Below are 142,979 nucleotides of genomic sequence, written 5' to 3'. Positions count from 1 at the left end.
TCAGTTCAGTTCAGTTGAATTCAGTTCAGCTCAATTCAGATCAGTTCAATTCAGTTCAGTTCAGATCAGTTCAGTTCAGTTCAGTCCAGCTGTTTTATGCCGAAGAGAACAGGTCCCTAGTCACTAAATAGATTAAACTAGTCACCGAAAGAAATTAACCTAGTTACTATTGGGCTAAGGGCCTATTCTCCCTAACTTATTTTCAGTTCAGTTCAGTTCAGCTCCAATCAGTTCAGTTCAGATCAGTTAAGCTCCAATCAGTTCAGTTCAGCTCAGCTCAGTTTAAATCAGTTCAGTTCAATTCAGCTCCATTCTTTTATAACCATTTTGTTAAATATTATTATTATGTTGGTATAATTTATTTTACTAATTACTCTTATTATTATTATTATTATTATTATTATTATTATTATTATTATTATTTATTTTTATATCATTATTATTAAGTACTCCCTCCGTTTCTTAAAGATCTTCCCACTTACTGTTCCTACAGATGCCAAGGAAAATCAAGTTGTGTGGGGCATGGTGTGAGTAAAGTAGGAGAGAGAAAGGGGTTAAGATATATAAACAAATAAAAAGGGGTTAAAGTAGGAGAGAGAAAGGGAGTAAAATTGAATTAATAATGTAATGGTGGACCATAGGATAGTGACATGAGAGGGTAAATAGGGAAATTTGTTTTGCCAAATAAGGAATAAAGCAAAAGTGGGAAGATCTTTTGGAAACACCCTTAAACGGAAAGTGGGAAGATCTTTAGGAAACGGAGGGATTATTATTATTATTATTATTATTATTATTATTATTATTATTATTATTATTATTATTATTATTATTATTATTATTGCTGTTGTTTCTATATATTATTTTGTTTATTATAGCTTTACTCGTTATTATTACTATTATTATTAGGATGAATATGGTTTAGGTTAAAGCACAAATAAACCCACATTTTTTAGCCCATAAACCAATCAAATCGCTTCAAGACGGTTTATGATGTAATTTTAGCGGTCCAACCCAATCATTATTTTTACTACTAAATATTATTATATTATTAAATCCAATTATCAAAATAGTAATATTAATTTACTTCTTAGATATTATTGTTATTATATATCATCATCAAGTATTAATATATTAATACAAATAATATAAACTAATTATTAATTATCATTATTATCAGTAATTATTATTATTATTAATTTATGATTATTAATATTATTTATTTATAACTATCATTTAAAATATCCAAAATACTATTATTATTATTAGTATTCATTATTATTACTTATCATTATATTATTATTTAATATTCATATTATTATTGTTTAAATATTAGTTATATATTTATTACATTTAATTTAATTCAATTCAATTCTGTTCAGTTCAGTTCAGCTCAGTTCAGTTCAGCTCCAATCGGTTCAGCTCCAATCGGTTAAACTCCAATCAGTTCAGTTCAGCTGTTTTATGCCGAAGAGAACAGACCCTTATTCTCTTTTTAATATTGGGCTTATAATTGCCTAATTTTAGTTTAAAAGTAGGCGGTCTCTTACAAGACAAACTCTAACATTTTTTGATTGTTGATTCCCTAGTTTTTATCTTATTAGAGTATAGTTTACTGAACTAAACTGGTAAAATTGAATTCAACTAATCAAACCTCAATTTAATATAATTAAACTTTTACCGTTAATTCGTTATCAGAATTTGTCTGTATTTATTTTTATTAAATAAATAATGTTGGAGAAAGCGGAACCTAACAACCCATTTGATTGCTGATAATAAATAATTGTAGTAATGATACTTAGGTTATATGTACTTTTGTGATTATTACCTCATGTTAATGTCATTTATGGACGTTCTGACGTTGTTAATGTAACACCATTTCCAAATGAACGTTCTCACGTTGCTAATGTAACACGATTTCCAAATATGTGTTTTTCTTCATAATTTTTCATTTTACAATTTACAATACCTCTTATTTTATAATATCATGATCTTACCATTAAACTAAAACTTGTGTTTGTCACAAAATATCAATCCAATTTTTTTTATCTTATACTCCCTCCGTTTCCTAAAGATCTTCTCACTTACTGTTCCTATAGATACCAAGGAAAATCAAGTTGTGTGGGGCATGGTGTGAGTAAAGTAGGAGAGAGAAATGGGTTAAGATAAATAAACAAATAAAAAGAGGTTAAAGTAGGAGAGAGAAAGGGAGTAAAATTGAATTAGTAATGTAATGGTGGACCATATGATAGTGACATGAGAGGGTAAATAGGGAAATTTGTTTTGCCAAATAAGGAATAAAGCAAAAGAGGGAAGATCTTTTGGAAACACCCTTAAACGGAAAGAGGGAAGATCTTTAGGAAACGGAGGGAGTATATAATTACCCGTGACATCACCCAGTATCCCGAATACAACAACAAATTTACTTACGAAAATTAAAATTATACTGGAAGAACATAAAAAAATGGATAAAAATGAAAAATGGTTAGGAAAGAAGAAAAATATATTGTTTCTTAATATCTCACTATCCGTTCGTGGCTATAAATCAAAATACTCCCTTAGTTTTTTTTTTTTTTTTTTTTTTATCATTTCACTTGCCTTTTCAGAATCTCCACTTTTCACACTTTAATATTAATAATTTTAAGGAAAATGATATACATAGCCCTTAGGGCTATGTATAAGGTGCTTAAAATGGAAAGAAAATATTAAATCAAGCATTTATTACCTCAATTGATGTGAAAATGTGTATTGAATTCTTAAATTGTTTCCATTTAAAGAAATGTATTTAATGCTTATATGTAGCCCTAAGGGCTACATATATCATTACCCTAATTTTAATTAACAAAAAAAAATTATTCTTTAGTACGTACATTTTTTAATTTTCTAACTTTATTGCTTCACTTGCCCTTTCACAATTTCCAAAAAAAAAACCCTCTTTTTGTAAACAAAAGAATTTGAGCAGTGGAAGTTTATTGACTTCTTCCAAGGCCGTTCACTCGGTATTATGAGAACTTCACAATATCACATAATGATCGAAGTTTGGATAAAAAGAACATAATGATCGAAGTAATTGTAAATTTCTATAGACTAAATTGTCTGATTAGAAAAATTACATTCTTACGTACGCTAGCATGTTCCTATCTCTCTCTCTTTTTTTTTTTAGACTAACATGTTATTGACTAAATCTAACCATTAATCTACACATAAGCACCACATGTCATAGACATTTCATATGAAAACTATAAAAATTACTCCGTAATCCACATACCACCTCGGCTAAAATTACCATCTCCCGAGTTGTTTTTTTTTTTAAAAAAAAAAATACATGAAAGGACTAGTGAATCCTATTTCAGGGAAAAATCACTACACTTAATCTAGTGAAATTCCTATGTCAAGGAGAGACCACTAGACATTAAAGTACAAAGAAAGGAAAAAAAAACCTAGATCTAGCTCCTCAAGGAGGCAGTACAAAGATCGGTAGCGAGAGCCACATAAGTGGCTTCAATTCTTTGAGCTTCACATAAGCGGGTAAAGTGGACCATCCCGCTAATGAAGAGAGCAGATCTGACGAAGAAAACGCTCGTCAGTGGTGGAGGAGCTAAACCGACAGCAGGTCGGGGCGGAGTCGATGCAGAACCATCGACCAGGGCAGCACTCATTCTCTTGGAGGCGAGATCTCCCCACCGACGAAGAGAGAGAGTAAAAAAACTCAAGATCTTGACAAAAAAACTTGAGATGGGGTGCTAAGAATTCAGGGTTTGTGGTGCGACGACCATCAACCACCACATCGGCACCACCAAGAGAAACGACGAGGCAGTGAGCTGATGGGTCTCTTGACGAAGGAGGTGAATCTCCGCAGATCGGGGTGGAGATGGCTAAGAAGGATACTGAGAGGGGGGAGCAGTGGAGAAGAGGGCGATGGATTTAAGAGGGCGGTGGAAGGCTTTTGAGAGAGGCAGTGGATTATAAGGGGCAGTGGAAGGCTTTTGAGAGAGGCGGTAGAAGGGACTAAGGGAGCGGTAAAAGGGTTCATAAAGAAGTCTATAGAAAAGCGAAAGCCCTTCTCTCTAGATTTCTCTACTTCAGATTTATGTACACTTCCCCGAGTCTTTTGTTTACCGTATACATTTAAAGGTGTAAAAGATATTATTACATACAATTTCCATTATCATGTAAACTTAATAAAGACATTGTTGTTATTTGCCTTCTAACCAATAATCTCTCTGGCCTCCACTATCTAATCCACCAACCTTATATGCATGCAATACCTGCGAAAACATGTATAAATGTAAATTAATTACTAATTATATGTAATAAATCAGGAATTTTCAATTATTTATTCAGTTTATCCCACTAAATTAGGAATTTTTAAATTTTCAAAAATTTAGTTCGTTGAAAGGAAAGTACTAAGTGTAAATTTTCACTATTTCCTTCTTGTTGTGCCTTTTTTTTTTTTTTTTTATCTTTTTATTGTTTTTAATTAATTAGGCTATACATCCTCTTTTTTTCGTATGTCCCACCCCTGTTCTCATATATAATAAAAATTATTTCTCTGTCCTTTTCCACATTTGTCATTTGATCTTATAGTATTAACTAGAATTAGCTACCTAAATCTTCTTGTCTCAAAATTTGATCATGATTATTCTATAACTTTTATCACACACTAAAGTGTATCATGAGTATGGTAATTGGTACATCTAAAATCAATTTTTTTTTTCTCGTTTAAAACCTCTAAATGACAAAAATTGTAAATAAGCAAAAATACGCTTATATATACCATACACATGATAACACCCTAATATTTTATAATAAATACACTCTGATTATTCCTCAATACTAACTTACTTTTTTTGTTGCGCTTCTTTTTGTTGGTAATGACTTTTTAAAATACCTTTTGCAAAACAAAAATGAAATGATGTTCTTTCTATCCATGGAGATGATAGACAGTGCTTTTCCACTTGTAATTTGAAGAGAGACATTTCAAATTTTGCAATTGCTCTTCAATTTGTGGTTCAATAGTTTTTGCAGATTTGGGGTTTTTAATGCTGCAGATTTTCGGTGTGGTGGGCTGGTGGGATGGCGGCGGCTGTGGGGGGAGGCGGCGGCGGCTGCAGTTTGTTGGTGGTGGTGCTGGTGGGAGAAGGGAAAAGGGGAGTGAGGGGAAGGAAGGTGGAGGGAGAAAAAGGAAAGGTATAAAATACTATATAATTATATGTATTTAGGGCGTTAGTAAGAAATTTGAGGGCGTCGAATAACAAAGCGCAAAAAAAATAGTCAAGAAAAAGAATCGTGGAAAATGACTTATTCCATAACTTAAACTTCTAATTTTAAATTAGAAAGAAATGAAAAAAAAGATCAACGGTTAGTCGGTTACTTGTCTCTTCTCTATTGGCTTACATTTTTTTATTTTTTCCCTCCCATAGTTATAAATACTTCCCCCTCCTTCAACGTGTATTAGTCAATTGTTCAATCTTCATCATCTTACACCAAAAAATCAAAGACTAAATCTTTTTCTTCTTCTTAATTTCCCATCAATTTTGTTTTCATACTTGAATAATTAATGGCAACTTTCATTAAAACTCCAAGATTAATTATAAACCCATCTCCTAGACTTCCTTGTTCAACATCTTCTTCTTCATTATCTTCTTACTCCACCAAAAACTTCATGTATAGAGTACCTTCATGGCTTCTAGTTTTCCTACTCTTTTCTGTTTCTTTATTAACCTTCTTCCTTCAATGGCACGGCGGCGACATCGACCCGATCAACCAATGGTCACTTCAACCGGTTGTTTCCACTCTTGGGTGCGCCACCAAAGTTTTGGGTGGAAACTCATCTGTTTCCTCTGATTTTAGAAGCTGGAAGTTTTATAATGAATCTAACGTTACACCTAAGGTTAGTTCATATTTTTCATGCATAATCATTATACTTATAAAGGAATTTAATTAATTGGTTGAGGAAATTTATCTAAACAATTACAAAGATGTAACGGTATTGGTGTACAAAACAAGTGCATGACTATATCATTTTTTCCAGGTTACTTTATAGCAAGCAAAATGAGCTACTTATTATGTAGAGGAAGACATTCTATGCCCTTAAGTATGAAATTTATTGACAAAGAAATAACAAATATCTGTATAATTAATAATATGTAACCTTAAAAAAAATTGATGATTTTATCATATGTCTATCAGTTTCTCAATTGTTGCCAATAGCTAATGATGTGTATTTAGTTGAATGAACCAATTGGGAGTGTTTAGTGTCAGGGGAAAATACTGACGCGAATCATGTTGGAATAAGTTGGAATTTTTTAGATTTTTGGAGACGAAATTAGAATTTTTTTTATTTAAGAGACCAAATTTCTAGAGTAAAATTTTATTTAAAAAGGGAATCGAATGTTCAAAATATCTTATGTTATGAGACAAAAATGGCGGATATTGAAATGAAAAGTGCAAATTGAGAGGCTCGAATAAAATATGGAGTTTTGGACAATTTCAACTATCTATTACCAATTCCAACTATTTTTTTTTTTTTGATAATTTTACCAATTCCAACTATTATGTAACTAAAACTTTCACCTTCAACTCTTAAAAGATATTCAAAACATAGGAGAGACCATGAGTCCATGTCTCCATGACTTGTACCAACCCCCTTACTTTTTTTGCCACTATGCCCTTTGTTGGTAAAGTAAAGTAAGCTTGATGTCGAAGTGGTTTGATATTCATAATAGTAGTTTTTAGAGGCGCATACATAGAGTTACGACTCGACTTCTTAGCCAATGTTCAAAGTTTGAATCTTCATCTAAGTACGAGAGTTTCAGGGTGATGTCCAAGGTTTCAAATTTTCATCGAAACTAAGAGGCAGGCGAGAAGGGTGTATGGATCACATAATGTAGGTGGATTGAACCATGTGAGAGCATGGTCCAAATAAGTTGCTTTATGGTCCAAAAAGAAATTCTAAATACATATTTTTTTTAAGTGAGAGTTACAATTACAAGATTAGGAGAATACAAGGGCGTTTAATAGAGTGAAAGCTGATCTATAACATATAATTCTCCATTTAAAATGATCCAAAATTTCAATACATTGTCATAATTCCCTAAACTTGATATTTCAAATATGATAATTTTCATTTGAAAACCCAATTTTTGTAATGAGCCCCTATTCGTTTCAACATTTCCTACTAAATTAAACTTATTTTTGCTGAATTGAACTTATAAAACACGCAGTCATTATAATATAATCTTTGGTTAATGATTTTTATCTGATTCTCCAACGACACCGACGGGCAAGCATGTAGATGGCCGGCCCGACGACGACGACCCATTTGATGGCATTGCATTCACATTTGCATGATTTTAGAGATTGATTGTGAAGTGGTGGTCGACCACGACTGAAGCATTTCCTGAAATAAAAACATTTTAGTAGTCCCAATACACTAAGAATAGGAGGCTTGCACCTTACAAAATTCTATAAATCTCAGTAGTCGAACTCCATTATTCATAGGACTTAGGTACTAAATAGGAGTCATAGGACATACCTCGCACATTCTATACAGCAACAAACCTGCCGATCCTCGAGGCAGTAAACGTGAATTTTAATATCTTATACTACCACTTACTCCCTTTGTTCTAAAATCTTTCGATTTGTAAATTTGACACTATTTATAATTAAAAGGAATCTCCTAAATTCTTTTTAATATATAAGAAAAAAAAGTCATATAAAATCTTGTTTCAATCATCTAAAGGAGTACATTTAGAATACCAAATTTTTATAATTTTTATTAATATGTATTAAAGATATTAATCATGCATACAAAACGTGCATCAACAAATGTTAAAAGTGGAAATAGGAAGGAAGACCATTGAGGAACGGAAGAGCATTATGTGTAAACTAGTCTCGTATGCACGCGACGCGTGCGATAACATATTAGTATTAATTAGAGGTGATCATTTTGGTCCGGCCCATTTTTGGATAGATTTTTCCGGCCCGCGACCGGGCCCGACCCGATTTTTTTGGCTTTGGGCAAGCCAAAAACGACTTTTTAGGCTATTTTTTGCTCGGCTCGTTTTAGGGCCGAAATAACGGGCTTTGGGCACAAAAATTCGGTCCGAATTTAGGCTCGGCCTGTTTAATGGGCAATTTTTTGGCCGCGGCCCGGTCCAGCCCATGATCACCTCTAGTATTAATAATAGTATTAGGAATCGTAAAAAAATTAATGTTAATGCGAAAATAAATAAACATGTATTTCGTACTTACAATTTAGTTTCACAAACCATAGGATCGAAAAAGAAGATAAGAGGTAGTATGTAAACAAATGGGCCACCTCAAATTGTAAATAGAAAATGTAAAACAGAGGTAGTATTACTCCATCTTAAAAAAAAATTAGAGGTGATGAAATGACGGGTTGGGTCACCTCAACAAAAATTAACCCGCTTGTCGGGTTTTACCAAAATTTCGGGTAATTTTTTTGTACCAATACACTTTTTTGGGCCAAAATCAGGTTGAGCCAATTTTTAAACAATAAATATTTTTTAAGTTTCCCAAAAATTGACGCAAACAAAAAAAATCAAGTCGCGCCCGAAAAATCTACCTAAGCTCGTTTTTTTTTGGGTTGGGCTAATCTTGATCAGCTTTAAAATTTTGATATTATTAGAAAACACACTATAATAAATCTAATAAGATAGCACATTAATCATAATTTTTTTCTTAAACATAAATAAAATTTTATAAATTTGAATACTTTAAATAGTATTTTCTTCATTTCTTCTAATGGAATAGAATGACGTGAATACCAGTCCTTATGCTGAGTAATTGTAACATAAAATGAACTAAAACATATCGACTCGTGCGGAAACTTCCAGTTTACATATTAATTAGAATACTGATTATGAGTTGATGTAACTTGTGTTAGATATGTATTACTTCAACCACTTCAGCTGGCTTAGAGGAAGTTCTTCCATGGATCTTATTCCATAAGGTTGTGGGCGTCACAAACTTTTTCCTCTTCGTGGAAGGGAAGGCTGCAAGCCCCAATGTATCTAAAGTACTTGAGTCTATTCCTGTGAGTTTATTAACTTACCTTTAAGTTTGTTATTTAATACTAGTATTACTACTTCTTTGCCTTGTTTTTGCAATTTTGCATGATTATGAACTGATGTTAATTAGTTCTTGTTTGTCTTGCTCATAGGGAGTAAAAGTTATACCTAGAACAAGAGAATTAGAGGACCAACAAGCTAAGAGGTTGGTAATTTTGATTTAGATACTTTCAACGGAAAACACCTAAACCAATCCAATTAATCATTTCTCACTTTGCTAACAAACTTTGCTCCTAATTTTGGGTTGACAGTCGAATTTGGAACGAGACTTGGCTTTCAGACGCCTTCCACAAGCCATGCAACAGCGCGTTATTTGTGAAGCAAAATCTGAACATGGAAATGGCTATAGCCATGGCAAGGGTATGCACTATCAATCAATCTTAACTCTTGAGTACTTTTAACGGGTAATTATGATGTACTTCCTCCGTTCCATAATAAGTGAAACACTTCTCTAGGGGCCTGTTCTCCCCAGCTTATTTTCAGTTCAGTTCAGTTCAATTCAGCTCTTGACAATACTTTTACTCTCACATATCACTATTCATTTAAGTTCAGTTCAATTCAATTCAGTTCAGTTCAGTTTAGTTTAGTTCAGTTGTTTTATGCCGAAGAAAACAGACCCTAAAAAAGCTCTCACATAAAAAAGAGAAGTGTTTCACTTATTATGGAATGGATGAAGTATTTAGTATTCATTTTATAGCTAGATTCATGAATAATCCAATTATAAAAACAACTCTTGAAACCGTCCTATATATGTAGGATTCAAGCATGGATTGGATTCTCCATGTTGATACCGATGAACTCCTGCACCCTGCAGGGACTCCAGACTACTCAGTGAGAGACATACTAGCAAAAGTTCCAAGTGATGTTGATGCAGTTGTATTTACTAACTATGTGAGTACTAGATCTTTAGAAATTACTTATTTCAACTTCTTTTCCATCTTCCTAGTTTGATTAGCTCAAGTATAAAGTTATAATTGTTTCGTCTTACAACTGTATTGTGAACAGCTTATTTTTCATTTCAGGAGAGTGCAGTTGAGAGGGATGACATTAAAGAACCTTTTAGTGAGGTCAGTTTAACTAAGGGTCTGTTTTCCCCAGTTTATTTTCAGTTCAGTTCAATTCAGTTCAGTTCAGTTGTTTTATGTCGAAGAGAACAGGCCCTAATTGGTTCTGATTAGCAAAAACAGGACACAATGGAAATTTTTTTGTATCACAATACTTGCATTGCTCTCCTCTGATGTCTTTTATTAACCTATATATATATTTCAGGTTACATTGTTCAAAAAAAATTATGAGCATCTTCCAAATGATTCAAACTTTGAACTATACAAAATTGCAACTCGAGGTAATCCCAACTATTTCCTAACATATGGAAATGGAAAATCGGCTGCAAGAATCAAAGATCACCTTCGCCCCAATGGTGCTCATCGGTGGTATAACTATGTCAATGAGCCCAAGTATGTTTCGTTTCGTTTCATCCTTAATTAATGCTCCATCTTCTTGATGTGATTAGATGGATTAATTAGCATCTTTGCAAAAAACATAGGATGTGATGTGTACGTAATTACCACATCCACATGATGGGATTGCCACAATGTGAATAAAAGTAGTGTTCTTTGATGATCATCGACAGAGAGATCAAAGTGGATGAAGCAGCAATTTTGCACTACACATATGCAAGATTTTCCGACTTAACTTCAAGGCGTGATAGATGTAATTGCCAACCTACAAAACAGGATGTCAAAAGATGCTTCTGGTTGGATTTTGATAGATCAGTATGTCAGTTAAACTAATTCATTATTATCTCTTATAATTCATTTTTTCTTCTTACATCTCACTAAAATGCAATTGCTGGAATTGCAGGCATTTATAATAGCTTCTACTGAAACACCCGAAAGAATGCTTCAATGGTGAGATTACAGACCCCCACACCTATTTGCGCCGTAAAAACCTCTCTAATATAACATTATCCTTCTGATACCTATCAACTTTCGTGCTATTGTACCCCGCTGAACTTCTATTCATCGCCCTGAAATTACTTCTGATACCTATCAAGCTTTGGTCATTTGCCCCATTTCTCAAACATTTCGTTTTGGGGTTTTCCCAAAAGCTGAACCATTTTCATGCTACATAGAATCACATGTAGGATCAAAATTTTGACGACTAAACCATCATGGCATTAATATTTGTTTCTTATGCAGGTATGGAGACCATGTAGTGTGGAACAATAAAAATATGAACCTCAAATTACTCAAGTATGGCATTTTAACACGCATTTATACTCCCATGGTGAGCTTCCACAGATTAATTGTCACATACTATACTCTATAGTATAGTTTGAAGCAATTTTTACGACACTTTTTTCGAACTAAACTAGTTTTTTTTTTACAACAAAAGTCTCACTTGTTAAAATTCTTGCAGGTCATAATTCAGAAGTTAAAAGAACAGGGGATTTTTGCTTCTATAATCGCATCAGTGGAGGTTGCTTCTGCCTAAATCATCATCCGTACAAAAAATTGACTAAATGCTGAAATCTTTTTAGCAGGAAAAAATTTTCTTCGAGTAAGATTGGTGGCAAAGATAACATCCATAACAAGAAGCTAAGGGACTTAAACATTGGTCATTCTTTACAATATAACCTTCTTGTATTGTATCATTAATATTCTTTTATTAGGAAGACTAGTATTATGTTAGAGTTATCTTAGGCATTTTGAGATATTCCATATTCTTTCCTATTTTTTAGGGAAGTTATTTTGATACTCCTTGATTTCCTCTTCTTAGAGGATTTACTTGTATTATATACCGTGATTGTTAATGAGAAGATCTCAAGCTTTTTCTGTGCCTTATCATTTTGTCATGGTATCAAGAGCAGGTTAACAAAACCAAACAAATTTTTTTCGCCATGGCCGGTGATGAAACGCCTCCACCGCCACCACCACCACCGGTTAAAATTGACGCTTCCTCACCGTTTTCCTCGGTCCTTAAGACCGTCCCAGTGATTTCATTACTCCCACTCGTCTCACTCATGACAACTATGCCGACTGGGCCGCGGATGTTCACCTTGCGCTAGTGGCTAGGCGCAAATTCGTATTTGTTGACGGTACTATCACTTCCCCTCTTCCTCCTTGTACTGAGTCGGATTGGCTCACCATCAATGCTATGCTAGTGTCTTGGATCACGAACACTATCACACCTGAGGTAAAAAGTACTTAACTAAGTATCGTGAGGCTCGTCGTTTGTGGGATCATTTAAAACATCGATTTTCTATTGTTAATGGCCCTCGAATTCAACAACTAAAATCTTCTATTTCTCGTTGTGAACAAACCAAGAGTATGCCTGTTTCTACTTATTATGACAAGTTGAATGCTTTGTGGGAAGAATTCTCCCTTCTTGAACCTCCTATTCGTTGTTCTTGTTGTTCTAAATGTAATGTTTCTGATTTGCATTCTCAACGTTGTGAAACGGTCAAATTACATGAGTTTTTAATGGATCTATACTCTGAATTCTATGCTCACCTACGGAAAAATATTCTGTCCTCTAACCCGTTGCCCACTCTGGATAGAGCGTATCATCTGGCCGTGCAGGATGAGCGGGTAAGGCTCTCGCAATCTTCGGTCGTGGACCCTCCTGGTTCCACGAATGTTCTAGGTTTTTCGGTTTGGGCTTCGCCCCCCCCCCCCGTCGTGGGTCATCCTCTTCGGGTGCTCGTGTGGTGTGTGGTAAGTGCCATAAAAATGGCCACGAGTCTACTTCTTGCTGGGCCCATCTTACCTGTACCCATTGTAACAAGAAAGGTCATGTCATCGCCCACTGTTATGAACTTCATGGCTACCCAGATAAGACCAAAGGCCCCGCCTCTCGTGGTCGTGTGCCCCCTACTGCCCGTGCGCATGCTGCTGTCAGTAGCCTTGGGGGTCCCGTGGTCTCTTTGGATGTTCCCAGCAGCACCCCCTCCGCTTCGTCTCTCTTTACGGCTGAGCAGTGGAAAGCTCTTGCCAGCTTGTTTGGTAATGCCCAGGTTCCTGTAAACCGTTTGAATGGTGAGTTTGATAAAAATATGTGGATTATTGATATAGGGGCTACTCATCATGTTACGGGTACTGCTACTTGGTTACTTGATTCTCATGCTTTTGATTGTCCTGTTGGGCTTCCTAATGGGGCCACTGTTCTGTCTACTATGCTGGGCTCGATTTGTTTATCCTCCACCATTACTCTTAAAAATGTTCTTTATGTTCCTAATTTGAGCTGCAATTTGCTTTCTGTTTCTCAGCTTTGTGATGATTTGCAGTGCGTTGTCCAATTTACTAATTCTTTGTGTGTCATTTAGGGCCCCATGAAGGAGCAGATTGGAACGGGGACTAGGAAGGCTGGTCTCTACTACTTGTAGGGCAATGATACTGTTCATCATGTTGCTGTTCCTCCCACCTCTTCTCTTCTGGACCTCTGGCATCAACGACTTGGTCATCCGTCTGAGAAAATAGTCAAACTTATTCGTCCCCTGTGCAATCATAAAGGACGTTTGGATCCTAATTGTGAGATTTGCTTTCGCTCAAGACATTCTCGTACTAAATTTCCTTCTAGTGATAATAAGACATCTCGTGTGTTTGAAAAAATTCATTGTGATTTATGGGGTCCTTATCGTCATGTTTCTTCTAGTGGTGCTCGTTACTTTCTTACTATTGTGGATGATTTTTCTAGAGTTGTTTGGACCTATCTTTTGGTTGATGAACTTGAAGTTTTTTCTATGTTCATGTCCTTTGTTGCCATGGTTCAACGTCAATTCTCTCAAAATATTCAAATTGTTCAAAGTGATAATGGCACTGAATTCACATGCTTGCTTGATGACTTTGCTTCCACTGGCATCTTATTTCAAACTTCCTGTGTGGGTACCCCTGAACAAAATGGGCGGGTAGAACGAAAACACCAATACATTCTAAATGTTGCCCGTGCCTTACAATTTCAAGCTCACTTACCTTTTTTCTTTTGGGGGGGAATGTGTCTTAGCTGCTGCTCATTTGATTAATCATACTCCCTCTTTATTACTTCATGGCAAGTCTCCCTTTGAATGTTTATTTGGTCGTATTCCATCTTATGATGCTCTTTCAGTCATTGGGTGTCTTGCATATGCTCATAATCAAAAAATGAATGGGGATAAGTTTGCTAGTCGCAAATGCATTTTCATTGGGTATCCCTTTGGCCAAAAAGGATGGAAATTATATGATCTTGAGCGTAAAGTTTTTTTTTTGTGTCTCGGGATGTTAAATTTGTGGAACACATCTTTCCCTATCTCACTCCCACCCAAGTCGATGTTTCTCCTGAACTCCTGGTCTCTTCATCTCATGATATTCATTGGGACTTTGATGATTATCACATGCCCTCTAGTCCACCAAACGAGCCCGCCCAGCCCACTACTTCACCAAACGATCCCGCCCAGCCCACTACTCCTTGCCCCACTTCTTCTAGGCCTACTTCCCCACACGCCCCTTCTTCTGAGTCCCTCTCCTTGGACTCCACGTCTCCCGGCCCATCTCCACAAAGCCCTGATCCAGTTTCCTCTACTCCATCTATTCTCCGCCCCGCTCCTACACTTCTCGGCCCAGCTCCACAAAATGCGACCCCTGCTTTCCTTCCTTCCCGTTTACCTTCACAAAATCTCGGCCCAGCTCCACAAAGTCCTGGCCCAGTTTCCACCGACTCTCGCCCAGCTACAGAATCTCGCCTCGCCCCTCTTCCTTCTGGTCCTACTGACCCTGGCCCAGTTTCCTCCAACTCTTTGGACTCTTCTTCAAATTCCGACATGGGCCGCGGTCATCGAGCCAAACTTTCCTCCACTAGACTTCGCGATTATGTTACGAACAGTGTTCTTGTCCCGAGTGTGGATTCCGCCTCCCCTGTAGCCGGTCCTTCTTCTTCTTCAGGTATTCCCTATCCCTTGGCTCACTATGTAAATTGTGACGACTTTTCTGCCAATTATCAAAAGTTTCTTGCAGCTCTTATTTCTACACAGGAACCCCGTTCTTTTAAGGAAGCTATGAAAGATGAAGGCTGGAGGGCCTCTATGCAATCTGAGATTCAAGCTCTTGAGGATGATGGGACATGGTCTCTTGAACCGCTTCCTCCCGGTAAACGTGCTTTAGGGAGTCAGTGGGTGTATCGCATCAAATATAACTCTGATGGTAGTATTGAGCGTCTCAAGTCTCGTTTGGTTGTATTTGGTAATCATCAGCAGGCAGACCTTGATTATAACGAGACTTTCGCTCCGGTTGCTAAAATGACTGTTGTTCGGACTTTTCTGGCCATTGCTGCTTCCAAACACTGGGAGCTTCATCAGATGGATGTTCACAACGCATTCTTACATGGAGATCTTGAGGAAGAAGTTTACATGAAACTTCCTCCTAGCTTTGCTCGCTCTGCCTCTAATCTTGTGTGCCACTTGCGAAAATCTTTGTATGGTTTGAAGCAGGCGCCTCGGTGTTGGTTTGCCAAGCTGGTTACTGCCTTGAAGGGGTATGGTTTCTTACAGTCATATTTCGATTATTCATTGTTCACCTACACTAAGGGCACCACTCAACTAAATGTTTTGGTCTATGTGGATGATCTCATTATTTCTGGGAATGATTTTGCGGCTATTTCGTTATTCAAGGCTTATCTGTGTGACTGTTTCAAGATGAAGGACTTGGGTTCTCTCAAGTACTTCTTAGGCATTGAGGTGGCTCGTTGTGCCTCTGGTTTGTTTCGTTGTCAGCGGAAGTATACTCTCGATATCATTTCATAGGTTGGTTTATTGGGTGCCAAGCCTTGTGGCTTTCCCGTGGAGCAGAATCATCGTCTCAGTCATGACATTGGTGCCTTATTCGATGATCCTGAGCGGTATCGTCGAGTTGTTGGTCGTCTCATTTACCTAGCAGTGACTCGTTCGGACCTTGCTTATTCGATTCATATTCTCTCTCAGTTTCTTCAGGCTCCTCACCTTGCCCATTGGGATGCAGCCTTGCGTGTTGTTCGGTACTTGAAGGGTACCCCGGAGCACGGCATTTTGCTTAGTTCTGCTAGTGATCTCACTCTCCAAGGTTGGTGTGACTCTGACTGGGCTGCTTGTCCCATCATGAGACGTTCCTTGTCTGGGTGGCTTGTCTTCTTGGGGCAGTCTCCGATTTCGTGGAAGACCAAGAAACAACACACTGTTTCTTTGTTTTCAGCTGAGGCAGAGTATTGACCGATGACCACTATCACCTGTGAGATTAAGTGGCTCAAGGGCCTCTTACTTAGTCTTGGAGTTCATCATCTCAAGGTCATTCCCCTAATCTGTGATAGTCACTCTGCTATTCATATTGCTCGCAATCCTGTATTTTATGAGCGTACGAAACACATTGAGGTTGATTGTCATTTTGTTCGTGATGCGATTCAAGATGGTTTGATAGCTCTGTCTTATGTCCCTACTACTGCACAGTTGGCTGATGTCTTTACTAAGGCGCTTGGCAAGACCCAGCTTGATCTTCTCATGTCCAAGTTGGGCATTTCATCTCTGCATGCTCCAAATTGAAGAGGGGGGAGGGGTGTTAGAGTTATCTTAGGCATTTTGAGATATTCCATAATATATTCTTTCCTATCTTTTAGGGAAGTTATTTTGATACTCCTTGATTTCCTCCTTCTTAGAGGATTCACTTGTATTATATACCGTGATTTATCGTGATTGTTAATGAGAAGATCTCAAGCTTTTTTTGTGTCTTATCATTTTGTCATATTAAGACCCGTGCATAATGCACGGGAGTATTAATTGCTTTATTACATAGTTAAAGGAAGTCACATAATAACATTGACTTAACTTCTCATATTACACAAAATTATAAAACGTAAAGTAAGAGTGGTGATGAACAAAAATCACAAATGAAATTTCCAAATCAATTGAATTATATGTTTGCGAACACTTCCTTGTAAACTACATTTTAGTGTATTTGCAAGCAAACAATGTTCTTTATCAAACAGAAGGATCTTGAACTTTTTTTGCTCGTAAATCTGGAAACGACAACATAAAATTGTCCATAGCTGAAAACAGGTATCGGAAGATACATGCTTAAATGAGACAGAATATGTCCTTGACTTTTATTTATAGTCATAGCAAAACAAATCATTAATTAAAGGAAATTACCGTCTCTCAAATCTGATAGGAAATTTAGTGAAGTTAGACGTGATTAGTGTCATTCGGGATAAATATTTTTTCTCCGACATTGCTTCCAGATATAACAGTAACTTCCCGTGCATCGTGCATACTGCAAAGGAGTTTTGTCTTATAAATCGAAGATTTTAAGAAGTTTGTCCTAAAATCATGGTGGTGAATATTAACTTGTGATTTAAGATTTCATAATCATGTATTGAGATTATTTTAGATACTGACTTATAGCCCGTGTGTTTAGTAGCTGATATAGTTAATGCCATGGTGGATCACATGACCCACAATTATTTATTTTAAAAGTTGATAGAAATAGTATTTGCTCTATATATTGCTTCCCGTAGAATCTCAGATAAAATCACAATTCACACCACCAATAACACTCAGCCATACGCTGGCTTCAGCAACCACTTATGGAAGTCTTATTCTACCTTCTTGCACCACCGATGCATCATATTTGGCCACTCACTAGTAGCTGCCCACTTAGTCATGATTTTATTTTTATACTCGTACAATTGCACGGGGAGTTTTTCTTTCATAAATTTAAGATTTTATGTTATTTCTCCTAAAAGCATGGTGAAAATATTTAACCCGTTCATCTATCAAATAGATGATATAAAACTTAGGAATAAAAAAATAATTATATACATAAATGTAAATTTTAAATGTTCCATAAATTTAAGATTTTATGTTGTTTTTCCTAAATCATTGTATAAATAGTATCTTGTGATTTAAAGTTCTATAATCATGTATTTATTTACTATGAAAATGGCTTATGATCCGGGTGTTTAGCAGTTGATGTAGTTAATATCATTGTGGATCACGTGACCCATTATTAATCTTTTAAAAAAATGATTGAATTTTTTTCTGCTTTGCCCACTACTTCATTTAAAGGATCAGATTAGATCACACAATTTGACCATACCTCATACTCAGTCATTGAGCCACTTTTGTTCTCGCTACCTACAGTCCTTCTCACCTCCCTATCTTGCTGCCTTGCACCACCGTTGCATTAGGTCACCCAGTGGACACTATTGTTTGCAATAATCTACATGTACCTTTTTTCCATTCACTTTGCATACATTTTTTTTGTTGATTTTGTACTTTGTTAATGGTTTATGTTAATTTGCAAGGAGGTAATGTATCCTACTGAGTTTTAATTGATAAAATTAGAAAAGTTTAGATGGGTGTGGTGAAGAACTTCAAGTTATGGTACCAATGTACCCATTGGCTTGAAATTAGTTGATCTTTAGTTTTATATTTGAAAACTCGTGTTTTGAGTATCTTGTATTAGTTCGCCTTTAATTTTATTATGGTTTTTTTTAATGAAAACACATTTAATATAAATAAGGTTTAAATCTCGAAAATTTGGATGATCAGATCTAGAGTATTACTTATAGAGTGAAACTTTTTATGAAGTTTTAGATTCATGCATTGATTATTGATTGGCATTTTGTTGTGGACGGTGGTGATTCACCAGCTGTAAAATTCTGGATACGCCACGAAATGTGTGATACGATTTTGACTTATGACTTATTTTGAATAATAAGTACAATACTCTCTCATATTATTTTCTTAATATATGCACTAGGGGAAAAAAAAAAGAAGGGCTGCGCTTTTTCTATAAGCGCATCCCTACTAGTGAAGGGCTACGTTTTTCTTCAAAAGCGCAGCCCTACCTAACAGAAGGGCTGCGCTTTTGAAGAAAAGCGCAGCCCTTCACTTAGTAGGGCTGCGCTTTTAAAAAAACGCAGCCCTTCTTACTTTAAGAAGGGCTGCGCTTGTCTAAAAAACGCAGCCCTTCTTAGAAGGGCTGCGTTTTTTAGACAAGCGCAGCCCTTTATGGGCTTTTTTTTTAATTATTTGAAAAGAAGCGCGAATTGGGCTTGTAAAATGTTAATAAGCAGGCTAGGGTTTCATTCTCACGCTGCCTTGCCTCATTCTCTCTCTCCTCTCTCACAAACTAACGCTGCAGCCTCTCTCTCCCTTCATTCATTTTCTCTCTCTCACAAAGTCGATTTCACTCATCTTCTCTCTCTCACAAAGTCGATTTCACTCATCTTCTCTCTCTCACAAAGTCGAACTTCAGTTCCCTTCACTCATTTTCATTCAACTCCATTCATCTTTGAGTCATCCTCATCAATTACACTCGCTCATTTCCTTCGAAACACGAACATGGCTCCTCAACGAATGGGAATCGGCTTCGTTCAACCCCCGTCGACCAAAATACATCGTCACAAAGTCGATATCTCGATGTTGTAGCAGATTACCACTAACCAACTAGAAGCAAATGTTCCTTGACCTGGGGCTATCTTTCGCTTCTTCTACCTTATCTGGTAAATGTACTAATTATGCATGTTGCAAGATTATTAGATCTGCTCTTTTCTTTAATCTCCGCTGGAGCACCCTTGTTGCAACTAGCAAGTATCAGAGAACAGAAGAAATTTTTTCGAGCATATAGTCATCGAGAATAGTCCTGAAATTTTGTATTCGGCATTGACTTTTTCCTATTTTATGTTGTGAAAGATGACATGACGCTTCAACAGATGAGCGCTTGGAAGATATGAACGCTGATCTGGCTCCAAACGTTCAGATCTATAATTTTTTCTGTTTTGTATTTTAGTTTTTGTTCTTTTTTTTTCATTTTCATTCTTCTGTATTTTAGTTTTAGTTTTAGTTTTAGTTTTTTTTGTTCTTCTGTATTTTAGTTTTAGTTTTTGTTCCTTTTTTTTCTGCAATTATGTGATAACATTTTTTGATTTTCTGTTTTAGTTTTAGTTTTTCTGACCATATTCCCTATCCCCTTTCTTTCCATTTTCGTTCCCTTTTGTTTTGAGTAAAAAAATGTAAAAAAAAAAAAAAAATTTTTTTTTTTTTTTGGTAAGAAGGGCTGCGCTTTTTAGGTAAAAGCGCAGCCCTTCTAGCTTAGAAGGGTTGCGCTTGTGTAGCGCAGCCCTACTTAATAAGTGAAGGGCTGCTATTGAAAGGGCTGCTGTAAAAAAGCGCAGCCCTACAGGCCTTTTTCAACGCAGCCCTTCTTCATTTTTCCACTAGTGATGCTTATTTAACTAATCACCTAATTAACTCCTAACTTTATTTAACTTAATAGTTGCCTATTTTTTCTCTGGTTGAGATTCAAAGAGTTCGTTCCCTAATAATATTGTTTAACTGACATGGCATATATGTGGCAAGGAAATCAAGCTGCATGAAAAATGTCTTATGTTTTTTTTTTTTGTAAAATGGCCCGTGATACGTATCAACATATGATAGATCCTAATAATTTTTTAATTCTGGTAAATGAATTATTCAGAAAAAAGTTATATTTTCAAAAATAAATGTTGATATGTAAACCCCAACTCCCTAAAACACATACATAAATTATATTATGTTACTGATCGTTTCCGTTTTAGTCAATAAGAAATACGTCAATTATATCATATAAGCAAATTATTTCCTTGATTAATAGAAGCTATATAAGCAAGTTATGATTTTTTTTTTTTTGCATAATTTGGAACTTGGCTTTGCTTAATAAACGAAGTTCCATCTATATGATGATACATCCTTCCCTGGCTTTGCTTATTATATCATATAGATTGAACTTCGTATATACATCCTTCTAGAGTGGAATTCTCCCATTAAGTAGTACATTTTGATTTTCGAACATTGTAGTACAATTTATTATATATTGACTAATATGCTACGTCTCAATCATCATATAAATTATAACATAATTTTGGATAATAGAAAATTCTTGGTACTAAAAAGGCAAGATCGCGTGTACAATAATATGATTAAAGTTATTATTTTTGTTAGATTTAGTTTAAAATCACATAAGTAGGAAGCTATATGCTTCCTAACTCATATGGATAAAGGCCAATTTATTATCAATTTTGCTCCTAATTTTAAAATATTATTATACTTGATTTATGAAAAAATGATAAATATCATAGAATATCGTATAGAATGTACCAATTAAATTATACTCGATTGTCTTTACATTATTCTATCATGACTTCAAAATAATTATTTTGAGTTCATATGTAATACAACCCAAATGATCACCTTATGTCTCTCCTACTTTATTTACAGTTTCTGCCGATCTCTATAATTATACGAAATACTCCCTCCGTTTCCTAAAGATCTTCCCACTTACTGTTCCAACAGATAACAAGGAAAATCAAGTTGTGTGAGGCATGGTATGAGTAAAGTAGGAGAGAAAAAGGGGTTAAGATAAATAAACAAATAAAAAGGGTTTAAAGTAGGAGAGAGAAAGAGAGTAAAATTGAATTAATAATGTAATGGTGGACCATATGATAGTGACATGAGAGGGTAAATAGGGAAATTTGTTTTGCCAAATAAGGAATAAAGCAAAAGAGGGAAGATCTTTTGGAAACACCCTTAAACGGAAAGAGAGAAGATCTTTAGGAAACGGAGGGAGTATGTAGAATATCTGTAGGAATTAAAACTGACATATATGTGATAAATTGGTCCTTCCTTGTAACTATCAAAGGAATCTGAAAACCTTTCACGTTATTTTATCAATATAAGCTTCATTTTTTCCTAGTATGACGTTAAGATATTTATTTTGACAATAGCTCATTTAGTATTCCACATAATGCTTCAAGAAGAGAAAAGTTTATGGTTAATATGTCGAACCATTTATTAGATTCTCTAACACTATAGTTCAACCTATCTAATGAAAAAATATTTGCTTAACCCATTGCTTCATTAAGAGGTTAAGATAAAATGACAATTTGCACTATTACTGGTACACGTTAATGCAGCCATTACCGCTCCCGAATTCCGTAGTTTTGCTCAACCCCTGTTTTTTGTGATATAGTATCAATTAACCCATCTAATGTTGGTGTACACATTATTGACTGAATATCGCGCATGTTATCTAAAATAAAAGATATTCATGACAATTAATTGTTGTTGAACTAACACTTATAGCTTTTGCAATCCTTGAGACATTTATTTGTTACATATTTCAATAATGTTCTGTTTTACTTGATACATTTCTTTATTTAGTAATCATGACCTACCAAAAATTACCAATACTACCTCTTATTTTTTCATATATCTTCTTACCTACAACTCCCAAATATCTATTATTTTCCCAAATATCTATTATTATTATTATTATTATTATTATTATTATTATTATTATTATTATTATTATTATTATTATTATTATTATTATTATTATTATTATTCACTACAAAAATAAATCAATTTTGCAACAGTAAAAAAATTGTTGGTATTCATGAGAAATTTGTTGCTAACTCGCGTTAGCAACAAATTGGAAACAAAAAATAGTTGTTGCCAAAAGGCTTGTTTCCATATGATTTTAGCTACAAAATCTAAAACATTTTTGTTGCCACATAGCATCCATTGAAATATTGTTGCCATGTTGATTTCTATATTTGGCGAATTTGTTGCCAACTCTAGTAGCGAGTTATAAATGATTATTGCGAGTAACAAATTATTAATGTTTTGTTGCTAGACATTAGTAACAAATTATTGATATTGGTTGCTAAAAATAGAAACAAACTTTTGATTGTTATAGAATTACACGAGAAGGAGAGTCAGTCCACTTATAATTCTGAATGATATTTGCATAGTGATACTAATAGAAATTGATAATAGTGTATGAAATTTCTTGACATATAAAGTGGTAGTTTGGCTAATCTTTCTTCGATGTGGGACACATTTTTAGGAAAAACTAATGTTATTTCAGCAACAAATAATAAAATATATTGTTTCCAACGATAACAAATCAAATATCTATTTCCATATTTGTTTCTAAATAGCAACATAATGAAAATATGATGTCATCTATCAACAAATCATAAAATTAGTTGTTTCGAATGTGATCAACGAATGAAATATTGGTTTTGGTAATTTGTTGCTAAATGGCAACAAATTGGAAATATGATGCCATCTAATAACAGTTAGTAAAATTATTTGTTCCTAATGTCAACAGAGCCACAATTGGTTGTGGTAATTTGTTGCTAAATGACAACAAATCGCAAATATGATGCCATCTAAATAGTAAAATTAATTGTTTCTAATGACACCAAACCAAATATTTGTTGTCGTAGTTTTTTGTTATATGACAACAAATTGAAAATACGATACTATCTAGCAACAAATAGTAAAACAATTAGTTTCCAATAGCAACAAATCAAAAATATGTTGCTTTTATTTGTTGAAAAATTAGAGTAAAAAAGTCACTTTATAATAGGTAACAAAAAAAATAATATATGTTGCTATCTATCAACAATCAAATTTTTGTTGCCATAATTTGTTTCTATAATGCTCTAATTTTTGTAATGATTATTATTATTATTATTACTATTATTATTATTATTGTTATTATTATTATTATTATTATTATTATTATTATTATTATTATTATTATTATTAATATTTCTACTCTCATAAATACTTGTACCCAAAACAAAATAGTATATAATTAAAGATGAATCAAATAGTTTTCGACCCATGCATAATGTGTAACGCCCCGACTTCTAAGCATCATTGATTCATTAATTAACTCTTATTTGGCAGCGAAAGACTTAACTTAGCCGGTGTGTTACTGTCGTACTTTCCTTTTGGAAATACAAGGCAACATAAGTTCGTTAAAGAACGTAACATTATAAATATTAAACTTCATAACTAACTTAGAAATGCATAAATAACTAGGTGAAACATAGTTAAGGTTCATAAACTAATGTTCATAAGTTTAGAATACATAATAATAAGAATTATGCATAATTTAAGTAGTAATTATTCCTCATTGCTACGCCATTGCGTCATCCCGGTGATGATGATAATTTTGGTACATCTCAATCCCCCTAGCTGCAATTAGGGATGGCAATGGTACCTGAACCCGACCTAGGCCCGCAAGGACCCGACCCATCTATAAGGGTCTGAGTCCAAAAATTAAAGACCCAATGGGTGCGTGTCGGGTTTGGGTTCCGAATAGCATGGGTCGGGTCTGGGTCCGGGTCCACGTATGCTAGACCCAGACCCTCCCCGCGGACCCATTTACATATTAGAATTTTTTTTTACCTAAACTCTAAAGTTTTATGAGTTGTGATTTTGTGAACTCGTTAGTGTTGTAAATCCACTAAAACATGTAACTTTGTAAGTTGTAACATTTTAATATATTATGAGTTAATTCTCAAAATTTTGTTTGGAAAATGCTTTAACCTTGGAAACAAGAACCTATATATATTAGGACGAAAATTTTTAATTACATATATTCAAAAATGTGATGAAAACTTAAAACTAAGAAGGACCCATTTACGACCCCGTAAGGACCCATGGACCCGCTAGACCCAGCGGATCTGGGTCTGGATCTGAAAAATCTAGACCCAACGGATCTGGGGCGGGATTGGGTCTGTGAAAAATGAACGGGTCCGGGTCTAGGTCCAGGTGGACCCGCCCCATTGCCATCCCTAGCTACAATGATGCTTCATCACAACCTCCTCCTACTAAGAAAATGAAGAAAAAAAGACTCCAAAAGGCAATGAGAAAAGAAGGGCTTGTCAAAAGAAGTTGCTTTTAGAGATAGCTAGTTTACCTGGTATTACTCAAGCTAAAGCAATTAGAGCTGCTCAGTCTGTTTTCATCAAATCCAAGTAAAATGGATGTTTTCTTTTCAAGTCCTAATGACGGTTGGAAGAAAGAAGTAGTACTTGACTTACTAAGTCGTAATCCCTAGTTTTTATAGAACCAGGTTAAGTAGTTGCTTTTTGTTCTATAAGTTTATAACGAGTGGACCTGTTAGAATTTTGCGAATAATTTGGGCAATCTTGCATAATGATTTGTCTTGTAGTTGTGAACATTTGTAGTTTGGAAGCTTGGTTTCAAAATGAAATAATTTTATTTGGATTATATGCTCTAATCTTCTAGTATTTTAAACTTTTACCATAATGATTGCAGATTATTAACCTTGGAAAATTAATTAAAAGAATTTCAAAGAAAAAGGTTAGAATTACTTTATAGTATCACAGTTGATTTATTCTAAACAAGACATAAGAAAAAATAAAATAATCTTTAATTTTATTCTTGATTCCAGAGAGATTCAAATCAAACAATAGGTATCACGATCATTTTTATTTCAAAACTGAACCAAATACATAGTATATATTAGGAATCTAATTCCAACCGTATACCATCTTATTTGATTTCTGATTCCAAACTGATACCAACCAACGAACCAAACTCGCTCCTCCCCTTAATAGATTGAAAGTAAGGTGAATACAACCCCTCGCACATAGTGGTGAAAGCTAAAAAAGTTTCTTAGCATATTACAAACAGTAAACAATAGAGACAAGTTGCTAAAACAGCGGGAAGAATGAACAAATCAAGAGCTAACTAGTTTTCTTTAATTACTTCTAACTCATCTACTAACATGGTCTTCCATTATTAATCTAAATAAAAATTACATCACGTCCAAATCCTGCCTCCCTCAAACTCAAGGGTCAATGCTTTATCTCTTGTCCTTCTCCTTCATCTAAAGACAATAATGTCAACACAGTTTATACAACAATAGCTATAATTTATAGTATGGTTTCTCTTTTGATCAAATTTCCTAAGTTACAACAACTTCTATTACAATAATGGTGGATCATATTTCCCAATCTCCAAAACCCAAGATTTCTTCTTCATCATCTTCAACTTTTTTAACTACATTTTCTTCTTTTTCCATTACAAACTTCATCAACAAATACCTTTTAGTTATCATTCTTCTTCCCCTCTCCTTCTTCTTGTTAACCTTCTTTCTCCAATGGCGGCCGAGCGGCTCGAGCGATCTTTTAAGAGGATTGTCCCTTGATCATCCGATCTTATGCACCTCCAAAGCTCAGGCGAAGGTCAATTCCTCATTGTCCAATATTAAGTACAGCAACTCCTTTGTTTTCTCACAACTTAGAGGTTGGGAGTTTGATAAGAATGATTCTGTTGTTAGACCAAAGGTTAGTTTTATTTTGCCTATTTCTTTTAGAGTTTAGTTGATTTAGATGATGACTTTATCTGTACATTTTTGTTACACCATGAGTGAAACATAACATGAGAGTTGGAATTGATCAAAGGCACCTTATGATAAACACACCTTATGAGAACTGAAAACCTAATTAGTTTAGAGCAATTTGGCATATTTTTATGAGAAGACTTCACTTGGAGAGCTAGTATCAACTCATGAGATGATGAAATTTTATGAAATATATAACCTCATGCTTAAAATGGAGTTCCATTACCATTTACGTATACATCAACATAACATATTCCTTATAAAATTACACATAAATCCAATAAAGTTTATGTCATTAGAAACCAAAGTAGCTTGAAAAGGGTTTTTTTTTTTTATTTTTAAAGCCATCTTAGGGAAGCTTGGAAAGGTTTTATATACATTAAACAAAATACAAGACTTTATAAGTGAGACAACTTACAATTAGTTAATGGTATGATGTGGGAGACTAATTATGATATACAGGGTTAATACTAATAAGAATTACTAACGTTGTAATAGGGTTGTTATTTGATGCATATACGAATTTACAAATTATTTGTAAACGAGCTTGTTTGGTGGAGGTGGTTGGTCACAACTTCGAACTCCACTACCTACTTGTACTTGGAAATAGGAATTCCCTTATAACCCCTACTTCGAGGCGTATACTGGTTCAGTAGGATTCTTTTTCTTACTAAGGGGTTCCCTGGTGGAGGGAATAAAAAAATATACAAATTCACAAATAATTTGAAATAGAGTTATTAATAATGCAACATCATTCATATATCAAGACAATGTTGAGACATCAAGTGGACGTTTGATTGTCATGGATAAAGAGAATGGAACTAAGAAAGGGATAGAAGGGAAAAGGAAATTGAAGTTCAACCCTTAGATTGAAATTGGTGTTTATTTGATAAATACTCATTCCATCTTTCTTCTTCTTCTCATCATTCTTCCACCATATATAGCACCACTATTAGCACCCCCTCTTGCCGCACTAGACCACCTATCGCCATCAGTACCCTTCCTCACCAGTCACCACTTGCCGCCACCCATCCCCTTCCCCATATGTTGCCACCACCACCTTTTTTATATCTTGCCTTATGTTTCAAAAAGTTGGACTTAAGGTTTTGAAGTTCGAATTCAACCATGAAAACTTCATATCTAGAGTTTTCATGGTCGAATTTGACCATCTAAATCCATAAATAATGAAAGATAAGAGGTATCTCCCCATTTTTCCATGTTTTTTACATCGAAATTCTAAGGTTTGTGGATAAATTATGATTTAGCCATTTAGGTGGTGGGGTTTTCGGATGGTCGTGGGTGGTTTTGTTGGGTTCAAATTGTTTCTCGTGGTATTGTGGTGGTTTTTGGGTGGTAGTGGTGATTTTGTGGGTGCATGGGGGACATGTATCATTGTTGGTGCTAGGTGTGGATTGGGCGGTTTTGGTGGCTAGGTTGGCGGCGGTGTTGGGTTGGGGTTGTTTTGGTCGCTTAGTAGGCATTGCAGGTATTAGATGGCTAGGTGGGTGGTGCGGGTTTTGGGTATTGGTGGCCGGATGAGTGATGCAGGTGTTATTTGGACGGTTTCAGTGGCTGGGATGTGCAAATCTAGTGGTTGGATGGACGTCATAGGTCGAGGGATCAACCGATCAGGTGGGGTTAGTTGGTTGCATGCAAGTTTAGGTGAGTGGTCAGGTAGGATGGTTGTTGTATGGTCAAGGTGATGATCAATGATGAATCAAAAAAGAGTAAGTGAAACTGTAAAGGTGGGAGAATGAGAGCAGAGGACTTTAACCAATGCGTAAAAAGAATCACTAAATAAGTAAACAAATAACAAGACAATAAAATGAGTAAATTCTGTTACTCTTTTCAAAAGACTTTCAACCAAACACCCATTTTGATAAATCACATTATAAAAGTCACCCTTATAAAGAACTGAATAAGTCGACAATATTTGGCTAGGATCTTTGTTCGTTTGTGAGCTGACACCTAATTATATAACTTACACTAAACCATAATGAAGTTGAGACAAGAGAATGATGGAAAACCCTAAAACATTATTCCTCCGATCCTTGAGGGCTACTCGTACAGATTGAGTCCGGCATTGCCAAGTGTCTAGCCCATATCTCATGCCACCCACGATTTCTTCACTCCTTGCTCGGGATATTTGTACTTGATATATAAATATTACGATTTGCCGATTTGGTCATTCTTGAATTATTGATGCATTTGCTGGATCTTTTGTAGTATAATACTTATTTCAACTCTCCATAATATGCGTTAAAGTACTCAAGTTATGGATCCTTTTTTTTGATTGGAAAATTAAGTTATGGATCCTTACTTACCATTCTATGACAAAGGTTTTTATTCTTGCTTCTTGTAAAGTAGAATCCCTCCAAATATCACTTCACTTGCAAGAAATCTTCATTCATAATCACTGTATAAAACAATTGGTCTTGTAAGAGACCGTTTAATTTTAACTTAAAATTAGGCGCGACCCAAGTCCTAGATTAATAGGAGAACATGTCACCTTTTTTTAATATAGTGACTAGTTTAATCTATTTAGGGACCAGGTTAATCTATTTCGTAACTAGTTTAATCTATCCAGTAATGATATTCGTTAATCGATTCAATGAGTAATTTTATCCATTTAGTGACTAGTTTAATACGTTCGCTAAAACTACCGAGTTATTTTTAAAAAAAAATTATCTGTTGTAGTTCGATCACGGAAAAAAAGGAAGGAAAAGATAAAGGATGAGTAGTATAGTGTTAGATTAGAGTGAAATAGAATGGATTTGTTAGAAAAATTCAATCTTGAGTTCGTCTAATTTTATGTTAAAATTAGACCGTCTATTCTAATAATTTGTGGAGATATATATCTATCACCTAATCTTCACGTGTTTAGTTTCCAACATAAAAAAGAAGTTACCTCTTCTCATCTTTATCTACATTGATTGTGCTCTTTTGCCAATGAACTTCTTTAAGTTAAATATCTTTTATAATATATTAGTATATTAACAATTGATCAATATTTATAACATACTAATTGAAATTAATCAAATAAAACCTCACATAACTTCTTTTATTTTTTATACTGAGAAGAATTTCAAAGATTATGTCCATTTGTGAATGATGTCAAGATTTCAAGTGGTTAATAAAAATATGAAAATATAGAGAGTATGTTATTTAAAAATCTTTCTATTGAATGCTTATGTATATTATAGTGTCTAAAAATTATGTTTGTTGTTCTTCCAAAAAAAAGTTATTATTAATAAAACAAATTGGCCTGTGCAACCAAATATGGGATAGGAGAGTTACATACATTTACAAGTTTAAAGGAGATTCCATACTAAAATCAATTAGCAATAATAAGAGTAGCTCCTCTAACTTATATTATGATACTTTGTCTTACCTTTCTCCAATGTGGGATAATTCACATGTGTACAATATATATGAAATTCAACAGATATCGAATTTCGTTTACTTTTAGTCATTCTCTAGCAAAAAAAGTTCATATAGTTTTTATTTTAAAAACAAAAGTGAATATGCTACATTGTTACCCCATTAATGCAGTTGTGAAATTGATACATGTTACTAGATATGTATTACTTCGACAACTTCAGCTGGTCTAGAAGATATTCTACCATGGATCTTCTATCATAGAGTTGTTGGCATTTCAAACTTCTTCCTCTTTGTTGAAGGAAAGGCTGCAACCCCCAGCGTTTCAGAAGTCCTTGAGTCTATTCCTGTGAGTTTACAAGCTTAATTACCTCTTAATTAAGTACCTTCTTACTCATTTAGGTATTATTCTTGCTTAGAGAATGATTAATTATGAATTGATTTTATTTATGATTTTTCTCACAGGGTGTAAAAACTATACCAAGAACAAGAGAGTTTGAGGAACAACAAGCTAGAAGGTGCGAAATTATATCCTCGTCCTTGCCTTATTACAACATAAATTTACATCAAACAAAATCAAAATTTCCTGAGATATCTTTGTGGTTTGGCTTAATTCTCAAAATACCTTTATTGAGTTTTGAAGTTCAAAGTTTAAGTTTCAAAGATAAGTTAGGAAATTTATGCACTTAAATTTCAGTGTATGATAAGGGTATTTTGATTCCAAACACAAAGTTCAGGGTATATGAGAAATTCCCCAAATGGGAAGAGTATTTGAGAATTACATCAAACCTTAAGGGTACCTGAGGAAATTTCTCTAACCGTTATCATAAAGCGGCTATAAATAGAGTTTACCGACCACGTGTTACGCCTTTCTCAATAAGCAAATTTACAAAAAGCTGATATTTGAGAAATATGCATTGATGAATCTAACAAATTTTACATGACTATATTTTTTCTTAAATACAAATCACATAAGTACTGAAAGTCATGCATATAAATGGTATCAAAAATTATAATAGATCATCTAAAAAAACAGAGGAAGTATTAAATAGAGTTGCTTCTTCTCCAATATCTAAAAAAACAGAGGAAGTATTAAATAGAGTTGCTTCTTCTCCAATTCTTCTTTATGATTATTTCATCCACACTCTGATTTGTACACGGTACGTGTTCCACATTTCATTATCATATGTCCCATGAGAAACAATTTATGTACACATGAAGCATTACAAAGAAAACAAATTCCCATAATTTACTTTGCTCCAAAATTGTGTGTGTTATCAGTCGAATTTGGAATGAGACTTGGCTTTCAAACGCCTTCCACAGGCCATGCAACGCCGCCTTGTTTGTGAAGCAAACCCTCAATATGGAAACGGCTATAGTCATGGCAAGGGTATGCAACATCAACTTTTAACTCTGGACTAGTGAAATAATCAATCAATAAGAAAAATTTTAACATATTTCTTACGTCTTTTTTTTTTTACTTGCTACACTTTTTTATAATTGATTTCTTAAATTGTCTTTTGGCATACGATCCTCATATTTTTAAATTGCTACACTTTTTTATCTTTTTTCCTAAATTTTTCTATCATTTATCTATAAAGTTTTGCCAATACTACCACATGCATCTCCTAAAATCCTATGCCAAAAAATAAAATATAACAAGTAATAATAAAAAAAAGGATGGAGAGAGCATTTATTATAATGGGATGCCTGAAAAAATTCGTCCTACTTTACGATCAGATGTGGTAATTATGAAGACGGTCTCATAAGTATTTATAAACGAATTAAGGTCCTGTTGTTTAGGACTTATTTTCTATTTACTTGACTTCAGTTTCTCTCATCAGTTCAACTTCTCTCCATTCTATTCAACACAAACGCAGCCTAAGTAATGTTAATCGTCATCATTACATGATATCTATCAACTAATTGCCTTGTATTTTTTGTGATAAATGTATGTAGGAGGCCGGCATGGAGTGGATTCTCCATCTTGACACCGATGAGCTCCTACATCCTGCAGGCACTCGAGAGTACTCCGTGAGAGAGCTATTCAACAAAGTTCCAAGTGATGTTGATTTAGTTGTGTTTCTTAATTATGTGAGTTCAATTGTTCAAAAGCATGATCATTACATCAATTATATAGTTGGATATACTTAATTCCAATAAAGTCACACGAAAATCTTATGTGTATTATAACTAATGTCACTCAATCTTATTGGTTAATGTAACAGATCAGTTTATATAAAATAGGATACCAACCACATAACAACACCAAATGAGCTACAATAACTCAGTGTTCTTGAATGAGCTATTAAATTTAGAAGAACTTGAATCTCTAGATATAGTACCATATTAGGTATTGGCAACTTTGTTAGTGTTATTATAAAGTGTTTGACCTAGCATTATTTATCACTAGTCTTATGTGCACGTAATGCACACGTGCGTTGATGTACAGAAATATAATTAATAGAAAAATAGCTTTGAGTTTGATCACCTAAACAATAACATTATTTTAACAATTTAAATGTTAATTATATAGGAATATTTTAGGCATGTCACAGCGATATTAAAGTCCTCATCTTTTCCCTTATGAGTCATTATCTAATCCGAGTCGTGCTAATTAATTACCTCAAAATATTTCGTATGCCTTATTATTTATCATGACATGATTTTCTTAGCAGTAGAAGTCCGTTTTCACTGTCTCATTCTTACCATAATTGGCGTATATATGTATGTACTCATTTCAGGAAGCTGCTGTTGAGAGGGATAACATTAGAGAACCTTTCAGTGAGGTAATTTTAATAACATGTAGTTTTCATCATGAATATAATTCGTTATTTTCATGAGTTTGTCTAGTAAAAAACCATCTACTTTTAAATTAAAATTAGGCAGTGGTAAGCCTAATATTAAAAAGAGAATTAGCACAATAGCGACTAGTTTAATTTCTTTCGGTGACTAGTATAATCCATTTAGTGACTAGGTCTACTTTTGTATTAAAATTAGACCATCTTTTTTCATAATTTTTGTATTTTCACACTTATACCAAAGTAAGGTTCTTCTAACAAGTACTTTTACATGCATATAATGCAGGTTTCATTGTTCAAAAGGAATTTGGCTGATCTTCCCATCCATAATTATACAAACTTTAAGTTCATCAGGAAGACATTTCACGGTAACCCAAACTTTTTTCTAACATATGCAAATGGAAAATCAGCTGCGAGAATTCAAGATCATCTTCGTCCCAATGGCGCTCATCGATGGTATAACTACAAGAAAGTGCCCAAGTATGCTTTCACTTCCTTCTTTGCACATCCTAATTTATTTTATTGACGTTTTTCCGCAATAGATGAGATTAGTTGTCTTGAATTACTAAATAGTGTTAACACATGAAATACATCGAGGCATCACTCGGGTTCAAAAACTAGTTACAAGTCTAAAACTCAGATATCTTGATGTGATGATTAAAAAAGAAAAGATTCAAACAAATCGAATCATAATGATAAAATTCATTGGAAAAGAGAGTGATTACACACAAATTCAGATGAGTTTTCATCCTAAAACTAATGGGCGATAGGAAGAGTGGTCCATTAAACTTATATATATGTTAATTATCTGTTCTATATTTCTTCAATATGGGACAAGCTCACATGTTGGTTAATACCTTAACACATAAAGACATAACATTAAGTTCATGTTTGACCCTTCGGATATATACTGACTAGTCTTATATGCACACGATGTGTGCGAAAACATATAAAATTCTTCATGCATAACAAAGATAGAGATATGGTGATCTTATTTATTTTTTGTTTAATTAAAGTAGGTAGTTAGTCTTCTTTGTTTTTTTTTTCTTTTTCTATATTTGATTTTTTGGTGTGCCTATGTGTTGTCATATATAATAGAGATTTTGTATTGATTTTGTAATATTTGTTGGGAATTGAGAGTACTTAGGTAATTAAGGATGGACACTAAACTAAAGGATCAGGAGTTCACATATAAACTAGGACCTCGCCTGAACTGTTTAGCTAGTTGAATTATGAAAAGTTCTGAAACTATGATACAACTGCTAGTAGTTTTACTACACATATTTACATAGAGCTTCTTAATAAACATTGACAGGGAGATACACATAAATGAGGCAGTAGTTTTGCACTACACATACACAAGATACTCTGACTTGACTTCGAGGCGTGATAGATGCAAATGCAAGCCTACAATTGAGGATGTTAAAAGATGCTTCTATTTGAATTTTGATAGAAATGTAAGTTACACTTGCTTTTTACTCTCTTTTACCTAAACATCTAGGCTGCAATCTTTGTGGAAACAAAAACAAAACATTTGAAAAAAATAGCATGATAATTTTTTTTTTTGAGGGAACATAGAGATTTTACTTGAAGGAAATTTTGATAATTTGATTGGCTTAATATTTATTCTTGACTATGAAATTGCAGGCATTTATTATTGCTTCGACTGCACCGCAGGAAAAAATGCTCAAATGGTAAGAAATCAAATTTTTAAGATGTCGTATTATGAATTACGGCAGAATATCAGTATTGGTTTAGGAATAAACTATTTGTTAGGGCTGATAGAGTATAAATCTATTATTATGACTCCAACCAAAAGCTTAAGCTAATGGTTGGAGTCCCAGCAATAGATTTATACTGGAGTCACCCGTCCTAGATTATTCTCGCCCAAGCACGCTTAACTGTGGAGTATGATGGGGTCCGGTGCTGGTATGATAAAGCATAAACCTATTCTTGGGACTCCAACCATTAGCTTAAACTTTTGGTTGAGTTGGTTCTTTGACATGGTATCAAGAGTCAGCGTGACAAAAAAGTCATAGGGCTCGAATCTCATCCACCCCTCCTTTCTCAGTGGAATATTTAGCGCCAAGTATGAGGGAGGCTTGTAATGCTGCATCCACACTTCAAGCCCAAAGGGATTTTGCGTAAGGGGGGCAGGGGCGAGATAAAGTATAAATCTATTCTTGGGGCTCTGGTACCATGTCAAAGGACCAACTCAACCAAAAGTTTAAATTGATGGTTGGAGTGCCAAGAATAGATTTATACTCTATCAAGGGTCAGACTACACTCCGGATAAGAAAAACTTTCATTTATTAGTATTAAACTTTAAAATAATAATACTTATCACTTGGTCTATTAGTTAAAATTTTAGTATATAACTTGAAGTCACGAGATCAAACCTATTACTATGAAATATCTTCTATCAAAAAAGGTCACAACAGTTCTGCTACCTCGTTTGACATGGATGTTTCAAATGAACCTTCGTTGCATAAATTTGTTCTTCTTGATTTGTGAGGAGTCTCATTCGAGAGAAAATTGTCCTAACTTTCATCATTTAACAAAAAAAAAAAAAAAAAAAAAAAAAAGTGGATACTACTATAGTGTTTGGGAAAATATATAAATTTAACGGGCTAATTTGCTACCTTGTATTTAATTATTATTGTCTTGTATTTTTCTTATCATTGACCCCTTTACCCCTCCCATTGCTTTTAATAATAGGTACCAAGATCATGTGGTGTGGGGTGATGAGGCAATGAAGCTCAAACTATTGAACTATGGTATTATGACAAGGATTTATACCCCCATGGTAAGTCCAAAAACTGGCTTTTATTTGTCCAAATTATATCCCTCTAGTAAATTTTCTTAGAATTATAATGTCTCTTTATTTCCTTAACACAGGTCATAATTCAAGAATTAAGGAAATCCGAGTATTTTACCTCTTTAGTAGCTTCAATACACTCTGGTTCATCAAATGGTCCTAAAGTATCAAACATGGAAAACAATATGTTGACGGAAAAGAATGTTGACTCTCAAGCAAGACCACCTTTGTCTTCTTTAAGCATCAATAATGTCTCAACTTCAGGAAATTAAAGCATTGAGAAAATTGTGAGTTGAGAATTCACAAAGAAATTTTGATAAAGTGATATTATATACATGGAGGACCACATTATGGTTTTCTCTAACCATTTAAGGTTTTCTTGTGTAGTGTAGCTAGTTCGTTTCTTATAGAAATAATTAATAATCAAAACTTATACGGTATACAGTAGTTGGTACATCTAAAATTATTTTTATGTTTATATATTACTCGATTTTTTGCTCATGTAGAGCTCTATATATGAGAAATGAGCAACAAAATAGCCTCGAAATTTTAGTACAACTAGTGATATGATATAAATTGCAAAAAGTAATGGGATGTAATTTAGATTAATGGAAAAGGTATAGAAGATACACTTTTTTATTAATACAAGTATCACTTGGTTTAGTGGTTAACACATTAATATAAATGCTTGTGATCACGGAATCGAATCTTACATAATGCATTTTACCAATCTATAATAGGTGAGTAGCTATTCAAATTGAATATTCAATCATGGTGATCCTAGAAAAATTATCTACTACTCATTCGAGTTGAAGGTTGGGCGTGTTTTTATTTTTTATACCAAGCTTGCTTCGTGGAGGTGGTAGAGAACTCCCCTTGTGACTTTGAGATCACAAGTTCGAATTTCACTACCTACTAGTGCTTGGGAGTAGGGATTCCTTTATCTCCTCCGACTCTCAAGCGTTGGCATGTGTAGTTGTGTTGACCTCTCAGAGTGTTGGTCTATTAGGATCCTTCTTCTTACCAAAGGGTTCCTAATGGAGACCCCAAAAAAAATCATTTGAAATGATGATTTGATACATGAGATAATCATGTGTATAATATATGCAAGTTATAGAACAATCCTCCGTCCATTCTATTTTAATAATGCAATACTTTTAAACTATGAATTTTCACTGAAGAAAAAACATAAATGTGTGAATCACTTTTTGATTTGTCTTAATGTGGAGTTTTAGAATATCTGCTTTTTTTTCATATAGATATTAATTGTCAAAGTATTCATTTTACCCTTCTACAATCTAGTTGGTATTCATTTGATATGTTTAGTTTTTGTATGATATAATCATCTCTTATATTAGTCAGTTTTTGTATGATATAGTCAATTTTCTAACGTAGTCAGATTTTTTATGATATAGTTTGATTTTTTTTCTCTAATGTAGTCAGTTCTTATGTGATAAATTCTGTTTGGGTGCACAAATTGTAAATCCGGTCCACCCAAGATGTATTGAAAAGATAAAATTACATGATATTATTTTATTATTAACCTTATATATACATGATATAATTACAAGATATTTAAATTATTACTAGCCTCATATTTTTATTTTTTTTTATTTTAGGATTGGGAGATGAAATGCCCTACCAGATAGGGAGAAGGATAAACCAAATTCTTACCCTCAAAGTGGCCCTAGTGGAAATTAAAATCCCCCCCCCCCCCGACTCAAGGTTGGAAGCGATAATCCTAATCAATAGGCAAAGCTTAGATTGGTATTATTATTGGTGTTATATGTATATGATATATTACATAATCACTCTGAAAGACATAACAAACATATATTGAATTTAAATATTATTATCCTAACTTTTATAGGTGTCAAGTGGTACATAAAATTTCCAAAAGGTACATTATTTTAGGACATTACTGTACCTACCCATCGGGTATGCAACGCACTACTAATAGAGCATTAAAAAATAGTAATTATGTTGAGTTGGATTCAATTACCACAACCCTTAACAAGTCTGTATTAATGGTGGGTAGACAAAGTTTTTTCCCTTTATTTTACAATAAGTAATACATGTAATTAATATTATGAAAATTATGAGTGACCATAATTACATCATGATGACAATAGATAATCATTATCCCATCTCCAAATAGAGTTTATATTTCTTTTGGGCACACGTATTAAAGATAAATCATAAGTGGACCCTTAGTTGTATAATATTAAATTCGAATTAAACAATAAAATTGATACAATATTCATCAATAGTTTATTAAGGATAGAGAATGTAGGTCACTTTACAAAATCATATTGTTTAATTGATGGACCCAATACCAAATAAGAAAATGAAAAATCCATTTGGGACATACATAAATGGAAAAAAGCGAACTCTATTTAGGGACGGAGGAAATAATATTTATTGAAAAAAAGTCAATTATTTCGTAAAATTTATACTCCGTACGTTGTTATAAATTCTAAGAGAATACTACAACTGACATATGAATATATCATCTTTGTATTTTTACTAGGAAAGAGAATCGATAAATAATAATAATAATAATAATAATAATAATAATAATAATAATAATAATAATAATAATAATAATAATAATAATAATAATAATAATAATAATAATAATAATAATCAACTTTCTTGTATTTACAAATTTAAGCAAGCAATAACTATTTTACTTGATATTGGTTAAACTAAAATTGTATGGATCAAACTTTAATACAAATGTAGTTGAACTAAGCTAATCTAAATTTCAATCAACTACACTAGATAGAAACTCAAAACGAAAAAAGTTGTAAGATAATCAATCAGGGATACATTTATATAACGAAAGTCAAATGAATTGAATTAAATTGAATTATTTAGTTCGAACCAGCAAAAATGAACTAACGAACTAAATCGATACAACTATTTATTTTCATATATCAATTGACCTTCTAACATTGAAATGAAGTGTTATGCACAAAAGCTTACAACACCATTACAAGTAGGAACCAAATTTAACTCACTTTTCACCAACTTTTGTCTCCAAAATACAAAAAAAAAAAAAAAGTTGAATAATCAAAATGATGGCAGTGAACTATTTACCAACTTGAACTATTTACCAACTTCTAAATTGTCAATGCCTTCATCTTTATTATGATCTCTTAATTTCTTTCAATTAACCGCCACTTATGATTGTCAGTGCCTTCATCTTTATTATATAAGGCAATACACGTGGGACACCAACAAATAGAAAGAAAAAAGTAGAGAACTAACTTTAAACAAAAAAATAGGGGAAAAATAAAAAAAACGCCATATACAATAGTATATTGAAAAAATAAAATGCAAAAACAATTTTTTTTACACAATTAACTTAATTTTATATATGCTTTTGCACGCATTGGATGCATATAAGACTAGTTCTCTCATGAAAGTACATACCTTTAGACCAAGTGATTTAGTGAGTTTAACTAAGTAAAGTGTCAGTGCCTTTATTCTCTCATTAAAGCCATTTGTTTTTTTGCCTTCTTACTCTAATTCTACTTAGTTTATTGATCATTGTATTTTGGTTTTTTTCTTGAAGAGAATTGTATTTTGGTTTTAGGGTAAGGGGATTTTGAATGAAATCCCATAAGAGAGAAAGCTTTGAGTGAAGCAACTTAAAGTAAGAAAACTTCAAGTGCAATTGAGAGGAACAACTGTTAAGGTAACAATTATTCAGGAACTTCAAACAAGCAGCCTTCCCGGGGTCATCAGTGGCCAGACATACTGCCTCCTCCTGGAACTTAAGGCGCACGCCCGGGCTTTAAGCTCGAGCCCACCTACCCTGCACCGTCCGCGACCTATCTCTACCCGCCCGGGCACCTTCTCACAGTCCGCTCCGGCCACTAGCCGTTTAGCCTTTTCCAGATTTCTTTTGTTTTACGACTTTTGTAATTAGAGGGGGTATATATAATCCTCTACCCCATTTTGGTAAAGGATCCAGAATTTAAGAACCCTAATCTTGTTTACTAGTGTAGGAGAGGGAAAACTTGGCTCGATCAAGAGGTGTAATTTTGAGATTGAAAATTAATGAAAAAGGATAAAGCAAAGCCAACAAGCAAACTTAATTGTACTACGTAAACGACGTGAGCTACCAATTTCAAAGATTAAAGAGAATTGGCAAAAATCTCTAATGAAGTGAATTAATTTGACCGAAATTTTCAGATCGGCTAGGGTTTTTAGGGGGTTAAATCGTGGCTTTTTCCCCTTTTCATTCTCTTTCTCTTTCTAGCTTTCTCTCCCATCTTTTTTATAGGGAAGAGAATACATCCTAAGTTACCTTATTCACGTGAAAAGGACAAAACAATCAGCTAAACTTGGCCGAGCAGTAAGGAAGTATTTTCCAAACTCAAGGTTGGGGTCCAATCGGACACTTTGAGAAAGGATTTCCCCTTACCATCCCTTCAATTTCAAATGCAAATGTACCGGTATGAATACATGGTAGAAGCCGTAGAACCTTTCATCTTAGCATGGGGTCCCTAGTGTGGCTCGGGGAAAAAGTTGAAAAGCACAAAACCCTCGGTTAAGCTACCCAAGTTCGAATCTTGCAAGTGCAACCCAGAATGTGGCGGCAAAGAATATAGAGCATTCGAGTTTCGACGTTTCTCAGTTAATTTTCTTCACACTGACTGCTTAATCACCGCACCATTCATTCTCACTCTCTCTCCAATGTACCAACCTTCTTTTCCATTTTCTTGTCCTACAATATGTTACTAGGGTTTCGAAGTTTCATCAATTTTAGGTCATTTCCTTTCCCTTATTTCGCACATCTTTTTCACAATTATTCTGTCAAAATGTAACTTCATCAATGAATTCCATGTCCAATTTTCTTTAATATCAGCAGTTACAGTTGTGCAGGGTTCCAGAAGAGTTCGAACATTCATCGAGGAATTTTTGCAATTCAATTTCGAACTTTTGGTTCAGATAATAAGGAGAAAATGGCAAATTTATCAGCTAGTGTTAGTCCAATCTCTCAGAAAAATGTGACAAATGTTGGTCTTTTTTCATTTCAAATGTTGGGTTATAGTTGTTTTTTATTTTTATTTTTTAATACATATATATATGTCTTTTTTTTGTGCAGGAGAATATTGTAGGTAATAAATTAGCTGAAATCTTAAGTATGAAAGATGATCCTGGAAAACTGGAGAAAATGACAGTTCAGGAACTTAGAACAGCATTAAGGTGATTTTTGTGAACATTAAACTCATCTTTGATTCCTTAAAAACCAGAAATTAGGAATCTTTTTTTGACTTGAATTGTTTATATTAGATGCATTGTTTTTTTTATTAGATTGTCTATATGTTAGGAACGTGGTGTTTTGTTTGTCTGACAATTTTTCTACTTTGAAAATCTGCAAGTTCTTAGGTGAGGCGGACTTATAATAATTTAATGTAATACAGTTAAAAGTTGTCTTTATTAGTGATGACTAACTCCTTGAATTAGAAAAGTTATCCAGGTCTTACTATGAATCAATGCAAGTGCACCTCATATTAGTTTTGTGATTGGAAAGTTGATGTGCTTAAAGTTGATGTCTGAATGTGTTAAGCATGTTAACTGGTGGTGCTTCTGTTTTCTATGAATGGCTAGAAATGTTGGCGCGTCAAGCAAAGGACGTAAGCAGGAGCTTGTTTCGGCTTTGAAAAGTGCTTTGGATGGATTTGATGGTATGAATTTTTAGCCTTTGAATCTACATCTTTGGCATATAAGTGCATTCTCTGATGAAGTGGTGGATGTATTGTTCGGCAGATAAAAGTCCTCTAGAAAGTGAGAAAGAGTCTTCAGAGGAGCAGCAATTGAACCAAATCAGCTCACCAAAACGTAAAAGGAGTAGAGCAAAAGAAAACAATGTTGTTGGTGAGACTTTGGAGGTTGATATAAATATCAAGACAGTAAAGCAGAATACATCAGTAGAATCTAGTGATACATCTGGTATGTCATCTTGTTAGTTATTACTTCTCTCAGGTGTATAGTTTCTTTAAAATTGGGCAGTTTTTCTGCATTTACCCAACCTTGTCCTTAGAATATGCAAACTTGTGTTTGTACACACATGAGCTCATGAACTCGGCCAATATGCATGCTGTGATGACCATAATTAGTCCACAGTGATATATTTCTGGTATTTCTAAGTGTTTCGTTGCTGCAGGAAAAAAGCGTACTATTAAAAGAAAAGTAGCTGCAAAAGCTGCTAGCATTCACGTAGAAGTATCTCAAGAGGTCGATGAATCTGCTTATGAAAAGGAACCATGGACAAGGTTCGCCCACAAAAGGCCACAAAAAGGCTGGGTTGTTTATAATCCAAAAACTATGAGGCCACCTCCTCTTACACGTGATACAGACTTTGTGAAGTTGATGTCTTGGAATGTAAATGGTTTGAGGGCATTATTGAAATTAGAGGGATTCTCTGCACTTGAGCTTGCACAAAGAGAGGATTTCGATGTTTTGTGCTTGCAGGAAACCAAATTACAGGCAAGTGTCTTGTAAATGTATTCTTGGCATTTGCTATGAACACGTCTGTTGTCTGGATGTACTGAGAAAATAATCATGCAGGCCAGTCTTTGGATTGCCAGTTCCAGTGCATACAGTGCTAACATTGAATAATTTAACATGGAAGCACCTAGAGCTTTTTAAGTTTCTTTGTTCATGCTGAAGTCATCATAATTTAAGGGTCTTTGTGATTTTTCTCGTTTCCATTACCATTACCATTATTATAACTGCTGAGCCTCGAATAAGACTCACGTCTGCCCGACCAGCTAAAGGGATTGGAGGCAGGGGAAAGTACTCAACCTTACTCTTCTGATATGGGAGAAATGATGTTTCTGACTTAATTATAAGTTATCCTACTATTACATCAATGAAGAGTAAAGAATTAGTGAGACACTGAGATTTTTTAAAATGTTTATAGTTATTCCAGCTGAACTGCATCTTTGTGGGGAATGCTGCAATGTTTTGTCAATTTGTCCTCATCGATATCCATGGTTATGTATTGTGTGCCCAATGCAACTTGAACCCTTCATTTCACCACCCCATATAGATGTCCAATTAGGATACCCAACAGTTTGTTTTGTTTTCTTGAGAGAGGGGGGGGGGGGATCGAACATATTGCTAGAAATTCAGATAAATTAAGACTAAAAACAAGCAATTTAGGAGCAAGGGTATAAGATTGTATTACTATTAACTCAATACAGTTCTCAATATTCGAGAGGTTGAGAGCTCTCCCAAGGATTCCTTTCTCTCACTACAGCTCTCTTTTTATTACACATTGTACCCAGTATTAACAGAACTATTAGGAAAGGACAGACTTACCTCTTCTAGATACTACATAGATATTTTCATTCTCTATAATATTCTTCTCAGCATTTCCCTTTTTCTCCTTAGCCCTCCTTTTGTAAGTCAGCAGTAAGGGTGGGTTGTTAGAGTGGTCCATAACACAAGTGAAATAATAGCTGTAGATATTGCCAGCCTCATCTATGTAACGTTGCAAGTTCAATGCTGTGTATTGCTATATGATAGTGAGAAAGAAAAAGCACCTGAGAAGAAGATGCATAAACCAAATTTTGCTTTTAAGTACCTTCTGCTAGTTGAATTAAGTGTTTAGCTCCTATAAGAGGAGCGTATGTGCGACTGTAAGGAACTTTTTTGTGAATTGAGGTTTATAGTCAGATGAATGCTTAAAAGAATCATCCTCAGTAATTTATCTTAAGTATCAACCGTTACAAACTTCTCATATATGATGAGAAAGACATACCTTCTATTAATTGATATCTGAACTATTTTGCGCCTTGACCAGGAGAAGGATGTTGAAACGGTCAGAGATCTTTTGGAAGGCTATGAAAATAGTTTTTGGACGTGCAGTATAGCAAAAGCTGGATACTCTGGTACTGCAATTATCTCTCGGGTATGATCTTGGTAGCCATTGATATATTAATAAATCTCAGGAGGATATTCAATGAGGTGCTGATAATTTTGCTGCTCCTGAAAGGAATAATTTGTCCATATCTTTGTGAAAGCTGGTATATATACCTTAAGTCTCCTGCATGATCTAGTGTTCATATGGTTTATTGCATCTGAAATTGTAAAATTCATTGTAAGACTCTCAATCCCTGTCTGCCTCTGAAATGATACAGTTGTAACGTTCAGATGTCAGACAATGATGTTAAAGACCTAATTTGAATTATTCTAAGCAAGTCCAAAATTAATATTGAATAGAAGGCTTAGCTATCAAAAGTTTCATGTCTAGTTCATAAGGTAAGTGAAAGTGTTTAAGACAAAAAATAAAGAGACAATTTTAACTTTTGGTTAACTAGTTTTGTACAAACATTTTGTTTTTAATTTCTTGATCTGTCTGCTAGATGAAACCTCTGTCCGTGCGATATGGCCTTGGGATATCAGACCATGATACTGAAGGGCGTGTGGTGACAGCAGAGTTCGATTCATTCTATGTATTGTGCGTATATGTTCCCAATTCAGGAGACGGTCTAAAGAGACTGGTAATTATTTCTATCGCATTTCTTATTATCAATACCTTGATTTTTTAGTCAGGTCTGTATAATCTTATAAATTGAAAATAATGAGTGCTTTTGATATTAGTCTTACAGGATTACAGAATGGGACCCATCTCTCAGCCAGTACATCAAAGTAAGAATGAATTTTATAAATTTGGAATAAATATGCTATTTCCAGAAGTAGGTTTTTTCTACTTTTTTGTGTTCCTGTAATGTTTTAGCTACACCTTTGTTTACGTGCTTTGTCTGCAACCGACTCAACTTCATGGTCTTTGCTGTTGCTCTTCCAATCTGTTTTTCTTGTTGCTGTTGGTGTTACTGGTTCTGTTATTGTTATTTTCACGATCACAATTTTCTAGTATGAGAATAATGTATCAAAAAACTCTTTGGACTGAGGTCCAAAATTTTAAGGAATAGAATAAGATACCACACAAGTTCTAAGGAAGAAGAGGTTCTAATTGAGCACTCCTTACTTAGAAATTCTTTCTGTTGCGAGCATGTGGCTTAACAATTTAAATTAACCCTTTGAATGGCTTTTGTAAAAGTTTGTGGAAGTTGGTCAAGTTGATTTATTGCAAGGGAGATAGCCAATTTCTAATATTTTATCAAGAAATCTTGCAAAGGTTAGGTTTGAATTGTCAAGGCACTTGTTCAAGATAGGAGAAGAGTTTCAAGGATGTTAGATTTTAAAAAAAATTGTGGTACTTTAATTTATTCCTTGGTGTTTTTGGTTTTGATTTTCCAAAAATTCACAATAACACTCTTTAAGTATGGATGGTCTTCTAATAATAATCCCATCTATGGGTCAATGCACAAATATTTTATTTATAGTGTGCATACTTACTAATGTTTATGCATACTTACTAATAGTTAGGATTATACTAAAACAAGATAATCTATCATCAACCGTTTTTCTAAAAGTATGCTAGATTTATATAAGGTTTTAAGTGAGAAAATTGTATCACTCTTTTCATTGTGTACAATGGAACATATATATATATATATATATATATATATATATATATTAGTGAGTTCATATGAGAATGCATACTTACATGAGAAATGAGAATGAATTTTAAGTGTTATAACTATTATGAATAAGTGATGTAACTCTAATGAAAAAGTGATGTAACTCCAAGAAAAAATAATATTAGAAAAAAAAAAATTCAAAAAAAGTTTTTTTTTTGGGCTCAAAATTTTTTAGGCGGTGTAACTCTAATGAACAAGTGTTGTAACTCTAATCCAATCGTGTGGTTGAGATTCATTCTCATTTCTCATGTAAGGAGTTTTCTCATGTGATCTTGCCTCTATATATATATATATATATATATATATATATATATATATATACATCCTAAGGGTGTAGAGAAAGTGGGGTTAGAGAAGGCTCATCTTTCATCTAATTGATCTAAATAAAGCCGACTTAGAAAAAACTAGGTAAAGTAACTACCACCAGAAATAAACTAGGTTAATACTGCAAATGTTGTTCTTGGTTTCCCTATTGAGATGTTTTAGAAAGTTATTCCTATTGTCAATATTTCCTTATTTGGACAACAAATGTAAGAGAGATGTTCCAAAAGGTAAGAAAGATTCCCAAAATCTTCCCACGTTCCCTCTACAATAACTTAAAATAAATGAAGTGAGTCATACAAATATTCCAATATTCCCTTCACACAAGTTCTTCGAGCATGGATATCACAAACAATTTGCGAAAGACAAGTGTTGTTTGTGAACTGATTTAGTAAAATGGTCAATACGTTCCCCTTGAGTAGACTTGTATAAGGGTATTCAGAACATTAGGTACTCAGTGACAAGTGTATCGTTGTATGAGAGCTCTGATTATTAGTTTGGCTTAGCGTTAACTTGAATTGTTATGCATCCTATATTATCATTTCCCGATGAAAGATTTCTATGTATTTTGATTAAGAAATGCTGGTAAATTGTTGAACGTGAGGCAGACATAGTATTTGAGTTGTAGCATTGAGCTGAGAACTGTTTGTTGTAAGATCCACGTGCTTGTTCTAGCTAGCAAGGGGGTTGCTGTATTTGGTGATTGTCTCTCTTGTGATCTTGCTTGCTTTTGGTATAATGGCTCCATTTTTTGTTTGCATTGTTTTGTGGTGAAAATGTTCAAGTATCATTCAGTAGATAATATCAAATTCAAGATCCTTTACGGTGCTGTTTCATTGTATCTTGCAGGAACTAGAAAAATCAAAGCCTGTAATTTTGACTGGTGACTTGAACTGTGCACATCAAGAGATTGACATTTATAACCCTGCAGTAAGTCATGACAATTTTGATAAATCTTTCAGTCTATGTGAATGGTTAACAAAAGTTTTTATATGATGTTGAATTTCCTTGCTTTGGCAAATTCCTTTATATGTACAGGCCGCTAAATAATTTCATGCAGCCTGGTGCCCTGTTCTGACTGCAGGTGGTTGAAAATTATTATTTGATTGCTTGATTGTGGCAGATTGTTATGTAGAGTTAATAAGGTGATGTGAATTTGACCTCAATTGCGTTGCACCGGTGACAATACTAAGGATTAGGCAAAAGGATAGTTTCTCAAGTATCGCTGCAGTTTACATGCTTCCTCATTTTCTGATGCTCACCGTCACTGATATCCCCATGCTTACTATATGTCTTGGCTGCAAAAGAGGAAACTCTTTTTTTAAAATCCGGTGTTGCTGGTAGAAAATCTAGTAGGGCTCTTTAGCCGATTATATGATGTAAATGGTAGTCTCTGCTTGAACATCATTATTCTATGGGAATACTTCATCATGTGAAAATACCTGTTGGCTTCTCTTCATGCTGATTTGTTTGGCTAGGGATAGGAGACCAGATGGTTGTGTTGGACCAGAAATTCTACTAAAGTTGCTCCAGACTGAGATATATATATTACCTCCCCCACCCCCAACAAAAAAATTGAAAAAAAGAAAAGACACCTCTTTTACTTCCAGCTTCTTTTGTCCCTGCACTAGATTTCTCTGCTGACACACTCGCTTCCGAACCCTCAGGGAAATAAGAGAAGTGCTGGATTCACAATTGAAGAAAGGGAATCATTTGAGAAAAATTTCCTGTCGGAGGGATTTGTAGATACTTTCAGAAAGCAACATCCTGATGTGGTGGGCTATACTTACTGGGGTTACAGGCATGGTGGACGTAAACTAAACAGAGGTATGCAAATGTGTTGTTTTATGCATTTTGTAGATAAGATTAAAGCTGTTCATGTTGGTCATATATAAAGCCAATTGGCTAGAATGACAGTCTTAATACTTTTTGATCATCAGGCCAACCTTGTATGTAATGCTGAATTTTATCTTATCTTGTTCATGGTTTCAGAAATAAAGCAAGACACTCAATTAGGAACCCAAGTTAGTTTCCTAACAACATAGTTTGGGGAACAAAATGAAGGAAAGAAACAAGAAGAAAATAAGCTAATGTGATTTGTAGGATTACACTTGTCTGTTATGCATCCGCTTTACGAAATCAAATCTTTAAAACAAATACAAAACGTATTTCTGATTTCTTTTGCTGATAAGTTTCGCGCACCATGCAGGATGGCGACTTGACTACTTTCTTGTCTCGGAACAATTAACCGACAAAGTTCATGACTCTTACATTCTCCCAGATGTCAATGGCAGTGATCACTGTCCCATTGGCCTCGTGCTCAAGTGCTAGTCTACCACTCAAGCATAAATTTTTTCAGCCAGGATCAACATTTAGGATTGCTATGAGAGAATGCATGATATCGATGCTACAATGATGGCATCTTGTCCTGCAAGCCTTTTGCGTACTAATGTCAAAGTGTTTAAAGGTGTGAAATCAGCCGAGATATCGATGAGAGAACCGAGAACCGAGTAATGGTTCTTGAGCTCTGATGGAAGCATTCATGATTTTTGAGGCCTTTTATCTTCTTTTTTTCACCGCGTTTTGAAGATATAATTAAAGTTGGCTAGATCATGGAAGGTGTCATTACAAAGTTATCTCGGGTTGGTTCAAATTTTGCAAACTGTTCACATCTGTTGGCCGTATCTTGCCTGTAGGATCATAACATTTATGTATATAAAGTTTTGATTCAAGCGAATGTTCTTGATGCAAATGCAATTAAGAATTTGCTATTCATAATTGTTGGTCAAATTCTTGTTAAAGTGTTGATGGATTTAGATAGAAAATCATATCCTAATTTTTAGGCTCTTTTTGGGAAAAGCAGTTAGCTAATATACTAATTAGTGTACGATAATGTAAGAACATATTTGGTTGACACTTGACAGTATAAAAAAGAAAGTAGAAGCTTTTAGGAAATGAAGAAATTGTGAAGTTGTTTAATTGGTCAAACAATTGAAAGTGCAAAGTCCTCAGCTAGTTCTCGTTATGTATTTCATCCATTTTCTTAAAAGAAATGTATTTCATTCGTTTTTTAAATAAGTGTTATATTCATTTTGCACGTAACTAAATATATTTCTTTTATACATATCATTATACTAGTCAACTAAATGAGAGTATGTCAAATTTGTTCAATTACATTCTTTACATATAATCTTTTTAGGTTCTCATCTAGTTTTCCTTTTGTTTTTTTTTTCTCATTAGTAGATGGTTTCAAATGAATAAACACAATGCACCAACTTAGAGTGAGATATACCTAACTCCAAGTGTAATTAGAAACATAATAGTATTATTAGCGTTCACAATTAGGTAACATTATCTAGGTAATTGTACGATATCTCAACTTCTTAATACACTTCTCTAAGTTAAAATTAGTTAAACTTATCTCATAATAGCATCAAGAAAAACTTGAAAAGTCATAAATCATCTAAATTCACTAAAATCTTTATACTCAAATAAGTTCAATCAAGACAAACTTAATTAATCACAAACCACTAAAGCTCACAAAAATCCTTATACTCAAATAAGTTCAATTAAGACAAACTTAAAAAGTCACAAACCATCTAGTTTCACTAAAATTCTTATATTCATATAAGTTCAAGAATTTTCAAGTGAAAAGAACGCCCCTAATTCTCGCACCATACTAGTTGTTTGTCCTCCCGTTCTTTTTTTTTTTTTTTAAGAAAAAAGAATATCCTATAGTTACTTTTAGTGGTCTAAAGTAGACCCCACTTCTGAGTTCTTATTGGTCCAATTATGTGGACACCTTAATTCTTACACTTCCTCTTCAACTCCCACATTTAAAGAGTTTACTCATACCGTAGTGTAAACGTTAAGACGTGAAAAAGAAAAAATGACTTCCCGGCGACGAGCACCGTCGGCGAATGGCGCAACAATTCCGGCGAAAAAAACCCTAATTCCGACACCTCCACCACAATCTTCGTCGGAAACTTCGCCGGAAAATCCAAAGATCACAATTTCACCTTCTAAATGGACGAAAATCGTTTCTCTCTCCTCACTTTTGTTGCTCCCGTACGCGTATCTTCTATTGATTCACTTTAAAATCGACGGCGAACTCAAGCGATCTATCCTCATTAATGCCGCACTTAGCTTCGCCGGCTTTTTTCTAACCCTAAGATTGATTCCCGTCGCTTCTCGTTACGTAACTCGTCGGAATTTGTTTGGTTTTGATATTAATAAGAAAGGAACTCCTCAGGGAAACATCAAAGTGTTAGTCTCTTTGAATTGTGTTGTGCTTGATTATTCATTGTTAGATTACTAATTTTTATGTGATTTTTGTGGTGTATTGATTTGCAGACCTGAGTCTTTGGGAATTGTTGTCGGGATTGTGTTTCTGGTGGTTGCAATTTTGTTTCAACATTTTAACTTCTCGGCTGACTCCATTGTAAGTTTTTGAATTCCGACTTTATGACAAATTTGTGATTTTTAGGATATCATTGTGATATGCTACTATTCGAAATTACTATGATAATTTAGGACAAACTCTTTACATTTGCTAATTACAAGAGGATTACATACTATTAAAAGAGAACATAGATAGATGACCAAAGAGAAGCTATTATATGAGCTTGAGTGATTTGCTGAAGATTTACTTTCTGAAATTATGCACGAATCTGATGTGTTGGAAATCTATTTTGTCTCCCTGATAGTCCAGTAGATATGTATGGTGAGTGTACTGGCTTGTCTAAGTATGGTGATCAAGTCATGGGAGTTCGTGCGAATTGGTGCAAGTCAATTACTTACAGAGGTTGTGCAGTTTTAACATTGTAGAGGGTGTTGAAAGGTCAAGCCTTGGTTCTTGAATCAAACATTCATTTCTGCAGAGAGTGAAAGGAGGGTATAGATTAATAGGTACTATTGTAGTAGATATAAGGATGTTAGTATTTGAATTGTGGAATTCTCTAGGTTTTAGAAGCAATGGCTTTTTCGTGAAAATGAGACTCTCTATAGGTGATCTTAATGGCGAATTTTAGTGGTTACTGGATGCAGTGGCATGTTGCTGATTCTTCTAAGTATTGTCAGTTTTAAGCACCGCTTCTCAGGTTGGACTATGGAAACAAAGATAATGTATGTGGGAGTAGTTAGATTGTTAACCAAGTTAGGCAAATAGTAAATGACATGCCTTTTGTGACTCATTCTTGAATCTTGATATGAAGTGTTTTCTTCATTTCTTGTAACTGTTTCTACAAACTTGCATTTACATAAATTTTATCGTTCTTCAACCTGTATTCTAGCGACAGAAGTCCCAAAGAGAGTAAAGGCTTTGAACATTTTCAAATAAAACTCAATACTGATAATAGGCTGAATCCGTGAACCAAATAATAACTTTCTCTTAATGTATATGTCATGTTTTGTGAGTGATAATAGTAAGACTGAAATCACCTATTTGCTGCATTGTTGCTTGCTAAATTTGTTTGGCACAAGCTCCTTTAGTAGCTCTTTTATACCTTCAAGTTCCTGTAACGGTTTTGGTAGGATAAGTCCTGCAAATATATATGTTGTTCCTGTATTTCGCTATTTTGTGGGTGTGTAGAGGAGTGCCTTAATCTTTCGATCTGGGATATTGCTCATCTGTTTCCTTTGTGGGATAGAGTGGTCTTCCAGCCTCTCCTTGCTCTCCGCCCTTGAGCTTTTCTTCAGGATTGTTTTTGTCATATCTAAAGTGTGATAGGCAATTCTTTTGGAAATCCTGAATTCCTGATCAATGAGCTTCTATACCATGATGTTTATTTCATCTCTGAGGAGTTTTTCTTATTATAAGTACCCCAACAGATTGTAGGGAGAGGTGAGGTATACTAGTTGTATAAAAAAAGGGTCACGTGATGGTTGTATATATTCTATGGTAATTCAAGCTCCTTCTAGAATTTGTATATCCCTGGATTTTCTGTCTTTGAGGTTGAAATTCATGGTAAAAGTGATGATATCTGAAGAATAAGTTTTTCTGAATTTCAATAGAATAGTTGAAGAATAAGTTGAGCTGTTAGTACGAGCTGTTAGTACTGCATGTTTGTCGTAAGAAACCTGCAAGGTACAAAGGAATCTAGGTCTAGACTGTATAATTTTTATCACCATAGTCAAGCAGAAACTACCAAGCTTAAAAGGCCCCTATTCCCATAGGCGACTAGAGAAATAGAAGGCTGTCAAATTATGTAGATCCTGATTTGATAAAGCAATTAGCTAGTGAAAAACAACTCTTTGCTGTTAAGGAGAGAATAGCATCTTACATTAGACGGCAGGGCATCTAAATGGGAAGGGAGAGGGACTAGTGTGATTATGGAAAAGACTTGAAAGTTGAAAAGCTTCCTGCCAGCTGGTTTTCTGAACCAATTTACACAGCTGCTTCCCTCTCTCTTTTTTGTATATATTGGTGCTGTGATGCACTTGATTAGAAATTGAGAACAAAAACTTCTTTCTGGTTGTATATGCATCTCTCATATGGTTAGGCTGTTCAATCAGAGATTAACAACCTATTTGTTCTGCATTTTTTGCAATAGTCCTTTGTGAATAGTTTTTGTGTCCATTTTGCATTATTTATTATTGACAAGCTATCTTGCCATGTTATGGAGACAGATATTTATGGTGCTCATAAATTATCTTTGTAGTGGCTAGTTGAGTATAATGCAGCTTTGGCATCCATTTGTTTCATGATCTTGCTTGGATTTGTTGACGATGTTCTTGATGTTCCTTGGAGAGTGTAAGTATATTGTTCTCTAAATGACCCTTTTAATGTTATTTCGTGAGTAAATTCTTATTGAGGCAATTTTAATTGAATATGCCGTGTGCAGGAAACTGGTCTTACCTTCAATTGCTGCTCTTCCTCTGTTGATGGCTTATGCTGGCCATACGACCATTGTAGTTCCAAAGCCTCTCATTCCATATGTTGGGCTTGAGGTGTTGGATCTAGGTAAAATGCTTGTGTAACCTATGTTTATTGATTTAACTGATTGCATCAATGTTGGCATGTGACATTAGAGACCTGGCAACTTTTTGGATCTTAAACTTTTTGGATCTTATGAACTTAAGAGAGAAAGCATGAGGTCTGTTTCATCGTTTATTGACTATTTGACTGCATCAATGCTTGGGCATGTGACAGTTTGTATATTGATTCAATTGATTACATTAATAAGCTCATGAAATATGTTGAAGAGAACATAGCCTAAGTCAAGTTGATAGCCTGCATATATGGAGAGTGTACTTGAGGTGGCCGTCCCTATTCTCATTTAATGATTTCTGTTATGATTTCATATCTAGCATTGTGCTCATCAGTTTCAGTTTCATCTGTGCAAACCGTGGGTTTTCATCATTTTTCTTTTTTCAGATATAACAGGTGGTTTTTGTTTGCGGTAGATTTTAATTTTGGTTTGTAAAATCGGATGTTGAGCATCTTGATGTTTCCTGTTATGTCATTGCAGTGGCTTCTGACATTATTTTAAATTTGACATCACAACCATTCAATATATGCAGGATGGATGTATAAATTGTATATGGGCCTTTTGGCAGTATTTTGCACCAATTCTATCAATATTCATGCTGGTATAAATGGTCTTGAAGTTGGACAGACGGTTGTCATTGCATCGGCTGTAAGCTTATGAACTTTTAAATCTACTGCATTATAAGGTTTTATAAAATCTGATCATTTTGAGTGCTTTACAGATTCTGATACATAATATTATGCAAATTGGAGCATCCAAGGACAATTCTGAGTATCAGCAAGCTCATGCATTCTCTATTTATCTTGTTCAACCTTTATTTGCTACTTCTTTGGCTTTACTCTCTTACAACTGGTAATTCTATCATTTTCTGAATGTTTGCATTTTATTGTGGTATGTCTTGTGCTCTCTCTTTTGTGTTACTTGTTTGTGTTACAAGGACACTGAATGTTTGCATTTTCATATTTTCTAGGTATCCTTCTTCAGTGTTTGTCGGGGATACATATACATACTTTGCTGGGATGACAATGGCTGTTGTTGGCATTCTGGGTCACTATAGGTAAAATTTCTTGCTTTTCTTTAATTGCTGCACCATCTCATTTCTTTTATTTTATCATGGTGATTTTTAGTTTTCTAGTCCAAACACAACTTGGGAGTTTCTTTCAAGTTTGGACATGCATGTATCTATGCAAGAGTTCACACTTCTAGACTGTGTTTAAGGAGAGCAATGTTCCGTGTATCTTGATTTGTTGGTATTGTGATATTGTGTAATAGTGCCTGCCCTAACAGGGTCAATGTGCACAAGCTCTGCATTTCATAGCTTTTCACTCTATTTTTCCCTTATGAGCTGGCAGGTACTCGCTGTTTGCTTTATCTGCCATGGTAAATGTGTTACTATTTTATCTGATGCTCGTCATTTTGCATATGCATAAGCAATCTTACATTTTCTAACTAGTCATATCGCCTCAGAAGTCAGAATATGTCATTGTGCATATGCACGCTTGGAAAAAGTAGAATTTCTGTATTCCCCTTTTGCTGATCTTTCCTGAATTTCTCTGGATTTTGCAGTGAAACACTATTGATTTTCTTTGCCCCTCAAGTCTTGAATTTCCTCTTGTCACTTCCCCAGGTTAGATTTTTTTCTCCTCTCCCTCCCTTCCCTCAGCTGCCCTTAAGCATTACTAATGTATCTTGTGTCTTCTTACCAGCTTGCTGGAATCATTCCTTGTCCCCGGCATCGTCTCCCAAGGTAATCTCATATTTTTTCAACCATGGATTCATAGTCTTCCAGCCTCCATCTAATGCTGTCTTGAATTGCAGATTTGACCCTCAAACAGGACTTCTGACAGGGACAAAGGATGGGACACTTGTGAACTTCTCATTAAGACTTTTTGGAAGGATGTCTGAGCAATCGATCTGCATTGTTCTTCTCTCTCTCCAGGTGACCCTGCTAGCTCCTCTGCAACCCCATGCTCATGCCTATTTCCTCCATCTACCCCCCGTCCCCCGTCGAGTTGTGATTATGTGAAGTTCATTGATATGCATGGAAGTTATATCGTGGGGTTAATAATTTGTTCCAATAATTATCTCTGTAATCCTGAAAATTCTTACTACACTTAGGAGACTATTTCAACAAAGTACTATATTTCTTCCCACCAATGTTAGACAGTTGATGATCTGTCCCTTTCCACAGGCTATTGCTTGCGGTTTTTGTTTCTTGCTGCGGTGGCTCCTTGCTGGCTGGTATAAGTAAGATCTTGAGACTAGAGAAAGATTTGAAATGAGTAGATTGATTATCAGCATTGTTTACTGCACAAAGAGACGGTGAACTTGTGTGTAACTCGTGCCTGGAGAAATCTCTGACAGGAGAATTTTGGTAAGAATCAGTAAGAAAAGGGCTGACAGCCTGATAATCTTAGTCTTCGAGTTTTGTCAGCGTTCACCATCCATTGTAACATAAATTACAGGCAGGTTGAGATTCAAAGTCTTTGAGTAGAGTTTTTTGAAGCTGATATTTTTGTATCCAAGGAGAAGCCTTCATATAGACATGTTGCTCATTGCTCAGAAATTTAATGAGAATTTCATTGTCGAATTTATGTTTTTTGATATTTGTAGGAGTTGGTCTCTTTTCTTTTACCATCTTCTGTTGTTAAATAGTTGAATGACCAGCTTCTTGATAAGTTCGTCTGTTCACTTAACAAGATTCTTGTGCAGAGCTCATAATGCACTTTAATTATTTTATGTTAAGCTATACAAATAAGAGAATTAGGCAACCCTTTTCTGAAAGGAGTTCTTATTATGATCATGACATTATTGAATAATTGCGCTGAGATACCAAACACCAAGAGTTCAGATCGAGGGGAGGGTTTGGCACCTCAATGTTGACTCTTTACCCCATGGGGCTGTAGTATGTGTGGCACCTTGATCGGCTCTTCGCCGCCTGGGGTTGTAGTATGTCCTAAGACACTGCAGTAGTACAGCCTAAGAGACTGCAGCATCCCTCCAACAACATACAATTAGAGGTTGTATAAACTGGGTGCAGTGGGCTAACATTCTATGCTGATAAGTGGTAAATACTAAATACATTAATGATCTTTCCTCCCAGTGATTAACAATTAATCGGGTGATTTTACCTTTAACCCATTAGTTACTCGTCTACTTGGTCTAGTGGTAAGGTTTGTATCTCACAACTTTAAGATTTTGAGATCAAACCTCAGTAGAAGCACTTTCGGGATGGGGTTCCCCTACTTTCCCTCGCCCATACTTTCAAAAGATCTTGTCTGTATAGCTTAATCATTTACATTGATCTATGCAAATGATGATTCAATAAGGCGCTTCTCCTTATCAATTTAAAATAAAATGTCACAAAAGAGAATAAAAAATATTAATTTATTGTAAAGAAGGTATGTGGTCATAGAAGGAGAAACTTCATTGTAAAATTAATAAAATAAAATTAGTAGAATCCTTCTAGAAACAAAAAAAAATAAGGAATTAGATAAACTAATAAAAACAACCTAAAAAAAGTTGTTAAACTAATAAAAATTAGAAGAAGTAATGAATATTAGATAAAAGCATAATGATTTTTAATCTAGTTTAGTAGTGACCATCTCTTCTCACATGACAATAAATAGTATATTGTCGTCCATTTTTCAAAGTATATCCATTTCTTTTTAAAAAAGACATTTGTTACATTAGGTAGCTAAAAGAACCTCTTGTGCAATAACCATACAAAAATGGAACCCGTTGTGATTTGCGAACAAACCGATTATCGCCAACGCCTAAATTTAGATAAAATGTTTCGTACAAACAACTAATACAATCAGATGGACCAATTAGCTTAAACAAAAACAACAAATACAATTTGCTATGAATTGTCAACTGATTGCCAAAACAAGGTCTAGTCTACGTCCATTGACTTATCTTCTGAAGGGACACTGCTTGACCATAGTTTGATCGTCCTATCATGCGCAACGGTTGCAATGCATTGTCCATCTGTATCACCACAATAAACAGTGAAGAAATAAGGGTCCCGCAAAATCTGAATCCTTTGAGAAAAAGCATATACTATATATCTTTCGGTTATAGCTTATGAAATTCCACTTCTTAATTACATCTTTTTTGACAAGGAGAACCTTTGATAAGTTGGGAGAGTAATTAGGGATCACAACTTGCGAGAGTAGAAATGAGAATCAATCCTACGGACCCCGTGAAACAAGAAGGGCGACTCTATTCACTAAGCTATCCCTCGCTCTGAAACCCAAATCTTAATTATATAGTTCAATTTTACACTTGCCTTAGTGCTTAATAAACTCAGCTGACTGTTAAAAAGGATGCAAAGTTAGACACCATGCATGTAAACTGACTATGATTTACTCTACAAACGTACATGAGAAATTAGGGAATGAGCACAGTACATGAGAAATTAGGGAATGAGCAAATTGTGACAGTTAGTTATCATGACTCGTGAGATGCTGCTACAACTTCCCAATAATGCATCAGTTGCACTCTGAGAAGTTACCAAGAGAAAGATCTTACCTCCTGTAATATCTAAGGATGCAACTCTTGATTCATGCCCTGACAACGTCTTGATAGGCTTGAAGTCTCGAGATGACCATACCTGATGAAATAAAAGTGAAAAAATCTCCTCGTGAGCGGTGACAGCACAGAACTTTTTATGAGTTTGTTTGTTCCGCCAAAGGAAATTAAGTGTCAAATCTCATACCTTAGCAGTTGTATCATAAGAGGCAGTAACCAAATAATATCCGTCTTGAGGTTCAAATTTAACCCGTGAAAGCTGTTTTGAATGGGCTGGAATAACGTAAAAAGATTTTTTCTTTCTCAAGTCCCAAATCCGGCAAGTATTATCCTCGGAACCGGTTGCCAAATGATAGCCATTAGGGGAGAAATCAACTCCAAAAACCTGAGTAAAAGAAGCACCACACAAGTCAACAACCATAATTTGAGTAGCACTAAAAAAATGACAAACATAACAAGAGAAGAAAATTACAGGGTTGACGTGCCCTTCCAAAGCAAGAACACTTCTTCCTGTTCGGAGATCCCAGACACGTGCAAGAGAATCCAGTCCACAAGATGCTGCCAATGATCCATCGGGATGGAAAGATATGCCATAAACGTCTCTGCTATGGCCTTCCTGAAGAAGCAACTCTGCACCAGTTTCAATGTCCCACAGGCGCCAAGTTTTATCAAAACTTGCAGTGCCCAAGTACTTCCCTGATGGATGGAAAGCAATACGAGCTAGGCGTTTTAGATGACCCTCAAATTTTCTTAATAGAGTACCGTCTGAGTTCCACAACCTTGCAGTACGATCAACTGAGGAAGTTGCCACGTAGTCACTTACAGGAGAAAATGCAATATCAGTAACATGCTCAGTATGTCCCCTTAAGGTAGCGACCCTCGTCACCTGAGGCATACTCCATATTTTGGCAACTCCATTTGATGAACTAGAGAAGCAAAACAAGAAATGAACTGAACATCAGTATTTTGTTCTCATCAACTGTAATATTTTTTTCCATTAAAAAAAGGTGATATTTATTGCCATTAAAAAAGGGTATATTTATCAGACTCAAAATTTAGGGCAATGCAATTCTAGTCTTATAGGCTACTTAAACGCACATCTAAGAATCATTGTTCTCCACGTCATGAAAGAGAAAACAAAGAAGTTCATATCTTTGTCAATTGCCAATCAACAAAGCCGACTCTCCTCAAGGTTGATAAAGCATGTTAGACAAGTAAATAAAAACTCTATTTTGAGCTGACTGACTTCCCTTCCAACAGAAAAACACTCATAACAACAACAAAAATTAAGAAAACAAATGGGTAAAAATAACTCCATGATACTATTTCCACAAACAACAACGCCCAAAAAAAACTCTCCTTTTCTGCTAGTCCCTTAAAACAGTCTTAACCCCACTGATATAAGTATATAACAGAGCCTTATCTGTTGAGCTTGGATAGGCGTCTCATCGTGAGACAGGAGCACGCTTGACATTTCGCGCAAAAAGAAAAAAAACAAGCGCTGAACTTTGGTACCAACTTATACCAAAGTTCAGTAAAATTGATACCAATACCAAAATAACTCTTATTGGTACCAACTTTGAGTTTTGGTACCAATTATACTTACTTTGGCACCAATTATACTTACTTTGGCGCCAATTATATTTACTTTGGCACCAATTATACTTACTATGGTATCAACTTTGAACTTTGGTATCACTAATACCTCCTTTGGTACATAATTTGGTATCAACTTTGAACTTTGGTATCACTAATACCTCCTTTGGTACGGTAACTCTTAGTTTGGTTTTGGCCTCTCACGATGAGATGCCAAGAGTTTCTTGTGACCTACATGTTGCAATTTCTGTAACTGACAAAGTAGACAGCCAGATAGTATCCATTACCAACTCACAAGTGAACAGTCGCTTCTTATATGTCATTTCTTATTCTGGTTCAGTCATTACAGTAGCAGTTACCAACTACCTGCAAGTTACTTCTCTTCAAGAATAAAATATGTGTTCCTCCCAGAAAAAAATTGTATTCAAACATAAAAAAATCACATGTAGCAAGAAAATGTCAGTTTTTTTCAGTCTCTTTCCTTTCTAGAACAAGAGAGAAGACTTCAGCGGGGAGATTTAGAACATAAAGATAACATAGCATTAAAAAGAATCATAACGGTAGCCAGTTCCAACAACAATGACAATAAAGCAAGTACCTATGATAGGCATTTGGATAGTTTAGTAATCAAATGGAAAGGGAGCAAAAGAACAAAAAATATAGTACTTGAGATATTTCATAAGCAATTCCGTCATATATTTGAGACGAAACCCAGAATATAACAGAGAACATGAAAACTGAGGGTTGGAAGTTTTGGATGATCCCTTTTTGGGAAAAAGGCGAAATTGTAGATGAGGTTATCTTTTAAGAATTAACTGTCTTGGAAGAATACTAACAATTAAGCATTTCTATCCCCATACATGGCAGATAGACACAAATTTTACCAAAAACCATACACATTCAAAGTCACAACTTTCACATGATGTTTCGATGGGCTAATGTCATAAGCTACAGAAAATATGACAATCAATTCCAACAACTTTGAGCATCAATTACTAGAAATATGGAAATGAGAAGGATTTGCAACAGTTTAATATCCAACTACTAGTAAAAGTGAAAGAATACTGAGCTGGTGAACATACCAGGTAGCAAGCAGATTTCCATCTCTTGAGAACGAACATCCCCAAAGTGGACGGTCATCACCATATTCACTGGAAGCAAGAGCAAATGTTTTTGCCTGTCTAAGAGCCCAATCTATCTCTGCATCCTCGTCTTCATCTGGATCATCCCTTTTCCTCCTGGCACTCTGCAGACGTTGAGATGCTTTGACAATGGAAAACTTGGCAATAAACTTTCGAGCCTCCAACAATTCCTGTGTCCCTTCAGTATAAAATGGATACTGAATGATTTGTTCATCAACTTCATCCCTAGCTGAAGCAGCTTCCTCCTCTTCCTCATGCGCTTTCATCAACATGTCCAACTGTCCCTCAGCATCAAGCTTGGCCATCAGCATCCGGAGCCTATCCCGTCTTTCCATCTCTCTTTCCCCAAAGAAAGTGATAGGCTCACCAAGACGGCGAAGCCGAGTGCGCACAGCCATATCATTAGTGGGTACAGCTAAAGCAGCAGCTCGCCGCTTCATCAAGAGATCCCGCATTGCTTTCTCTTGACGTTCCCTTACCTGTCGACTTTCCTCTGTAATTTCATACTCAGCAGTTGAACCATGAATACCATGGTCATCATGGTCAGAGTCCGATTCACTTGCATTAACCTCACCATTCTGTGCAACAGGTGGTTTAAGCACAGGCGGGCGGACAGGAAGAGGTGCTAATGGTCTAGGAAGTGTAGAAGGTACAGCAGGTAGAGGAGCCATTGAAGGAACAAGAACAGGAGGTGGAGCTGACAAAGGGGCAACTGTGGGAGGAGGAACTGATGGAGGAATGACTAACGGCGGTGCTGCAGGTGGAATTACAGTCGCCAATGAATGACTCTCGATTGCAGTAGCTGGCGCTGGAATACCCACAGTATCCAGCATCTCAGTATCAGCCACCGCAGGAGTCGATTCTGCTGCTGAACCAGAAGCAGAACAGGGATTCTCCTCATCTACCTCCATTTTGCCGCCTACCGAGCAAATTTAATAATCATTTAGCCAATCTTATCAAGGTTGCAGCTACCTAATTAACTTACTATTCATATTTGAGCCAGCATCACATTCTACATACTCAATAATATTCAACATTTCTTACTCAAACTACAAAACATTATGACTTATCACTTACAGATATATAGTAAAATTTGGCCGAAACTAAAAATTTCTTATTCAAATATTTAATGCTAAACTACAAACTTACAATATATACTAAAATTAGTCCGAAATTAAAAATTCTTTAATCAAATATTTAATCCATCAACATAAAAATCTTATAGCTTACTATACATAGTAGAGTTAATCCGAAATTGAAGATTTCTTCTCAAATATTTAATGCTAAACAACAAATTTAAAATCTTAAAAGCTACAATATATAGTAAAATTAGTTCGAAACAAACCTTCAATTTCTTGGAATGGTCGGAAAAATCCTTCAATGTTTTTCCTCGAAAAGTAACTTGGATTGATGCTGAAAATCGAACTTTTTAGATAGAAAATAAAACTCGATCGAAATCTGTAACTTGTAGAACGAAATGGAATTTGTAATCGCAGCAAATTCTAGGAATTGGAATTTGGAGAGTTAGGGTTAGTGAGTAAGAAACTTGTTCTTCTTGTATCCTTTTCTTTTTCTTTTTTCTTTTTTTTCTTTTTTCTTTTTTCTTTTTTCTTTTTTCTTTTTTCTTTTTTCTTTATCCCTTCATCCCTTGCCTAAAAGAACAGCGTTTTCCTACATTATACCTCCACATTTTACTAGCGTGTTCGGCATTGGTAGTTGTGGTATCAACTTCTAGCTATAAGAGTAATTGTGTTGGTAGTAGTTAATGGTTGGTATGTAGCTGTTAGCGATTAGTCGTTAGCTGTTAGTTGTTAGTCGTTAGCTGTTAGTCATTAGCCGGTAGCTGTTAGCTATTAGGTAACTGTATAAGATATTGATGTTCGATAAAAGAAGCTGTCAAAGGAACAGTTTACAAATAACTAGTTAAAAACTCAAAGTAAACGTTAATGTATCATTTATACACCACTAAAAGCTATCTAATTGTAACTTTTGACAAATACTACAAAAACACTACTTATACCACTAAAAGTTACTTATATCACTACCTAACCAAACACTATTATTTATTTTAATTGGTGTTTTGACTCAGTCAAAGCACTAAAAGTTACCTCAGAGCTTGTGCCGAACACACCCTACAATTACTATTGCATTATTGTATCAATAAAGGCCCAAATTAGTACATAGACACATACGTATGATGAGAATCATACGAACGATGAACATAAAGAACTATATTGTGAACACAAAGACCAACACCAATGAACATGTACTAACAGAGATGTACATATGTTTATTTGACTTGCTATCTATGTACATGTGTTCATTCGGCTGGTTATTTATGTATATTTGGTTTGTTATTCATGTACATGTGCTCACCATTTTCTATGTACTAGCGTATGCACCATCTAGGTGTTGCAATAAAGTTCATTCTATTCAACTTAATTTTATTTATTTGAACTTAATTAAACTTATCTAAACTTATTAGATTTATTAGCAGAGATGTCAGTGAAACGATTCACCCCATCCCTAGTCCTTACCCCGATTGAGCGTGGATGGGTCTAGCTAAACTTATCGTACCTGCCACACGTGTTATGCGGGGTATAGATCTTATGTTATCCTCGCCACATCCCCGCCACCTAGCTTCTCCTTTATTATTCCTACGTCCTCCAATCTAATAAAATACATACAATTTTTTTGTTTAACAAAATGCATCTAGTATCCCTCTTGTTTCATAAATACACGGATACACCAATGCCCTTAAAGTTTTATGCATATGCACCAAATATCAAAGTAACATTGTAAGTTTGACATTAGGGGTGCAAACTTTATGCACCAATTACCGCTGGGGTTTGACAATTATGTATGAAAGACTTATTTTTCAAAATTACAGATATTAAAGTATTTTCTAGTGCTGCTATTTGAACACCTTGGCAGTATAATTTGCAGGCTCCTTACCTCTGTTGCTTCTTATACTATAATTTTTGGTCAATATTATTATTTTTTGGTTAAATGCTACAATTTAAATGTTATTTCTCACTATTTAGGTGCTTTAGTATATTAAGTTTCAGTTGTTTATTACCAATAAAAGCATAACAAACATGACAATGCTTATTTTGATAGCCTCTTGCAAACACTTTTGTTGTTTTTTGAGTTTTTTCTTCAATTGCTTCATTTCTTCTCCAATTTGGCATTTTCTACTTCTTCAACTTCAATATTGTTGTCATCCCTAATTCCCTATCCCTTTGCCTAACATTATAGTTTTAAATTCAATGGTGATTATGAGCTTCGATAATTGCAAGTATATTACTGCATTTGCAATTTCTATTTGAGACTCTAATGCCCAATTTTTAAGAGGATGTTTGAGATTTTATGTTCGATAGACTTTCAATGATTATGTAATAGGAGGCAAGAGAGGTAAATAGGTTGTACACTATTGGAATTTGGAGGTGTAAATAGCAACCATAATGATGTTGTCACAAGTCTTTCTATATTATTGTTAAATCTTAGGTGAATTTGGTCAATAAAAGGTTGCACCCCCTAGCGTTAAATTTTTGCCGTTACTCAATAATGACATCTGATGCATATATGCACAAAACATAAAGAGGCATTTGATGTTTTTTCGAAACAAGAGGGTACCAAATGCATTTTGTTAAACCTAGCTCGGGAAACTTGGTGAAAAAATCGAAAAACATAGTACTATAGAAATCCATGTTATATTATTTTGCAAAGAGGAGTAGTATGTTTGCAAATTGTAAGATCGGAATATGGATGTTGACCTATAACGTGAAGACTTATCAGTTTTACAATTTCTTTTTATTATATTATACTGTGGCCTAATGTGTTTGAGGTGGAATCTTTGCACTCTTGAAATTTGGGAGCTTAGTTGGGGAGATGATGAGGCAAGTATGAAGCAGGTGTGGGTGGTCAGACAGGGACAAATTTAAATACGTATCCACTAGGGTGGGGATGGATTTGAAAATTTTCACTCGCAATAGGTGGTGGGATGGGAGTGAGGATGAGATTTTTAGGCAAGTGCGTATGTAGAAGGACCATCCTCTACACTTACCTCACTCAATAATCAACATCCATACTTTTTTTTTTTGGTGAACACAGCAACCCAAACATAAATTAAGATTTAAAGAGGTCCATACAATCCCTCACAAGAGGTTCCATACAATAACTAGGGGGGGTGGGGAAAAGCCTAGTTACATTACAATCATAATCCGACAAACGAAGATACTTAGCTAATACATCAGCTACACTATTACAGCTCCTGTTGCAGTACTCAATCTTCACTCCCGGCAACGTCTTCCACAGCTTTCTGCAAGAAAAAGTCATTCTAGTGTATTTGTTAGAGTAGTCAACTGGATCTTTTAGAAGAGAGACACCGATCGAACTATCCGAATATATGGTTGCCACCCTTAACCGATTATCCCTGGCTATAATTAGACCTTCATACATGGCACTTAGTTCAGCAGTTAGGGGATCTAAGGCATAACTTCTCCTCCCAAACCCAATGTGCCAAGACCCATCTGGCTCCCTAACCACCCCCCTATTCCTATCGGCTCAGAGGTTCGTACAAAGGATGCGTCAACATGAATGATGAGGGCGTTCGGAGCAAAAGTAAGTGAATTAAACAAGTTATGGGGTTTTGGTTCCCTGATTTTGAGGGCTTGGATGCGGTTACGAGCTTGCACACTCGCTCTATGGATAACAACTCTTGCTGGCGATGGTTTTGCGTCCCGAAAACAGCATTCATTTCGGTCCTTCCAGAGTTCAAAACATAAATAGGGAAAGAGAACAGGCCAGCTAATGTTTCTAAACTCGAACTCAGTCTCACTATTTGCACGTAACCATTCCTGGAAGGGCAGATGACACGGTATGGGGGGGGTACATATCGTCCAGACCTCCTGAGAGTGAGGACAGTCCCTGATGATATGATTGGAATTCTCCGACCCCCCAGGACAACGGGGGCAGGATGTATCAATCGCAATATTACGAATGGTGAGCATATTTCTGTGGGGTAGACGATCTAACCACAGGAGCCAGAAGAAAAACTTTAATTTGGGCTCGCCTTTCCCTTTCCAAACCCAGTCAAGGTCCACCTGAGGGACCTGTATCATTGCCGCATAGGCATCTCCCAGCGAGAACCCTTGGATATGAGCGAAGTGGGGCGTGATGATGTCATCAACATCTTGGGGGAGAGGGAGAAGGATACTTTTAATCTGGTCACAGAGGCAAATGGGGAGGTCAAAAGATATTTTGTCAAATTTCCACTCCCCATCAACAACTAAATCTCGAACTTTCAAAGAGTCCTCCTCCTTACTAAGAGGCCCAGCCACGTACCCACGTAGCATACCCACTCCTAACCAGTCATCCTCCCATACCCTGATACTCTCACCATTCCTGAGGACCCAGGAACTATGGTCCCGAAGCATATCCCACCCTAGACCTACATTTTTCCATAACGTGGACCCATTTTTGAACTCCGTGGCCTGATCTCTGGATAAGTATTTTGATCTTATCACCTCCTGGGCGAGGTTGGCCGGGGCTTGCGCTAGCTTCCACCCAAGTTTAGCCATGTAAACCTTATTCATGAGACTCTGCTCCCTAATCCCTAGACCTCCACAGCTCAGAGGTTTAAACGTCTTCTCCTTGCCGACCAGGTGAATTTTCTTTCTATCTTTCGTGTCCCCCCACAGGAAATTATTACTAATTGTATCCAGATCCTTATGCGTTGCTGCAGGAAATACCGTTGCTTGCATATAATACGCCGGGATGGCAGAGAGAGTTGATTTTATAAGGCATAATCGGCCCGCTTTGGAGAGATATTTGGTCTTCCACATGGCCAATTTTGTCCTCACCTTATCCACCACAAATTGCACTTGCGCCCTATTCGGTCTCTTATGCGAAATCGGCAGACCCAAATAAGATCCCAGGTTGTCATTCTCTTGGACTCTAAGCGTTTCCTGGAAAAGCTCCTTGTGCTCGGTAGAAGTGTTTGGGGAGAAAATGAGCTTACTTTTCATTTCATTAATTTTCTGACCCGAGAGACGGCAGAATGTTTCCATTGTGTTCCTAACAGCGTAGGTTGTATCTTCGTCCACCCTACCAAACAACAGCAGGTCATCCGCAAATAGAAGATGGGAGATGGGGACTTTTTTCCTCCCAACCCAAAAGGGGGTCCATTCCTTCCTATCACATATCTCATGGATAGATCTCGAAAGGGCCTCCAGGCAGATATTAAATAGGTATGGTGACATCGGGTCTCCCTGTCTGAGGCCCCTAGAGTGTTGGAACGCTTCCGTTTTCCTCCCGTTAACCAATACTGCAGAGGAGGCCTTGGACACACAATTCATAATGAACTCAACCGAGTGGGTATTCATATTACACATAAACAAGCACTCCCTAACAAAACTCCATTCCACCCGATCATAGGCTTTTTCAAGGTCAATCTTTAACGCAAACCACCCCCATTTCCCTTTCTTTTTGTTCATCGAATGAAGAACTTCGGAGGCGACTACAAGGTTTATATCAGGCCCTCTACCTTTAATGAAACTATTCTGGTTCTTGGATATCCAACTGGGGATGACATTTTTCAACCTATTTACCACAATTTTCGTGACCACTTTATACAGAGTGTTGCACAGGCTTATGGGACGAAATTGCTTAATGGTCTCCGGGTCCTTTTGCTTGGGAATGAGGCATATTAAGGCGTGACTCAGATCCCCCGGAATCTGACCCTGGTGGAACCAATTCCGGATATTCGTGCACACGTCTCCGCCTGTGATCTCCCAAGAGTGTTGGAAGAATAACGGATGGAAACCATCCGGCCCAGGGGCTTTCAACGGTTTCATACTGAACAGGGCTTTTCGGATTTCCTCATGACCGGGGGCTTGACTAATGTCAGTTTGGGAAACGTCCCATGGATGGTCCCGGTAAGTCATATGGCACTCTATATGTTCCGACGAGTAAAGCTTGGTATAGAAGCCCAGGATATGGGTGGATATGTCATTAGGGTTCGTGATAGTATTACCCACCTCGTCTCTTAAACACAAGATTTTACTCCGGTTCCTCTTGATTATCACACTCCTATGGAAAAATCTAGTATTTCGCTCCCCTTCCTCCATCCTTTCTAATCTACTCTTGGTCCTCCAAAGAAGTTCTTCTTGGTCTAAAATGGTCATTAACTCAGATTGAAGTTTAGATTCAAGATCCTGGTGATAGCCTGATAAGGGATTGTTTTGGAGGTAGATCTGGGTACCATTGAGTCTAGCTGTTATGTGTCTCTTACGGGCATATATGTTTCCAAACTGGGAACGGTTCCACTCAGAGAGCGCGTTTCTAGTCTTACCTAGCTTCTCCTCCAGAATACTGTTAATATTCCAAGCCCGGTTAACCACCTGAAGGTAATCTCTATCTAGGGTCCACATTGGTTCGAACCTAAATGGCTTGGGGCCTACCGATTGATTTTCATTTTTTAACTTAATTAGGATAGGGCAATGGTCGACGTTATTCTAGGTAGGTGCCACACACTATGGTCCGGGAAGGATTGGATCCACTCATCATTAGCCCACCCACGGTCTAACCTCTCATAAATCGGGTTATTTTTCCTTTTATTCGTCCAAGTGTATTTAGGTCCATTATAGCCAAGGTCGATTAGGTTACAATCATTCATCGTAGAGTTAAAAGATGCCGCCCTAGACAAAGAAATTTTCCTACCCCCAAATTTCTCACTCTGACATGTAACCTCATTGAAGTCTCCTACTACTAGCCAGGGCTCACTCACACTCTCAGCAAAAACTTTAATTTCTTCCCACAAATTTTCTAACATACTTCTTAGGACTCGCATAGATAGCTGAAAATAAAAATGATGTATGAATATTACGTACCTGAACGATGCCATGCACGCCTTGGGCCCCGTCTCCTAAAGGATGGAAGTCGATCACATTCGAGTTCCACAGGAGAAGGATCCCTCTTACAAAACCGATCGGCTCCACAAGGAACCACGAGTCCATACCCAGACCCTCCACAATATCCGCCGTTCTAGCTTTGTTCACCCAGGTTTCAACCAAGACCACCATAGAAGGGGAATGCTGGTTAACGAGCAACCGAAAGTTTGTAACAAAAGAAGGCCGGCCTATGCCGCGCACGTTCCAAAAGAGGATAGTCATCCCTTCAAATAAGTTGGGCGTGTGAAGGATTCTCTGTAGAATTCCCTCGTTTCCTAGAGCCCACGGATCTACTTCGGTTCCGGATTCGGGACAAGTCCACATCCTTCGGTGTGGCCAAAGAGCCATCTCTGCTTCGCGTGGGTTTCTTCTCCCTCTTGCCTCGACCCATGATATTGTTATCCCCAACTGGCGCATAGGCCGGTGGAGCCGGGCTAGGATGATTGCATCTGTGTTGCTCATTGCCATTCCCCGAAACGCCATTGAGTTGATGAGGACAACCGTTCTCACTCTCGGCAATATCGGGGTCGGGTCCAACCAAGGGCCCAAGTTCATCATCAAGCACCGGTCTTCTTCCTCGACTACGACCTCTCTTTGAAGAAACCACTGGATGAAAATCTTGAACAATGGGGGGAGGTGTGCCGCCACCTGAAATTGGGAATGTGGGGCACCCTTAATTCGGAATTCGCATACATGATTAAGTCCTTGTATGTTTAGGGACAAAGCTTCGGGTTTAGGATCAGTGCCTTCACCTCCTTCAGGCTTATATCCGAGAAAATTTGAGGGCTCTCCTCCTCGGGGAGGAGATAATCTATGTACCCCGGGTTCAGCTCTGGCATGATTGGTCTCACTGGACGGTTGAACATGATTGAGGAGCAGTTCCTTTCCAGTACCATTCTCGGAGGAGGGGGGGATGGAGGGGGAGACAAAAGTGGAGGTGGAGACGACGGGGAGAACTGGTACACTTCTTGGGGGTCCATTTTTCACAGTTTTTTCGGGAGAGAGAGGGAGGTTTTTTTTATTGTGGATTTTTTTGGATACAGTGGGTTCAAAAATCGGGGGGGGGGATTAAAGGTTGCGTGATGTGTGTTCCCGGGGGGGTAGGGTGGCTGGTAGCCTGCCCTCATCATGAGTCTTTTTGGATGAAAGGACAGGAGCAGGGACATCCTCTCCTTGCAAATCGTGCTCGCCGCCCATTCCTTCAACCTCCTGGAGAGACGCAAACTTATTTGCAGTAGAGACTAAGAGTTCTGTCTCTTTGAGGGTGACAGCCATCACCGAAACTTCTGAACTGGGGTCTAAGTCAACTTCCTGTCTTTTCACTTCCTTCCCTACTAACTTTTGATCTTTCTCTCCTCTCTTAGGAGTCCACCTGCTCTTGACTTGGCCCACTGAGTAATTCTTGGGCCCCCCAAAATCTTTTCTATCTTTTCTTCCTCCTTTTACTCCTTGATATATCCACTCATTTTCCGGAGCGTGAACCGTACCTTCCTTCCGGTCATCTTCCTTGGGCCTTTGTTGACTCATCACCGGGCACGATTTGTTTGAGTGCCCAACCAACTTGCAGTGACTACACCACCAAGGACCTTCCACAAATATTAATTTTTGTGTGACTCCACCAATGCGGGTCGTCATCGGTAATTTCTTTTTTCCATCGACCAACGTACAGATGGCGCATATCTTCTTCTCCACCCTCCAAAGAATGAGAGTCTACTTTAATTGTTTTCCCCACCCCATTACCAATTTTCTCAAGGATTTTACGAGTATAAAACTCCATGGGGAGTTCTGGAAGGTGAAGCCATACAGGGAACTGGTTGATACATGCCGACGACGGTTGGAATCCCGGGGTCCATGGTTGGACCCAGATTAAGTGACCAAGGATGAACCAGGGCCCTTCAGCAAGGATAGATGATCTCCTTTCGCTGGACCCACACTTGATGCTGAAGAACCCCTTACCAAAAGCAATAATGTCCAACTTTCCGTCCCACTTCCACAACTTACGTAGCTCTTGCTGAAGGAATTCATAGGAGAAGGATTTTCCCAAAACTTTACAAATCACCGATGTCTCCCATGGCTTTGATAATTCTTCATATTCCTCTTTCGAAATGGGGACAAAAATTTCATTCTCTTTTAAAGGCTCTGAAACAGCCGTAGCAAAGGGAACAACAGAGTTTTGCAGGGGGATGACACTATTCACTAGATTTTCTGGGTTAGTTGGATTCCCCACAGTCAGAGCCCTCATAAATGAGGTCTCAGCATTTATGGTATTAGGAAAAGGAAGGGAGATGGTACCTGGCAGGGGGTCTGGGGGACGTAAGCTAGGGGGGATACCTTGAGGAGGACTGGATGGACTCGGGCCCCATGCAGAAGCTTCTCGGGAGCAGGTGGCGTGCTGGCTATCGGACTTTTGTGCCGTGAGGGCGGTTTTGGGGGGACTTTCTGTGGTTTCCTCACTTTCTCTCTCCTGCTCTTTCTCTCTCATACTTTTGAATCCACCTAAATTTTACATTAACATCCATACTTATTAGTCCTTATTATACGTTATTTGAACTTATTAGACTTTATTATGTGAAAGCGTCAAACCTTATTTTTCTTGAACTGAACTTATTAGTCCTTATTAGACCTCATATGAACTTGTTTTTGTCGATAAAGATTCAAAATAAGGTGAGCAGAACATGTCCTAAATCTATGGTCACGCTAGTTTACTTTAAGGGGGTCACTTAATAAAGAGTAAATTTTAACCCTTTTTTTTGTGTTTGCACCCGGTTCACCCTTCGGGCTACATCTGGATCGAGGCCAAGTTCGGAGTGGTTAGGTCATTTTTAACCTTGAATAGGTCATTTTTATACAAGTAAAGTGATCCACTTAAGACAACTAGTTATCCACGTCTGAGAAGTAATTTTTTTTACCTTAAAGGATCACTTTTATACAAGTGACCGATTTGGGGTAAAAAGTTATCCCTGTTATACAATCAATTACTATACAATTTCATACAAGACTTTGTGTATAATATATATGTACCTTGTGTTTCTTTGATTTTTTTTTCGTTATACTCCATCTCTCTAACCTTTTTAAAGTTCCACATAATACTCCTCGAACTTACCTTTTTTCTAAACATGAAATGCCGCCGGCGCTAACTACACGTTATTAATTTCATTTATTTATTGTTTTTTAGGGGAACTAATCTAACATATAAATATTCTCTACAAGATCAAATCTACTCCCTCCATTCCTTTTCGATCTACTAACTTCACTTTGGGGGATAACCAATAAGCAAGTCCAAAAGTGAAATAGAAAAATTGAATAGTGAGAGGAATAAACTAAAAAGGTGAAAAGAGAATTTTTAATGTGTTATTATTTTTAAAAAGTGACCATATGAGTGGAAAAAGAGGTCAAAAATAGATGAGATATATGTTACAAAAAATAAAAAAAGGCAACAACATGTAAATTAAAAAGAAACGGACCAAAAAGGAAAGTGTATATATTAAAAAGAAATGAAGATAGTATGTATGAGTTAGATTAATGCCAATTGATTAGATAAGGTAGACGAAATTACTAACGTCTAAATTTACGCGAGGATACTATGCATTTAAAAAGGTAAGTTTAATTAGGGTCCTTGAGTGGAATTTTAATAAGGCTGAGGCACAATGTAAAAATTGGAAGAACACAAGGGTACATATTATACTTTATTTAGCATCCTTATCAACTTTTGAAAATTGAATTTTATATGAACATTTGTATTCCTTCCATTCTTTATTGACATGTTTAATTGAATTGAAATCTTGGCATATTTGGAATAACATAGAATCTTATAAAATATTCTCAATACTTTCTCCGTTTTCTTTTAAATGTTACACTTTTCAAATCACGAATTCCTAGGTAATTTTTGGAAAGGAGAGAGATAGAGAGAATGAAAAACAAAAGGGTCTCATGTGAACCTGTGATAGGAGAGAGATAGAGAGAAGTTATCACCCAAAATAAAAGTGTAATATCTAATTTAAAACTTTCCAAAATAAAAAATATAACATTTAAAAAAAACGTAATTATATGGGATTTATTCAATTTGTCACAATTAGTATTTTAATCGTATCAAATTTTTATAAGTTTTACAAATACGAAATGACAAATATCTATAGTTTATGGGTTTAGTCCGTTGTAAAAAAAAACAAATATTTATAGTTAAAGATATGCATTATCATATATGCAATTCAAACTAGAACATCAATAAGTTGAATTGAACAAATTTGTTAATGAGTATTCGGTGAGATAAGACTTTGACTCAAAGTAGATTTGATGACAAAAAAATTTTTTAAGTGGAAGAAGAAGAGCTCTAGAAAGAAGAAGATAGAAATGATGGAACTGCCGGAACAAGAACATATCCAACAACTATTTGATTTTTTTCCCCCAAAGTCGGCCTTCTTATTGGTTTTTTAGGTTTTAAAGTTCAACTAAATTAGTGAACATGATGAATAAATTATAATAAGGAGCCGATATCTAAGAAGTTATAGTAGCACTGGCAATCAGGTCGAGTTAGGTCAATTTCAGGTTGACCAAATTTATATTTCAGTGCACTTACCCCGAACCCAACCTGATTCTAATTTCAGGTCGAAAATCATAACCCAAACCCGACCTTACCGAAGGGTTGACCCGAAATTAACCCAAAAATGACCTGAAATGAAATTCAATTATACATGCTAAGCTATGAAAGTAAGGGTTAATGACCTGAAATGAAATTTAGGTGATTCATGGCCCAATACAAATAAGAATAACAAAAGATAGGTTGTATAAATTACGAATGTCTAGGTTAATTTTAAGTTGACCAGATATGAAAATAATCCGACTTCTAAATCAGGTTATTCGGGTTATCTTCAGGTTCAAAAAGTCAACCCGAACCTAACCCATTATATTTTTAGGTCGGATTGGGTCGACCCATTTTTTATTTCAGGTCGAGATCTCAACCCAAACTAAAAATTTTTAGGTCGGATTATTGGGTTGAGTCAATTTTTGCCAGCCCAAGTTATAGTGGTGTAGCCACTCAAAAAGCCTTCCTTATTTGTATGTCTTATAGGAAGAAATCTGAATCTTATTAAACATAATTTTTTTTTTGACATCTAATATTAAACATAATTTGTGATGTTTTTAATGTTATTAAGCCATATGAATTTGATTTATCTAATTATCATTACACTCATAGTCCTATCTCTCTATTAATTAAAAATCTTTTTACATTTCTTTTAAGTCTATTTCCAAAAGGTATTGTCTTTTGATTTGAACAGAATTACACACACATATATCTTTGAGTAGGTTAAGATTGTACTTACAAGAAGTGTATATAAGTAGGTTTATTTAACATGTGTGCTATTAAAGTATAAAACTAAGTTCCACTTTTCTAAAATCTATTATAGTTGTGAAACAAATTAATCATAACTCATATGGAGTATGTCTTAAAATATGCATTAAAAATATGTTGAAATCCCAATAAAACCACCAATAAATTATCAAATCGCATGTGGACAATAGATGTTCTTTTTAAAAAAAATGAGCAACTAAGCGCATTGATTTAGACGAGATATGTATAGAGGTCTTGGGTATCATCTTCACAGAACTCTACCAACTAAAATAGATGACATCCACATATAGATCGTAGATGTTCCACTCCATAGCCCAAACATAACTTAAACAAGTTCCATTGCATAACCTATTGTTCTAATATTTACACTTGAGATATCTCGAAAAGTAAATAGCACCAATGCTGTTAAGTGCACCTTTACCGGCCCTCAAAATTATCAATGAGCAAGTAAATTAATCGTTTTGAGTTCATGGATGTACATACCATACTCACAATACACCCAAATATATGATAAACGTTATAAAAATAGCACGATTATTGTTGTGCTCTCACGGGCATATTTTCTTTCGGAGGTAGTTGAAAAGTTCCTTTTTTAGGTGAAAATCCGCAATGGAGGAAAAACGTGAAAAAGAGGCCTCACATGGTAAGTTATCAACTTCTGTGTTATTTCCTCTAAAGTACAATCCTTATTTTTTCTTATGTCAACCAATAACCGTTATATCAATGTTATCAGAATCGGGATCCTACTTTAGATCGTAAGGGTTGGTAGGATCAAATCGACAAGATCGTATCATAGAATTGTAAGATCCTACAATATAGAGTAAACTAGTGATTATGTTATAATGTTGTAAAAAGACTCATGTTGAAATTTTACACACATCAATAATGATATTTTTTGTTCCCAAAAAGTGATAGTATTTCATTACTCTATACGATTGAAGTAATATACTAATATGTGATCAAAATATAATAGGAGATCAGATCGTAGGATCATGAAATTGTGTTATGATCCTACCATGTGAATTTTGGTAGTTGGGTAGGATTGAAAATTAGAAATTCTATCAATTTAAGATTATACGTAGGACGATCAAGATCGAAAATGTCCTTTCAGATCGTAGAATCGTAGTATTTATAATCCCGATCAGTATTGCATTAAATGTTAACAAATTAAATGCTTTTATTAAAAATATAAGATGGCGTCATATCAAGCTATAATTAATAGGAAAATTGGCTAAGAATAACATGTGGAAAATAATAAAATTGAACTATTTTGTTAGTAATAATAGGAAAATAACACTTAATTGTGCAAAAATAAAATGGGGTTCATTGATGAAAGAATATTCTAACAATATAATGCCATATATATATTTTTTTGGGGAAATTTATTTTCGAACTTTGTAAATGTTAAATATGTTGATGTATCCGGTATGATTCTACTTTATTATTGTTTCATATAATCTTTGATAAAGATGTAGAATATAGTTGGTGGGTGAGAGATTATAGACAGATAGTAGATCCCCGTCTAAAATAAAAGTGTTGCAATTAATATGGGATAGACGAGAATATCAAGAATGTCTTGACGTAGTGGTTAAAATTGAGGTGATGTGAATGATAAATATAATCACATGTTTGAATCCTCCCTCTCATTCTTTGTAGTTTGTACTGCATTCGTGGCTCCAATTGATCAAAAAAATAGACGAAAATGAAAAGTGAAGGGAGTATTAGATAATCTATGTTTAATACAAAGTCGACACCCCTTTTAGTAGTATAAACTAGTTATTAGGCCCGGGTTATGTCCCGGGTAAGACAAAATTTTCATTTATTAATATAATACTTTATGATAATAACACCAAATACAACTTTGCCGAGTTAAGGATACAAGAGGGTACTGAACTTTGGAAAAAGTTTCAGTTAAGGTACTGAACTTTCAAAAGTTCCAGTTAGAGTAGTCAAAATGGACGTCTGTTAACTTAAGGTACTGAACTTTGGTTTGTACCGTTATCAGCCCCAAAAAGAAAAGAAAAATGTGGCATGGCATTAGTTAAAAAGAAAAAGGTAACATGACATTAATTATAAAATTCCACACTCTTTTATCTCTCCTTTGATTCCTCACCTTCTTTTCTCTCTCCTTTGATTTCTCACCCTCTTTTTACTTTTTACTTTTTACTATTTTTTATTATATATCAACCTACATTTTTAAGTATATATCATCTGTAGAAGAAATCAACTCGGTCGACGAGCAATCATTAAAAAGTAAAAAGAGGGTGAAGAATCATTTTCTTTGCCTAAATATTCAAGATTTGGATTAAGGGTGCGTTCTGTTCAACTTAAAAAATTAAGTTTCAGGTCCAATAAGTTCAGATAAGTTCAGATAAGTTGCAATAAGGTCTAATAAGTGCAATAAGTTCCAATAAGGTCCAATAAGTTCTAATCAGGTGCAATAAGTTCCAATCAGGTGCAATAAGTTCCAATCAGGTCTAATAAGGTCCAATAAGTTCCAATCAGGTCTAATAATGTCCAAATAGTCAATGTTTAATAAACATTTGTATTATTGTCCATTATTTTGTTGTTCATCATACTTCTATCACTATTAGCGGATTATGTTATTATTAGAATTTTAATTAAAGTACCACAATGATTATATAGTATTATACTTGTATTAGTGTCTATTATTTTATTATTTATTTGTATTTTGTCTATTATTTTATTATTTATTTGTATTATGTCTATTATTTTATTATTCATATTACTATTAGCTGATTATGTTATTATTAGAATTTTTTATTAAAGTACCACAATGTATAGTATTATACTTGTATTATTGTCTATTATTTGATTATTCATATTGATATTAAATAATATTATAATCATGGTCAAATAATTAATGTTAATAATAATAATAATTATACTTACAATATATTTCAATTCGTCTTTAAATAACTAGAGATAACATGTTTTCTTCTAGTACTTTCACATAAATGAAAGGAGAAGAAAGGAGAAGAAATGAAGGAAGGAGTTGTTAGCAATAAATGTGAATGCTATCTACTTACCTTCACATTAATGAAAGTGAAGTAAGAATAGGCAAATATTAGATTAATTATCATAAGAGATAATTAGTAATAATTATTTTTTAAAGGACGAATTATAATAATTATTACTCCATAAAAAATTTTGAGGGGTGTTAGTGGTAATATTTATGTTATTCATGATCAATGTTTTTGTCTAATAAGGTCAAATAAGTTTCAATCAGGTCCAATAAGGTCTAATAAGTTTCAATCAGGTCCAATAAGGTCTAATAAGTTTCAATCAGGGGCAATAAGGTCTAATAAGTTTCAATAAGGTCAATAAGTTCTAATAAGGTCCAATAAGTTCCAATAAGGTCCAATAAGTTCCAATAAGTTGAATCAGGTCCAATCAGGTTTAATAAGTTCCAATAAGTTCAGTTCAGGTTCAATAAGTTCAGTTCAGATAAGGTCCAATAAGTTCAGGGCCAATAAGTTGAATAGAACGCACCCTAAATACTAAAATTGCCAAAATAAAAATAAAAATTATTGAAGCTTTGAAATTCTGAGTTAAAGAGAAACTTTGAGTTGAAGATAACTAAAACGGAAGGCAAAGCCAAAGCTTGATGGAGGGAAAAAAATTCTTTGTTTTCTTTAAAAAACAAAAGTTTTTTTTAATATAGTTACACAAAAGAAAAATTATTTTTAAACAGAGATGAAGAAAAAACACAGAAAAACAACTAAAATTGGAGCAAACATCATAATAGGAAAATAATCAACCCATCAAAAAGATTGAAAATTCATTCATAATAATAAAAATTGGTGCTTTTTTTTCATTTCTAAACAAAAATTAATGAAACAGAGAAAAAAAAAGAGGGGAAATTAAACAAACCTGTAAACAAAGTTCACAAATTATATCCCCTTTTTCATCACACCATCTTTGTATGCAATCTCTGTGAGCAAACTACCCAGAAAAAAGAATCAAAAAATATTAATTACGCACTTAAAAAGATAGAATTTTGAAGTAAAAAGCATAATTATTATAAATACCCATCACATAAATATAATTAAAGTTTCAATCCTAAGTTTACCTTCACTGTTCCAGAACAAGAACAAGGAGTTTCTAATTTTCTGCAACTTTCAAATTCTGCTTCATGGCAAATTCTGCAGTAGTAATATGAAGAAGTATCTAAATCATCTATAAATAATACAATTTCTTCCATCTTCAAAATAATTTTTCTTATTTTTCTGCTTAATTTTTCTATTTTTCTTTTGTTTCTTTTGTTTTTTTTTTACAGGTAACTTGTACAAACAAATACATCAAATTTAAACTTTAAAACATCAAAGTTAAGGGATAGTTTGAGTCAGTTAATTTACTAGATTGTTGAAACAAAAAGTAGCAAAAAGTAAAAAGTAAAAAGAGGGTGAGGAATCAGAGGAGAGAGAAAAGAAGGTGAGGAATCAAAGGAGAGAGAAAAGAAGGTGAGGAATTTTATAATTAATGTTATGTCACCTTTTTCTTTTTAACTAATGCCATGTCATATTTTTCTTTTATTTTTGGGGCTGGTAACGGTACAAACCAAAGTTCAGTACCTTAAGTTAACAGACATCCATTTTGAGTACTCTAACTGGAACTTTTGAAAGTTCAGTACCCTAACTGAAACTTTTTCCAAAGTTCAGTACCCTCTTGTATCCTTAACTCCAACTTTGCCTAGTAGTTAAAACTTTAGTATATATACTTGAGGTATCGGGATCAAACACTATACAATGCAATTTCTTAATTTTTTTATTGTACATGGATTACATGAGCTAAAACTCCATAGGAAGAGCGCCAGGTGGCACAATATCTTGTTTTTGCACGCCTTTTAATATATTTGTATAGATAGATTTCACTAGCTTAGTATATCCCCATTTTTTTTAGCAGAAAAGCAGAGCAGAAATAATATTAAGTAATGGATAAAGAGTCCATGAGAACATGAACATATGGCGCTACATCAGTAGGAACATGACACTCCCATCTTTGTTCGACACCAAAAGGAACTAGTCTTGCTAGGTTATGAGCAACGTAATTGCCATCTCTTCATCCCCATTAACTTCTTTAATATCCTTCAAGTACACAACATATTAATAAACTAGTCTTATATGCATGCATGCGAAAACATATAGAAAGAAAATTAATTGCGTAATTACATCCTAAAATAGTATTAGCTAATAGATTAATACCCTACACAAGTTTTTTTTTTTAAAAGAAGAGGATTTCAACTTGAGAAACCGTTATTTGATAAGGTCCCTAATTGGCCGATCTATGATAAAAGAGGTGATTTCATTCCTAAAAAATTGACCAATAAATTTTTCGCACTAAACACTAAAATTGAAAAAACACCATTTTATTAATAAAAATACAGAGTATAAATTTCATATTATTCTCATCGCTCACGGATTTCATATGCTTTTCAAATTGTATATCAAAAAAAATATCCAATACCCATTCAATTTTTCGTAACGTATCCACATCTGGTATCAATAAAGCTAGCTAAAGGAACTATTCATGTTTTAATTCATATTTTTTTCCTCTTTTAAAATTAAGATGAAGCGTCATACGAAATCGAAATCTTGAAATAATCTAAAAAGTGCCAAATATAAAAAAATAAGTAGACAATTCATCTCGAATATATCTTTATAAATTTTATTTTTTACAAATTCAATATTAAGCGATATAAATCTTTACCACGAGACCAAGCAACTTCCTCAATTTACTCAGCTTTACAATTTGCCAACCGACCAAAATTACGTAATTCTTTTTGGCACTATAAATAACCCCCCAAACCTTTTCGCTTGATCATAGTATTTGGTTTTAAAAACAAAAACCACAAAAACCTCGGCTTTGTAATTCAATTTATTTTCTCTCCCCTGAAAAAAAAAAAAACGAGGAACACTAGTGATCACTAACCACCTTTCTTTTTTCTTCTCAAATTAATCCAACCCCTTAAATTTTTGTGTAATTTCTTGCAACAAATTTTCTGGGTCGGTTTTTTTTTTTTGCAAAAAAAATTCTGGGTTTTGTGTTTTTTGGGAAGAATTTGTTGGTTTATGGATAATAATTATAGTTACCGGAAGAAACCAAAGGAGAAGAATTTTAATGGTGATTCAAGGCAGAGATCACAGAACAACAGGAAGTCTTCTTCTAGCAACGGTAATTTGTCAGACTTTCTATTTTTCCTGTCTTTTTTAATTCTCTCTCTTTTTATAGAATTTTTCTATATTTTTTTTAATTAATTACTTTTTTTGGGTGTCAAAACTTTAATATCAGAATTGCCCAAAAAAATTGGATGTGTATTGTCTGAATTTATGCATGATTTTGATGGTTAACAATTTAAGTTAATGTATACTGAAATTAGGAACTGTGTAAATTCGAGTAAAATCACACTTTTTTGTTTTCTTGGTTAGAAAATTAGAAAATTATTGTTTTGGAGTATCTGATTTTGATATATGTGGTAGAATTTTCCTGATTTATGCATTAGTTTTTTTTTTCCTTAGTTTTTTGGTTGTTGAAAGAGCTAGAAATAAATTGATTAGAATCTTTTTATACACTATTTTTGGTATATTTGTTGTTTAATTTCTTGCAAACACCTAGTTTTGTCTGTTCTATAAAGTGTTGAATACTAAAAATACTTGTGAAATCAAGTATATAACTTTTATGATTGAGAGAGAAGGGTAAACTTATGATATGTAATATCAGTCTTTGCAATCACTCCACTATAATTTGGGAAAAGAAAAAGGAGCATAACTTGTACCATCATAAATCATCTTTTTGGAAACCCTAGCATAGTTAGGCATTAGTCATAGAGAATACTAAGCGTTTGTTCAGAAAGTTATCACTATATTGTTGTAGGGCAATTAAAATTGTTAGTTATTTAAGGTAACCTTCGAGGGATAATCATCTTGAGGGATCGCGTGTTTTACGCTTTAAGGTGGTGTTCTGTTCAACTTTTTTAGACTTGTATCGGAAATAAATGATTTCTATGATGATGAGACAATTCTAAACCTTGTTTTCAGCTAATTTTAAGTTGTTTGAGCTGTTAATGATGAACAACATAAGTTTCATACATCATATTAGAGTTTACAACACTGTTGTGGCAAGAGAAGTACAGTTGAATTATGTTTGCTTGAAGCAAGTATCATGCATTAGAATATAGTTTACAACACTGTTATTGGCATCCCATATTTGACTCTGAAAGTAGAAATTTGATATCCAATGAGGCTGAACTTGGACCACTTTTATGAATTCTTTCTCTATTAGTTAACTTGAAATAGTTGATCAGGTTTATCGGCCTGATCGATTAGTATATTGATTTGTTTCTTCTTTATAGAAAAACACTGTGCTAAGTTGTTCCAATTTGCTTTGTGTAGGTGGCCGGCAACAATCAGCCCTTTCATTGGAGAAGAAATTCTGTCTAGCTGTTGGGGGAGTTTCATGGCAAAAGGTGTTGGACACACAGAAGTACATGTTCCAGGACGAAAAGGTGCTACATTGGAAGGACTCTGCAGTGGAAGAGGCTTTTTGGAATGCCAAGAACCGGTTTTGGGCAAAGATGCTCGGCCATCCCTGTGACATAGAACTTCCAGATCCTGATATCTTCATTGACCAGATTGACTGGGAATGTGAGGTCGATGTCGAGCTCATATCGGACTTGGAGAAGAGAGATGATTCTGGGGAGATTGATCAGAAGAACTGTGGTATAGTTGTTGGGATTCCAGTGGTACCTGAGCAATATGCTTTCACCTCTACGGGATGGGGGGATGCTGAAGAGATGCCTGTGGTACCCGAGCAATATAAACTCCCCTCTGTGAATAAGGGGGATGCTGAAGAGATGGCTGTGGTACCCGAGCAATATGAACTGCCCTCTACGGGATGGGGTGATGCCGAAGAGGGAGACCCACAATCTAAAAATACGGAGAGGCATGATAGTGATGGGTATGATCGTTGGGGTGACAATGGTGTGAATCATGGCGAAGTTCCTGTGGTAACCGGGCAACATAAACTGCCCTCTACCGGATGGGGGTATGCCGAATACGAGGATCCAAAATTGGAAATTCCTGGAAGGCATGACGGTAATGGGTATGACCATTGGGGTGACAATAAACAACGTTGCTCGAATAATAGATGGGAGGATGGTTATGCATATGTCAATAATGCTAAGTTTAACCATGAAGAAAATTATAGTAGGCATAATGGTGGATCGACATGGAATTACAGGAATAAGCAGCAGCTGAATCATGGCTACAACAAGAAGGCAGATCATTATGGAGGTCAGAACACATCAAGGTTCAGGGTGTCTCGATTCCACCAGAATCGTAACGACCAGTCATCAATCGATGATTATGGAAGCAACAATAGAGGCAATTTTTCTAATGCTCAACGTCCTCAGAGCAAATGGAAACCTGTTTCAAGGCAATGGTAGATAATGAGTATACTGTAGAACAAATTTTGCAGGTGTTAAAAATGGTCCAGAAAGTAAAAGTTATGCGAGAAGTAGGCTATATTAGCGCGGCGGTTTACTGTTAATACACAATCAATTCTTTTGAGTAATCTATTAGGACCATAATATTGTAGATCTAGATGATTATACTAAATGGAGTAGTAGTACATATATATGCGATTTTTAGTAGGACATGCTTTGCATCTTGATGGCAACCAACTTGGTAACCTTCCTGTGTTATGTGTGATAATATAATATGTGGGTGAGTATCTTTTGTTAGCCTCCTTAGATTGATCATGGAAGATGTTTAGCAAATGACTTTTTTTTTGGGTTGGTTTTCGACTTTTGGCTTTTTCATCTCGTTAAACATTCAAAAAATATGTTTTATAAATGGCTTGATAATAATTTTTGACGCTTTTTTAAAGATGAAGCCGTAATACTCTTAATTATGTTCTTTCCTTCTTTTATAATCCGGATAAGTAAATTTGTGTTTGCCTGTTAAATTATATCTTCGATTTGAAATAATTATTTTATTTGACTTAATATGTCAAACAATATACGATGTCACTAATGTTGTTATTAAAATATAGAAGTGTAACTTAGTTCTAATTAGATTCACCTTAAAATCTCAATGAAAATATTAATCCTTTATCTTTTTTGTTTGTTTTGTTTTCCTTCTTTAGATGTTATTGCCTCGTACTAAAATTGAGTATGGTGGATACTAATTAACATTTACTTCTTTGAGTCTCATCATTATTGACTTTCATCTACTTTTACTAATTTTTGGCTAAAAGTATTAAATTTCAAAGTAGTACATCGAAGATCATGAAATATTTTTTTTTTTAAAGGTAAGATGAAGTCCCTTGCAAGGAAGGAGGAAATTGGGGATTCCTCCTTGCAAGGGGTGAGACTTGATCCCTTCACATCTGGAATCGAAGATGATACCAATACCACTAGGCTATTATCTGCTGCTCAAAATCATAAAATAAATAGAGACGAAGAAAGTATACAAAAGTAAAACTCGTACATCAAATACTAAAAAGAAAATCAAACACGACGATTATTTGAAGATGATGAAGATAGCAGAAAAAGTCTTGCTATTGATCCAAAAGATAAATTTTATATTTGATCTTTGTCATAATTTTGGAACCCATAATAGTAAGAAAAAAAGCTGGTTTGAGTTGCCTTCAAATAAATGCAGTATCACATTTTTATGAAGCAATCAAGCACCAACATTTTCTGTTAGCTAGGCTCTCCTTGTCAATCAAACATAAAACATATACCAAAGAATATCCCAATATATCTCATGCTTGCCTTAACAAAATGGGAAACAAAAAATTAATCCTTTGGAAGTACACTCTAGTGATTTTACTATTCTACCCCTATTAAACATAGGCAACAAAACAATCAATTTTACCTACACATACATTTTGGCCCTTTTGGGGTTACTCTCAGAATAATGTACTCTACCAAACTTAACCAAAACTATAACATATGATATATTCTTCTTAGAATAATAATGTAATGAGAATGGAGGGGCAAAATGGGAAACCATGCAAAATATTCTCTCTCCTCTCCCTCTTCCTCCTCTTGCATACAATGTTATGTTTTGTGGGAGTACTGGTGGTGGTGGCTGAGCCAAGGACAGTAAAAAATCTTGAGGTGCAGAAAGATTTACCATTCAAGATTTTACTGTTTGCAGACTTGCATTTTGGTGAGGACGCGTGGACAATGTGGGGCCCTCTTCAAGATGTTCATTCTACCAAAGTTATGGCTTCTATTCTTGATCAAGAGAAACCAGGTGAGCTCTGAGGTGATGATCCCACATGTTTGTATTTGTACCTCTCTTTTACTTAATGCTCTTTAATTTTCTTTATTCATTATTTCTGTTTGTTGTTGTTGGTTGTTTTTCCAAATTGTTCTAAGCATGTGTTTAGTCATGATATAGTAACTCCGTTTCATAATACATGCATCATTTATCTTTTCGGAATGTTTCACAAATCACAATATATGCAATATTTCATCTTTTGGATGTTTTAGAATACATGTATTCCTTTAAAACATAATCACATGGATTTGAATGCAATTATATTACAACCACTCTTTGCTCACACTTAATTTGTGTGTCATATAAAATCGGTATATGAATTGTGAAACGGAAGTAGTATATGTATATATAATGTAACATGAGACATCATTAGCCCTAAAAGGAGAACTCGTTGATGTAAGAATACAAGAGAGAAAAGATCTGAAAAATTGTTTGGAGTATGAAATCTAAGAGAATTGATTAGAAAATTGGGCTATGCAAGAAGAATTTGTTAAAGATAAAAGACGACATACACTCTAATGTCTCTAATGGAACCCTGACACTCTATTTATGATATAAGATAGTATTTGCACAATATTTATATATTGACCCTTAGTGTTCCACTAATAGAATTGCTAACTAAAACCTACAAACGATTATGAGAATGAATTTTACACGATATAACTCTTATGAACAAATGATGTAACTCTACTGAAAAAGTGACATAACTCAAAAAAAGTGAATATTAGAAGAAAAAAAATTCAAAAAGAAAATTTAATTTTTGGGCTCAAATTTTTTTAAGAGATATAACTCTAATGAACAATTGTTGTAACTCTAACCCAATTGTGCGGTTGAAATTTATTATCATATGAACTCACTCCTATATATATATACTTCCTCCGTTTTTTATTAGATGTTACACTTTTCAAATCACGAACTCCTAAGTAATTTTTGGAGAGGAGAGAGATAGAGAGAATGAAAAATAAAAGGGTCCCATGTGAACATGTGATAGGAGAGAGATAGAGAGAAACTATTACCCAAAATAAAAGTGTGACATCTAATTTAAAACTTCCTAAAATAGAAAGTGTAACATCTAAAAAAACGGAGGAAGTATATATATTCATATTTTTGTGGTGTATAGAAAGTTACAAAAGTTATTGACATAAACGAAATTCGATTAATTCTTCATCTATGAAAGAAACTAAATTTTACTCCCATTTTTTTAAAAAATATGTCCATTTTACCTTATACATTGTCCTCTATATTCTTAACAGATGTATCATATACCCGTTTCATGTTGTAGGTATATCCGTACTCAAATTTGTTCAACCAAACTTAACTACCCAATCTTAATTGGATATAAACTCATCATAAAGACGCCTATTAGAGCCTTAGAGTTAGAGGGACAAGCACAAGACTTTACTGGGCTTCTGGGCCTAGAATGGGCAGGCTAGTAGGGCACTATAAATACAATGATCTAAAAATATTATACTTCTATTCATTGTCAAACTAGTATTTGGGTCTGGGAGTGTCTTGGATTACATTTTTTTTCAGAACTTGATATGTATTTTTTTCAATTCGCATCAAATTATAATAAAGAAAATTCAAAATTTAAAGGTACATATATAATAATATGGACATTTAAAGCGTAATTTTGCTATAATAGCAAGATGTCACGTGTTCAAATCTTGTTGCAAGCCAATTTATTTTTGATAGTTGACATGAGTACGTGACATATATATAGAGTCTATACACATGGCTAGTATAGATTTAGATGAGGATTACATGCAATATACTAGTATATTGTTTGGATCAGGTTTAATTGAGATTAATTTTGTCTCTATCAAATTTGCTAACACATTATTTGTAGTTTTGGTTTAATTCTAGTTCCATCAATTCGAGCCATATTTCACTCTATAGTCTATAGTTGTCAGTTGATTAGCTTATTACAAAAATCAACTCAAAATTAATCAAATTAATTTTTCAAGTTTGCATCTGATTTGGTCTTATTCTGGTATGAAACGTAGTTAAAATCAGATTTATCTAACTCAAATTGGGTATAGTTCAATAGTTGGGTATATGTCAATTTTTGCTAGGTTTATTAGACCACACTAGCTTTTGGTGGGGGGTATTTCATTACTTGCTGCCAGGCCCAATGCCAATATCTTTGTCTCCTGAGCATCAATCCTTGTCTCAGTAGTCAGTAGATAGCTGGGCTGCAAAGTAGGCCTTTCTCTACTACAATAAAGTTCGAATTTTCATCTAGCTAATACTAGGACTCATTAATAGATTAGGTTAATGATAAATAGGTTGAATATGTTCCAACTCAAACCTAACTAGTTTATTAAACGGGTTGCAAAACTCAATCTTGACCTGACCAGTTTATTAAACGAGTTACCCATATAACCCATTTACATATTTAGTACTGTTAAATATTTATTAAAATTTATTAGTTTTCAACAATAAATTCACATAAAAGTATGCATGATTTGATTTTCTTTCAATTTTTGTGTTCCACAATTAGTATTTTTAAAATTTTCACCAACTTTAACACAACTTTTAGGAAATTTATATTTTAATGAGTTAAACAGGTCAAACCAGGTTAATTTCGAGTTGAAAATGTCAACCTTAACCTAACCCATTTAATTAAATGGGTAAATTGTATCAACTCATTTACTTAAATGGGTCAAAAATCTCAACCCAAACCTGCTTATATCAGGTCGGGTTGGGGTTTGAAAAAAAGGTTGGGTCAGTTTTTTTACCGCCCTAACTACTTCTCCCTCTTATTAATTTATCAACTTCTTCAGATATAGAGTTTTAGAAGAAATAGTATGTAGATCGAGAAAGATAAAGTATTAATTTGTTAGAGGGCTAAGAGAAAGAATGATAGTGATAATTGAATAATGATGCTTTATTATGCAAGAGGAGATAACCAAAAAAATTTCCCGAAAGCAAAAGAAAATGGTGAAAGCTACTTTTGAAAAGTACAAATTTAATATAAATATTTGAGGAGAGAGTATATGGGTGTAGAGATGAGTTGAAAAGGTAGGGAAACATAATGAGAAAAGTTACCATTTTTTAGATAAATTGAGAGTGCGTAGATAAAAAAGAAACGGCCTAAAAAGAAAATTGTGCAGATAAAAGAGAATGGTCGTTATTACTCTAATATGTAGTTGCTCAGCTAAAAGAAACTAGCTATCAATTCAAGATAGTCTTGTAGATTTGTACCTTGGTGAAACCTATATGCATTACCACTTTTATGCTATCTCATAACTCAAATCGTTTTGATAGTTGTTAGAGATATGAGATATAATTAGTATCGGAAAATATATACTGATTATATCTCATATCTCTAACAATAGTGAAGCATGATTGTGATTATATCTAGAAGACTAGAAGTCATTAAGACTCATGAGTTAGTATTAGCCTCGTTTATGGATGAGGTAGTCGGAAAGGCAGGTAGCTCAAGTTATAAACGCTTGAATTGCACAACAACTTTATGACTAGGGACAGTATAACTATTATAAGGCCAAAATGATAGGCCAAAATTTTTGTAGAAGAGAAACAACAGGGTTAAAAGATGCACGTATGGTTGTGTTTTACATGTGTTCATGTCTATCTCCCATTGCTAATCTATCGGCCTGCCTGTTATCGATCCACAACCTGCATGGGTCGGCTTAGCTTGGCTAATTAAGGTCGCTGCTATTGACTCACACTGAGCCCACCAATAACAAAGTCTAGTTAATGCATATATGCTACTGATATAGTTAATTTCAGGACTTGAAGTGATCTCTTTGAGATCTTCTTTTTCTAATCTAAGAATGTGGATGCAGACTTTGTAATATATCTAGGAGATGTTATCACAGCTGATAATATACCGATACAAAATGCAAGTCTTTACTGGGATCAAGCGCTCGCACCAACAAAAGATAGGTGCATTCCTTGGGCTAGTGTTTTTGGTAACCATGATGATGCTCATTTCGTGTGGCCAACAGAGTGGTTTTCAGATAGTGGGATTCCCCCTCTGAAGTGCTCGTCAGTGAGTTCACCATCTTCAGGTGATCAATCTTTCAAAGATATGTCAATTTTGTTCTTTGATTTACTGACCACTTTGTTATAGTAGTAACATTTTTCACTTGCTTTGTTTGTGTTTCATGATTATCACTTCAATATATAACTTTTATCTAAATTTTTTAGCTTTTACATGGGCTTGTATTTCCCTCTACATCATGTACAAATAAAAACTTATATGAACTTAGGTGGTTATGAACATATATTGACTTATTTTATAACTAGTCCGAATTTGTGTTTTCTGAAGTAAGTCAAAATAAGTTGAACAAAACACTACCTTAGTCGTGAATTAAACTTGGATAACCCTTATGGAAACTAATTTTTACAATGTGTAAAGAGCAAAGGCTTAGTCTTGCCATAATCAAGCAAGAAACATCACTGTTTGTGGTTCATCTTTGTAGGGGAGGACAATTGCAGCTTCATGGGTACAACACGTTTACAATTGATGGATCGCGACACTAGAAACAATGCGTTATCATTTTCCGAGAATGGTCCAAGAAATCTATGGCCTAGTGTGTCTAATTACGTTCTCAAAGTTTCATCGTCGAATGAATCAGAATCATCACCAGTAGCTTACCTATACTTCCTAGATTCTGGAGGAGGGTCTTATCCTGAAGTCATATCAAATGCACAAACAATTTGGTTTAATAGCACATCTCAAGAAATCAATCCTGACTCAAGGTACATAAAATTTTATGTGCTGATGATTTTGGTCATTATTTATGTTTTGGCCAGTAACTCAGATGATGACAGACATGTAACACTTTCATACAGGGTGCCTGAGATAATCTTTTGGCACATTCCTAGCAGAGCTTATGAAACTGTGGCACCGTCTGGTGTGATAAATAAACCTTGTGTAGGATCAATAAACAACGAGAGTGTGGCTCCTCAAGATGCTGAGCTCGGAATCATGAAGGCCTTGGAAGCTCGGCCTTCAGTTCAGGTATGCACCATATATCAACTACAATCTATCTTGTAAATTCAGGTTAAAATAGCCAGTAATCGAACTTCCACTACGAAATTAATCTGTACTGGTGTTCAGTGTTCACTAGCATGTAAGTTCTATTGACTATCAATCTAAGAATAATATCAAACAATAATAGAATATCAAATAATAAAGCAAGAAAATCACACCAGAAACTTTTTACGTGGAAACCCAAGAACTGGGAGAAAAACCACGAATATGCACTAGGAATCGATGAACGTTCAAGAAAGATTACAAAAAGTGCTCAAGATCTCTCTCTATAGCCTTTTCTCTCTCTAAATGTGTTTTAATGATGAAGAATACATTAATCCCGTAATTAGGGCACCTATTTATACCCCTACTAAGCAAAACCGGAAAAAAACGCATCCTCGATAGGTGCGGGCGCACCAGCCCTTGGTGCGTGCGCACCGCACCTGAGTCTTCTGCCGTCAGTTTCGTCAGTTTCGCCAGTTTTTCGTAAAATAGTCATAACTTTCTCGTTTCTCACCGGAATTGGACATATGACCTATCGTTGGAAAGCTCTCGGAACAAGCTATCACTTCCACTTTGAATCACCTCAAAATCATTTATAGATTGAAAGATATGTCCATTCAAAGTTCGCCTTATGCCCATATGACGTTTTCCTTTACGCAACCTCATCTCACACCCATACACCTCCATGAGCTCCATATACTACCATATACCCAACAATCTCCCACTTGGAGATAGGTGTAAGTGAAGAAAACTTCATACCTTCATCATCCTCTCATTCATCATCCTACACACAACTCCCACTGCAAAAGCAATCTCTAGTCGTGTCCAAACCATGACATACATCAAGCATCCCATGACAACATCTCCTCTACACCAAGGAAACTAACATTGAAGTTTGCACCAACTCCAATTCAAAAGACATCAAAGTCTACACCGACTTTGATTCTTAATGACTAAACTCCAAATCATTGCACAATCACTCCATGAACCTACACACCCTCCTATCCCGAAGGTCGGATCACCTTAGAGACAAGTACAACCAAATGAAGATCCCTTCCTCGACAACTAAAGAAGATAACCACTTCCTCTCCAACCAAAGAAGCACATTGAAATCTCATCAAACTTCAATAAAACTAATTACCACCTAAGCCAAAGAAGCTTCTCATTGTTCTAAAAGCAAACTCACATTGCTCCCACTCGAACAATACACCCTTTGTTCCACTTAGGATTTCCGGCACAACATGCTTGTGTGCCGTCCTTCACCTTGTGTGCTTACCGGTCAATTTGCCACCGGGATACCGCTTCACCACGGTTCTCATTCCTTGGCCCACTATCGATAGTTTTCCGACCAAACGACACTTTACATGAAGTTCTCATCCCAATCTCAGATCCCTTTGTTGTGCTCCCCATGGTGTAAAGTGTTCCACTCCTTGCCCCACGAGCTATGATCATTGCTCCCTTGACAATCTTCCAAGAACCACCATCAAACACAACCTTGTAACCCGATGTAGCAAGTTGGGCTACTGATATCAAGCTTTTCTTCAACCTTGGGATAAACTTGACATTTTCAACTCCAAGAGCCACCATGAGTGAGTTTCACACTCACATCACCTTTCCCATGACTTCCACTGCCTTGCCATCCGCAAGGTAGACCTTTTCAAGTTTTCCGGATTTGAAATTCCGAAACAACTCCTTGCATGGTGAGGAATGATGAGAAGAACCGAATCCAAGACCCATGATCCCGAGCACCCAACCAACTCTTCCTGATCATCCATGCTTACCATCAAAGCATCGAATCGTACTCAGAAATCAAGTTAGTTGATGCATTTTCTTCATTATCACTTTCTTGAACCTTTCTTCCCTTTCCCATTCACTTTCTTAGGACAATCTCTCTTTAAATGCTCTTCATTACCTCACCCCCAGCAAGTAACACTAGTCCTGCCTTTTGACTTACTCCGGTCCCCCTTTGACTCCGATTTTCCCTGAAAGTTCCTCCCTTTTCCCCTCCCTCTACCTTCTGCACTGTATGCTCCAGATGATTCTCCACTCTCCTTCCTTCGAATGCTCTCACTCAAAATCAGATCACGGACAACATCATAAACCAATTTCTCTTTACCAGAGGAATTACTAACAGCAGTTACAACAGTTTCCCAAGCAGTAGGTAAAGAGGACAACAAAATTAGGGCTTTCACTTCATCCTCAAAGGCAATATTAACCGAAGATAACTGACTTATTAATGAATTAAATTCATTAATATGTTCAGCAGCAGAACTACCATTATTCATCTCTAAACCAAACAAACGGCGCATCAGATATACCTTATTCATTGCAGAGGGCTTTTCATACATATCTGACAGTGCTTTGATCAATCCAGCCGTTGTTTTGATATCCTTGACATTGAACGCCACAGTCCGAGCCAATGTCAAACGCACCACCGCTAGTGCCTGTCTGTCCAGTACTTTCCACTTAGCCTCCTCCATCTCAGCAGGCTTTTCAGACAAAGGTTGATACAGATTTTTCTGATATAAGATGTCTTCTATTTGCATCTTCCAATATCCAAAATCTGTCCCATCAAACTTCTCAATTCTAATCTTTGAATCCTCCATTGTTAATTATTCTAGATCTAGACAATAATCAAACCTAGCTCTGATACCACTTGTAAGTTCTATTGACTATCAATCTAAGAATAATACCAAACAATAATAGAATATCAAATAATAAAGCAAGAAAATCACACCAGAAACTTTTTACGTGGAAACCCAAGAACTGGGAGAAAAACCCGAATATGCACTAGGAATCGATGAATTCAAGAAAGATTACAAAAAGGCTCAAGAATCTTCTATAGCTTTTCTCTCTCTACAGTGTTTAATGATGAAGAATACATTAATCCCGTAATAAGGGCACCTATTTATACCCCTACTAAGCAAAACCGGAAAAAAACGCATCCTCGATAGGTGCGGGCGCACCAGCCCTTGGTGCGGGCGCACCAGCCCTTGGTGCGGGCGCACCAGCCCTTGGTGCGGGCGCACCAGGCCTCAGGTGCGGGCGCACCTGAGTCTTCTGCCGTCAGTTTCGCCAGTTCTTCGTAAAATAGCCATAACTTTCTCGTTTCTTACCGGAATTGGACATATGACCTATCGTTGGAAAGCTCTCGGAACAAGATATCACCTCCACTTTGAATCACCTCAAAATCATTTATATATTGAAAGATATGTCCATTCAAAGTTCGGCTTATGCCCAATATGACGTTTTCCCTTTACGCAACCTCATCTCCACACCCATACACCTCCATGAGCTCCATATACTACCATATACCCAACATAGCATACTTTAGGAAATTAAGGGACTTAATACTTAACATTATACATGGTTTTCTGTTTGTTCATATACACAGGCGGTGTTTGTGGGTCACAACCATGGACTAGACTGGTGTTGTCCTTACAAAAAGTTTTGGCTTTGCTTTGCGCGGCACTCTGGTTATGGTGGTTATGGAAGTTGGGCTCGAGGAGCACGAATACTCGAGATCACCGAGAAGCCATTCTCTCTCAAATCATGGATTACGATGGAGGATGGTGCTGTACATAGTGAAATATGCTTGAGTTCTTGATGATGCTTATTTGTCTCTGGTTCATTATACCAAAAAACATTACAATTAATAACTACTCCCTTATTTCTAATTTGATTGCAACACTTACTATTTCTAAAAGTTTTGGTATTACGTTCATGCAAGAACATGAATTTGGCCCACTTAGTTCACTAGCACCAAGCCCATAAACAGGCCCATATAATTAGTTATATGCAAATGTTTGATATTATAGAGCCTTACTCTTCCCATATGGGACAATTGCATAATTGAATAACATATGTTGGAAATAACTCCAACACCTTAGGTATCCACTATTACAAGCTATCAAAGTAGATCACATTACAAATTTAAATTAAATTATATGGTACAGAAGTTCTTTTGAGTACTACTGCTTCAATTTTTCAATTTTATCTATCAATGATCCTCAATAATTTATTGCAAATCATCAAAAGTAAAAAAAAAAAAATCATCTTTCTTTTCATCGGTTTTGATTTATATTGATCGACTAATCGACATCTCGAAAATCGAACTAGCTAAAACACTAGTCTCATGTAATTGTTTCATGTAACTAGAGAGTATGAGACTTTTTTTTTTAATAAGATAAGAAGAAAAAAGGTTAGGAAACCCTCCGCATGAGGGGAGGGTATGAGACATATGTGGATAAACCACCACCCTATGTTCTAAAAATACGATAGCTTTACTGTTTTGTTTCATTGTCTTGACGAACACATTAACCAACTTTTTGGTAGATTTGTTTAGAAGTAGAACCTAAATTAATGGTTCTTTTTTCTATTACAATAGTTAATTATGTCATGTAACTTAATCATATATTACAAAAAGTCGACATAAAATTATTCAGAAAATGTACTCCCTCCATTTTTTAGATTCAACATATTGCCTTTGAGCACTATTCATCCAATACAATTTTATGTGTGATCTTGTTTGATTCGTCACGGTATACACTTTTCAAATATATATATTTTTTATAATTTTTACTTTTATACAATTAGAGATATTATAGGTCAAAGTTGTGACTCGACAAATGTGAAAAGTCAAATATTACATCTAAAAAAATGGAGGGAGTATCAAACACTTGGCTCGAAGAAATATCCATGAATGAAAAACCTAAAAGAAGTTGCAACCATTTTTTCTACAAAATATTTAGCTATAATAAGATGAATGAAATAGACAAATAGTAATGTAAAGACTTGGAATATGAATGAAGCTTTGAGTAGTGGCAAAAATCATCTTTCGGCTCTAAGTCATTAGATCCACCCTGGCCCTGAAGGACATTGAACATAATATAAACTAGGAGCTGCTTTATTTAATAATTAGAATCTTCTTTTGTATGAATAACAAACTAATAATTCTTAATGATGAGGAGAAGTGTGTGTAATTATGAAGATAAATGACATTGATTTCTGACTGCATGCATCTCTCAATATTTCTTGCCCATATTTTGGGGTCCATATGATCATGAGCTTCCAAGTGATGATGACAGAGTCTTGATCATCTTAGCCTAATTAGCCTTTTTTTTTTTAATAAAATAAGAAGGCGTCCTAACCGGACCGAAACCTTGCACAGGTCAATCCAATCCGAGTTTGCAGGTAAGGCTCCTTGGGAGTAAGGCTCCGTTTGGTAGGGCGTAAAACATTTTCAGTGTAAAATGATTTTCATGGAAAACAATTTACAATGGAAAACACAATTCCAAAATTAGTTTTCCGTTGTTTGGTTCGATGTAAGAAAAATGATGAAATGAAAGGAAAATGAAAGGCAAAGTAAGGAGGTAGTGAGAGGAGTGTACAAGAGAGAGAAGGAAAATAGTTTTCCCTTCATTTTGAAAGGAAAATGGTTTTCCATTATTGGGAGAGTAATTTTACCCCAAGGGAAAATGGTTTTACACTCTTTTGCCAACCAAACAATGTAAAACTGAAAATAGAGGAAAACAGTTTTCCGAGAAAACGTTTTACGCCCTACCAAACGGAGCCTAAGAGAAAAAGGTAAGGGAAAATCTCCACCTCCAAAGTGCCTCTAGTGGAATTTGATCCCACATAAGATACAAACCAAACCATTAGACTAAGTACTACTTGGTTCTTAGTCTAACTAGCTAGCTACTAAATTCCTTGAAACAAAAGGCACTTACCTAACCTTTTACATGTAATAGTACTATTTTTTCAATTTCTAGATTTAAATTTCATATGCATTGATTACCCTACTTTTGAATGCATCCAAATGTACGATTGGTGTTTATTCGTATCAAACTCAATGTTGTTCTCACCTTAGATTCTTGTAGACTAGTTATCCCCCTACTATAAGATTTGGTATACAAGTATGGAAACAAAAAACAAGGTTTGAATGAGATTCTAGTTGCTAGTGTTTAAGTTAGTCAACTCTCTAGAATCACCAATTATAGGTTGATATGTTTTTAGCTAAGTTTCTCCTAGAAATTGAATTAGACATAGTAAAATCGACTTATTTTCATTTAGTTTAATGAGATCTAATTAATTCCAAAGGTGACAATTAGATCAAATTGATCTGAACATGTTGCACAACTAACCAGATCGACTAATAAATTACACCTTAATTGACCTCAACAACATATGATCCAAATATTAACAATTTCATTGTAGTCGAACATGATTATACTTTGATATAACAACATAATTGACGTTGAAATAACGTGTGATTTTGAATATCATTGAAAGAAAGATCTTTTGAGAATGTGACTAAGACAATTCTTTTTCATCTTGACTTTTGCTTAGTAAATTAGATTTTTTATTTTTTGGATCATTGCTTAGTAAATTAGTTTTGATAAGCATAGACTTTTTTTTTCTTTTTGGAGTGAAAGCATAAAATAATTTTGAACACTAAAATTAACAATTGCGCAAGATAATAATACTCATGGATATGCAAAATTATTCCATCACAAATCATTTTTAATCAGCAAAAAAATAAACTTTAATCAATCACTATCAGTTCAATTCAATATATAATAAACCAGAAGTGCATGGAATATATAATTTTGACGTGATTGAAAACGAATTTCTATTTAGTTGACCTTTTCCATTCTCCAAATTCCTTTAGTTGTTACATGCAACTATGCACTGTTCACATCTCAATTCAATGTTCTAAAATTTGTCGTCACGAGATACTAATTTTCTTATGAAATTGGGACCTTGCATCAACTTTACATTGGTACCACATGAGAGAAAATTATAAACCATGAAATCAGTAGTCATACTTGCAAGAAAAAAAACATCCCATGCTTTAATGCCAAGGACTTTTGGGATGAGCAGCAATTGGTACAGCTCAAAAGACATCGATAGACCATAATCTATTGATAGATATCACATCATTTGCTCAAATATAGAATTATTGAAAATTTAATCAGAATTAAATTCACCCACAAATAAAAATACTCTAGTTAAACTTTTAGTGCAACATTCTTATGCTGTTGAACAACTAAAGTCAAGTCTCACTTTCAACTTATCTTAATCAACAATTAATGTCTAAAAATCAGAATGTGGGTCAAAGGATGGGATAGACTGAGACATTCACGTGTCTTGATTTTGTTAAAAAAGTATTAGAAAGTTTCTTTCAACTTTCAAGTACTGTGCCGCCCCACAATTTTAGAAGGCCTTGATCATGAGAAATGATAAACCTCTAACTGTTAGATGTTTGCCAAACATTTAACATTTATGTGGCAACATATAAGTAGTATACATGTCATTATATTCTTTATCCAAACAAATTACTTTTTCTAATTTTTTAAACTTGTATATCTCAAAAAATATATTTTAGAAAAAAATAAAAAATATACCGATATTCATATATTTTTATTCTCTACAAATAGACATCCATCTTGATATAATTTCATCATATTTTTTTATTTTACTCTTCTCTATCTCTTATTTAGATATGTAAAAAAAAAAATACGAACACTATCTGTTTATACACAAACACTATTGTGAGTTGCATAAACACTAGTTATAGTTACATGAACACTAGTTCTAGTAGCATGAACACTGTATATTAGCATCGGAATCTTCTGACAGTGTCCAATTAAAAAAATACGAACACTATCTTTATACATAAACACTATTTTTAGTTGCATAAACACTAGTTATAGTTACACGAACACAAGTTGTAGTAGCATGAACATCATATATTAGCATCGAAATTTTCTGACAGTGCCCAATTTTCGAGATTACTTTTTTGTTTGACTGATAACTTTTTTTTCATGTATATTGACAATTTTACCCCTGCTAGATGTTTATAAACATCTAGCAGTTAGAGGTTTATCATTTCTCCTTGATCATTGGATGTAATTGAAATTCTATTTCAACGAACTCATAATTATATCATCGAAGAGAAATAGTAGTTTAGTGGGGTACCATCTCAAATTTCAAGAAATTGTTCAGGGTTCGAATTCTTATGTTAATAATATGTTGGGACATTTATTTTTGGACTGTTTAGCCTTATACCCAGCTTCTGGTGTGTCCTGCAAGTTAATAATCTAGTTGGAGTAGGTTTTCGAACCAATTATCTTTCCTAATAATAATAAAAAATTATACCATCAAGTCTTATCATTCACTTATTGAGTTGGAAGCTTAGCTTACTCCTTTACCTTTGCTATCTTTATAGGACCAGTAAAGGTTGGCCATGGTTTTTTCTTTATTCTTGATTTCTTGGAAAGAAAATATAGGACAAGATTGTTTCTTTCCCCTCTCCCCAAATTAAATATGTAATCAAGTAAGCAAAAAATTTCATTTTGCAGTTTTCCAAATCTATCATGGCTGCTAAAATCACTTTTAATAATTCATATAAACAATTTAGGTGGAGTTTTATCCAATATGTTAGATTTGGAAAAACTCTTCAATTGGATTGATTATCATGGATCAATATTAGAGTTTATCTTGTAAGAGACCGCCTACTTTTAAATTAAAATTAGGCAATAGTAAGCCCAATATTAAAAAGAGAATTAGCCCGATAGTGACTAGGTTAATTTCTTTCGGTGACTAGTTTAATCCATTTAGTGATAAGTCTACTTTTATATTAAAATTAGACCGTCTCTTTTAATAATTTTTGTCAATATTAGTAGTTATACATCATAAGGATAGTCCTATACAAATTAAGAAACTATCCAAATTAGAATTATAGGAACAAAATATATCCTAAATCTCTATTATATAAGCCAAGGGGGAGCTATAGTGTCCCCTCTTGAAAAGACTTATATACCCTTAATCTCACAAAAAATAATAAAGAAAATATTTTACTTAATCCTTTCCTCATTTACAAATATAGGTAATAAGAAAAGTTCTATATTACCAAAAAGACATACATAAAAAAGTGTAAAAAGAGGAATCTCACAATTGAAAATATAAACTGATGACTAAATCAATTTTCAAACAATTATAAAAACAAAGATTTATAGAAATTTTTACTATCTGAACTAATAACAATTTCAAACAACATGCATAAACAAACCATAAAAGAATTAAGAAACTTAGAGAATATTGATTTTTTTTTCATTTTTTGGAGCTCACAATTAGTTGAGATATTAAATAATCAAAGAGATGAACATAGATCATTTGATAATATTGATTTGGATTTTTTTTTATTGAAGCACTATTCACCATAGTCTGCTTAAAACCTCAACTACCCAATGGAATTAAATTGAACTACTACTCATAAGATACGCCTATAAAAAACTATGTAATTTTTAATAAATAAAAAAACATAACCTAGATCATTTTTCAAACGGAGAGTTGTTGAATTATCTACCAAATATAAGATAATATATTGTCGCACGCATCGCGGCATATAGTGCTAGTATATTGTATTCTATCACACCCCCATAATCGTCGTAGCAGGAGGAAGGCGAACACTGAAACCGGACTTAAACTCCAAAAAAACTGCCGCGAAAGACCTTTAGTGAATATGTCAGCAAACTGATATCTAGTAAGAAATGAAAAACCGGTACTTAACATGGACGTCTCAGACAATTTAAGGGCTTTGTGCCATCCATTAAACATGGGTTTTATAGGGATATAAAACAAATCTCTAATCCCGTATTATTAATAACTAATATACTTTATTTCATGAAAATGGTTGTAAAATGAATTAACTTTCTTAAATATTTCAATGTTATTTCATTTTTAATTAGCAAGGAGACGACTTAGATTTAAAAGAATATATAGTAAAGGTATAATAAGGATAAAACTAGAATAAGCAATGAAATATGAAAAAAAAAAATCATATATAGCGGCAAAAATTTTATTTAGAATATTAAATGTATTTTCCATCTAAACACAAAGAACCTAAAAAGTAAGAAAATAAAATATAGGTGGGCCCTTAAGCTTAAAATTGGAGGCCTCGGGCGGTCGATCACTCTGAACTAAACGTTTCATCACAATTCACACCAACCTCCTGAGACCTGCCATCATAAACAAGACGAGCTTTGTGCCTTTAAAGATCATCTTTATCATTTTTTTATGAGTATAAATCCACATGTAATTAACAATATTCACCCCTATAGGTTTAGGTTCTAATTCTCACGTTCTTGTATTAATTAAACACTATATTCATCATGTATTGTTGCATTCCAATTCAGATCAGTCAAAGCTATTTTGTGAGATTTAGGAATTGGGGAACAATGTAGAGGAATAGAAGGGGTAATTGTGTCTAGGCTAATTTTGGATTTGGTTTGACAATACCGGACCGGGAACTGGTCCGTATGGGTGTGGGGATGGCAAAGGTCGTGTGGGCCGAATGCTAGGCAAGCCACGCAGGTGGGGCTGTACCGAGGCTAGGAGAGGAGTTGGGCTTGGGTTCGCATGGGAGAGAAGTAGGTGGGGGATATTTGTGAAGTTGTATTGGGCCACATGGGAGGGCGTGCGGGGGGGGGGGGGATATGAGCAAGAGAGGAGACCTCTATTAGGCCTGGAGTAGGCGGGGTGAGATGCGCACCATGGGAGGGGGGGGGAGTGTTTGGGCCTAGGTTAGGGCGTGGAGCACGGTACTGACTGGCGAGGGGAAGTTAGGCCATTTTCCGGAGAGGAAACTGGGTCATTTTGTGGAGCTATGGGCTGCCAAAAAGGAAATAGGAGGGGGCTGGGTCCTGAATCATCTAGGAAGGAGTAATCGGAGGTCTTGTAAAGAGCCAAATTCCGAAAAAGAAAAGAATTCTCATCAAACGTGACATGACGAGAGATGATAATTTTATTGGTTGCAAGATCAGGTTACCAATAACCCCGATGATTTGATGGGTAGTCAAGAAAAACAAAAAGAGTAGAGCGAGGGGCTAATGTGTGAGGATAGGTAGCTGTTAAATTTGGAAAGCAAAGACAACCAAAAACCCAAATATGGTCATAAGAGGGAAGACAAACAAACTAGGTGATGCACGCGGTGGACGTGGCGCAGGGTTAGGAAAGATAAGAAAAATCTGAGAAACCTAAAGCTCTGACACCATACTAGATTTAGGAAAACTCCTCAATTTGAATGATTACCATTGATTAATATATATAATTATACATCCTAAGGATAATCCTAGACAGATTAGGAAACCTATCCAGATTAGAATTTTAGGAACAAAATATATTCTAATTATATTACTACCACTGTCCCATAATACTCTTGATACTTATCAAGGCACATAGTTTTAGATGATAAGTTGTTGTTTGGTTATCAATTGTTATTTTATTAAAAAGTAGATGTGATAGGAGTTAGTAGTTAGTAAAAGTAGTATCATTTTATTTTAATGAGAGAGAATGTGGGCCATGGTTAGAGTTGGTAGGTAATAAAAGTGGTATTATTTTATTTTTGGAGGAGAGAGTGTGTGGGCTAATAGTTAAAAGGTAGAATGATTAAAATAATAGTGGATTATATCCCAAAATAGAAGTGTAAAGAGTATTTTGGGACAGATAAAAAAGAAAAGTGTAAAGAGTATTCTGGGATGGGGAGGAGTATGTTCTATCACAATCCACTCTGATCAAGAACGAAAAAAAGTTCAATTTAAAGAGGCTCAAGCCTTTAGATTAAGAAAATGTTTCTTCTAAAGGTTTATTAGATTATGAAAATCAAAGCAGCAAATTAACATTATTATTATTATTATGACAAAAATAAAGATGAATCTTATCTTACTTTTGGTATACGTAGCCGAAATTTAGAAAAGGATCATAATAATACCCCAAGGCTAAAAGCCTAATAATCCTATTGATGCTATGTATTAGAAATTTTAGTATTGGAATTATTGGAATAACTTTTTACTTATCTTTTTTTTATTTTATGTTAGCGTGGGAGGTTGTGCATTTCGATTTATTTTTTTTGATATAAATAGTAAAGAAGCTTCCTTTTATTTAGGAATGCCTACACTTACAAGTTGTGTAATTAAAGAGAAATTTTGAGTATTTATGTTATAAAATAGATAGATATTTCATGAAATAGAAAGTGCTATATTCACAAGTTCAATTACTTTGCAGAACATGCAACGCGCGTAGTAAAAATAATCTTTAAGACAACAACCCTGCAATTGTTAAGTCGAGATCCATACTTTTCTATTTCATTTTTTGTTTTCATGTCAGCCTTATATAATATTGTAATAAATGAGATCTTTTAATGTGTGCCACTTATTCCCGTCGTGTTGAATAAAATGTTGTAATTTTAGAAACAATCAGATTATCCCATATTATTTTTCACATATTTCTTCATTTACATTCTAACAATATTGGATAATCACATTCCTATAAAATGCATAATACAATGAAATTATAAGTAGAGGCACCTCTTCTCTTTTTTTTTTAAGATAAGATAAAGTCCCTTGTAAGAAAGGGGGGGGGGAAATTGAGGATTATATTCCTCCTTACAAGGGGTGCAACTCGATCCTAAAATCTCTGGAACAAAGATGATGCCAACACCACTAAACTATCACCTGCTATTCAAGTAGAGTCACTCTACTACTAGCCGTTTTAGCCATACTGAATAGTGATGGGTGATACGTTGTGTAATAAAGAACCTCAAAGCACCATGCAAATGCATTTTGGCTGCTATCTATTCACTGAAATGTTAGTCGAAGGAAGTTACATCACACTGAATAAATTTGGTCATCAGCCAATAATAGTCTTTTGGCTTAATGTTTTACAGGCTTAAAGACATTACATCACTTTGCTCTGAGCTTCCCTACACCCACATGCTTAACTTTTCCCGATATATATCTGCAACTGACACCTTCTTCTAAATTATTGCAACTCCCTTATCTTGTACTCTTATGATTATATAATTACTTCTTTTATTTTTCATTTGCAGTAATATAGAGTAATTGGTTTGTCCTAATTTTGAGAGACCTTATTAATTTTGTGCTACAAACATTCTAGTTGTCAGTTCCATATATTCCAATCTAATATAAAATAAAAGACTCGCATATTAGTAAGATCCTACTAAAAGATTCGGATAAAACCCCTTAAAAAAAAAGATCCGGATAAAAATCATAGATCTGGCTCGTAATATCCGATTCAAAATTACAATCATGGTTATTTACATTTTCTCTTGTGACCTATAAAAAACATATTGTAAAAAATCGCTCTATATTTACTAATATTCTCCCTAACACATATTAGTCTTCCTTTATACCCCCGCTTCCTCACCTTTGACGGCCTTACCACACTCTCATGCATAACTCCTTCCTTTTTTTACACTTTCCCATTCCTAAAAACTCATCAAAACAAAAAGTCGCAGGAAAATATGGTTAGTTTGATAAAAAAAATAAAATTATAACTCTTTCTTGTGAACTTCATCGTAATAAAAGGGGACCTTTGATAATAAAATAAAAGTCGACAAACGTTGAGATTTATCTTTCATTAGCTCAAAATACAAAATTGTGGTACCACATTAATTGTGACAAGAAACCAGCTTTAAAATCACATTTTAAATGCAAATTCTCGAACTTGCATTATTTTGACTAGTTAGATCAAGTTATGAGACTGAGAGTTTACAAAAAAAATTCCCACAAATGAAGTAACTATCGTTAAACTTCATACCAAATATACGCAATAGTACGTAGTTAGTACCATTGAGCCCACTATTTTTTCTTTGTAGATTATTGTGATCTATGCACATAATGTCCAAGTCCAACCAACCTACTGTATTTTACTATGGTGTTTAGTTTTAGGGTAAAAAGAAAAGTTTTGAGATGAATATAGAAGTTTGATTAATTCTAGATTTTAATGGGAGTGTTTGGTTAAGAGAGGTTTGAGTCGAAAAAAACAAATTTTAAAAATGTTACTAGTAAAAGCCTTTGTAAGGGAGACTTGTGAATTTAGTTGTGTAATAATCAATATATCCTAAAGTTGGTCAAATTTACTATCCTTTACCTAAAAAAACTTTACCGATAAATTATTCCAATATCTTTATTGGTCATTTAACCTAATAAAGTACCAATCAGCTAACATCTACCTACCAAATACTTTTACACAAACAGCTAAATACTAGCTCGTCAAACTAGCTAATACAATCAACTAACCGCTAACAAGCTAATACAATCAGCTAACCACTAACAAGCTAATACAAACAATTAATCACTAACAGGTAACCTCTAATTGCGAAACAGGGCCATATATATTTAACATCTCTCATAAAAAGATTTCCATAAAGAGACACAGTGGCAGCAATGAATTACTCCTATATGATTGACTGGAAAGTACAGTGGTCCGCCGTAGGTAATAGACTATTTCTCAAACAGAAAAGTTGAAGTAGTCATAAGCACTTGTAAGTAGGACACACACTGAAACTCTGAAAGAGAGAGTTATATGGAAATTCCCTCTTTACCCCTTTGCTTGCTTTCCCTCTCACTCTTAAGTCTATGTTCTAAAGACTCCTAACCAAACAATTCATCACTTCTTTCCTTTTCTCAATCTCACTTTTGTGCCTCTTTTTTTGGCATTTTTTTTCCACATCTTATATGAAGAAACCAAGAATAACACAACTTTGAAGCTTGCTCCAAGATCATAGGTTATAACATGTTATAGCCTTTATTACTATATACTTTGTATAGTAGATTTTGAGGTACGTTTTTTATATGCAATCTACTAGCTCCTTTCCCTTCAAGTCTTCTTTAATTCTTTTACTTATTGGGATAAAAACTACCTAGTAATCAAGAACTTAAAAAACTTCAACTAATGCGGGTTCAAGCTAGAAAGGCGCAATTGGTGGTAGAACTCTCACAACAAGTATTGTTGTATTCATGGGTTTAAATTCAAGAACTCTTATTAAGTTGGAACGACTTTTTACCAGCTGATCCAAACACTTGTTGCTGTCTTAGAGTCTCGTTTATCAAAAGCATTTGTATTCATAAAGTTTTCATGTTATATAGTTTCCTCTACTTCTCTCTTTGATGAAATTTAGATCAAATTTGATGACTCACTTTTTTTTTCAAATCTTTTTACTCTAAAGATTTTGGTTAATGCTCTTATAAATGGCAAATGGGCATGAATATTTCTTGCCAATATTTCAGGATACTAGCTAAGTGTTGTGATGGCTAAGAAAAACTGGTGGTTTCAGCTTCTGAAGAATCTAATCTCTTGTGAATCCAAACCAAAAGCAGAGAAGGTTCAAATATTCATTCATTGCCCTCTTTTCCCACCAACCATTTGATCATTTTAATCATGTTTATAAGTACTTAATTAAAGTACATTTTGACTTTTTAGGACAAAACAAAGCGTTGGAGGTGGATTTTTGATAGGTTTAAGCTCAAACAACTCCCTACAACATCAACAACATTACAAGAAAAGTCACTAAGTAAAGCCAGAGAAGAACAGAGAAAGACTGCATTGTATGTTGCTCGAGCGACCGCCGCGGCTGCTGATGCTGCAGTGGCAGCAGCTCAGGCGGCTGCAGAGGTAGTCCGACTAACGGGCTTGTCTCGGCATTCATCGTTACGACTCAAGGACCAAGGGATTCACAAGTTGGCTGCAATCAAGATACAAACTGCTTTCAGGGCATATCTTGTAAGACCTATAAACTGGTTTTCCCAAGTCAAATTTAACACTATATATAGAACAAGTATATCATGATAATTACCAAAAGAAACTAAACCACTTAGGTAGTAAAGTGTCACTCATAAGAATTTTCATGGGGAAAAATTTTGTCTACCCACTAGGTAATCTACCCACGAGAGATAGACATTAATAATAAGTGGAGTCCAACTCAACAAAATTATTTATTTTTTAATTGTTTATTTCTAATGGATAGTCTATCCTGTAAGTAGATGTAGCAATCTCCTTTTTACATGATATATGATCCCAAAACAAAGGAGACTTTTTAAACTTGTCATCACTTTATTTCCTTAAGGATGATCAATCAAATCCTAGAAGCTAGTAGTGGCATCTTAGTATGTCCTTGTTCTATTAAACTTAGGAGTAAATGTCAGTTTTGACTTAGTGGTATTGATAAATGGTTTTTTTTTTGGTTTTGGATCATTTTTTTTAATTTTTTCCTTAAATAATGCAAAAGTGGGTTTTAATTCCCAAAATATGCCCAAAAAAATTAAAATTCCCTGCGTACCGTCCACGTAGGACGGCACGCGAGAAAATTATATTTTTTTGTTTTAACCCACGGAAACCGCTACTCAAAGTAGCGGTTTAATTTTAAAATAAACCGCTACTCTGAGTAGCGGTTTAATTTTAATATAACCGCTACTCGGAGTAGCGGTTTATAAATATAAACCGCTACTCTGAGTAGCGGTTTACCTGCGCAAAATATGGTAAGCAGATATCAGTTTTCATAATAAACCGCTACTCGGAGAAGCGGTTTACAAAAAAAAAAAAAAAAAAAAAAAGTTGAAAAAAAAAAAAATTCGGCACTTGTAAACCGCTACTGCAAGTAACGGTTTTACTAAAAAAAAAAATTCTCGCGTGCCGTCCTACGTGGACGGTACACAGGAAATTTTAGTTTTTTTGGGCATATTTTGGGAATTAAAACCCAATTTTGCATTATCCAAGGAAAAAATTCTCATTTTTTCTCATATAGTCAAACTGCAAAAAAATGAAATTTAATAAATAGTTTTTTTGATATTTGACTATGTGCTAATCTGTCTCCTTCATTTTAATTAGTGTTTTTCTTTTCCAAATAAGATTTCTAGTCCTCTTTCTCAATCCCAAAAATGTCTTAGAACATCATAAAGTGTCCGATATCTAATAGCTAGTCAGTAAAATACAAACAAATCCTTTAACTGTTCAAGTAATGAAACCAACAACCAGTTGCCAAACACCCCCAAGTTATGTTAAATTTAGTTACTCCTTAATCATGAAAAAATCTACTTTAATCAATAAGCATTTGTAACAATATATACTCCCTCTGTTTTTTTTATCATTCTCACTTGAAATTCTTGATAAAATAACAAAGGGAATATTCTTAACACTATTTATACCTATAGAGAATTTTCTCAATTTTTTCAAATTATAAGAAAAATATAGTCATGGGGTCTTATTTTCGTTTCAATTAGTATTTTATTAATATTAAATCGTTATAATTTTTACTAATATATAATGGAGGATTTTTAAGTTCAAAGATGTGCATTGGGAGACGCGCATAGAAAGGTGAGAAAGATAAAGTAACACAGGAATATGACATAAACACTAGTAAAAAAACAAAAAATACATTCAATCGATTATTATTAGTTTTAATCTGTACATGATATGGCTAACTTTGAGCTTGATTTTGGCAAAAATTTCAGGCAAGAAAAGCACTGAGAGCACTAAAAGGAGTGGTAAGAATACAAGCAATAGCACGAGGAAGAGCAGTAAGACGTCGAATGAGCACAGAACTTGAGCAATTTAAGTGTATTAATCCCACACAGGAAGTTCATACAAGAAGAGTTTCAAGCGTAAATGATCAATCTCCAAGCAAAAGGAGCCAAATAAGTGAAAGATCCAAGGTAATGCAACGTTTTTCAGATATAATCAATAATAGAAATAAGCATAGCTTCTCTTTTCTATGCTAAGAATATACTCATTAAACAGCTTGAATGCAAGAGCCAAAGACAATGGACTGATGGCTTGTTTTCGAAGGACGAAATCGAGTCCATATACTTGCGAAAGCGAGAGGCCATGTTTAGAAGAGAACGGATGAAGCAATACTCATTCTCACATCGGGTAATTGGTACTTAATTGTTATCTGACTTATTTGTTAGGTACTAACGAACTATGAGTATGTGATAGAGTATAAATCTATTCCTGAGGCCTCAACCATCAGCTTAAGCTTTTGGTTGAGTTGGTCTTTTGACAGTATGAAATAATATGTGGAAAATTCGATACACAATGTCTAAGTTTAAGTTCATCAATACTAAAATGCAAATGTGAAAAGATATCATCTGAAGTTCCAAGGACATTTTGATTTTTGCAGGAGAGGCAATGTTCACAAATGCTAGAAGAAACAATGCCACTCAGGTACATTGATCAAGGACAAACCTGCATAAGAAAACAATGGACTGACGAGCAAATTCGTAACAATAATGCATATTCCAAAGACGCGATCTTAGAGTTACATCCTAGTACGAGGAGCTGGGACTTAGAGACAACCTTAAGGATCAAACCAAGAGCTATAAATCATGCAAAACAGAATTTTACAGAGGAAGTGAGTTCACCATTTTCACAACCCAGAAGATCATTTTCTCATATGAGGCTAAAACAAGGCACTGATGACTGTCATTTATCCAACTCTACTATGTTTCCTACTTACATGGCTGTGACTGAATCAGCCAAGGCTAAGATGAGATCAATGAGTACACCAAGGCAAAGACTCGGGTATCTCGAAACTTGCTTCGAGCAATATGTGTAATTAGTCCTAACCTTTGTCTCTAAGCTTGGGAATTGATGGGTTTTTCCTTTTTCTCTTTTCTTTCTTGATTCTCCTGGTGTAAATTTTGGTTACTGGATTTGTTTTTTTGTTTTTTTCCTTTTGAGATTTGATAAAACAAAAGAGTGAAAATCCTATATTAACTAACATATAGATAGGTAATTTAAACTGAGAGTTTCAATATGGGTTGATAAGCTTCCTGTGGGTGGCATGGACATCTTTATGTTGAATTTTTCTTGTTTTTCTTTCCATCTGATTCATTTGTGTGTTTCTTCTTTTTTGATGAAAGGATTCAATACCATACTACATCTTGTTTAGAAAAGATTTACACTTCTCTTTATGAATTCCTATGTAAGTTTCGATTCCAGTAAATATAACCTCTGTCTTAATTTAGTTGTCAAATCACTAATTTAAATTACAGTATCAAAGTGACGATTGATTTTGGACAAAAGAAGTCGTTTAACTTATATATATTCCAATAGTGATACATGATAAACAAATCTATATATGTTCTACTACATCAACGATCAAACAACAGAACATATATGTGTATGTATAGATTTTGTACATGTACATGCATGGAACACGAAAAGCCTTGGTTATGCGGAGTTAGAATGTCCCAGAGAACTCGAACTTCAATTCTTTGTTCGGAGTAAACAAGCCAAAATGTTTCTCAATCTCTGGTGCTCCCTTAACATCTTCATCAAACACACTATACAAGTAAGTTTCAATAGGTTTCTTAGGCTTGTTTGCAGTACTTTGCTTCACTTGTTCAAGCAACTTAGTGATGTAAACCTTTTGGTTCTCGACAGTAGCAGCATCACCACCTGCTGAAGGCCAACCAGTTTCTCCTACAACAATGTCGATTGATTTATAACCCGCCTTCTCTAGAGCCGAGTACATAGAATCCAACATGGCTTCGAACAAGTTCCCATTCGAGGCCTTAAAAAGTGCATAGTCAAGTGTCAAGCCCTTTGGATTGAGAAGATGGCCATAGTAAGGGTAAAGATTAACCATGAAAGGAGCACCATTGCTCGTTATGAGTTTTAGGATGGGTTCGAGGAACATGAGAGACTCGGCCACAAAACTGATGTTCGATGGCGTATCTACATATGGATTCTTAAGGATTGAGGTATCAAAAGAGGATGTTAACTTGATATCATTTAATCCCTCATTAGATAATGCAAGTTGGATGTTTTGTAAGGTGCTAAAGAGAAAAAAGGAAAAACCACTGTTATCATTGTTAGGACTTATATCATTTCCAACAACAAGGTACTTGATTTTGACATCAGGGAAATAAGCCTTCACATTAGTTCTCACCCATGATGCAGCTATTGCAGGGTTAATTGTAAGGGGAATGATATCAGTGTTTGGTATACCAAGCAAAACTTCAATGTTTTTTCCCTTAAGGGCTGTTAAGATCTCATGGTTTGGTTCATAGAGTCGAATTCGTGTTATGTTGTGTTTTTCCAAGAGAGCTACAACTTCTGTTGGAGGTGGTACATTCTTCTCTAGTGTTTTGTAGCAAACTCCAATGTGAGCCTCTGCATTTCTCAGAAATATACATAAATAAATAACTAAACGAATTTTAAATATCATAAACAATACAAAACATGCCTTGTCAAATTTGGTTCATCAAGTACTATTACAGGTTACCAATAAGTATTTGGATTAGTTCGTAAAGGAATTGTTTCAGCTCAAATTCAAGCCATACGAATGAAAAAGCACTTGTTGGGAGAGCGTTAACCAAAAAGAATTATTATCTCAGGTTGGTTATTCCAATTTCGAGTCAAAATAGGTTAATTTCAGAGCTTCATGTCATTAAATTGTGACAAAATTCAATGTTATGTGCTAATTACCATTTTACTCTTGCCTGTGTTTAAATTTTGTGATCTGTAAAAAAAATTGATCGATTATAATTCCTATGTATAATAATCAATGACAATGATAAAACGAACCTGATTGTTGTAGATTAAAGGCTAATAGAAGCCCTATGACAAGCAAAGGTAGCATGGTTAAGTTATTAACCAGCCTAGGACGACTCCTTCCTACCACGTTCCCTAAGGCACCCCTCTCTTTCAACAGGATTCGAGGGTAAAACTCGAAATCCTGAGCTGAAAAAAGTGAGGTTATTTTTTTTTTGGCACCACCTGAATGCATATAGGAGTTAAGCTCCCCTTAAATACCAACACAAGGTAATGGCTAAAGTTTTACCATGTAAAAACAATGCAAATCATAACCACACAACTAAAATTTACTATTAATAGGTTTTAACAAATGGTAACAATATGATGCTATTTTCAGCTGTCCTAAGATTCAGTTATATGATATCAGAGATTTTAACAGCAAGATTATCCAGATTTACCACAGATGAAAGCAAAATATAGCAGTATTCAGATGATCTAGGAATAGATATGTTTTTTTTGTCATTTTGAGAAAAGAAACATACGGTTTAAGATGTAATTTGTGTATGGAAACTCTTAAAGTGTCAGGACATCAATTTGTTATTCTTTAATTTTAAGGAGTCAGAATAGTCATTTTGCACAAATCATTAATGTCTTTAATTATGTATAAATAAAACCTGCTCAGAGTTTAAATTATAAAATATACATAAAAATTAAACAAATCTAACAAGAATTTCACATAACAAAATTATTCTTGTTTATAGGTAAATAATGGTCAAAGTTCCAAAACACTACAATTGAGGGAAACTAAGTACAAAGATATTACTAATAGTACTTGACCTAATAGCAAGGGATGCTCTTTATAACTGTAAGGTGATGAGATCAAACCTTATTAGTGGCTCTTTGTAGGTGAAGATTCTCTTATACAATAATTCCGAGTTTGAGGCATTGAATTTCTCTTTGAAACAAGAATACCAAGTTTGTGATCCACAAATATACAACAGCATCAAAATCCATATAGCTCAACCTAGTGGCTCTTTGCGGATGGAGATTCTCTTATCGACTACCTCCTACTTCCAAATGATCCAACCTACTAAACTGAATTGATTAATCTGCAACGGTGTACAAGAATATAACATACGATGGTGAAGGTTGAGGCATTGAATTTCTCCGTGAACTACAAAACTTCCGAGTTTGTGATCCACAAATACTCTTCACGTTCTCGAGCAGCAGTGTTTCCACGAAGACCAGACTCTTCACAGGAAGATTCCCAGGACAGTGAAGAATAGAAAATTAATGATACATGAAAATCAAGAGTTTCTGTCAAAATAACTGACTTCTCAAGTCCATGACTACTTTTTCCAAAACTACCTTATTCTCTGCCAAATATCTTTTAGCACCCTGCTTACTGTTGATGACTTCCCCTTCAATAAAGTAATTATTTCCTTCATTTAAAATCAGTCCATGTTCAAGCGCCAACTCTAAGACCTCGGGCTCAAAGCGTAATCCTCTTCCGAAATCTATTCCCAAATTAGCACTCTTAGTTCCAGGTGCTAATTTATTTTTCATCACTTGGACACAGATCTCAATGCCTGTTGCCTTCAGCAAATATCAGATAAACCAATTCAGTAACAAGTGCGGAAAGTCTTTGATCATAAAAGACTGGGAGGGAGTTGGTACAGAGAATAGATGTTTACAAAACCAGTAAACTTGTAATCCCAACATCTCAAAGGTAGGTTTGTAATCAAAATGACATATCTGGGTTATAAGATGCCTGCTTTAGTGCTTCTATATGCATGACTTGATAAGATCCTTGAGATGTCAAGAAACAAACCATAGTCAAAAGGAGAAAAAAAGATACATAAGAACGATCATAGATATGGCTGGTCTTCTCATTATAATCTCAGTTATCAGTTATTTTAGAATAATGTTAACTATGGGTGGTGTACCTTGTGATCTGAGGTGACTAGTAACTTGTTTAACTGGTTGATTCTTTTTCTTTTCTTCCCCCTCTTATTCCAACACCCCACCTAGAAACCTAGAGCTTGAACCTTCATCATATACTTCTAAGTTCTAACCTTCTAAAACGGTTTTATCAGTTCAGTAAATCATTTGGAGAAGACACCTTCCACAGCTGGGATTATTATGTATACTCATAGTTGAAATTATAATGAGAAGTCGCTGGGATTATTATGTATACTCATAGTTGAAATTATAATGAGAAGTCCAGCCCACAGTAGGGCTGTTCTCGTAAATCTAAGTCAAACTGGGAGATAATGAACCATTTCAAGTGCAGGGTGAAAGGCTCCAAAAGACCCCCTATCATTCTGGAAACATTTGTTAAGGTGAGTAGCCTGTCCTGTATTTTTTTTAAGCACAGCTTCAAGGGTAAACCTGTGGAAATATGTATTTAGCTGCCACACCAGTAGAAAGAGAGATTGAAACAAATTTGTCGTAGCTGTAACAACTGACGTGTGATGCTGTCAGATACTCCCTCTTTTTCCGTTTTGGGGGCGGGGGGAGAAAGGCACTTGAGGACAGAGAGAACTTTCTAACATCAAAATAGTCTCGTTTTCCTTTCCCTATTAAAGTTGCTTCAGGTTATGAATGGAGTAAAAAAGCTAAAAGAGAATACTTGACAATAAGCAGTAAGAAACAAAATATGGAAATACCTCATGACAATACACAATGTCAAAACAGCAGAAAAATTTGTTCTAGGCCTTATCATCTAACCTCATTCTTCATTTTCGACAATCCAGTTCTTGAAATTCTCAAACGCACGCCAGCATAGAATCCCAAGGCATTCCCGCCACAAGTTACCTCTTCCTTCTTAACAAAGCGCTGATTAGATCTTGGACTGTATCTTACCTGGTCCAATGATAATAATATCAAGAAATAGCAGATATAAGAAAAATGTGGAAATAATTAAACATTACTATCTCTGTCCGACTGTCCCCAAATAAATTGCAAACTTTCCTATATCTGAATATCCCAGAATAAGTTGCACATTTCTTCTGATGGGTTTCTTCTCTCAAGTCACTTTTACTTAACTTTTCTTCCCTCTCTAATCTCTATCCACGTTCACTTTCTTTCTTCGGCCACCTTCTCTAACTACAATTCAACACTATCTTGCACTATTGTCTGGTTACCCAGTTTCACATCTATTGACCTATACCAACTACACCCAGTCTTTGTACAAAATAAAGATTACATGTTATTTGGAGGCATACAAGGTAATTGAAATCTGGAAGTCAAGAAACGAACCTGATTAAGAAATATGATTAGTGTTTTTGATCGATGTAAAGAGTGGTGGATTCTTCTAAGTGCTTTGGTCATAATTTTTGACAGGACATTAGGTTCACCAGTTCCAATATCACCATCGATCTCACATTGGGGTACAAGAGCCGCTACCTGCATAATCCTAAAATCAGATATAAGCACCACATTCAGTAAAAATGAAAAAAGAAAAAAGCAGTCCTCCTTTCATGAATTGAACAATTTGGGGAAGAAAAGCAGAAAGATTCAAGCGAGAAAGAAGATATTCAAGCAGATTATCACTTACACTATCAATCACAATTACATCTAATGACCCACTTTGGGTCAATTTATCAACTACACTGAGCATATTTTCGGCTGAATCTGGACACGATACAAGCAGATTTTTTGTATCGACACCAATGGCTTCAGCAAGCATGGGATCCATAGCATTTTCAGCATCAAGATATGCGCAATACCCTGTCAGGGAAAGACTGTATGAATGATGTCCATTGGACTCAAAAAGATGGAGACAAATCACTGAGTTCAAAGGGCATACAAACAAAATCAGCAAGTACAAAGTAAGAATGTAAGATACATGAGAAGAAACTGAAAAGGAAATTATAGTCGTAGAATGTTTGACTATCACAGCTAATTTTCCTTACAAAATATTGTAAGTATGCAAGAAATGAGGCAAACAAATAGTGCACTGGAAAAGAAGAATTACTTTCTACCACCACATAAGGCTGACCATTGTCTCATGTTGTTTGGGCCAGGTTCACCCCAAGTGTGCTATTAGTCAAAAGAACAAAAGTGGCAACACCATGAGTATTGGCTGGTCACCCATTTACCATCAGTTATTTCAAAGATGATGGCACAATTTAAAATTCAACATGAATAATTACTCATCATTAGTTTCACCTGGCTAAAAAAAGAACAAAGAAGAATTTACCTTCATTACCAAACACAAGAAACCAACAAGACAAAAGTTAGCCGTTGATAAAAGAAAATAGGTACTAGCGTGAGTATTACCAGAAAGTCAGCACTTGCAGTTCTCCCCCGAAAATCAAACCAGAAGCTACAACACTTAAATTAGTATAGACCATAATGTTTCTTGCACAAACTCATGAAGAACATGCATCAAAAAGTACCATCAACTTTATATTTCATATATATATGACTTGTCGTTCCAGATTTTAGACCTGTTGCCTTATGGCAAAGCAATGTAACCTCTAGCTGCCTCTTTCTTCTCTAAAAAATCCCTAGTCTTCTTTCAACCAGATCGAGGCTGCCATCATCTTTTTCGATGGTGGTAAGCCCCAATTTCTATTATTTATTAGGTTTTTCTTGCTTCGCCATTAATAATTCTCCTTTCTCTTTTTGAGAGTTTTATACCCAATTTTTGGATTCTATGTCTCCTCTAGTGGGAGTTTGGAGTTGGGTTTTTTCCTTTCCCCTTGTGGGACTTTAGAGTTTGGTATTCAAGACGGAGTTCATTGATTGTCAGAATAGATTTTCTCACAGAAGATCCATGATTCAGCGAACAAACAGGTTGTATAATTTAATTGCCAGATGTGGTTCATCGTCATCTTAGTTACACCAAAATAATTTTATTTGATCAAGTAAGATAGTATTTCGTTTTTTCTCTAATACCTATTGTAGCTGTCGTATGGCTCTCAATTAATGAAATTCATCTTATCCCCAAAAAACAAAACGAAGAATCCCTTCTCTTCTTGCCACCTATAGCTCTGAGGCCACTTTTTGAGAATGTTGATCTACTCTTCACCAAAACAATATAGAGTGCATCTCAAATTCTCCATGTGCTGTTTTCAAAAATCGAATTTTCATAATTTTTACCTATAGATAATTGGAGATATTAATGGCCAATGTAGTGCACCGGAGACCGTGAGATTACAAGTGTTGATGAATTATTGAACGAAGGTAGTACCAAGAAGGTAATCAGCACAACCAAGTGACCCCCATTCCCCCAAAAAAGAAAAAAGCGAAAAGAAAATCCCCGGGAAAAAAAAAGTGCTGTCAGGAAGACTCCAAAGAGTAGGCACAAATTAGAGCAACCTGAAACACGTCTCTGCATAAAAGATGAACAAAATTGTGCTCTTGATGATATCACAGTGCAACACGGACTAATAAGAAAAGGGCAATAATTAGGGTCACATAGGGTGAAGTTATAAGAGAGGGGATACGAAAGACAAGATGGCGATTTCCGAACACAATTGTAATGAAAACAAGCTAGAAACTCTGGTATTAAGATATTGCTACAGATCATCTCAGCCAAACAGATTTAATAAGTTATTTTTTTGCTTTTTTATATTTTTTATTGTAAAGATTCATTGTTTCGAAGGGGGGCGAAAATTCATTCTTATTTAGGGGGTGTTTGGTATCATGTTTTTTCACAAAAGAAACGGAATCAAGTAACAAAATCCGTTTCTACTTGTTTGGTTAGTGTGTAAAGTAACAATTACCGTTACTTGAGGGAAACACATCCCCCCAAATGGTTTCCATTCAAAAACCTAAGGAAACAAATAACGTTTCACTCCTCAAACAAGAGGAAAGGGAATGGGTTATATTTGTTTCTATCCATTAGGATACCAAACAACTAATAAGGGTAACACTTATTATTACCCTTTCCCCTCCTTATCGAAATCCTTTCCATTCCGTTTACGGTATTCATACCAAACACCCCCTTAGTTTGAATAAACACTTTTATAATTGATCCATGTCAGAACTCACAACATCAAACAGGGTAAGCATGTCATATACACACACAAGCACTACTGAATTTTGCACAATAATTGTTCGAAATTTCATAATGTAGAACATGTGAACAAGCATGATAAATTGTCAGGTATAAATATGAGCATGAGAAACATAAAATGACTTATTGCCAACAAGAAATAATGAAAGGAAAGACGAGAAAGAATTCTTACCCCCAAACTTCTGGGCTTCCTTAATCACATGGAGGGCAAGTGTTGTTTTCCCGGAGGCTTCCTTTCCATAAATCTCAACAATTCTCCCCTACACCATGTGGAACTGTTTTAAAGACAAAAGAAGGATATTTTTCTGGAGAAGCAGTCTACAAAAGAAAAATCACGTGTACATGCAAAAGAAAGAATTAACAAACAAAGCCAGTCAATAATAGAAAGAGCCTTTATCCCATTTTAGGTCTTTCAAGAAAACTCCCTTGCATGAAAACAAAACAATACCAATTACCAATCAATAACACTTTGTTCCAAAACAAACAAACAGAAAGAAGACATCATATATCAGTAAACACCACAAACTTCCAAAGATCCCTAAACTCCTTTGTCATAAAGTCCCAATAACTATAATGGCAAATTGAGATTAGAACAATTTTAAGTCAGGTCACAATCCGGTTATATAATATGTCGTGGGAATGTGAGATTCAGTTTAATTCAAAAATTCAAATCAAGTAACGGGTAAGGGTCATTTTTGTCCAGATCTAGGTCCAATTCCGTCTTGTAGATGATACTAACTTTGCATGAAGTCATGAACAGTCTTATATATCTAAAGATGAAGACTTGTCGAAGAGTGACACAGCCATGTAGCTCAATACCTTTGGTAAACCTCCTATTCCAAGTGCCAAGTCAAGCTTTAAGGATCCTGTAGATATTACTGAAGCACTACGAGGAACAAAGAAGTTTGACAAAGACAACATAGACACTTTCTCAAATCCACTCGCAAGTGGTCTCAGAGCGACATATAAGGCATTATGTTTGTCCTTGGCTGCTCCATCATCGACAAGTTTATCACATTCGATTTCTGATGTATCAACTGCATCCAATAACTTTCAAAGTTAATAGGTTAAAAGGAGTTTGGAAATTAGACGTGCTCTATTAATGAGCTTCGACAATTATTTTGATACTAAAAGATACTAGATAGGGAATAAAACCAGTTAGAAAGATTTTGCAGAAGTCTTGAATGAAGCGCGACTGAAATAAATATACTTCTATCATAAGCAAAAAATATCGTAGCATAGTACACAACAAGATGTGTCGAATTGAATAATTCAGATCTCAACAAGTCATGTAGTCTGATCACGAATGAGTCAAGATGTCTCTCTTTTGTCTTCTTCTTTCCTACTTCCCCTGCTACTTAGGTTTTCTTTCCCTATAGTGATAAACATACCTATACACTTGAAATGGATCATAGCCGTAGTGGGTAAATTCTTCATATATCAGCAAACGAAGACGTAGAAGAAATATTCAAATGGACAAGTTCCTCAACACATACCTCCATACATGAGCTTAACATAAGTTCTTACTCATTTTAATTTTTACCTTACAGTGTGAGTGATGTTTCTTAGGAAAAATAAATCAAAATGACATCTATTTTCCTTCCTCCTCAAAGGTCGAACACTTAAGCATATAGTATCTATGCCTTAGGACATTGTTATACCTAGTAGTTTCCAAAGGTAATTATCTTCCTTATAGTGAAGTACTTTTCATATGAAAACTATGCAAATTGTCCTTAGCTTAAGCAATGTGTCTCATACCCTACATTCCAACCTCCCAAATCGTAATCACAAGTAAAAGTAATTGTATCAAAGCATGTTGCTTCTCTTTTCACGCATCTAATAGGTACTACAGCAAGCAACCAGAAGATAAGTATGAATAGGACCTCAAGAAATGTTAAATCTAACCTACAAAAGAAATCTCCCTTATCCTTAGATTCAAGTACAGCGACACTCCATTTTAGTTAAAAATTTATCTTAACATCCCATTAATGTCAAATATGTATACGTATGCATATACTCCCTCCAATCTGTGATAAGTCTTGCATTAGAGTTGTTTCTTATCTAAAATTCCATAATATGAGTAATTTGCTCTTATCCTTAGATTCAAGTATACAGACACTTCATTTATTTAATAATTTATCTTAACATCCCCAATAATATCATATATGTATATGAATGCATATACTCCCTCCATTCTAAAATAAATGTTGTATTAGAGTTGTTTCTTATCTAAAGTTCCAAAATATTAGTCATTTTCTAATTTTAACACGCAACTTTAATAAGCATATTAACCTTAGAGGTACTCCAAGGTATCCACTACCATCATTATTAATAAGGGTGTTTGGATCACCTTGTAGGACTTCTAAGATGTACAAAAGGCTTAAACAATACTTGTGTTTAATATGAGAGAGTATAAATGCAATTATGCATATAGCAATATGCACCTATACATGAATATGTGTGTGTGTGTGTGTGTGAACGTATCCCCTTCATTATGAGCAAATTATTTGAAGAACCTCTTCATTTTCAAATAGACTTCCCATTTCTAAATTTTGGCACTATTTATAAGTAAGGAAAATCGTCCAAAAAATATTTCCAATATAAAGAAAAACATAGTCATGTACTTATTTGATTTGTCTCATTATATACATTTACGGAAATCAAAATTTTATAATTCTTACTAATATAATAATTAAAGACATTAATAATACAAAATGTGCATTGGCAAAAGAGTAAAAAGGAGAATTGGGAAGTGTGTTGGGAGACAGAGGGATTATACATTTAATTCTAATTAAGACTATCTAGAATATAGAGACTAGTATATTATATCCAGTCAAAAGGCGAAAAGAAAAGAGGTAGACAATTTTTTGCCCAAAGAGATAACTATAATATGGGTCCTACCCAAAGCCCAAACGCCTAAACCCCACACTTTGACAGTCAGCATAGAAGCAAGGAAAGGAGGGGTTAGTACAACTCTGAATAGCCATCTGACTAGACAATAATGAAAAATAAGAAAGTACTTATCATAGAAGACCATCAACGCACTAAATGTCATCTGACAATGATTAATAAACCAATTGATTCAGCTAACCCTCCCAATAAAAGATTCAAACATCATCAGACCTAAGAATTTCCACCTAAGACACTAAATTTGAAAGTTATATTATAGCATCTCTCGTGGAAATCAATCATTCGGCATGGCTCAAGACATTATTAAAGACATTAAATACAACTTTTTAACATGCTTCTCCCCCTCTTTTCCCTATTTCCTCTCTTTACTAGGTTTTCAAGTTCAAGACAGAGTGTCTCATACTGTCATACTGATTTCATATCTAATCCATCCAATATTGTGTCCACATACATTCGTAATTCTGGATATTATCCATGACCAATTAACATAAGATCCAACTGAAGAAGCCAAATATTTAATTACTTATCTCTTCAGCTCATGTTGGCCTCAAATATGAGTTATAGCATACCAGAAGCACACTTAAAATAAATACATAAACAAAGGAACTTTGAAGTCCTACTTATGTGAGGAAGAAAGGACATTATTTCAGCCTTTAAACACAAATCAACACACTATCAAGATCTGAGTCATCTGAACCCATCCCTATTTATTACCAAAAACATATGAAGGAGGTTAAGGCACATTACCAACAGTAGATAAAAGGCAGGTCCGTAAACCACTAGAATGAGTGAAGCAATCGGTCTCAAAGTGCTGAAAAAAATAGAGTATGTATCAGTATTACATATCTAACAATTTGCAATATGCATAACATAAACTCGGACAATGAATCAGAAATTAAATCATGTTAGATGTATTAGAGTCTTAAAGACAAACAAATCAGGGAAAAGGTGATGGACATATTGCAAAAAGTGACAGTAAAAGGGTGATGCCAATCATTGTGTAGTAATCAACATGGTGAAATCATAAATGTTGTGGATATAGAGCTGAGGTCTTGACATCATCAATATGATAGCATCATAAATTGCATGGTTTATGTCCCAACAAAAAGAAAAAATCAAACACCCAAGCAAGAGAAGAGAATTTTGAGATAAATGATATGAATGAAGGAGCCAAAAAAATAATCATATGACCAATAATACCTAATTCAAAACAGATTTAGGAGAAAGAAATGACCTTCCTACAACAATCTTCATGATATTTAATTTTTTTCATATTCTTTGAGAAAAGAAAATATAAGCACTGATAATGGGCAAGTAACTGTCGATATAGGCCACAGCTGACCAGCCACCAATCTCCCAGACAGCCCCTCCCCCTCCAACTTTATTTACTTAGATCTGAGTTTTCAGCCTTGGGGACATGTGTAATGGAGGCTTTCCATACTCGAAACATCCCCATACATATCATTGCCGAACCGTTTCAGCAGTACCCAGTATTCTTGGGACGTCCTCACCGTACGGTACCAGTACCCTTGCCGTACCAAGGATATGAGACATCACTCCGATGCTGTCCCCGTGGTTCATAGCCCAAAACTAAGCAGCTAATGGTTGTTAAAAATGTTTTGAGGAATACTGTTTCCTTTATTTATTCAAAATGCAAACTCTCTGCTAAAAAACTGAAGGGACTAGGTATCTTTATGTTAGATATAATGCCAACTTGCCAAGTCACCTACACTTACTATGGAGAAAGTAAAGTTAAAAAAAAAAAAAAAGGCTATGTATGACATTTATTAATGTGAATAACATCCTAGACAATAAGGAAAAAAATTATGATTTGGACCTCCACAAACAAGTAGTATACTTAGTGGTTAAACATTAGTAGTAACTTTGTATGGGACACGCGTTGCAAACTCGTGTAGGAACCAATATTTGCATGGATGATATGGTGAATTCTGCCACCAAGAATGTAATTGGATGACCATTCACTAAACCTTCATAGGCGGAAACTTAGGATCATTTTGTTCTTCTTTCTCTTATGCTCGTCTATATGTGGCAACCTAACGCTCTTAAACTATGATGTCATGACCCATGTGTATGTGTGTGCACACACATTTGAAGACCTTCTCACCTATAGCTTTCCTCAACATAAAGAAACGCAAACCACCTAACTTAATCCATTGATCGTCTTCACAAGCCAGGTTTGCTATTGGCCATTATAACATTTGTGAATCTATCGCCAACTCGGTCTTCTGTATGAAGGACATTTTATCCTCCATTTTCAAAACGTAGCAGCGTCAATCATTATCATTTGGATTTGGAGAACATACGAACACTTTTTGTACTTTAACTAGGTAGTACATGCGCCACTCTCAGTTTTAAGATCAATTATCTGTTTGTAGAAGGGATTAAAAAAAAAAGGCATTAACAAGCTAAATTCTATATTACAATCCAAGCATTGACGAAGACATTTGTCATACATTCACATACCTAGTCCTAGCCACCCATCCATTTCACTCACGCAAAGCGTAACAAGGGGGGACAAGGAACACAAAATCATAATTTTGCTAGACAGTTTGTTAGAATTTGCCTTGAAAAAAAAGTAGGGGCCATAATTGGAAGAAGGATCAGAAGTTAGTTAAAGATGGGGAGCAACGAGTATCGTGTATAAAAAAGATGGTGAGATAAGAAAGAAATCCTCCTAGAAATTCAGTTTTTGTCTGTCTGAGTTTCTTTTTGAGTGACTTCTTTGAGGAGTAACTCAGCCACATTGTAACGATAATTTGACTGCATCTAACAATCTATTATCCCTCTGCTAAATCCTCTTCTTTCACTTACTTCGAAGCAACTAACTGTTCTATTACATATACTTCTTCCGTTTCTTGTTAGTTACAGTATTTGTTTCCTAAAGGTCATAATTCAAAAAAACATGACCACATTTTGACCACATTGTGTGAGATCTTATTAAATTCGTATCAATGCGTATATAAAAGCAATGAGGTATTTCGGAAGTAAACTCTAAATTAGCTACCGCCGCTTTTGTATAATATACTAGGGTAATAAGGCTATTCATTTTGCATACCAATAAAAATTCATAATTAGCTTGAAAATCGCTCGATTCTAGCGATTCTGATAATTAATTTCGAAATGTCAAAGTCAGAATGTGCTCTAAAACAGTTAAAATTTTACTTTAATCGAGCAGAGACTAGAACTCAAAGAATAGCTAATTGTGCAACATCAAATAAGTTTGAGCAAAATCACAGTCTGTAAAAAGCAGAAATAGAGAAAGATACCGAGATTGAGGAAGATAAGCGGCCATGAATGGCGAAGCTGCTGAATCGAAAAGAGCGAAACAATTGAAGAGTTTTGAGGAAGCTCATGCTCCCACTTATTGAACAATCTAGGGTTCTCTTCTCTGGAGTATTTTCTTTTTGGGGGAAGAGAATGTGGAATTTCAAAATGGGGTTTATTTATTGCGGATAGTCATAGTATTACGGTATTAGCCGTATTACCCACAAGAGGCGCAATCTTAGTGCACGTACATCCCTAAACGTAGAGGTCAGCAAACGGGTCATACTATTACGGAAAAAACGTGGTTAACCCACCGGGTAGACTACTCACCCCATAATATAAGGTTGTGGTAATTATGATAGTAGAATCCAACTAGACTTAGATACTAATATTTTAATTGTCTATTAGCAGCGGGTAGTCTACCCGGTGGGTTACTCAAGCAATGTCCTACTATTACTGGTCGTGTACTCGTGTACATATGTCGGGTCATAAGTCATAACTGGTCGAGTTATAATTATTAATCGGGTCAACTTTATGTACAGGTTTCGATTGTATACAGGTTCGTTCTGGTACGGGTCTATCTCGGATCCATGAGATTTCGAGTCATATCGAGCCGGATTAGATCGAATTTCCGATTCCGCAAATATGTGAAATATTGTTAAATATGTCCAAAGAAAATGGATCGACTAAAAAAACAGAGGAAGTAGTGTGCAGTACATTGAAAAAATAGAAGTTGGAAAAAAAAATTAGTGAATATTTTTTTTTACCTGTCTCAAGTCTACACAAAGAGAAAACTAATTTTAGAAGGTAATATAAATAAATTAATATAAGCATTTTCTGGAAAGTGAAATTTATTCTACCAAAAATGCTTTTTGACTTGATATATAACATAGCAAAAATTATTAAAAAAGACGGTCTAATTTTAATATAAAAGTAGACATAATCACTAAATGGATTAAACTAGTCACCGAAAGAAATTAACCTAGTCACTATTAGGCTTATTCTCCTTTTAATATTGAGCATATCATTGCCTAATTTTAATTTAAAAATAGGTGGTCTCTTACAAGACAAACTCATAACATAGACCTTATTTCATTCATTGGTGGAATTTGTCAACCACAATAATTTCCTCAATCATATTTTTCAACAATTTGCATATATTTGGTCCGAATTTGAATCCTTCTTCTCCATACAGCATGGCTAATTACTTCGCTCTTCCTCGCTAATTTCGATTTTCTATTTTTCTTTTGAGTAATTTACTTTTCAAAATTTGATTTAGTGTAGTAATTTTTCGGAAAAAAAATCAAAGAATCATGTAAAGCAGTTGATATTGTCATTTGGATATATGGATTTTCAACCATTGTTTTTTTCTTGATTGTTTGAAGTTGAGCTTTTAAGAGATAAGAACAAAAAGATCGTCTGTTAAGTGTTTATAATTGTGTGCTTGATTTTCGAAGGAAAGGGGATTGTGCTTTTGAAGGGTAATAGTAATTAGTAATCATCTAATTACACCTGGAGGGGAGCAGCTGGAGTTTTCCGAAAATCAGGTCATTAGGTAATTTATTTCATTCGAGAAAGGGGATGAGAGGAGAGAGAAAGAGTTAGGTTAATTGGTTAGCCACCAATTAATGAAATAAGGTCACTAGGTGGAATTTGTCAAAGTTGGTGATGTTGGTGAGGTGAAGAGTGAAGGTCTAGTGTAGGATAAGAAAAAAGTGGAGAAGGATAAGCTTGCCACTCATTCTAACCTAAAGCTCGTATATAAGGCTGACAATGGGTTGGAGATAGGTCGGGTGTACCTCAACCCACCCCATCACACGCGAACGAAATCCTCATTCACACCATCCATTAACCGCCAAAAGTTCCATCTATATCAGCACCATCCATCAACCGCGGATAAAACGGTAGAACGGGTGAGAAATAGATAACACTAAAAAAATAGTTTGTATACTTAGCAATTTTAAAAAATTAATATATAAAAATTTGGCCTTGGATTAACAACAAAGCGACTAAATATCAATTGACTGGCTGGAAGGATTGGTTGTATGTATTTGCTTTTTGAGTTGGTTGTTCAAGTCAGTTGTTTGCAAATGTGTTTGGTATAATTAGTTGTGGATGTTAGTTGTTTATTAGAGTGTTTGTGGGCCAACAAGCCAAAGTCAATCCAAAAAACCGCTCCAGACAACTTTTTTCATTTTGACTTAAAAGTCAGTTTTTCAGCCAACCAAAAAATCAATAACCAAACACTTTTTCTAGCTGTTTGACTAAATTGAGAAGTCAAAAACTAATGAAAAAGTTGTTTACCAAAGATAGCTGAATAAAAGTTAAAATAGATAAAAATAGATAAAATAATTTACAAAATTAATCTAAAATCTATCATAGAAGTGACATAAATGTCACAGTAGCAGCCAGAGCATGCTACACATACACATTCTTGGAACATACATGCAAATGATTAGAATGAGAAAAATTGATATCAGCTTCCACCACAAAGCAAACTGAAATAACTAAAGAAGTATCGTCATTTTTTTTCTCCAATACATAACTTCCTCAAATACACCTTTGACTTTTGCAATACTAAAAACTAACATTGAGCACCTTTTGTTACTTGAGATATCTATACAAAGATATTAAAAGGCGTGCATAAACGAAAAACTGTGTTATACGTGGCACTTTTTTTAGGAGTTTTAGTTCATGTAATCCATGTACAATAAAAAAAATTTAGAAAAACTGTGTTAATATATTTGTATAGATGTAATCCATGAACATATACTAAAGTCTTAACCACTAGACTAAGTTGTATTTAGTGTTATTATTATTAAGTATTATATTAATAAATTAAATTTTTTTTACCCAGGACATAGCCCGAGCCTAATAACTAGTTGAAATACAAATGACGTTACAAACAATATTGTTGTATTAAAATATTTTTAAAAATTTGACCTTTTTATAGTTTGTATTAATAAATATTTTTTTATGATTAAAGTTGTGTATTGAAAAGCATAAAGTTGCAAGTATTATAAAGACGCAAGGAAGTATGTATTAGACATCTATACTACACAAATGAGCATTAAGAAGAAATAGACAATAGACAATACAAAACAAACATACTCTAATAGTATTTAACATACTAATTGTATCTACTTTAGTATAATTCAAATATCTCAAATACACCATTTTAGAGTACCCCGCGCGTCGATATGTAGTGCAACAATTAGTATTGAGAAAAATTTAGAAGATACTCCCCAATTGAAAATAGTATCAAATTTTCAAGTGAGAAAGATAAGAGTGTTGATTCTTTAAATATTACAAACTAGTCTTACATGCACGCAATGCGTGCGATAACGTGTGATAACAAATGAAGTAGAAAATAAAATTAATTGGATAGAAAAACTGTTTTTACATTTTATTTTCTCAAAAAACTGATATTTTAAATGTCCTACTTTCCAAATGAAACAATTAGACAATTAGTTATCCTCTGTTTTTTTTTTCTATTTTTTGGTGTCCCCCATGTGTTGTCTTATATAATAGAGATATGAAAATAACATGAGTGATGACCTTAATGAACAAAATTGAACTAAAAGTTTAATAATAATAATCCTGGTGATGACCTTACGAAAAATTAAAAGTAATCTATATTATAATAGATATTTAATAAACAAAATTGAAACTAAAAGTAATCTAAATTATAACAGGTATTATAATACGAAAATGAAGTAGATGATCATTTGGTGATGACCCATATAACATATATTATCCGAGGAGATATCCCGTCAGCACCAAATAGATCCAAAACTCAACCTGTAAATTCAAATCTATACAAATATATTAAAAGACGTGCGTGACAATGTATACACGCCACGTGACACATTTGTTACTCCACTAGCATTGTCTGTGTACATAAGTCATGTCAATTAACAAAAGTAAAATGAGCTTGCAACAAGATTTAAACCCATGACCTCTTGATAGTATACATAACACAATTACCATCTCAACCAACTTTTAATCATGTTTTAAGTGTCCACATTATTATATGTGTACCTTTTAAATGTTGAGTTTTCCTTTATATATTTTAATGGGAATGGAAAAAAATGCATATCAAGTTCGGAAAAAAAATCAACCCGAAGCAACGACCGGGCCTAAATACTAGTTTATAAATTAAATCATGAAGACATAATACTTCACGTATTCATAATATAAAACCTCCTAAATTCCTTTATTGAATAATCAAATTATGAGTGTCTTCTTAAGTACTCCAATAATTATGATCGTCTTCTTTAGGATGCCAAATATTTAAACTTCTAGGTGAAGATGGTGTGTCAAATGAACCATATTCATTCTCCATATAAACAAAATTTAAGGTGGTTGGATATAGGAAAAGGTGTTTTAGGGTTAATGAAATTCGAGGATGTAGTTAAATGCAAATATGATAAGGGTATTTATAGTACAATTTTCTACTCGATTTTTTTTAAAAAGGTCCCACATTTTCATAAAATCACGATTTGCCATAATAAAGTTTGAATGAATCAATCCCTAAAATCACGTTTTGCAGTTTAGGAATGATTGAGATTTAATTAATCAACTTGCACATGATTTAATCATAATATTTAATTATATCCATATTTTAGATATTGTAATTGATTGAATATATAAGCATGATTTGAGATTCGGAGTTTTTCCCGAAAATAGCTGATTTCGTGGGGGATTTGATAGCAATCCCACATGGCTTTTATTTTTCTTGCAATCCAACGTGGCCTCTCATTAAGCACTATGATTTAGGCTAGAAATCCTATGTGGCACCTTTTCATGAGCAAGGGTTTTTATATATTATAAAAATAATAGATAATAGATAGATTCCATGATGGAACATAAAATCCTATGTGGCACCTTCTAAACCACCCCCGAAACCACCATTTCTACCAAATGCATCAACTACCCTCCCAACGCCACAACGAAACACACACCACCCCTAAAACCACACTCCCAACTACCGAAAATCATAGAAAACTACCTGACACCCCCACCATTAACAAGCCCACCTCAGAAAATCCCTCTCTACCTCTTTCCTCCTTGAAAATTTCCCTAACCACCCCGAAAATTCCCCTTGAAATTCGCAACAAGAACCCCTAAACCACCATCAAACCCCCTTGAAATTCGCATCAACCACCACCACTATCGAGATAAGGAGAGGAGGTGTGAGTGTGGTGGCTGAGATGAAAGATCTGGAGATGAGAGAGGTGTGGTGGTGGTGGTGACGAGGTGATACCGGTGGGGTGGTGGTGGTGCCGGGTTGGTGGTGGTGGTGGTGTGTGGTTGGCGCCTTGGCGGTGGTGTGGGGTTGGTTGGTTGAGTTGAGGAGATAGAGAGGGTGGGATGAGTTGAGGAGAGAGAGATGTGTGTCTGAGATGAGGGTGGTTGGGTAGGTGGGTTGATTGATTAATGGTTTTTAGGTTGGTAGATGATAGATTAATAAGTGATTGAGGAAATTAAGTAATGACATTTATGTAAATCAAAGGAAATACTTTTTCATTTTGAGCTATGTTGCACTTATTATGACATTTCATAAAATGGAAAATGTTGCACTTATTTAGAAATGGAGGTTAATATTTAATAATTCATCGACTTCGCTAAGTTATCACCATAACACCATTAGTATTTACGAAGTATTTAGCACCCTCACGACCTCACCAAACATGCAAAGAAAATCTAAAACGTGAGTGTACAAATGTTTGAACCCTTATCCTGGTGTACATAGAGATCAAGAGGGAAACAACGTTCAAGGTTTTCTGTTTCAGCAAGAAGAATGAAGACTCATTCCCGATCACATGTGAAGAATGGTGGTGAAAGGAAAGGTTCTAAGGGTAAGACTACATCTGTTCATCGTCTAATTCTTCTTCAACATGCAGAATAGCCAAGTGCATGAAAAGAAAGGGTTTGTTCCCTCCTTCAATTCAAGCATTTACTATTGTCCAAGGAATTAAAAACATCATTTCAATAATAGTTGTCATATTTACAGTATTAAGGCCAGTTTGGACGATGTTAATAATGCTTTGCTTTGCAATAGTTGTTGTGAGTCTAGTATCGTAACTCACGAAGTGGCCTTAGGTCACAAGTAGTGGATTAAAGGAAACAGAATGGAAATGATTTGGATAAGGAGGGGAAATGGAAATAATAATTGTTACCTTTAATAGTTGTTTGGTATCCTAGTGGAATGAAAACAATTGAGAGGTTTATGATTGAGAAAGGAAACGTGATTTGTTTCCACTAGTTTGATAAGGGTAACAAATGGGGGGAAATGTGTTTCCCTCCAGAAACGATATTTGTTCTTAACACTCATATCAAACAATTAGAAAGGGAAAAGCTTATTTTAATCCGTTTCCTACATTAAGTTTTTCTATACCAAACATTCTCTTAGAACTGTTCTCCCTAACTTATTTTCAATTCAGTTCAACTCAGTTCGGCTCAATTCAGCTCAGTTCAGTTCAGTTCAATTCAGCTCCATTCTTTTATAACCATTTTGTTAAATATTATTATTATGTTGGTCTAATTTATTTTACTATTACTCTTATTATTATTATTATTATTATTATTATTATTATTATTATTATTATTATTATTATTATTATTATTATTATTATTATTATTTATTTTATGTCATCATTATTAAGTATTATTATTAAATATTATTATTATTATTATTATTATTATTATTATTTCTATATATTATTTCTATATATTATTTTGTTTATTATATCTTCACTCATTATTATTACTATTACTATTAGAAGGAACATGGTTTAAGTTAAAAGCACAAACAAACTCACGTTTTTTAGCACATAAACCAATCAAATCGCGTCAAAACGGTTTATGATGCAATTTTGCGCGGTCCGATCCAATTATTATTTTTATTACTAAATATTATTATATTAGTAAATCTAATTATTAAAATAGTAATATTGATTTACTTCTTATATATTATTGTTATTTTGTAATCATCATCAAGTATTAATATATTAATACAAATAATATAAAATAGATATTATTAATTATCATTAATTATTATTAATTTCTAATTATTAATATTATTTATTCATAACTATCATTTAAAAATATCCAAAATGCTATTATTATTTATTATTATTACTTATCATTATAATTATTATTTAATATTTATATTATTATTGTTTAAATATTATTTATATATTTATTACATTTAATTTAATTCAATTCAGTTCAGTTCAGTTCAGTTTAATTCAGTTCAGCCGAAGAGAACAAACACTTAATGTTGTTTCTTTGTTTGTGTGTAATTGTTGCCAAAAAAAATAGAATTTGTCCAATCCCGTTGACTTGTAATAGCTGAACTTGAAAGCAATATTCAATCCCGTTAAACAACAATGTACTGAATTTGGTCAAAACTCGAAAAATCATCTTTCATTCACACCTCGATTTCCGATTTCATCATAACATAATCCTCTCAATCACATTTCACTGCAAATTCTCTCGATTGATTCATCGAATCAAGCTCGCAAAAATGCCAGCGACAATTTCTCAGTTATCATGCTTCTCTTACGTCAGTCGCAATCTCCATTTTCAGCAACGGCGATCGTCGCCTTTCCTCAATCATCGCTCAAAGGTATCTTACTCTCCATTGACCCTAACTTTTCAGCATTTCAATTGCTCGTTTTTTTGGTAAAACAGTATAATTGTAGTTTTTTTACGCAATATTTCACTTTTTTTTCGTTAATCTTTCTGTAAACCCTATAATTTTGTAGCAATTATGAATATTCGAATGAAGCTTGCATTTCTGCAGTTTGATGCAATCGGAATTCACTAACTTGTGTCTTGTAGCACTTTATATCAATTATACATAGAAATTGATTAATTTTATTTCAGAGCTAGGATTTTATGATTCTGAATTTATTGACGTTGTAGAAAAAGTTGATGCTTATCAGTAACTTGTAACACCTCAGAGAAATAAATGTAATTGATAAATTTTGTTTCTTAGCAACTGATATTGAATTTTGGATTTTAACGTTCTAAATTTTTCAGTTGAAGTAGGAAAAAATGATGCTGATGCTAATATTTGAAAACGATACATATTCATTCACTTAGAATCTCTAAATGCTATTAGTGTTAATGAATTTACTAGCTTATCACTCTTGGTGTAATGAATTCATGCTCCGAGTTGCTAGTTTTATATTAGAAATGTGGTTGTGTTTTCTCGGATTTCTTTTTGAGATGAAGCTGACGGTGGAAGGCTTTCTTTTATAGTTTTCAATTGCTATGAGCCTTGAAGGACATGATGCTGAAACCTCTAGTTCAGGCAACATGCCTAAGCTAAGCTATGCTGCTGATTTATCGAGTTCAAGTGTGGAACCGGTGGAGAAGTCGTATCTTGGGACAGAGGGACATGTTAATGGAAAGATTGGTGGCAATGGACCTCCAAATCCAGTTGTTGAGAAGAAGACAGCAAAGATCCATGACTTCTGTTTGGGTATCCCTTTTGGTAAGTGCATGGGTTTGGAAATTTCATATTGTGACTGTTTGATCACAACATCTGCTCGATATACATGTACAATCATCATCTACCACTCCGGTGCAAGCAGATTGTGTACATATAGGTGAATTCTAGTACTCTTAGATGCTAGAAGACAGTGAAAACTACAATTTAAAGAGCTTCCAATAAGTTGTACATTTCTTAAGACGCTATCTACAGATGTATAGTCATGTATTGGTCAAGTGATACATGTAATGCATATCTGTTAGAGTGAGTTGTCTCAGATAATGATTATCTAAGGATTCCAAAGATGGGAATAGGTGTGCATTGTGGACTTCTGATTCTTTTATTAGTTTATAACTAACAAAAGGCAAGAATTACTGCTTATCCTTATCTTAAAGCAGCAGAATAAACTGCAAGTTGATTGTTTGATTTGGTGACAGGTGGTTTTGTTTTGACCGGGGGACTCCTTGGTTCTATTTTTTCGAGGAACTTCGCTACTCTAGGCACGGGTGTTCTTTTTGGAGGTGCTATTCTAGCTTTTAGCACAATTAGTTTAAAGGTCTGGAAGGAAGGCAAATCAAGTTTCCCTTTGATTGTTGGACAAGCAGGTAGGCATTATTATCGCACTTGGAATACGTTATTGATGGTTTAATTTAATGCTCAAATCAATAATATAGGATTTGCTTTTTCTTATTTATTTATACATCTGTAATTCAATTGTGAATTGCTTTTTTGACCAAATTGATCAAAATTATAGGCATGTAAAGCTAAATCAAAGTGACAGACAAACTAGGATATTGAAAGTAGAGGAGGAGGGGAAGTCTAGGAAGGAGGTCAGTGGGAAAGAGTAGCATGTGAGGCTTGCTCCACATTAGTGAAAGCAACCTCAGAAGCTCTACAGGGTAGCACCAAAGGGAAGTTGACTATATAACTTCATCCGATGAAACCTCTGAACTCGTGACTCGCTGCAAAGTTTCTAATATCTTTAATAATTAAAAAGTCTTAAAGAAAAGGAAGCATCCTAATGTTTTTATAATTTGCGTCTTTAGTTCCTTAAATCTCACATAAGAATTATGTAGTTATGACTGGGACAGAATAGATGGTGCCTAGTTTAGTGGATTCACCATACTCCATAATTTCAAACAATCTGCTCTAAAGATGGCATCCTCTCCCCATGTGCAATTTACATGGAACAAAGGAAGTCTATATTCAGTCCATTCCTCTAGTTCGACTTACGAAGAAAGACTTGTCGAAAGTCATGGGTTGGGCTGGGCCGGCTGGCAAGCAAGGCATGGGAGTCTTGAAACCATGCAATTAGGTTGAACTTCAAAATTAAAGGAAATAATATGAAGAAATCCTATCTCCTAAACTTTCATGAGATTCAGGAACTTCTCGACTCACTCATTAGTTCAACGAAAAAGGTCACGACATGTCAATCCATCGAGTTGGAGGCGAAGCACCATCTTCATCTGACTCTCCTAGTCTCACTTCCGGCTACCCTTTTCCCCATCATGGGCTCCTGGGGCTGTATGTTCAGAAGGCATTTTCTATCGCTTCTTTGCTATCATGGTGGTGGTTGTCTTAATTCTGTTTGCATGGAGGTCTTTTTTTTTTATTGCTTGACGGCCTTTTGGAGTGCATGTGGTATAAGACAATACAAAATTCTGCAACATCTTTCACCAGTAAGGATTTTATTGGTGCGATTTGCAAAGGTCACGATGATGTAGTCTTACCTCTGATGAAGTGAGTGAAATTTCTAAGGATATGTTGGATATGATATATGCAGTTTAAGATTTTACTAAAACCAAAATTCTGACTTAATCTTTTGTTCTCTCTGTGTGTGTGATGAATAGAGTGTTATTGAAACTTTTGTTTTGTTTATTTGAAACTCCAATCTTGTGTGAATGTCATGGAAATTTATGATTTCAGACTCATATGTACAATATTAAAGCGTAATGGATTCAAGACCCTAATTAGCAAAGCAGGAACTGGGAAGAACTAGAGGAGACAAAACCTGAGATTAGCTAGCTTAGGGTCATTATTTAGCCTATGACTAAGCTTCTTTTGGTGGTCTTCTGGAGAAGTTTTAGTTGCTATTACAACAACAGCAACAAAGCCTTAGTCCCAAAATGATTGGGGGTCGGCTAACATGAACCGTCATCAGAAATTGTTTCCGTGACGAATGATACAATAAAAATAAAGGAAGCAGTTGAAGTGAGATACATGAGACAGTGAAAGTGAGGAAAGTAAGAAAGCATAAAGGATCAAGAAATTGAATGATGTGTAAAGAGAAAACCAAAATGTGAGGATATAGAAAATAAATTTGAGAAAGTTTTGTAGAAGAGGGTAAAGGGAAAAAAAACAAACGGGGTTTGAGAAAACGTTAAGAGGAGAATTTTAAAAATTATGCTTTAGGAAGATAAACTCAGCAACATATATGATCTTTTGGGATTTTGCCCCTTGAGGACCATCAAATGGTCATTTTGGTAACTATACGGCTCTAAGAAAACTATTTAACATTGTATTCAGTGAGGTGGTAATGGTACAGCCAAGCTACTGTCTTCTTTGCTAACTGATAAAACTTGGTAGTCATTTGCACTGTTCTTTTCATTCTTTTGCTACTAGGCTACCAAACTTATTACATCTGCATGTAGCATTCTGTATCAGATATTAGGCATCTTTGTAAAATTTCAATAAGTTTGACTTTTGTATCTTCTCCACATTGTTGTCCAGTTCTTGCAGTCACTTTGTTATGGAAGAACTTCCAGACCTACTCAGTGGTATGTTAACTTTTATGAGTGCTGTTTGATGTGTATTGGCTGGTCCTTTTCAACTATTAACTTGGAACTTCTCTCTCTGCAGTCAAAGAAACTGTTTCCATCAGGACTTTATGCTTTAGTGAGGTATAATAGTGTTAATTTTCACTTCCGATTGGTAAATTAATGCTTTTAATGCTGATTCCTTGTACTTATACCCTTCACAGTGCTGCAATGCTGTTATTTTATTCTTACGTGGTAATATCTGGAGGAAATCCGCCCCCAAAGAAAATGAAAACTGCTGCTGAAGCTGCATCATAATGAAACATTTCCAAGGTCAGGTTGTTCCTTTTGATAGTGAGGATGTGTTTCTGCTCCGAATTTTCACACAATAGAATATTTCATCCTGCCTTGATGGCATATTGGCATACCATGCGAGAAAATCTCAAAATATGAGTTTAGTTTAGCTGGAGAGCTTGTGACTAATATTGTTTATACGAAATTACCTGTATGTATTGAATAGTTGGAGTCCTTTAATATGGTAATCGAGTGACATACACTAGATCTGGCTCAGCATGAACATCATCAATTTATTGCAATTACATTGTTTGACATACTGATGCCTGCCCATCCTGGGCAACTCTACTTATTAGCTTATTGCTCTTCACTTCAACGTTTTGGATTAGCCGAAAGGATTTAGGTACACTGAGCTGCAATGAGAGCATACCAGAAATCTGTGGGGGCAAGGTTTTCATTCTATAGATCCGTGGAGGCAAGGTTAGGAGGCAGTGATTATGCTTGAGAGAGCTTGGTATATGAGCTTTCATGAGAATTCTCTTTTGTTGGTAATAGGAGTAGTTTAGGGTGCGTTCTTTTCACCTTTAAACAACAAGTTTAGTTCAGATAAGTTTAGTCAAGTTTAATATAATTTTTAACACTATATAAAATAAACTTTAGTAAGTTCAGTTGAGATAAGTTCATAAGAATTCAGGTGAAGTGTTAGCACCCTTAGTTAGACTAATATCTGCTAAATAAATGATTGAATTACAGAAGTTTCCAAGTTGTGAATTGGATTAATTCTATAATAAGAAGCCGTCCACTTATATTCGAAATCACATTAAAGTAGTTCTTGCTAAAGTACTATAGGAGCTCTTTTTAATACAAGTAGTACTACTTTGTTATGAAAATCATCTATTAATAGTAAGGCATACATGTGATGTGGGCAGTGGGTTGCTAAGCTTTGGGCTGGCTTGCCTCTTTTTGGTAATGTGGTGAAGTAGTGGTTGAAACTTGAAAGAGACATTCTTTGCGAGCACGACAATTGAATATGGATCAAATTACATGATGTTTTTGTTGGTGCCAGAATTGACGTGTGTGCGCTCATTCACACGATCACATCTATATATGATCTATGTCACTATGTGTGTGTTTCATCGGAGTTTGAGTTTAACGAGTATTGGCCATGGCAGTCGCAGAGAAAGTGTTGGTAACTCTTCGGCATCTCACAAAAATTTTGATATCAAAGGTAAGTTAAAGTGGTATTAAAATAGAATTATTTGGTATCAAAATATAATTTTGGTACTGGTATCACAATTACTTTATTTTGGTACCAAGTGTTTCTATTTTGGTACCAGCTTGACTTAGCTTTGATACCAAAAATTTTGTGAGATGTCATTTTGACATTTCACTATAAGACGTCAATTCAAGCTCAACAATCTCACAATACAACCAACTAAACTGGGGTTTTGTCTGGCTATAGTAATGAATCCGTAGCTAACACCATCATTATATTTGTAAGGAACCCATCATTATGCTTACTTTTTTTTTGGGATTGGGTAAATGCTTATACTTTGTATACATAAAATGAAATTACAGTATCTTCTTGTTCCTGAAATTCATCAATTTCTGAATTTTTTTAGATATGTTTTGGAAAAGGCAATATGAAAAAGTCTTTCTGTGATATATTTTTGGATTAATAACCACAAGGCAAATTCTTATAATGCCCTTCATTGGAAAACATTTACTTCCTCCGTTTCTTAATAAGTGCAGCATAGAGAAAGTAGGGGAATATCAAGGAATGTAGAGAGAGAAAGTTGAGACCACAATAAAGTAGAGTAATTCAAGTGATGAAACAAAAAAATTGTGGTTCCCTCTTGCTTTTTGGTGGCATATTTGTAATAATATTGAACTTTTTTTTACCATTTTGAGCTTGGTTGCACTTATTGTGACTATACCAAATAAGGGAAATGTTGCACTTATTAAGAAACGGAGGTAGTATATACCAGCACGCACTAATTACATACCAAAACTGACTCATAATTATTGTTAACTCTAATGATCTCTGAAATCCCAAACCAAATCCTCCAAGTTAACTATTGACAACCACTACAATCCTCTTAAATAACCATTAACAACCACCATCTTAATCATTATCTTAGCACAACTCTCTGCCAACATACCACTCAAATCTATTTGTGTCATGTCATACTTTTAAATTTAACTTTAATTTAAAAGTAAAAGTTTTAAGAGAGATAAATAGAGTTTAGGGGTACGAGAGTGATGTATGTATTTGTTATAATATGACTTGAAATTAATGAATCTGTTTTAATTTTTCATTTAAAAGTTAGGTCTATGCATTACCAATACAAAACCATACCTATTTGTGTTTACCTTGAGAAAGAAAGGAGATTGGTGAAAAATTAAGAAGTATAGCCAATATGACGCTTGACACTTAGGGCCTGTTCTCTTCGGCATAAAACAGCTGAACTGAACTGAACTGAACTGAACTTATTGGAGCTGAACTGAACTGAACTGAACTAAACTGAACTGAACTGAACTGAACTGAACTGAACTGAACTGAACTGAATTGAATTGAATTAAACTAAATTGAATTAAATTGAATGTAATAAATATATAAATATTAATATCATTATTTCAATTATTATTATATTACTATTATTGTTATTATTATTCTTGTTACTATTGCTTTTAATATTATTTTTAATAATAATAATAATAATCTTATTATATAAATATTGCTAATTATTATTTTGCTAATACTTTTTTTCTTATATGATTCGGCTAATTATATTGAAATGATATAATTCAAGCCTAAGAAGTATTCATTTCAATATTATTTGTCATTGTTCAAAGTACAAACTTTTTAATAGATGACAACACTAATAATATTAATAATAACAACAATTATTGTCGCATTGTTGAAATGACAAAAAAAGACCCGTTTTGATATTTGAATTACTAGGCAAAAATAAAACAATATCAAACATTTACTAGTTTTCATAATCGGTTAATTCTTCGTCTTCTTCTTGTCCAAATATTTGTCCATCACCTCGGGATTATTCTGCATTGAGTCCCATATTGCTTCAGTTATTTGTTGTCGCACACTATCCATAGCTATTTTTCTGTTATCATCGTACATATTATGATCAGCTCTTTGTTCCATGACTTCAATTTGGTGTGTGAAAGGAATCCCTAGATCATGTAAACGAATAAAATTGTGTAAGGTGAAACAAGCTACAATAATTTTCAACTGATTAGCCTCGTCCATTTGCGGCATCGATTTTAGCACCTTCCACCTATTTTTGAGAACCGCAAAGACCCTCTAATTACATTTCGACAAGAAGAAGTCGGTAATTGAATTGCTCATACATTCCCTGTGGTGGAGTCCCTCTTCTGAAGTCAGGCAAATGGTACCTCAACCCAGGTACTAGATATGGACTCAAGTACCCGAGTGTATTAGGATACGCTGAATCGACTACATAGTATTTTCCTGTACAACAATCATAATGTTAGTTTGTTAAATAAAGTGCCAGGAATTTTCTCATATTATTCATGCCAATATAAGTTAGCTAGTACCAGATGGTGGATGAGGGAATCCCATTCTGGCATCTCCTAAGCTTCGCCTCCATACAGTTGTATCATGTGCACTCCCTTCGTAGCCCACATTGATGTGAGTAACCAACATGTTGAGTGAACATACAACCATCACATTCCATGTTTTCTCCCCGTGACGATCTCTAAAAGCCCTGCCTACATCATCTGCAACAACTGATTGTATAAGGGTACCATCTATGGCACCAACACAATCCTAAAAACAAAAGTATATATCATCATTACATTGAGACTATACATGTTTATATTAAATTATGTTAATTAATAATAAATGTCATAGAATGTAGGATGAGTACCTTAAAGAAAGGCCAGTATTTGATGTTGCTTTGTATTTCAGGAGGTGTCTCATACATACTTTGATATGGTCGAATTATTTGACTCGACAATGCTTCCAATGCTTGTAATACCTTTTTGAAATACTTCGAAATAGTTGATGTTGAGTGTTGAAATCTTTCAGCAGCATCACGAACAGAAGCAGGTTTAGCTAGCATGTACAAACCTAACCCAAGTTGCTCTTCAATGCTTATATATCTACCAGCTACTAAGAGTTGTTGTTCTCTAAGGATATTAGCAAGACTTATAAATACTTCTCTACTTAGCCGAAGTTGTTCTTTACACAAATTACGATGGCCTGTCAACATCCTATGTATGAAATGATGCCCCGGTTCTCCCCCAAATGCAAAGGCATCCGTTCAACTTGGGTTGTCAATCTCCTCAGCTCATGCAATGCTAAACGTGTCAAACTTTGTTGCACCAAATCTTCATCCATTCTACATAGGCACATATATATTTAATGCAATTTATCTAGAAAAATATAAAATAGATAAAATAACTATAATGTAAAATCACATAACCATTAATAACTAGACGTTAAGTTAACCACTCTTAAAATAACTAAAAGTTATAATAACACTATAAGTTCCATAATAATTAAAGCTCACAAAATAGACTTAAACATAAAAATCACTAACTTAAAAGCAATCTAACATAAAGTCACGCAATTTTAACTAGAGAATCCTTCGCAACCATCTTAGTCGTAGAACATACTATCATTATCCATAGACATATCTGGCCTATAGACATCATCTGAAAGTACACAATGCTTCCTCAAAAAATGAAGTCTGCCTTCATCACAACGCAAAGAGATGAAAAGATCTATGGCACCCAGAGTACTGCGAAAGCTATCAAGAATATCCACAACAAAAGCAACCCCATACTTTTCAGCAATCCCCATGGACTCTAAGATATCATAAACTTCATCAAATTTATTTATGGATTTAGGAGGTGGACTCACAGACGATTTCCTCAGAATATCAAGACATGTATCAATATCATCAGCCCTTGTACTTTTCTTGGGCATGTTACTATTCTCACTGCTTTTACGCTTTTTAATATCACTAGAGATAACGGGAGACTTGCTTTCATTATTGGGGGTTTGAATATCATAAGGTGGAGTGTCTTCAAAGGCAAAAGAACCTTCAACTTCAATACAATTACTTCCTTTCCTTTGACTGTAGATGCTGGTGTATAAGATCTATCACCCGTTGCATAACCACTACGCAAAATTTTATCCCATTCAGCCTCATTCTGTAATGGATTCTTAAGAAACACAGTTGCTGTAGATTTGTAGCGCTGCATTAAAATAATAGTACAAAGAAAATAAATAAGATAATGAAAACGCTAAATGTAAATATTATACAGAACAAAAATAAATAACAAATTAACAAGTACCTTAACAAAACCCTTCCATTTTTCACTTTCCGTATCAACAACAGGACAACCATCTTCGCTCCATCCGATACCAGTCCATTTCTTTAGTTCATTCCAAGCCCTGTGTTTTTCTTTCATATTGGTAAACCAATTCTTAATGGACAATGCTGTAATGCACTTTCCTGTTCGGGTGTTTAATGTAGTTGCAACACGGTCCCAATTAGTTCTCCCACCCGCAGGGGAGACAAATTCGGGGAGGATTCCCAGAAGTACGGTAACAATCCATAGTGAAATTCGCCCTTGAATTACTCATTGCAAACTAGATACTTCTAGAGGAGGATAAGCAATTAAAAGTTCAACTCAATTCAGTTGCAATTAGTATATTATTAATTAAGGATTATAAATCATTCAATCAATTTTCATATCAAATATCATGCTCTCTAAACCCAAGTTCCCTGAATTTATTCCCCAATCGAAGCCTCATTAGCTCAACCACTCATTAATTAATTTTAACTCTTATAAACTACAAATTTCACATTAATCCAATTGAAACAGAACACTAAACTGGTGAGTGGAGACTGCAGACTAGTTATATTACAAGCTAATTAATCCATTTTAAACTTAATGGACTTACTAAACAGCCAACTAAACGAGTAAACCATACAATAAACAAGCAATTAACAAGAAAATTTGATATTTAACTTAAAGTAGTTAGTAAAGGATACTGCAGACACTTGTAGAACAGAAAATAGTTCACAAACCAGAATACTTGTAGAAGCCAAACAAAATGAAGCCGACTTAAATTTTTTTACATTTATTTTAGTCTGTATCTATTTTCCATTTAATAGTTGATCCCCAATTCCTATTTACAAGCTAAACTCTCAGCAAAAATTTATCCAAAATAGCTAACTGTAAATAGGGAGATCTTTAGAAACTGAAAAGAGTATTTAAAACAAGGAAAAAAAACCAATCAATAGAACATCCCATAATTTGTCAAATCAAACTGATTGCATCTAAAACTTATTTTTTTTAAAGTGAAGAGAACACGTCTGAAACGCAAAAGTATCTTTAATAGTACTCCCTTGAGGTGTAATTTTTTTGATATAAACGAAGAAGTGTAGTGATGTATTTGGGATTCAATAAATGCAAACATTTCCCATAACATGCAACAGTGAACACACGTGAAGTGTGAAGACTGTGAACCAAACAAGTCTGAATTCTCAGTTGTCATTTCCCATAAATTTGCAAAATTCAATTTTCACGCCATTTTTACACGAGAAATGTCTTCCATTCTCCGTTTAACAACTTCATCTCTCTTCACCCATCGCCAAAAACAACCAAATTCCCTGTGTTCATTCAAATGAGTTAACACTCGTTATAATCATCTTCATTGTAGCATACTTTCTGATTTTGGGTATTTTTCATGCGTAAAACTGGGAACAATCTTCACCCAGAAGGTCAGTTTCTAAATTCTGGTACAAACCCTCTAAATTTACTCTGATTTTTTAGATAAAACAATTAAGTCGACAGTAGCCACCCTTCTAAATTCATCAGAAACTCTCTCTCTCTCCTTCATCAACTCCACGCCACTGCAATTCGTCCTCTCTCTCCTCCATTAGAAACTCTCTCTCTCCTTCATCAACTTCACTCCATCAAAAAACCCTCTCTCTCCGGCGAGTAAATCGAAAACCACTGTAAACCACCAAAATCGATAACCATGAAAAGATCCTTCATATTCATCTCACTATATGGTAAAACAATTTTCTTTTCTTTTCTTTTACAGAAAAATCGGATTTTTTTTCGTTTTTCCTACTCAATTTACTCCTGAATTTTTGTTGTTTGAGTGTGATATATGATATTTATTTTTTACTCAAATTGTCTTCTTCTTTCCATTAAAAGAATCTCACTATAATGGTAAAACAATTTTCTTTTCTTTTCTTTTACAGAAAAATTGAATTTTTTTCGTTTTTCCTACTCATCTACTCCGAATTTTTGTTGTTGAGTGTGATATATGAATTTATTTTTTTACTCAAATTGTCTTCTTCTTTCCATCAAAAGAATCTCACTATATGGTAAAACAATTTTCTTTTCTTTTCTTTTACAGAAAAATTGAATTTTTTTTCGTTTTTCCTACTCAATCTACTCCTGAATTTTGTTGTTTGAGTGTGATATATGAATTTATTTTTTTACTCAAATTGTCTTCTTCTTTCCATCAAAAGAATTCATGCCAAGAAGTTTGTTCAATTAAACAAAACATAAATTTCGTGAGTTTGTTGGATGAGATTCAAAAAACAGAGATAAACAGCAATTTTAGAACTTACTTGGATGAGTTTGTCGTGAACAGAAGCAGATATCGAGTTGATGATGGTGCTGTAAAAAAAAGAGTTACGTTGATGATGGTGAAATAATACGAAGCAATTTCGTGATTGATGATGGTGAAATAATACGAACCTTTTTATGCAGCTAGCCAAGTTCTTTAGTTGTGGGTGATGATCAATATTAATATTGGTTATATAGAGTTGATTTTATAAATTTCCCGGCTAAAAAAAACCCTACACTAGTTCATAATTTTAGGAAACAAATCTTAACAAGTGATTGTCACCTAATTTATTATTATTTACTAATTTATTAAAATAATTTATTATTATTTTAATAAGTTTTTATTTAATAACTTATAATTATTAATAAATCATTATTATGAACTAAATAATAATATATTATTATTATTATTATTATTATTATTATTATTATTATTATTATTATTATTATTATTATTATTATTATTATTATTATTATTATTATAACTTACATTACTTGAGAAAAACAAAGTTGAAGGTCCTTGTAATTGCTATTACTATGCAAACGTTGCATAACTTACATTACTTAATTACAATCTTTAGAGTTATTACCAATAGGAGATGAGGTTGAGCAGTAGATAATATATACTACAAGTAGTATGAAGGGTCATCAGTTCAATTATTTGTTTTTCTTATGTAATTTCGTTTCTAATGTTGTTTTATAAGTTCAGTTTGACCTATAAACTTATCTGGACCAAAGTTCTATTGCTCCATTTTCTCTAACAAACTTAATTAACAAATATTGAATTACATACTTTTATTACATATAATCAGTTCAGTTCAGTTGTTTTATGCCGTAGAGAACGGACCCTAAGAGTAATTAGTAAAATAAATTATACCAACATAATAATAATATTTAACAAAATGGTTATAAAAGAATGGAGCTGAACTGAACTGAACTGAACTTATTGGAGCTGAACTGAACTGAACTGAACTTATTGGAGCTGAACTGAACTGAACTTATTGGAGCTGAACTGAACTGAACTGAACTTATTGGAGCTGAACTGAACTGAACTGAACTGAACTGAAAATAAACTGGGGAGAACAGACCCTTACTATATGATGATTAATGAAACCAACCTGTCAACCTCGTTTATTCACACTTAAGAGAATTCTCAAAAACATGAATATTCTAGTCTTTAGACACTTTGTACTAAATTTAGTCTTTTGATATGTCTTTGTTGGGGGGTTGGTTAATTTTTATTTATTTATTAATTAATTATCAAGAGAATAAAATTTTACTTTAAAAATTGAAATAGAACAACTATGTTTCAAGTACCATAACACGGATAATGAAACAACTAAAACGAAACAAATGGAGTATATTATATTATATCAAATAGAAATAAATGTATAAAATAAGTTAGAGGTAGAAGTCGAAAAAATAAGTCCAGGATGAATTTGTATATTGAGATAAGGCTTATGTTTGTGTTATTAGATAAGTAGTTTAGATATAATTGTCTATACAAAATATGTGTCGCTGAGTAAAAAAAAACGACGAAAGTGCACGAAACGTCCTTATAAGAGTATCATATTCGCTAGCTCGTGTCTAGAGGTGTAACTCGATTTTATGCTAATTGTCACCTTCACCTACCATAATCCTCCTCCTTCTGGATCTGAGAACAAAGATTGATGATGTTTTTGACATATTATTATTATATTTTTTTGATCCATATGAGCTACGAAGGCAGTACAAAGAAGGGGAGGGGGGATTCGAACCTATGACCTATCGTTCACAGTACCTCAATCTTAACCACTAGGTCAAGACATCCTTGGTATGTTTTTGACATATTAATGTCTCTCCTATATCACATAATAATCACTTATTTCTATCTTTAGGGTCATTCTCGTCATATTTAAAAAACATTATCAGTTTTTAATACGTTTAAACAAGTGTAAAAGAGTTCAGATAAATTATCTAGCTTGTACTAGAAATTCCTGTAATTTGCACCAATAGAACGTTCTTGTACCATAATAATCCCACTCATGTCAAGATCGTAGTTCTCTCTTGTGATTTGCACCAGTTAAAGTTTTCAGTAACATAATAATGGAGCAACAAATTTTCAGATAAGATAAGATATAAACACGAACTGAATGAAATGATGCAATTAACTTACTCCAAAGTCTTTTGCTGGGCACGTGGCAGCTTGATGAAAGAGGTGTTCTGTCACTCTGTCAGCCCCCCCCCTCTAGTCTCTACCTCCTCCCATGCTGGTACCAATATGGTTGGAGTTGGAGACAAACTGATTAAGTGACTGACTAAAGTTAAGCATAAGTTTTTGACAATTTAAGTCAAGCTTTTCTTCTTTTTTTTTTTTTTTTTTTCCATGAGACAACATGTCTTTTCTTGCCTTGTACTTGAGGGATTTTCTAAATTCACACATGTCAATCAATCCTCATATATTTATCTTTACTCATTGTATAAAACGTATGTTTTGTTTAATATAGTAAGGTCTTGTTGTTTAGGATTTAATTATTTTCAGTTTAGTTGATAATATTCTCCGTACTTTAGTTTCTCTCAGTTCAGTTCAGTTCAGTTTCAATTGATCATTTTTATTCAGTTTTAAGATAATAGGGTCTAATTACAACTTAACTTGATAACTTGAAGGTCATTAATAATATATGAGCCTAGGGGTAGTCTAGATGTACTTGGAATTTGAATTGTGCTCATGAATGAATTTGGCTAGAATACTTGAAAGTTGAAATATGTGTAGCAAGGGTGGAGTCTATATCCACTTTTTCCAAAAAAAAAAAAAAAAATACTAATTTGGAAACTAATAACTTAAAACAACTTCTTGTTTCTTTTATGAGAATCTTTATAATAGACCTGGGTGTACCATGCTCATGGTACACCCAAGACTATTTTCAGCAAATGAGCAAAATGAGCAAAGAGCAAAATGAGCAAATGAGTAAAATGGGCAAATGAGTAAAATGAGCAAATGAGCAAATGAGCAAAATGAACAAGTATTTATACTCATTTAAGAAAATGAGCACAGTTTTACCCAAACTCTGTCATTTGCTCATCATCATCTTCCTCAATTTCAGATCTGGAAATTTTTTTTTTTTTTTGCGAATTTTAAATTTCCATTGTTGTGTTTGGAAGGAGGAG

At 34.5% G+C, this 142,979-nt stretch overlaps 13 protein-coding genes across 17 annotated transcripts; 8 read left to right on the top strand and 5 right to left on the bottom strand.

Moving 5' to 3' along the window:
- The first annotated feature begins 5,449 nt into the window (after positions 1 to 5,449).
- Positions 5,450 to 11,938, top strand: LOC104889421 (glycosyltransferase-like At3g57200). Its single transcript, XM_010674639.4, has 11 exons — positions 5,450 to 5,890; positions 8,909 to 9,058; positions 9,185 to 9,237; positions 9,344 to 9,452; positions 9,849 to 9,983; positions 10,115 to 10,159; positions 10,362 to 10,549; positions 10,726 to 10,867; positions 10,956 to 11,002; positions 11,294 to 11,381; positions 11,514 to 11,938. Exons 1-11 carry the CDS (start codon positions 5,558 to 5,560, stop codon positions 11,586 to 11,588), a joined length of 1,365 nt encoding a protein of 454 aa, XP_010672941.1. The 5' UTR covers positions 5,450 to 5,557; the 3' UTR covers positions 11,589 to 11,938.
- A 13,820-nt stretch (positions 11,939 to 25,758) lies between these two features.
- On the top strand, positions 25,759 to 35,688 carry LOC104889587 (glycosyltransferase-like At2g41451). Its single transcript, XM_010674844.3, has 11 exons — positions 25,759 to 26,249; positions 29,883 to 30,032; positions 30,149 to 30,201; positions 30,965 to 31,073; positions 31,643 to 31,777; positions 32,428 to 32,472; positions 32,771 to 32,964; positions 33,800 to 33,941; positions 34,132 to 34,178; positions 35,203 to 35,290; positions 35,383 to 35,688. The coding sequence occupies exons 1-11, from the start codon at positions 25,896 to 25,898 to the stop codon at positions 35,572 to 35,574; spliced, it is 1,509 nt and encodes a 502-aa protein (XP_010673146.1). The 5' UTR covers positions 25,759 to 25,895; the 3' UTR covers positions 35,575 to 35,688.
- A 4,186-nt stretch (positions 35,689 to 39,874) lies between these two features.
- On the top strand, positions 39,875 to 47,963 carry LOC104889420 (DNA-(apurinic or apyrimidinic site) endonuclease, chloroplastic). Of its 4 annotated transcripts, none has more exons than XM_048641640.2 (12): positions 39,875 to 40,082; positions 40,199 to 40,299; positions 40,422 to 40,522; positions 40,928 to 41,004; positions 41,087 to 41,269; positions 41,484 to 41,806; positions 43,128 to 43,235; positions 43,690 to 43,827; positions 43,928 to 43,975; positions 46,042 to 46,122; positions 46,860 to 47,019; positions 47,402 to 47,963. In XM_048641640.2, exons 2-12 carry the CDS (start codon positions 40,279 to 40,281, stop codon positions 47,521 to 47,523), a joined length of 1,362 nt encoding a protein of 453 aa, XP_048497597.1. In that variant the 5' UTR covers positions 39,875 to 40,082; positions 40,199 to 40,278; the 3' UTR covers positions 47,524 to 47,963. The 4 variants fall into 4 exon arrangements, with proteins under 4 accessions (XP_048497597.1, XP_010672940.1, XP_010672939.1 ...); XM_010674638.4 differs by having other exon boundaries at positions 40,199 to 40,332; XM_010674637.4 differs by having other exon boundaries at positions 40,191 to 40,299.
- Positions 47,964 to 49,022: 1,059 nt separating this feature from the next.
- Positions 49,023 to 54,771, top strand: LOC104889419 (uncharacterized). Its single transcript, XM_010674635.3, has 11 exons — positions 49,023 to 49,458; positions 49,546 to 49,633; positions 51,852 to 51,943; positions 52,035 to 52,153; positions 52,714 to 52,829; positions 52,903 to 53,033; positions 53,152 to 53,238; positions 53,748 to 53,808; positions 53,888 to 53,928; positions 54,000 to 54,120; positions 54,373 to 54,771. The coding sequence occupies exons 1-11, from the start codon at positions 49,082 to 49,084 to the stop codon at positions 54,430 to 54,432; spliced, it is 1,293 nt and encodes a 430-aa protein (XP_010672937.1). The 5' UTR covers positions 49,023 to 49,081; the 3' UTR covers positions 54,433 to 54,771.
- Positions 54,772 to 55,922: 1,151 nt separating this feature from the next.
- LOC104889418 (U4/U6 small nuclear ribonucleoprotein PRP4-like protein) lies at positions 55,923 to 61,162 on the bottom strand. Its single transcript, XM_010674634.4, has 6 exons — positions 60,798 to 61,162; positions 59,393 to 60,371; positions 57,187 to 57,640; positions 56,902 to 57,099; positions 56,715 to 56,796; positions 55,923 to 56,171 (listed from the first exon to the last, which is right to left on the bottom strand). The coding sequence occupies exons 2-6, from the start codon at positions 60,361 to 60,363 to the stop codon at positions 56,077 to 56,079; spliced, it is 1,800 nt and encodes a 599-aa protein (XP_010672936.2). The 5' UTR covers positions 60,364 to 60,371; positions 60,798 to 61,162; the 3' UTR covers positions 55,923 to 56,076.
- Positions 61,163 to 63,335: 2,173 nt separating this feature from the next.
- On the bottom strand, positions 63,336 to 77,689 carry LOC125495930 (uncharacterized). Its single transcript, XM_048640698.2, has 3 exons — positions 76,848 to 77,689; positions 76,649 to 76,720; positions 63,336 to 63,773 (listed from the first exon to the last, which is right to left on the bottom strand). The coding sequence occupies exons 1-3, from the start codon at positions 76,977 to 76,979 to the stop codon at positions 63,738 to 63,740; spliced, it is 240 nt and encodes a 79-aa protein (XP_048496655.1). The 5' UTR covers positions 76,980 to 77,689; the 3' UTR covers positions 63,336 to 63,737.
- A 905-nt stretch (positions 77,690 to 78,594) lies between these two features.
- On the top strand, positions 78,595 to 81,409 carry LOC104889414 (hypothetical protein). Its single transcript, XM_010674630.4, has 2 exons — positions 78,595 to 78,949; positions 80,167 to 81,409. Exons 1-2 carry the CDS (start codon positions 78,847 to 78,849, stop codon positions 81,216 to 81,218), a joined length of 1,155 nt encoding a protein of 384 aa, XP_010672932.2. The 5' UTR covers positions 78,595 to 78,846; the 3' UTR covers positions 81,219 to 81,409.
- A 250-nt stretch (positions 81,410 to 81,659) lies between these two features.
- Positions 81,660 to 93,292, top strand: LOC104889413 (probable inactive purple acid phosphatase 16). 2 transcript variants are annotated; one of them, XM_010674629.3, is made up of 5 exons: positions 81,660 to 83,037; positions 86,877 to 87,101; positions 87,516 to 87,795; positions 87,889 to 88,057; positions 93,243 to 93,292. In XM_010674629.3, the coding sequence occupies exons 1-5, from the start codon at positions 82,761 to 82,763 to the stop codon at positions 93,267 to 93,269; spliced, it is 978 nt and encodes a 325-aa protein (XP_010672931.2). In that variant the 5' UTR covers positions 81,660 to 82,760; the 3' UTR covers positions 93,270 to 93,292. The 2 variants fall into 2 exon arrangements, with proteins under 2 accessions (XP_010672931.2, XP_010672930.2); XM_010674628.3 differs by lacking the exon at positions 93,243 to 93,292 and adding an exon at positions 91,467 to 91,778.
- A 9,107-nt stretch (positions 93,293 to 102,399) lies between these two features.
- LOC104889411 (protein IQ-DOMAIN 12) lies at positions 102,400 to 106,829 on the top strand. The gene is made up of 6 exons (XM_010674626.4): positions 102,400 to 102,716; positions 103,165 to 103,259; positions 103,358 to 103,657; positions 105,385 to 105,585; positions 105,671 to 105,802; positions 106,053 to 106,829. Exons 2-6 carry the CDS (start codon positions 103,185 to 103,187, stop codon positions 106,485 to 106,487), a joined length of 1,143 nt encoding a protein of 380 aa, XP_010672928.2. The 5' UTR covers positions 102,400 to 102,716; positions 103,165 to 103,184; the 3' UTR covers positions 106,488 to 106,829.
- A 125-nt stretch (positions 106,830 to 106,954) lies between these two features.
- On the bottom strand, positions 106,955 to 109,011 carry LOC104889410 (glucan endo-1,3-beta-glucosidase, basic). Its single transcript, XM_010674625.4, has 2 exons — positions 108,464 to 109,011; positions 106,955 to 108,049 (listed from the first exon to the last, which is right to left on the bottom strand). The coding sequence occupies exons 1-2, from the start codon at positions 108,663 to 108,665 to the stop codon at positions 107,115 to 107,117; spliced, it is 1,137 nt and encodes a 378-aa protein (XP_010672927.2). The 5' UTR covers positions 108,666 to 109,011; the 3' UTR covers positions 106,955 to 107,114.
- Positions 109,012 to 109,122: 111 nt separating this feature from the next.
- LOC104889409 (DNA repair protein recA homolog 2, mitochondrial) lies at positions 109,123 to 120,822 on the bottom strand. The gene is made up of 8 exons (XM_010674624.4): positions 120,638 to 120,822; positions 118,098 to 118,161; positions 115,260 to 115,477; positions 114,613 to 114,700; positions 111,972 to 112,144; positions 111,674 to 111,820; positions 111,143 to 111,277; positions 109,123 to 110,008 (listed from the first exon to the last, which is right to left on the bottom strand). The coding sequence occupies exons 1-8, from the start codon at positions 120,722 to 120,724 to the stop codon at positions 109,733 to 109,735; spliced, it is 1,188 nt and encodes a 395-aa protein (XP_010672926.2). The 5' UTR covers positions 120,725 to 120,822; the 3' UTR covers positions 109,123 to 109,732.
- Positions 120,823 to 128,002: 7,180 nt separating this feature from the next.
- LOC104889408 (hypothetical protein) lies at positions 128,003 to 132,507 on the top strand. Its single transcript, XM_010674623.4, has 6 exons — positions 128,003 to 128,268; positions 128,907 to 129,141; positions 129,576 to 129,743; positions 131,869 to 131,915; positions 131,998 to 132,038; positions 132,119 to 132,507. The coding sequence occupies exons 1-6, from the start codon at positions 128,167 to 128,169 to the stop codon at positions 132,210 to 132,212; spliced, it is 687 nt and encodes a 228-aa protein (XP_010672925.2). The 5' UTR covers positions 128,003 to 128,166; the 3' UTR covers positions 132,213 to 132,507.
- A 3,010-nt stretch (positions 132,508 to 135,517) lies between these two features.
- LOC104891532 (uncharacterized) lies at positions 135,518 to 136,444 on the bottom strand. Its single transcript, XM_010677240.3, has 3 exons — positions 136,100 to 136,444; positions 135,768 to 135,999; positions 135,518 to 135,681 (listed from the first exon to the last, which is right to left on the bottom strand). Exons 1-3 carry the CDS (start codon positions 136,442 to 136,444, stop codon positions 135,518 to 135,520), a joined length of 741 nt encoding a protein of 246 aa, XP_010675542.3.
- Positions 136,445 to 142,979: the final 6,535 nt, after the last annotated feature.

Source organism: Beta vulgaris, chromosome 3 (assembly GCF_026745355.1).
Source record: "Beta vulgaris subsp. vulgaris cultivar EL10 chromosome 3, EL10.2, whole genome shotgun sequence".
Lineage (NCBI taxonomy): Eukaryota > Viridiplantae > Streptophyta > Magnoliopsida > Caryophyllales > Amaranthaceae > Beta > Beta vulgaris.
The sequence above is the reverse complement of the archived record's forward strand: the minus strand, read 5'-3'. Positions and strand labels throughout refer to the sequence as shown.

Bases quoted from the DNA above. Each gene is read 5' to 3' on its own strand.
- LOC104889421 (XM_010674639.4), top strand. From the start codon at position 5,558: ATGGCAACTTTCATTAAAACTCCAAGATTAATTATAAACCCATCTCCT. The intron at 9,059-9,184 runs GTGAGTTTATTA...TCTTGCTCATAG, and splicing joins AAGTACTTGAGTCTATTCCT to GGAGTAAAAGTTATACCTAG. The intron at 11,003-11,293 runs GTGAGATTACAG...TTTCTTATGCAG, and splicing joins CCCGAAAGAATGCTTCAATG to GTATGGAGACCATGTAGTGT.
- LOC104889587 (XM_010674844.3), top strand. From the start codon at position 25,896: ATGGTGGATCATATTTCCCAATCTCCAAAACCCAAGATTTCTTCTTCA. The intron at 26,250-29,882 runs GTTAGTTTTATT...ACATGTTACTAG, and splicing joins ATTCTGTTGTTAGACCAAAG to ATATGTATTACTTCGACAAC. The intron at 32,473-32,770 runs GTAATTTTAATA...CATATAATGCAG, and splicing joins TTAGAGAACCTTTCAGTGAG to GTTTCATTGTTCAAAAGGAA.
- LOC104889420 (XM_010674636.4), top strand. From the start codon at position 40,048: ATGTTACTAGGGTTTCGAAGTTTCATCAATTTTAG. The intron at 40,083-40,190 runs GTCATTTCCTTT...CAGCAGTTACAG, and splicing joins CGAAGTTTCATCAATTTTAG to TTGTGCAGGGTTCCAGAAGA. The intron at 43,236-43,689 runs GTATGATCTTGG...TCTGTCTGCTAG, and splicing joins GTACTGCAATTATCTCTCGG to ATGAAACCTCTGTCCGTGCG.
- LOC104889419 (XM_010674635.3), top strand. From the start codon at position 49,082: ATGACTTCCCGGCGACGAGCACCGTCGGCGAATGGCGCAACAATTCCG. The intron at 52,830-52,902 runs GTAAGCTTATGA...AGTGCTTTACAG, and splicing joins CGGTTGTCATTGCATCGGCT to ATTCTGATACATAATATTAT. The intron at 53,239-53,747 runs GTAAAATTTCTT...TGGATTTTGCAG, and splicing joins GGCATTCTGGGTCACTATAG to TGAAACACTATTGATTTTCT.
- LOC104889418 (XM_010674634.4), bottom strand. From the start codon at position 60,363: ATGGAGGTAGATGAGGAGAATCCCTGTTCTGCTTCTGGTTCAGCAGCA. The intron at 57,100-57,186 runs GTAATTTTCTTC...TCTTTTACTCAG, and splicing joins TGGAAGGGCACGTCAACCCT to GTTTTTGGAGTTGATTTCTC. The intron at 56,172-56,714 runs GTAAGATCTTTC...GTGGTGATACAG, and splicing joins ATCCTTAGATATTACAGGAG to ATGGACAATGCATTGCAACC.
- LOC125495930 (XM_048640698.2), bottom strand. From the start codon at position 76,979: ATGGAAGAAATTGTATTATTTATAGATGATTTAGATACTTCTTCATAT. The intron at 76,721-76,847 runs GTAAACTTAGGA...TTTTCTGGGTAG, and splicing joins CTTGTTCTGGAACAGTGAAG to TTTGCTCACAGAGATTGCAT. The intron at 63,774-76,648 runs GTTTGTTTAATT...TTTTTCTTGCAG, and splicing joins TTTGTGAACTTTGTTTACAG to AAAGCTGTGGAAGACGTTGC.
- LOC104889414 (XM_010674630.4), top strand. From the start codon at position 78,847: ATGGATAATAATTATAGTTACCGGAAGAAACCAAAGGAGAAGAATTTT. The intron at 78,950-80,166 runs GTAATTTGTCAG...TGCTTTGTGTAG, and splicing joins GAAGTCTTCTTCTAGCAACG to GTGGCCGGCAACAATCAGCC.
- LOC104889413 (XM_010674628.3), top strand. From the start codon at position 82,761: ATGAGAATGGAGGGGCAAAATGGGAAACCATGCAAAATATTCTCTCTC. The intron at 87,796-87,888 runs GTACATAAAATT...ACTTTCATACAG, and splicing joins GAAATCAATCCTGACTCAAG to GGTGCCTGAGATAATCTTTT. The intron at 88,058-91,466 runs GTATGCACCATA...TCATATACACAG, and splicing joins AAGCTCGGCCTTCAGTTCAG to GCGGTGTTTGTGGGTCACAA.
- LOC104889411 (XM_010674626.4), top strand. From the start codon at position 103,185: ATGGCTAAGAAAAACTGGTGGTTTCAGCTTCTGAAGAATCTAATCTCT. The intron at 103,658-105,384 runs GTAAGACCTATA...CAAAAATTTCAG, and splicing joins CTGCTTTCAGGGCATATCTT to GCAAGAAAAGCACTGAGAGC. The intron at 105,803-106,052 runs GTAATTGGTACT...TGATTTTTGCAG, and splicing joins AATACTCATTCTCACATCGG to GAGAGGCAATGTTCACAAAT.
- LOC104889410 (XM_010674625.4), bottom strand. From the start codon at position 108,665: ATGCATTCAGGTGGTGCCAAAAAAAAAATAACCTCACTTTTTTCAGCT. The intron at 108,050-108,463 runs GTTCGTTTTATC...TGAGAAATGCAG, and splicing joins CTTTAATCTACAACAATCAG to AGGCTCACATTGGAGTTTGC.
- LOC104889409 (XM_010674624.4), bottom strand. From the start codon at position 120,724: ATGAGCTTCCTCAAAACTCTTCAATTGTTTCGCTCTTTTCGATTCAGC. The intron at 115,478-118,097 runs GTAATGTGCCTT...TATTGGATGCAG, and splicing joins CTGCCTTTTATCTACTGTTG to TTGATACATCAGAAATCGAA. The intron at 112,145-114,612 runs GTAAGAATTCTT...TTTCCCTGACAG, and splicing joins GGAAGCCCAGAAGTTTGGGG to GGTATTGCGCATATCTTGAT.
- LOC104889408 (XM_010674623.4), top strand. From the start codon at position 128,167: ATGCCAGCGACAATTTCTCAGTTATCATGCTTCTCTTACGTCAGTCGC. The intron at 128,269-128,906 runs GTATCTTACTCT...TTTCTTTTATAG, and splicing joins TCCTCAATCATCGCTCAAAG to TTTTCAATTGCTATGAGCCT. The intron at 129,142-129,575 runs GTAAGTGCATGG...ATTTGGTGACAG, and splicing joins CTGTTTGGGTATCCCTTTTG to GTGGTTTTGTTTTGACCGGG.
- LOC104891532 (XM_010677240.3), bottom strand. From the start codon at position 136,444: ATGTTGACAGGCCATCGTAATTTGTGTAAAGAACAACTTCGGCTAAGT. The intron at 136,000-136,099 runs GTACTCATCCTA...TTTTGTTTTTAG, and splicing joins AATACTGGCCTTTCTTTAAG to GATTGTGTTGGTGCCATAGA. The intron at 135,682-135,767 runs GTACTAGCTAAC...ATTGTTGTACAG, and splicing joins ATTCCCTCATCCACCATCTG to GAAAATACTATGTAGTCGAT.